Source organism: Malaya genurostris, chromosome 3 (genome assembly GCF_030247185.1).
Source record: "Malaya genurostris strain Urasoe2022 chromosome 3, Malgen_1.1, whole genome shotgun sequence".
NCBI classification, from domain to species: Eukaryota; Metazoa; Arthropoda; class Insecta; order Diptera; family Culicidae; genus Malaya; species Malaya genurostris.
Window position 1 is genome coordinate 63,978,860 of NC_080572.1, and position 134,507 is coordinate 64,113,366.

The 134,507-nt window shown below is 35.1% G+C and overlaps 5 protein-coding genes across 7 annotated transcripts; 2 read left to right on the forward strand and 3 right to left on the reverse strand.

Moving 5' to 3' along the window:
- Positions 1–31,414: 31,414 nt before the first annotated feature.
- Positions 31,415–57,942, reverse strand: LOC131439508 (titin homolog). The gene is made up of 3 exons (XM_058610609.1): positions 57,440–57,942; positions 54,350–57,353; positions 31,415–45,109 (listed from the first exon to the last, which is right to left on the reverse strand). Exons 1-3 carry the CDS (start codon positions 57,440–57,442, stop codon positions 36,168–36,170), a joined length of 11,949 nt encoding a protein of 3,982 aa, XP_058466592.1. The 5' UTR covers positions 57,443–57,942; the 3' UTR covers positions 31,415–36,167.
- A 5,442-nt stretch (positions 57,943–63,384) lies between these two features.
- On the forward strand, positions 63,385–64,000 carry LOC131434889 (putative ATP synthase subunit f, mitochondrial). Its single transcript, XM_058602131.1, has one exon. It carries the CDS (start codon positions 63,492–63,494, stop codon positions 63,813–63,815), a length of 324 nt encoding a protein of 107 aa, XP_058458114.1. The 5' UTR covers positions 63,385–63,491; the 3' UTR covers positions 63,816–64,000.
- Positions 64,001–64,304: 304 nt separating this feature from the next.
- Positions 64,305–91,606, reverse strand: LOC131434888 (WW domain-containing adapter protein with coiled-coil homolog). The gene is made up of 11 exons (XM_058602129.1): positions 91,029–91,606; positions 90,724–90,748; positions 81,559–81,664; positions 81,325–81,504; positions 80,781–81,252; positions 80,519–80,724; positions 79,744–80,446; positions 79,435–79,673; positions 78,088–78,263; positions 77,880–78,007; positions 64,305–65,540 (listed from the first exon to the last, which is right to left on the reverse strand). The coding sequence occupies exons 1-11, from the start codon at positions 91,070–91,072 to the stop codon at positions 65,459–65,461; spliced, it is 2,361 nt and encodes a 786-aa protein (XP_058458112.1). The 5' UTR covers positions 91,073–91,606; the 3' UTR covers positions 64,305–65,458.
- A 4,169-nt stretch (positions 91,607–95,775) lies between these two features.
- LOC131438788 (uncharacterized) lies at positions 95,776–105,698 on the reverse strand. Its single transcript, XM_058609052.1, has 4 exons — positions 105,590–105,698; positions 105,052–105,530; positions 100,531–100,718; positions 95,776–97,089 (listed from the first exon to the last, which is right to left on the reverse strand). The coding sequence occupies exons 2-4, from the start codon at positions 105,359–105,361 to the stop codon at positions 96,886–96,888; spliced, it is 702 nt and encodes a 233-aa protein (XP_058465035.1). The 5' UTR covers positions 105,362–105,530; positions 105,590–105,698; the 3' UTR covers positions 95,776–96,885.
- Positions 105,699–113,278: 7,580 nt separating this feature from the next.
- Positions 113,279–122,868, forward strand: LOC131435702 (bifunctional methylenetetrahydrofolate dehydrogenase/cyclohydrolase, mitochondrial). 3 transcript variants are annotated; one of them, XM_058603852.1, is made up of 5 exons: positions 113,279–113,435; positions 113,955–114,569; positions 121,615–121,789; positions 121,881–122,499; positions 122,558–122,868. In XM_058603852.1, the coding sequence occupies exons 2-5, from the start codon at positions 114,181–114,183 to the stop codon at positions 122,683–122,685; spliced, it is 1,311 nt and encodes a 436-aa protein (XP_058459835.1). In that variant the 5' UTR covers positions 113,279–113,435; positions 113,955–114,180; the 3' UTR covers positions 122,686–122,868. The 3 variants fall into 3 exon arrangements, with proteins under 3 accessions (XP_058459835.1, XP_058459836.1, XP_058459837.1); XM_058603853.1 differs by lacking the exon at positions 113,955–114,569 and having other exon boundaries at positions 113,282–113,435; XM_058603854.1 differs by lacking the exons at positions 113,279–113,435; positions 113,955–114,569 and adding an exon at positions 114,637–120,995.
- Positions 122,869–134,507: the final 11,639 nt, after the last annotated feature.

Here is a 134,507-nt window from a genome sequence, read left to right on the forward strand (position 1 = left end):
TCTCTGTTTTCTACACAAAAACCCGCATAGCGTTTTGGCTACCTGTTCAGCCATGGCCACCAGACGGCTACCAAAATTGATTCAGTGACGGTTGTCAAATCCAATTTGACAAAACAAAGTCGCCTGTATCCAAGTTAGCCGAGCATTTTCATCTTCTCAAAGATTCCAATGTGGAAACATCCTGGTGGATACTGTTGTATTGTTCGAGTTGTATATCTGGCAGCGGTGAGGCAGTCGGTCACTAAAACACAGACTAACAGACAGGACACTCAAATTTGATTCTTCAATCATTTTAACGGTCATTTCGAATATTCCATTATTTGGGACAGTACTCACATGTGTCATGATGGCGCCACGTTACCCTATCAAAAACATCATGTCTGTCATCTAGACTGTCTTTATTTTTTTCATTTACCAACAGAGTTGCCATTCATACAGAATTACCTGTAATGTATTGATTTGTATACGTCCATGCGAATTTCATGCAGGATACAGATTTAATACATATTGCCAAAGATAAACTGAAGATTACAATGTTCCATACGTTTCATTGAAAAATGTTGGGTCAGTAATCGTGAACCAGTTGGTTCAGTAATAATGTAATTTTATTGACCCTCCGTTAACAAGCGTCGACTAGTTCCGACAAAATGCCATGGAAACAATACAAGTTAGAAAGGAAGCACACATATGTTTACATTCAGCATATAATGATTTCTTGCCACAACTGATGCTTCATGGGATGAGGCTATAACAAACTAAATAAATTCTAGACAATGGTTCTAGGTAGTTTTCACTTTCTTATTCTAAGAATCACTGATATAAAGCGAAATTTCTCAATATCGTTCATACTGTAACTTGATATTTTTCCAAACATAAACAATCATTGTCATAGTTACGACGCATCTAGTAATCAGACACTTGTTGTTTTGCTTCAAAATACTCAAATTGACAGTGAACCGAGCTCATCGAGGGGTCCTATTCAAATGATACCTAAGAAATCGCAGACTACTCTATCTTGAGTTTATCTTTGATATTGCCTAAACTATATACATAATTGCGCCTACTTCTCATCCTCCAACTCAATAATTCGAAATTCGAACCCGTTTTGTTACAATATTTACTTGCTTCTGGTCTGCTGCCACTTAATTTCGGGTGAAAACTACCAACACAATAAAAAATAGTCTAGATGAACAAATTTGAGTCGAATAAATGGTTACCCTCCAACATCAAGAAAAAGTTAAATATATTATCAACGTAATCCAATAAATCATTGTGACGATTCATTTTCAAATATTTTGATGAAATCAGGCATCCCTGCAAGCAGCTGATCGGTGTTGACAAACGAGGGGAAACCAACTAGTAAAAAAACTTTTACATAACACAAGGGGTGTACAGATAGTAAATAGTTCGCGCAGTACAATATAGGTGGAACTAGTGCATCACGAAAAATAATTTTTATTAGAATTTACTCATACTGTCATGTCTGTTAGTCTGTGACTAAAATGTCTGCCAGCCATATTTTCCCAGCTGGCAGCGTTTAGTCAGCCATCTGACAGCCATGCGTATGCGGGAAAGATAGAAGAGTACAAATTAAAAATTCTACAGTAGATAGCGAAATAAAGTACAGTAAGTTTGTATTTTTCGGTGTCTACAAAAAGTCTGTTTGCTCCACAAGCATGAATCCAACGGAAGAGTCCAACCCTGAACCCCCAGATAAAGGTAAGCTATGGTCCACTATACTCCCTCAACCTCAGACGAAGGCCAAAGGGAAACCGAATTCAAGGATTTGAAAATGAAACGAATACCCAAACGCAAAATATGTACAGAAAATGACGTGAAGGAAGCCTCAAAAAAGATAAAGCAAAAAAGAAACCAAAACCAGGCGTAACACCGAAACTCCCAGACACCAAGGAACAAACAAATAACATTCAAAGACAACCAACAGAAATAAGCAATTCACAAACTCTCCCATCTTCATGTTCAACTAATCCACTACTCTCACCTTCATCTACAACTACTTCATCGTCTTCAGCTTGTTGAACACCATCAACTACAAACTCACCACTAACTTCCTTATTATCTTTATCTCTATCTCTTAATTCAACCTCCAATTTACCTGTACCTACACCTGGCCCCATACATCTATCTCTTTCCTCACTAAAAGGAGAAGGTGACCCTTCCCCAAACCTGAAAACTCAACAAAACAAATTTGTGTTAATCAAAAATTCTATCCATAATGTAACAATAAAATAAATAGAAAATGTAACCGATCTATAGATGAAAATTCAAAATGCAATCAACACAAATTCACAATATACTCTAATAGCAATAAAAAAAATCAAGCCATACTGAATAGAGAAAATCAAAAAACTTTACGAATAAAAAAAATCATATTGAGTTTGAAAAAAACCTTACACTAGAAAACAAATAAAAATACAAAAGAGCCGAAAGACAATTTATTAAAGTATTGAAAAAAGAAGTAACAAAATACAGATAAAAAAATTAACGAAATTAATGAAGAGTTTGTACTCGACAAATGTAGAACATAATACGATCCATCTCAGGCGATTTTAAAAATAAAAACAACTTAGAAATTACACATAATTAAGAGATTACAAAAGAATTACAGGATACAAACTTTAGAACAGACAACAATAATATAATCCAACTGGAAACCCCGAATGGAAAACAAAATTTACTGAAACCCAACAAAGACAAAATGAATGCATCGTCATACAGACCAATAGCATTAATCAACATAAACATCAAAATTATTAACTGCGAGGTCAAAGAAAGACTCACAGATTTTACCAAAGAAAACAATCTCATTCCTAAGCTATCTTTTGGTCTCAAAGTAAACTCATCAACCATAGACCTAAACCATCTAAACTCAACTAAACTTTTGACTCGGTGGATATCAATGTGGTAGAAACAGGTGGGGCAAACACAATTCTTTTGTGTTAGTGAAATTAACTTTGCTTCAGCAAGCCAAGTAAAACTAAAAACCACGTGCTTGCTTTCGTCACACCGTTTGGACTAGTTGGCATTGAATCAAAGCATGTTTATTTTTCACGTATGTCGTCATACCGAACTATTTACAAATTTTTGGTTACCAACGTAAGCAAGCCAAGTGGTCTGCCCCACCTGTTTATATCACATTGGGTGGATATAAACATATTAATGAGAGGCTGATTATATATTTGAACCATTATAGCCATTATCAGTTGGCAACTAAACAAACTGATGCCGGCTATCCTGGTTCCCGGTGTCCGGTTCCGGAAGTCCCGGAAATAGTGGTCAACTATTCCAAAAAGGATCTCACTTACTTTTCTCAGCGACGATTTGACCGATGTCCACAAACTTCACATCAAATGAAAGATCTGACGGTCCCATACGGAAACCTGAATTTCATCCGGATCCGACTTCCGGTTCCGGAGTTATAGGGTAAAGTGTGTTCAATGTTGTACACTGTCACTTAAACCGGCAAAACAAAAACCGTAAAAAATTCTAAACTGGACTCAAAACCGTTATTCCCAATGTTAGGGTCAAATGGCCTTATGGTTCGTCCAAAAATTACTGCATATTTTTGGAAACAACGAAAATTTCAATCGTCGTTTAGAGTACGATGGCAAAATCGTATAAAATCTTCAAAATTTGAATAAAACTAGTAGAGTTTGTACGTCATGTTAGTTGGTGGCCATGCGAACCGACCTCGATTATACCGGTTCTCAGGTTCCGGTGCTGGAAGTACATATAATAGTGAATCCACTTCGTTTTCTAATGAATGGCCTAACCGATCAGAGGACTGTTTCATTCTTCGTGTTATACAAGCTAATGCACAAACAATCCCTTGGTTTCTTTCAAAAATCGAAGAGAAACATTTCGCATAGAATACCACAGTATTGTATATGAGAAAGGCGTCATTACACCACTACCCGCATAGCGTTTTGGCTACCTGGGCAGCCATGGCCACCAGACGACTACCAAAATTGATTCAGTGACGGTTGTCAAATCCAATTTGACAAAACAAAGTCGCCTGTATCTAAGTTAGCCGAGCGTTTTCATCTTCTCACCTTCGCTGGAAATGTCAAATATTTCAATGTGGAAAAATCCTGGTGGATACGGTTGTATCGTTTGAGTTATATATCTGGCAGCGGTGAGGCAGTCGGTCACCAGAATGTCTGCCAGCCATATTTTTCTAGCTGGCAGCGTTTAGTCAGCCATCTGGCAGCCATGCGTATGCGGGTAGGTGGATTAAAGCAGATTTTATTAGCGGCCCTTAAGCGTCCCCCTTCATTGGATTGACGAAAATATTGTCAAGAAATCAAAACTGCTCATCAATCCGACAATACTTTCTCTACAGAGAGGAAACTGCCAAATATGTGCAATGAACTCATCTCTCAATATTTCAATGTTCATTTGCAATATTTGAAGCTCCAAACGCTTGATTTTCTCGAAAAATGCGGACTCCCAAGTCAATTGGATTGACTGTATCGACAATACTTTGGATTGACAATAATATTGTCACGTGTAAGGGCTGCTAATTGGCTTGATAACTTGAGTCCAAGTTTTTCGAAAAATTCAAGCGTAGCTGCCCTTACACGAGGCAATATTATTGTCAATACAAGGAGTATTGACAATACTTTTGATCGTGTAGTGGAAACTTCATTGGATTGACGAAAATATTGTCAAAAAAATCAAAACTGGTCATCAATCCAACAATACTTTCTCTCCAGAGAGAAACTGTTAAATATGTGCAATAATCTCTTCTTTCTATATTTTAATATTCATTTGCAATATTTGAAACTCCAAACGCTTGATTTTTTCGAAAAATGCGGACTCAAGTTACCAAGTCAATTGGATTGACGGTATTGACAATACTTTGGATTGACAATAATATTGTCACGTGTAAGGGCTGCTTTTGGCTTTTTAAATATTGCATATGAATATTAAAATATTGAGAGAAGAGGTTGTTGCACATATTTAACAGTTTCTCTCTGAGGAGAAAGTATTGTGGGATTGATGAGCAGTTTTGATCCAATGAAGTTTCCATTACACGATCAAAAGTATTGTCAATACTCCTTGTATTGACAATAATATTGTCTCGTGTAAGGGCCGCTTTACACGAGACAATACTATTGTCAATACAAGGAGTATTGACCAGGGCTGGCAAAATCACGATCAAAAAATCATCAAATCACGATCACTACTGATCATGAATCACTTGTGATCTTTCCTTTAAAGATCACTACTGATCTGATCTTTTTACGATCAGTTGATCAGTCATCTCCAAATCACATCTAGGACGATCGGCAATGATCTTCCGTTACACAAAATCACTGCTGATTTTGAAACACAGCTGATCTAGATTTTTGTAAGATCAATCATTGGATGATTTGATCTGTTTTGAGCATTGTGACAAAAATCAAACGTGATCGTGATCAGACATGAATGCAAATTGATTTACTTTTTAAATCGTTGATGTTGTGTTTCATCTGGTGAGGGGTGCGAAAATTGATGACAATAGAAAATTATGCATCCAACAAAAGATTAGCGGTACGTAATAGGGCGTGTCAATGGGGCTTCAAAATCAATCAATTTTGATGTTTCGAATGCGTGGAGGTGTTTAAATCGGAGAAAATTTTCTGTTTTGTCGCTTTTGGGAATCTAATGATGGGTGAAAGAGCGTGTCAATGGGGTTTGAAAAGTTTTGATGTTTCGAATGCGTGGAGGTGTTTAAATCGGAGAAAATTTTCTGTTTTGTCGCTTTTGGGAATCTAATGATGGGTGAAAGAGCGTGTCAATGGGGTTTGAAAAGTTTTGATGTTTCGAATGCGTGGAGGTGTTCAAATCGGAGAAAATTTTCTGGTTTGTCGCTTTTGGGAATCTAATGATGGGTGAAAGAGCGTGTCAATGGGGTTTGAAAATCAATAAGTTTTGATGTTTCGAATGCGTGGAGGTGTTCAAATCGGAGAAAATTTTCTGGTTTGTCGCTTTTGGGAATCTAATGATGGGTGAAAGAGCGTGTCAATGGGGTTTGAAAATCAATAAGTTTTGATGTTTCGAATGCGTGGAGGTGTTCAAATCGGAGAAAATTTTCTGGTTTGTCGCTTTTGGGAATCTAATGATGGGTGAAAGAGCGTGTCAATGGGGCTTCAAAATCAATAAGTTTTGATGTTTCGAATGCGTGGAGGTGTTCAAATCGGAGAAAATTTTCTGGTTTGTCGCTTTTGGGAATCTAATGATGGGTGAAAGAGCGTGTCAATGGGGTTTGAAAATCAATAAGTTTTGATGTTTCGAATGCGTGGAGGTGTTCAAATCGGAGAAAATTTTCTGGTTTGTCGCTTTGGGAATCTAATGATGGGTGAAAGAGCGTGTCAATGGGGCTTCAAAATCAATAAGTTTTGATGTTTCGAATGCGTGGAGGTGTTCAAATCGGAGAAAATTTTCTGGTTTGTCGCTTTTGGGAATCTAATGATGGGTGAAAGAGCGTGTCAATGGGGCTTCAAAATCAATAAGTTTTGATGTTTCGAATGCGTGGAGGTGTTCAAATCGGAGAAAATTTTCTGGTTTGTCGCTTTTGGGAATCTAATGATGGGTGAAAGAGCGTGTCAATGGGGTTTGAAAATCAATAAGTTTTGATGTTTCGAATGCGTGGAGGTGTTCAAATCGGAGAAAATTTTCTGGTTTGTCGCTTTTGGGAATCTAATGATGGGTGAAAGAGCGTGTCAATGGGGCTTCAAAATCAATAAGTTTTGATGTTTCGAATGCGTGGAGGTGTTCAAATCGGAGAAAATTTTCTGGTTTGTCGCTTTTGGGAATCTAATGATGGGTGAAAGAGCGTGTCAATGGGGCTTCAAAATCAATAAGTTTTGATGTTTCGAATGCGTGGAGGTGTTCAAATCGGAGAAAATTTTCTGTTTTGTCGCTTTTGGGAATCTAATGATGGGTGAAAGAGCGTGTCAATGGGGTTTGAAAATCAATAAGTTTTGATGTTTCGAATGCGTGGAGGTGTTCAAATCGGAGAAAATTTTCTGGTTTGTCGCTTTTGGGAATCTAATGATGGGTGAAAGAGCGTGTCAATGGGGCTTCAAAATCAATAAGTTTTGATGTTTCGAATGCGTGGAGGTGTTCAAATCGGAGAAAATTTTGTTTTGTCGCTTTTGGGAATCTAATGATGGGTGACAGAGCCTGTCAATAGGATTATCAATCAAAAATCAAATCGAATCAAACGAGGTTTCTAAGGTTTTTTTTTTTAAATTTCGTGATACTACTTTTAAACTTGTCAAGCGATATTCAATTTTTTCTCGCACTTTCGATTACCATATGTTTGTAATGTTCGAAAATAAGCCGTGTAGAATAAATTCATATTCATTATGATTCTAAATTCTACAATAACGACCATGTTTATGTTAATGTAATCGAATTTTGAATGCATTTATAGTGTAATGCTTGCAAGGTTATGCTCAGAATAAAAATTATTGTTTATCCATTGTTGGTGTTAGAACGTGTGTTGAAAATAAAGCATTTTTTTGGTTCCAACAATAGTAAATACATTTTCATACATATACATATACATTTGATGTAACGTTCAAGCCATTTAGCATATATATATATATTATTCGATGGCAAACGATTTTGTTATCAAGTCACATAAATTATGTTATGGCAATACTTAGTATGCTATATGTTTGATGTTACATATTTTCAACCAAAGCAACAAAAACTGTTTACGCTCCTAAGTTAACATAATCCTGACTTTGTAATGATGACTTTTTCATGGACATATTTAAGAAAACAATATAAGTTTCATTTAGAAGATTTTTGACAACTATTACCGAAAACCGGATTATAGTGACTTTGTTTTGCCATCAACTAAAAACACTTACAAATTGAAATATTTTTTGCGACAGTTTTGAAGTTTTCGCACCTTTTTTGCGCCGTCACTAATACGACCATTACAACACTCCCCAGGTTTCCAATCTGGACAGCATAATATCACTAATTGGCATTATAGTCGCTCTAGGGACTGCTTTAATACCGGCTTTAGCAAAATACATACAAAAGATACAAATTAGAGTTCTAAATTTAAATTTTATAACTGCATTACAATTCATGTTATTACATTTCATAAAGTAGAAATCTATATTCAGTTTCATAATTATTTTCTATCAAATATATAAATTTGTTTGATTTTGATTTGATTTTGATTTGATTTTGATTTGATTTTGATTTGATTTTGATTTGATTTTGATTTGATTTTGATTTGATTTTGATTTGATTTTGATTTGATTTTGATTTGATTTTGATTTGATTTTGATTTGATTTTGATTTGATTTTGATTTGATTTTGATTTGATTTTGATTTGATTTTGATTTGATTTTGATTTGATTTTGATTTGATTTTGATTTGATTTTGATTTGATTTTGATTTGATTTTGATTTGATTTTGATTTGATTTTGATTTGATTTTGATTTGATTTTGATTTGATTTTGATTTGATTTTGATTTGATTTTGATTTGATTTTGATTTGATTTTGATTTGATTTTGATTTGATTTTGATTTGATTTTGATTTGATTTTGATTTGATTTTGATTTGATTTTGATTTGATTTTGATTTGATTTTGATTTGATTTTGATTTGATTTTGATTTGATTTTGATTTGATTTTGATTTGATTTTGATTTGATTTTGATTTGATTTTGATTTGATTTTGATTTGATTTTGATTTGATTTTGATTTGATTTTGATTTGATTTTGATTTGATTTTGATTTGATTTTGATTTGATTTTGATTTGATTTTGATTTGATTTTGATTTGATTTTGATTTGATTTTGATTTGATTTTGATTTGATTTTGATTTGATTTTGATTTGATTTTGATTTGATTTTGATTTGATTTTGATTTGATTTTGATTTGATTTTGATTTGATTTTGATTTGATTTTGATTTGATTTTGATTTGATTTTGATTTGATTTTGATTTGATTTTGATTTGATTTTGATTTGATTTTGATTTGATTTTGATTTGATTTTGATTTGATTTTGATTTGATTTTGATTTGATTTTGATTTGATTTTGATTTGATTTTGATTTGATTTTGATTTGATTTTGATTTGATTTTGATTTGATTTTGATTTGATTTTGATTTGATTTTGATTTGATTTTGATTTGATTTTGATTTGATTTTGATTTGATTTTGATTTGATTTTGATTTGATTTTGATTTGATTTTGATTTGATTTTGATTTGATTTTGATTTGATTTTGATTTGATTTTGATTTGATTTTGATTTGATTTTGATTTGATTTTGATTTGATTTTGATTTGATTTTGATTTGATTTTGATTTGATTTTGATTTGATTTTGATTTGATTTTGATTTGATTTTGATTTGATTTTGATTTGATTTTGATTTGATTTTGATTTGATTTTGATTTGATTTTGATTTGATTTTGATTTGATTTTGATTTGATTTTGATTTGATTTTGATTTGATTTTGATTTGATTTTGATTTGATTTTGATTTGATTTTGATTTGATTTTGATTTGATTTTGATTTGATTTTGATTTGATTTTGATTTGATTTTGATTTGATTTTGATTTGATTTTGATTTGATTTTGATTTGATTTTGATTTGATTTTGATTTGATTTTGATTTGATTTTGATTTGATTTTGATTTGATTTTGATTTGATTTTGATTTGATTTTGATTTGATTTTGATTTGATTTTGATTTGATTTTGATTTGATTTTGATTTGATTTTGATTTGATTTTGATTTGATTTTGATTTGATTTTGATTTGATTTTGATTTGATTTTGATTTGATTTTGATTTGATTTTGATTTGATTTTGATTTGATTTTGATTTGATTTTGATTTGATTTTGATTTGATTTTGATTTGATTTTGATTTGATTTTGATTTGATTTTGATTTGATTTTGATTTGATTTTGATTTGATTTTGATTTGATTTTGATTTGATTTTGATTTGATTTTGATTTGATTTTGATTTGATTTTGATTTGATTTTGATTTGATTTTGATTTGATTTTGATTTGATTTTGATTTGATTTTGATTTGATTTTGATTTGATTTTGATTTGATTTTGATTTGATTTTGATTTGATTTTGATTTGATTTTGATTTGATTTTGATTTGATTTTGATTTGATTTTGATTTGATTTTGATTTGATTTTGATTTGATTTTGATTTGATTTTGATTTGATTTTGATTTGATTTTGATTTGATTTTGATTTGATTTTGATTTGATTTTGATTTGATTTTGATTTGATTTTGATTTGATTTTGATTTGATTTTGATTTGATTTTGATTTGATTTTGATTTGATTTTGATTTGATTTTGATTTGATTTTGATTTGATTTTGATTTGATTTTGATTTGATTTTGATTTGATTTTGATTTGATTTTGATTTGATTTTGATTTGATTTTGATTTGATTTTGATTTGATTTTGATTTGATTTTGATTTGATTTTGATTTGATTTTGATTTGATTTTGATTTGATTTTGATTTGATTTTGATTTGATTTTGATTTGATTTTGATTTGATTTTGATTTGATTTTGATTTGATTTTGATTTGATTTTGATTTGATTTTGATTTGATTTTGATTTGATTTTGATTTGATTTTGATTTGATTTTGATTTGATTTTGATTTGATTTTGATTTGATTTTGATTTGATTTTGATTTGATTTTGATTTGATTTTGATTTGATTTTGATTTGATTTTGATTTGATTTTGATTTGATTTTGATTTGATTTTGATTTGATTTTGATTTGATTTTGATTTGATTTTGATTTGATTTTGATTTGATTTTGATTTGATTTTGATTTGATTTTGATTTGATTTTGATTTGATTTTGATTTGATTTTGATTTGATTTTGATTTGATTTTGATTTGATTTTGATTTGATTTTGATTTGATTTTGATTTGATTTTGATTTGATTTTGATTTGATTTTGATTTGATTTTGATTTGATTTTGATTTGATTTTGATTTGATTTTGATTTGATTTTGATTTGATTTTGATTTGATTTTGATTTGATTTTGATTTGATTTTGATTTGATTTTGATTTGATTTTGATTTGATTTTGATTTGATTTTGATTTGATTTTGATTTGATTTTGATTTGATTTTGATTTGATTTTGATTTGATTTTGATTTGATTTTGATTTGATTTTGATTTGATTTTGATTTGATTTTGATTTGATTTTGATTTGATTTTGATTTGATTTTGATTTGATTTTGATTTGATTTTGATTTGATTTTGATTTGATTTTGATTTGATTTTGATTTGATTTTGATTTGATTTTGATTTGATTTTGATTTGATTTTGATTTGATTTTGATTTGATTTTGATTTGATTTTGATTTGATTTTGATTTGATTTTGATTTGATTTTGATTTGATTTTGATTTGATTTTGATTTGATTTTGATTTGATTTTGATTTGATTTTGATTTGATTTTGATTTGATTTTGATTTGATTTTGATTTGATTTTGATTTGATTTTGATTTGATTTTGATTTGATTTTGATTTGATTTTGATTTGATTTTGATTTGATTTTGATTTGATTTTGATTTGATTTTGATTTGATTTTGATTTGATTTTGATTTGATTTTGATTTGATTTTGATTTGATTTTGATTTGATTTTGATTTGATTTTGATTTGATTTTGATTTGATTTTGATTTGATTTTGATTTGATTTTGATTTGATTTTGATTTGATTTTGATTTGATTTTGATTTGATTTTGATTTGATTTTGATTTGATTTTGATTTGATTTTGATTTGATTTTGATTTGATTTTGATTTGATTTTGATTTGATTTTGATTTGATTTTGATTTGATTTTGATTTGATTTTGATTTGATTTTGATTTGATTTTGATTTGATTTTGATTTGATTTTGATTTGATTTTGATTTGATTTTGATTTGATTTTGATTTGATTTTGATTTGATTTTGATTTGATTTTGATTTGATTTTGATTTGATTTTGATTTGATTTTGATTTGATTTTGATTTGATTTTGATTTGATTTTGATTTGATTTTGATTTGATTTTGATTTGATTTTGATTTGATTTTGATTTGATTTTGATTTGATTTTGATTTGATTTTGATTTGATTTTGATTTGATTTTGATTTGATTTTGATTTGATTTTGATTTGATTTTGATTTGATTTTGATTTGATTTTGATTTGATTTTGATTTGATTTTGATTTGATTTTGATTTGATTTTGATTTGATTTTGATTTGATTTTGATTTGATTTTGATTTGATTTTGATTTGATTTTGATTTGATTTTGATTTGATTTTGATTTGATTTTGATTTGATTTTGATTTGATTTTGATTTGATTTTGATTTGATTTTGATTTGATTTTGATTTGATTTTGATTTGATTTTGATTTGATTTTGATTTGATTTTGATTTGATTTTGATTTGATTTTGATTTGATTTTGATTTGATTTTGATTTGATTTTGATTTGATTTTGATTTGATTTTGATTTGATTTTGATTTGATTTTGATTTGATTTTGATTTGATTTTGATTTGATTTTGATTTGATTTTGATTTGATTTTGATTTGATTTTGATTTGATTTTGATTTGATTTTGATTTGATTTTGATTTGATTTTGATTTGATTTTGATTTGATTTTGATTTGATTTTGATTTGATTTTGATTTGATTTTGATTTGATTTTGATTTGATTTTGATTTGATTTTGATTTGATTTTGATTTGATTTTGATTTGATTTTGATTTGATTTTGATTTGATTTTGATTTGATTTTGATTTGATTTTGATTTGATTTTGATTTGATTTTGATTTGATTTTGATTTGATTTTGATTTGATTTTGATTTGATTTTGATTTGATTTTGATTTGATTTTGATTTGATTTTGATTTGATTTTGATTTGATTTTGATTTGATTTTGATTTGATTTTGATTTGATTTTGATTTGATTTTGATTTGATTTTGATTTGATTTTGATTTGATTTTGATTTGATTTTGATTTGATTTTGATTTGATTTTGATTTGATTTTGATTTGATTTTGATTTGATTTTGATTTGATTTTGATTTGATTTTGATTTGATTTTGATTTGATTTTGATTTGATTTTGATTTGATTTTGATTTGATTTTGATTTGATTTTGATTTGATTTTGATTTGATTTTGATTTGATTTTGATTTGATTTTGATTTGATTTTGATTTGATTTTGATTTGATTTTGATTTGATTTTGATTTGATTTTGATTTGATTTTGATTTGATTTTGATTTGATTTTGATTTGATTTTGATTTGATTTTGATTTGATTTTGATTTGATTTTGATTTGATTTTGATTTGATTTTGATTTGATTTTGATTTGATTTTGATTTGATTTTGATTTGATTTTGATTTGATTTTGATTTGATTTTGATTTGATTTTGATTTGATTTTGATTTGATTTTGATTTGATTTTGATTTGATTTTGATTTGATTTTGATTTGATTTTGATTTGATTTTGATTTGATTTTGATTTGATTTTGATTTGATTTTGATTTGATTTTGATTTGATTTTGATTTGATTTTGATTTGATTTTGATTTGATTTTGATTTGATTTTGATTTGATTTTGATTTGATTTTGATTTGATTTTGATTTGATTTTGATTTGATTTTGATTTGATTTTGATTTGATTTTGATTTGATTTTGATTTGATTTTGATTTGATTTTGATTTGATTTTGATTTGATTTTGATTTGATTTTGATTTGATTTTGATTTGATTTTGATTTGATTTTGATTTGATTTTGATTTGATTTTGATTTGATTTTGATTTGATTTTGATTTGATTTTGATTTGATTTTGATTTGATTTTGATTTGATTTTGATTTGATTTTGATTTGATTTTGATTTGATTTTGATTTGATTTTGATTTGATTTTGATTTGATTTTGATTTGATTTTGATTTGATTTTGATTTGATTTTGATTTGATTTTGATTTGATTTTGATTTGATTTTGATTTGATTTTGATTTGATTTTGATTTGATTTTGATTTGATTTTGATTTGATTTTGATTTGATTTTGATTTGATTTTGATTTGATTTTGATTTGATTTTGATTTGATTTTGATTTGATTTTGATTTGATTTTGATTTGATTTTGATTTGATTTTGATTTGATTTTGATTTGATTTTGATTTGATTTTGATTTGATTTTGATTTGATTTTGATTTGATTTTGATTTGATTTTGATTTGATTTTGATTTGATTTTGATTTGATTTTGATTTGATTTTGATTTGATTTTGATTTGATTTTGATTTGATTTTGATTTGATTTTGATTTGATTTTGATTTGATTTTGATTTGATTTTGATTTGATTTTGATTTGATTTTGATTTGATTTTGATTTGATTTTGATTTGATTTTGATTTGATTTTGATTTGATTTTGATTTGATTTTGATTTGATTTTGATTTGATTTTGATTTGATTTTGATTTGATTTTGATTTGATTTTGATTTGATTTTGATTTGATTTTGATTTGATTTTGATTTGATTTTGATTTGATTTTGATTTGATTTTGATTTGATTTTGATTTGATTTTGATTTGATTTTGATTTGATTTTGATTTGATTTTGATTTGATTTTGATTTGATTTTGATTTGATTTTGATTTGATTTTGATTTGATTTTGATTTGATTTTGATTTGATTTTGATTTGATTTTGATTTGATTTTGATTTGATTTTGATTTGATTTTGATTTGATTTTGATTTGATTTTGATTTGATTTTGATTTGATTTTGATTTGATTTTGATTTGATTTTGATTTGATTTTGATTTGATTTTGATTTGATTTTGATTTGATTTTGATTTGATTTTGATTTGATTTTGATTTGATTTTGATTTGATTTTGATTTGATTTTGATTTGATTTTGATTTGATTTTGATTTGATTTTGATTTGATTTTGATTTGATTTTGATTTGATTTTGATTTGATTTTGATTTGATTTTGATTTGATTTTGATTTGATTTTGATTTGATTTTGATTTGATTTTGATTTGATTTTGATTTGATTTTGATTTGATTTTGATTTGATTTTGATTTGATTTTGATTTGATTTTGATTTGATTTTGATTTGATTTTGATTTGATTTTGATTTGATTTTGATTTGATTTTGATTTGATTTTGATTTGATTTTGATTTGATTTTGATTTGATTTTGATTTGATTTTGATTTGATTTTGATTTGATTTTGATTTGATTTTGATTTGATTTTGATTTGATTTTGATTTGATTTTGATTTGATTTTGATTTGATTTTGATTTGATTTTGATTTGATTTTGATTTGATTTTGATTTGATTTTGATTTGATTTTGATTTGATTTTGATTTGATTTTGATTTGATTTTGATTTGATTTTGATTTGATTTTGATTTGATTTTGATTTGATTTTGATTTGATTTTGATTTGATTTTGATTTGATTTTGATTTGATTTTGATTTGATTTTGATTTGATTTTGATTTGATTTTGATTTGATTTTGATTTGATTTTGATTTGATTTTGATTTGATTTTGATTTGATTTTGATTTGATTTTGATTTGATTTTGATTTGATTTTGATTTGATTTTGATTTGATTTTGATTTGATTTTGATTTGATTTTGATTTGATTTTGATTTGATTTTGATTTGATTTTGATTTGATTTTGATTTGATTTTGATTTGATTTTGATTTGATTTTGATTTGATTTTGATTTGATTTTGATTTGATTTTGATTTGATTTTGATTTGATTTTGATTTGATTTTGATTTGATTTTGATTTGATTTTGATTTGATTTTGATTTGATTTTGATTTGATTTTGATTTGATTTTGATTTGATTTTGATTTGATTTTGATTTGATTTTGATTTGATTTTGATTTGATTTTGATTTGATTTTGATTTGATTTTGATTTGATTTTGATTTGATTTTGATTTGATTTTGATTTGATTTTGATTTGATTTTGATTTGATTTTGATTTGATTTTGATTTGATTTTGATTTGATTTTGATTTGATTTTGATTTGATTTTGATTTGATTTTGATTTGATTTTGATTTGATTTTGATTTGATTTTGATTTGATTTTGATTTGATTTTGATTTGATTTTGATTTGATTTTGATTTGATTTTGATTTGATTTTGATTTGATTTTGATTTGATTTTGATTTGATTTTGATTTGATTTTGATTTGATTTTGATTTGATTTTGATTTGATTTTGATTTGATTTTGATTTGATTTTGATTTGATTTTGATTTGATTTTGATTTGATTTTGATTTGATTTTGATTTGATTTTGATTTGATTTTGATTTGATTTTGATTTGATTTTGATTTGATTTTGATTTGATTTTGATTTGATTTTGATTTGATTTTGATTTGATTTTGATTTGATTTTGATTTGATTTTGATTTGATTTTGATTTGATTTTGATTTGATTTTGATTTGATTTTGATTTGATTTTGATTTGATTTTGATTTGATTTTGATTTGATTTTGATTTGATTTTGATTTGATTTTGATTTGATTTTGATTTGATTTTGATTTGATTTTGATTTGATTTTGATTTGATTTTGATTTGATTTTGATTTGATTTTGATTTGATTTTGATTTGATTTTGATTTGATTTTGATTTGATTTTGATTTGATTTTGATTTGATTTTGATTTGATTTTGATTTGATTTTGATTTGATTTTGATTTGATTTTGATTTGATTTTGATTTGATTTTGATTTGATTTTGATTTGATTTTGATTTGATTTTGATTTGATTTTGATTTGATTTTGATTTGATTTTGATTTGATTTTGATTTGATTTTGATTTGATTTTGATTTGATTTTGATTTGATTTTGATTTGATTTTGATTTGATTTTGATTTGATTTTGATTTGATTTTGATTTGATTTTGATTTGATTTTGATTTGATTTTGATTTGATTTTGATTTGATTTTGATTTGATTTTGATTTGATTTTGATTTGATTTTGATTTGATTTTGATTTGATTTTGATTTGATTTTGATTTGATTTTGATTTGATTTTGATTTGATTTTGATTTGATTTTGATTTGATTTTGATTTGATTTTGATTTGATTTTGATTTGATTTTGATTTGATTTTGATTTGATTTTGATTTGATTTTGATTTGATTTTGATTTGATTTTGATTTGATTTTGATTTGATTTTGATTTGATTTTGATTTGATTTTGATTTGATTTTGATTTGATTTTGATTTGATTTTGATTTGATTTTGATTTGATTTTGATTTGATTTTGATTTGATTTTGATTTGATTTTGATTTGATTTTGATTTGATTTTGATTTGATTTTGATTTGATTTTGATTTGATTTTGATTTGATTTTGATTTGATTTTGATTTGATTTTGATTTGATTTTGATTTGATTTTGATTTGATTTTGATTTGATTTTGATTTGATTTTGATTTGATTTTGATTTGATTTTGATTTGATTTTGATTTGATTTTGATTTGATTTTGATTTGATTTTGATTTGATTTTGATTTGATTTTGATTTGATTTTGATTTGATTTTGATTTGATTTTGATTTGATTTTGATTTGATTTTGATTTGATTTTGATTTGATTTTGATTTGATTTTGATTTGATTTTGATTTGATTTTGATTTGATTTTGATTTGATTTTGATTTGATTTTGATTTGATTTTGATTTGATTTTGATTTGATTTTGATTTGATTTTGATTTGATTTTGATTTGATTTTGATTTGATTTTGATTTGATTTTGATTTGATTTTGATTTGATTTTGATTTGATTTTGATTTGATTTTGATTTGATTTTGATTTGATTTTGATTTGATTTTGATTTGATTTTGATTTGATTTTGATTTGATTTTGATTTGATTTTGATTTGATTTTGATTTGATTTTGATTTGATTTTGATTTGATTTTGATTTGATTTTGATTTGATTTTGATTTGATTTTGATTTGATTTTGATTTGATTTTGATTTGATTTTGATTTGATTTTGATTTGATTTTGATTTGATTTTGATTTGATTTTGATTTGATTTTGATTTGATTTTGATTTGATTTTGATTTGATTTTGATTTGATTTTGATTTGATTTTGATTTGATTTTGATTTGATTTTGATTTGATTTTGATTTGATTTTGATTTGATTTTGATTTGATTTTGATTTGATTTTGATTTGATTTTGATTTGATTTTGATTTGATTTTGATTTGATTTTGATTTGATTTTGATTTGATTTTGATTTGATTTTGATTTGATTTTGATTTGATTTTGATTTGATTTTGATTTGATTTTGATTTGATTTTGATTTGATTTTGATTTGATTTTGATTTGATTTTGATTTGATTTTGATTTGATTTTGATTTGATTTTGATTTGATTTTGATTTGATTTTGATTTGATTTTGATTTGATTTTGATTTGATTTTGATTTGATTTTGATTTGATTTTGATTTGATTTTGATTTGATTTTGATTTGATTTTGATTTGATTTTGATTTGATTTTGATTTGATTTTGATTTGATTTTGATTTGATTTTGATTTGATTTTGATTTGATTTTGATTTGATTTTGATTTGATTTTGATTTGATTTTGATTTGATTTTGATTTGATTTTGATTTGATTTTGATTTGATTTTGATTTGATTTTGATTTGATTTTGATTTGATTTTGATTTGATTTTGATTTGATTTTGATTTGATTTTGATTTGATTTTGATTTGATTTTGATTTGATTTTGATTTGATTTTGATTTGATTTTGATTTGATTTTGATTTGATTTTGATTTGATTTTGATTTGATTTTGATTTGATTTTGATTTGATTTTGATTTGATTTTGATTTGATTTTGATTTGATTTTGATTTGATTTTGATTTGATTTTGATTTGATTTTGATTTGATTTTGATTTGATTTTGATTTGATTTTGATTTGATTTTGATTTGATTTTGATTTGATTTTGATTTGATTTTGATTTGATTTTGATTTGATTTTGATTTGATTTTGATTTGATTTTGATTTGATTTTGATTTGATTTTGATTTGATTTTGATTTGATTTTGATTTGATTTTGATTTGATTTTGATTTGATTTTGATTTGATTTTGATTTGATTTTGATTTGATTTTGATTTGATTTTGATTTGATTTTGATTTGATTTTGATTTGATTTTGATTTGATTTTGATTTGATTTTGATTTGATTTTGATTTGATTTTGATTTGATTTTGATTTGATTTTGATTTGATTTTGATTTGATTTTGATTTGATTTTGATTTGATTTTGATTTGATTTTGATTTGATTTTGATTTGATTTTGATTTGATTTTGATTTGATTTTGATTTGATTTTGATTTGATTTTGATTTGATTTTGATTTGATTTTGATTTGATTTTGATTTGATTTTGATTTGATTTTGATTTGATTTTGATTTGATTTTGATTTGATTTTGATTTGATTTTGATTTGATTTTGATTTGATTTTGATTTGATTTTGATTTGATTTTGATTTGATTTTGATTTGATTTTGATTTGATTTTGATTTGATTTTGATTTGATTTTGATTTGATTTTGATTTGATTTTGATTTGATTTTGATTTGATTTTGATTTGATTTTGATTTGATTTTGATTTGATTTTGATTTGATTTTGATTTGATTTTGATTTGATTTTGATTTGATTTTGATTTGATTTTGATTTGATTTTGATTTGATTTTGATTTGATTTTGATTTGATTTTGATTTGATTTTGATTTGATTTTGATTTGATTTTGATTTGATTTTGATTTGATTTTGATTTGATTTTGATTTGATTTTGATTTGATTTTGATTTGATTTTGATTTGATTTTGATTTGATTTTGATTTGATTTTGATTTGATTTTGATTTGATTTTGATTTGATTTTGATTTGATTTTGATTTGATTTTGATTTGATTTTGATTTGATTTTGATTTGATTTTGATTTGATTTTGATTTGATTTTGATTTGATTTTGATTTGATTTTGATTTGATTTTGATTTGATTTTGATTTGATTTTGATTTGATTTTGATTTGATTTTGATTTGATTTTGATTTGATTTTGATTTGATTTTGATTTGATTTTGATTTGATTTTGATTTGATTTTGATTTGATTTTGATTTGATTTTGATTTGATTTTGATTTGATTTTGATTTGATTTTGATTTGATTTTGATTTGATTTTGATTTGATTTTGATTTGATTTTGATTTGATTTTGATTTGATTTTGATTTGATTTTGATTTGATTTTGATTTGATTTTGATTTGATTTTGATTTGATTTTGATTTGATTTTGATTTGATTTTGATTTGATTTTGATTTGATTTTGATTTGATTTTGATTTGATTTTGATTTGATTTTGATTTGATTTTGATTTGATTTTGATTTGATTTTGATTTGATTTTGATTTGATTTTGATTTGATTTTGATTTGATTTTGATTTGATTTTGATTTGATTTTGATTTGATTTTGATTTGATTTTGATTTGATTTTGATTTGATTTTGATTTGATTTTGATTTGATTTTGATTTGATTTTGATTTGATTTTGATTTGATTTTGATTTGATTTTGATTTGATTTTGATTTGATTTTGATTTGATTTTGATTTGATTTTGATTTGATTTTGATTTGATTTTGATTTGATTTTGATTTGATTTTGATTTGATTTTGATTTGATTTTGATTTGATTTTGATTTGATTTTGATTTGATTTTGATTTGATTTTGATTTGATTTTGATTTGATTTTGATTTGATTTTGATTTGATTTTGATTTGATTTTGATTTGATTTTGATTTGATTTTGATTTGATTTTGATTTGATTTTGATTTGATTTTGATTTGATTTTGATTTGATTTTGATTTGATTTTGATTTGATTTTGATTTGATTTTGATTTGATTTTGATTTGATTTTGATTTGATTTTGATTTGATTTTGATTTGATTTTGATTTGATTTTGATTTGATTTTGATTTGATTTTGATTTGATTTTGATTTGATTTTGATTTGATTTTGATTTGATTTTGATTTGATTTTGATTTGATTTTGATTTGATTTTGATTTGATTTTGATTTGATTTTGATTTGATTTTGATTTGATTTTGATTTGATTTTGATTTGATTTTGATTTGATTTTGATTTGATTTTGATTTGATTTTGATTTGATTTTGATTTGATTTTGATTTGATTTTGATTTGATTTTGATTTGATTTTGATTTGATTTTGATTTGATTTTGATTTGATTTTGATTTGATTTTGATTTGATTTTGATTTGATTTTGATTTGATTTTGATTTGATTTTGATTTGATTTTGATTTGATTTTGATTTGATTTTGATTTGATTTTGATTTGATTTTGATTTGATTTTGATTTGATTTTGATTTGATTTTGATTTGATTTTGATTTGATTTTGATTTGATTTTGATTTGATTTTGATTTGATTTTGATTTGATTTTGATTTGATTTTGATTTGATTTTGATTTGATTTTGATTTGATTTTGATTTGATTTTGATTTGATTTTGATTTGATTTTGATTTGATTTTGATTTGATTTTGATTTGATTTTGATTTGATTTTGATTTGATTTTGATTTGATTTTGATTTGATTTTGATTTGATTTTGATTTGATTTTGATTTGATTTTGATTTGATTTTGATTTGATTTTGATTTGATTTTGATTTGATTTTGATTTGATTTTGATTTGATTTTGATTTGATTTTGATTTGATTTTGATTTGATTTTGATTTGATTTTGATTTGATTTTGATTTGATTTTGATTTGATTTTGATTTGATTTTGATTTGATTTTGATTTGATTTTGATTTGATTTTGATTTGATTTTGATTTGATTTTGATTTGATTTTGATTTGATTTTGATTTGATTTTGATTTGATTTTGATTTGATTTTGATTTGATTTTGATTTGATTTTGATTTGATTTTGATTTGATTTTGATTTGATTTTGATTTGATTTTGATTTGATTTTGATTTGATTTTGATTTGATTTTGATTTGATTTTGATTTGATTTTGATTTGATTTTGATTTGATTTTGATTTGATTTTGATTTGATTTTGATTTGATTTTGATTTGATTTTGATTTGATTTTGATTTGATTTTGATTTGATTTTGATTTGATTTTGATTTGATTTTGATTTGATTTTGATTTGATTTTGATTTGATTTTGATTTGATTTTGATTTGATTTTGATTTGATTTTGATTTGATTTTGATTTGATTTTGATTTGATTTTGATTTGATTTTGATTTGATTTTGATTTGATTTTGATTTGATTTTGATTTGATTTTGATTTGATTTTGATTTGATTTTGATTTGATTTTGATTTGATTTTGATTTGATTTTGATTTGATTTTGATTTGATTTTGATTTGATTTTGATTTGATTTTGATTTGATTTTGATTTGATTTTGATTTGATTTTGATTTGATTTTGATTTGATTTTGATTTGATTTTGATTTGATTTTGATTTGATTTTGATTTGATTTTGATTTGATTTTGATTTGATTTTGATTTGATTTTGATTTGATTTTGATTTGATTTTGATTTGATTTTGATTTGATTTTGATTTGATTTTGATTTGATTTTGATTTGATTTTGATTTGATTTTGATTTGATTTTGATTTGATTTTGATTTGATTTTGATTTGATTTTGATTTGATTTTGATTTGATTTTGATTTGATTTTGATTTGATTTTGATTTGATTTTGATTTGATTTTGATTTGATTTTGATTTGATTTTGATTTGATTTTGATTTGATTTTGATTTGATTTTGATTTGATTTTGATTTGATTTTGATTTGATTTTGATTTGATTTTGATTTGATTTTGATTTGATTTTGATTTGATTTTGATTTGATTTTGATTTGATTTTGATTTGATTTTGATTTGATTTTGATTTGATTTTGATTTGATTTTGATTTGATTTTGATTTGATTTTGATTTGATTTTGATTTGATTTTGATTTGATTTTGATTTGATTTTGATTTGATTTTGATTTGATTTTGATTTGATTTTGATTTGATTTTGATTTGATTTTGATTTGATTTTGATTTGATTTTGATTTGATTTTGATTTGATTTTGATTTGATTTTGATTTGATTTTGATTTGATTTTGATTTGATTTTGATTTGATTTTGATTTGATTTTGATTTGATTTTGATTTGATTTTGATTTGATTTTGATTTGATTTTGATTTGATTTTGATTTGATTTTGATTTGATTTTGATTTGATTTTGATTTGATTTTGATTTGATTTTGATTTGATTTTGATTTGATTTTGATTTGATTTTGATTTGATTTTGATTTGATTTTGATTTGATTTTGATTTGATTTTGATTTGATTTTGATTTGATTTTGATTTGATTTTGATTTGATTTTGATTTGATTTTGATTTGATTTTGATTTGATTTTGATTTGATTTTGATTTGATTTTGATTTGATTTTGATTTGATTTTGATTTGATTTTGATTTGATTTTGATTTGATTTTGATTTGATTTTGATTTGATTTTGATTTGATTTTGATTTGATTTTGATTTGATTTTGATTTGATTTTGATTTGATTTTGATTTGATTTTGATTTGATTTTGATTTGATTTTGATTTGATTTTGATTTGATTTTGATTTGATTTTGATTTGATTTTGATTTGATTTTGATTTGATTTTGATTTGATTTTGATTTGATTTTGATTTGATTTTGATTTGATTTTGATTTGATTTTGATTTGATTTTGATTTGATTTTGATTTGATTTTGATTTGATTTTGATTTGATTTTGATTTGATTTTGATTTGATTTTGATTTGATTTTGATTTGATTTTGATTTGATTTTGATTTGATTTTGATTTGATTTTGATTTGATTTTGATTTGATTTTGATTTGATTTTGATTTGATTTTGATTTGATTTTGATTTGATTTTGATTTGATTTTGATTTGATTTTGATTTGATTTTGATTTGATTTTGATTTGATTTTGATTTGATTTTGATTTGATTTTGATTTGATTTTGATTTGATTTTGATTTGATTTTGATTTGATTTTGATTTGATTTTGATTTGATTTTGATTTGATTTTGATTTGATTTTGATTTGATTTTGATTTGATTTTGATTTGATTTTGATTTGATTTTGATTTGATTTTGATTTGATTTTGATTTGATTTTGATTTGATTTTGATTTGATTTTGATTTGATTTTGATTTGATTTTGATTTGATTTTGATTTGATTTTGATTTGATTTTGATTTGATTTTGATTTGATTTTGATTTGATTTTGATTTGATTTTGATTTGATTTTGATTTGATTTTGATTTGATTTTGATTTGATTTTGATTTGATTTTGATTTGATTTTGATTTGATTTTGATTTGATTTTGATTTGATTTTGATTTGATTTTGATTTGATTTTGATTTGATTTTGATTTGATTTTGATTTGATTTTGATTTGATTTTGATTTGATTTTGATTTGATTTTGATTTGATTTTGATTTGATTTTGATTTGATTTTGATTTGATTTTGATTTGATTTTGATTTGATTTTGATTTGATTTTGATTTGATTTTGATTTGATTTTGATTTGATTTTGATTTGATTTTGATTTGATTTTGATTTGATTTTGATTTGATTTTGATTTGATTTTGATTTGATTTTGATTTGATTTTGATTTGATTTTGATTTGATTTTGATTTGATTTTGATTTGATTTTGATTTGATTTTGATTTGATTTTGATTTGATTTTGATTTGATTTTGATTTGATTTTGATTTGATTTTGATTTGATTTTGATTTGATTTTGATTTGATTTTGATTTGATTTTGATTTGATTTTGATTTGATTTTGATTTGATTTTGATTTGATTTTGATTTGATTTTGATTTGATTTTGATTTGATTTTGATTTGATTTTGATTTGATTTTGATTTGATTTTGATTTGATTTTGATTTGATTTTGATTTGATTTTGATTTGATTTTGATTTGATTTTGATTTGATTTTGATTTGATTTTGATTTGATTTTGATTTGATTTTGATTTGATTTTGATTTGATTTTGATTTGATTTTGATTTGATTTTGATTTGATTTTGATTTGATTTTGATTTGATTTTGATTTGATTTTGATTTGATTTTGATTTGATTTTGATTTGATTTTGATTTGATTTTGATTTGATTTTGATTTGATTTTGATTTGATTTTGATTTGATTTTGATTTGATTTTGATTTGATTTTGATTTGATTTTGATTTGATTTTGATTTGATTTTGATTTGATTTTGATTTGATTTTGATTTGATTTTGATTTGATTTTGATTTGATTTTGATTTGATTTTGATTTGATTTTGATTTGATTTTGATTTGATTTTGATTTGATTTTGATTTGATTTTGATTTGATTTTGATTTGATTTTGATTTGATTTTGATTTGATTTTGATTTGATTTTGATTTGATTTTGATTTGATTTTGATTTGATTTTGATTTGATTTTGATTTGATTTTGATTTGATTTTGATTTGATTTTGATTTGATTTTGATTTGATTTTGATTTGATTTTGATTTGATTTTGATTTGATTTTGATTTGATTTTGATTTGATTTTGATTTGATTTTGATTTGATTTTGATTTGATTTTGATTTGATTTTGATTTGATTTTGATTTGATTTTGATTTGATTTTGATTTGATTTTGATTTGATTTTGATTTGATTTTGATTTGATTTTGATTTGATTTTGATTTGATTTTGATTTGATTTTGATTTGATTTTGATTTGATTTTGATTTGATTTTGATTTGATTTTGATTTGATTTTGATTTGATTTTGATTTGATTTTGATTTGATTTTGATTTGATTTTGATTTGATTTTGATTTGATTTTGATTTGATTTTGATTTGATTTTGATTTGATTTTGATTTGATTTTGATTTGATTTTGATTTGATTTTGATTTGATTTTGATTTGATTTTGATTTGATTTTGATTTGATTTTGATTTGATTTTGATTTGATTTTGATTTGATTTTGATTTGATTTTGATTTGATTTTGATTTGATTTTGATTTGATTTTGATTTGATTTTGATTTGATTTTGATTTGATTTTGATTTGATTTTGATTTGATTTTGATTTGATTTTGATTTGATTTTGATTTGATTTTGATTTGATTTTGATTTGATTTTGATTTGATTTTGATTTGATTTTGATTTGATTTTGATTTGATTTTGATTTGATTTTGATTTGATTTTGATTTGATTTTGATTTGATTTTGATTTGATTTTGATTTGATTTTGATTTGATTTTGATTTGATTTTGATTTGATTTTGATTTGATTTTGATTTGATTTTGATTTGATTTTGATTTGATTTTGATTTGATTTTGATTTGATTTTGATTTGATTTTGATTTGATTTTGATTTGATTTTGATTTGATTTTGATTTGATTTTGATTTGATTTTGATTTGATTTTGATTTGATTTTGATTTGATTTTGATTTGATTTTGATTTGATTTTGATTTGATTTTGATTTGATTTTGATTTGATTTTGATTTGATTTTGATTTGATTTTGATTTGATTTTGATTTGATTTTGATTTGATTTTGATTTGATTTTGATTTGATTTTGATTTGATTTTGATTTGATTTTGATTTGATTTTGATTTGATTTTGATTTGATTTTGATTTGATTTTGATTTGATTTTGATTTGATTTTGATTTGATTTTGATTTGATTTTGATTTGATTTTGATTTGATTTTGATTTGATTTTGATTTGATTTTGATTTGATTTTGATTTGATTTTGATTTGATTTTGATTTGATTTTGATTTGATTTTGATTTGATTTTGATTTGATTTTGATTTGATTTTGATTTGATTTTGATTTGATTTTGATTTGATTTTGATTTGATTTTGATTTGATTTTGATTTGATTTTGATTTGATTTTGATTTGATTTTGATTTGATTTTGATTTGATTTTGATTTGATTTTGATTTGATTTTGATTTGATTTTGATTTGATTTTGATTTGATTTTGATTTGATTTTGATTTGATTTTGATTTGATTTTGATTTGATTTTGATTTGATTTTGATTTGATTTTGATTTGATTTTGATTTGATTTTGATTTGATTTTGATTTGATTTTGATTTGATTTTGATTTGATTTTGATTTGATTTTGATTTGATTTTGATTTGATTTTGATTTGATTTTGATTTGATTTTGATTTGATTTTGATTTGATTTTGATTTGATTTTGATTTGATTTTGATTTGATTTTGATTTGATTTTGATTTGATTTTGATTTGATTTTGATTTGATTTTGATTTGATTTTGATTTGATTTTGATTTGATTTTGATTTGATTTTGATTTGATTTTGATTTGATTTGAACACCTCCACGCATTCGAAACATCAAAACTTATTGATTTTGAAGCCCCATTGACACGCTCTTTCACCCATCATTAGATTCCCAAAAGCGACAAAATAGAAAATTTTCTCCGATTTGAACACCTCCACGCATTCGAAACATCAAAACTTATTGATTTTGAAGCCCCATTGACACGCTCTTTCACCCATCATTAGATTCCCAAAAGCGACAAAACAGAAAATTTTCTCCGATTTGAACACCTCCACGCATTCGAAACATCAAAACTTATTGATTTTCAAACCCCATTGACACGCTCTTTCACCCATCATTAGATTCCCAAAAGCGACAAAACAGAAAATTTTCTCCGATTTGAACACCTCCACGCATTCGAAACATCAAAACTTATTGATTTTGAAGCCCCATTGACACGCTCTTTCACCCATCATTAGATTCCCAAAAGCGACAAAACAGAAAATTTTCTCCGATTTGAACACCTCCACGCATTCGAAACACCAAAACTTATTGATTTTGAAGCCCCATTGACACGCTCTTTCACCCATCATTAGATTCCCAAAAGCGACAAAACAGAAAATTTTCTCCGATTTGAACACCTCCACGCATTCGAAACATCAAAACTTATTGATTTTCAAACCCCATTGACACGCTCTTTCACCCATCATTAGATTCCCAAAAGCGACAAAATAGAAAATTTTCTCCGATTTGAACACCTCCACGCATTCGAAACATCAAAACTTATTGATTTTTATACCCCATTGACACGCTCTTTCACCCATCATTAGATTCCCAAAAGCGACAAAACAGAAAATTTTCTCCGATTTGAACACTCGCACGCATATCACCTGCATTATGCAAAATTTATACAATTGTATCATTTGCTCACCCCTTTGTACAATTTTTGCTGATCCTCATCAAAAACGATTTTCTACTCAAATCATTTCTGATCGCATCAGTAGTGATTTTTTGGAATTAAAATCTTCTCTGATTTCCTAATTCCATAATCATGATCTTACACGAAATCAAATCACATAAGGATCAGATGAGTGCGATTATGTAACGACGATTTTTCTTTAGGCTAGGATCAGTAGTGATCAAATCAGTAGTGATTTTTTAAAGTTCAAGATCAGTGATCTTAAGATCAGCAGTGATCGTCGATCACTGGTGATTTTTGGTGATTTTTCCAGCTCTGCTATTGACAATACTTTTGATCGTGTAGTGGAACCTTCATTGGATTGACGAAAATATTGTCAAAAAATCAAAACTGTTCATCAACCCTAGAATACTTTCTCTCCAGAGAGGAAACAGTTAAAAGCGGCCCTTACACGAGACAATATTATTGTCAATACAAGGAGTATTGACAATACTTTTGATCGTGTAATGGAAACTTCATTGGATTGACGAAAATATTGTCAAAAAATCAAAACTGCTCATCAATCCAACAATACTTTCTCTCCAGAGAGAAACTGTGAAATATGTGCAATAGTCTTTTCTCTCTATATTTTAATATTCATTTGCAATATTTGAAGCTCCAAACGCTTGATTTTCTCGAAAAATGCGGACTCAAGTTACCAAATCAATTGGATTGACGGTATTGACAATACTTTGGATTGACAATAATATTGTCACGTGTAAGGGCGGCTAAATATGTACAATGACCTTTTCTCTCAATGTTTCAATATTCAGTTGCAATAAGCAGCCCTTACACGTGACAATATTATTGTCAATCCAAAGTATTGTCAATACCGTCAATCCAATTGACTTGATAACTTGAGTCCGCATTTTTCGAGAAAATCAAGCGTTTGGAGCTTCAAATATTGCAAATGAATATTAAAATATTGAGAGAAGAGGCCATTGCACATATTTAACAGTTTCTCTCTGGAGAGAAAGTATTGTCGGATTGATGGGCAGTTTTGATTTTTTGACAATATTTTCGTCAATCCAATGAAGTTTCCATTACACGATCAAAAGTATTGTCAATACTCCTTGTATTGACAATAATATTGTCTCGTGTAAGGGCTGCTATATTTAAAGCTCCAAACCCTTGATTTTTTACGAAAAGCGGCCCTTAAGCAGCCATTACACGTGACAATATTATTGTCAATCCAAAGTATTGTCAATACCGTCAATCCAATTGACTTGGTAACTTGAGTCCGCATTTTTAGAACAAATCAAGCGTTTGAAGCTTCAAATATTGCAACGGAACATTGAAACATTGAGAGGAGAGTTCATTGCACATAGTTGATAGTTTCTTCTCTGGAGAGAAAGTATTGTCGGATTGATGAGCAGTTTTGATTTTTTGACAATATTTTCATCAATCCAACGAAGTTTCCATTACACGATCAAAAGTATTGTCAATACTCCTTGTATTGACAATAATATTGTCTCGTGTAAGGGCAGCTAATTGGATTGACGGTATTGACAATACTTTGGATTGACAATAATATTGTCACGTGTAAAGCGGCCCTTAAGCAGCCCTTACACGTGACAATATTATTGTCAATCCAAAGTATTGTCAATACCGTCAATCCAATTGTCTTGGTAACTTGAGTCCGCATTTTTCGAACAAATCAAGCGTTTGAAGCTTCAAATATTGCAACGGAACATTGAAGCATTGAGAGGAGAGTTCATTGCACATATTTGATAGTTTCTTCTCTGGAGAGAAAGTATTGTCGGATTGATGAGCAGTTTTGATTTTTTGACAATATTTTCGTCAATCCAATGAAGTTTCCATTACACGATCAAAAGTATTGTCAATACTCCTTGTATTGACAATAATATTGTCTCGTGTAAGGGCTGCTTTACATAGTATGGAGAAATGGCTGGAGACCAACCTATGAACTTTAAAAATCTGTGCATGTGTGATTTTGGTAGTAAATTTATCGAAGAGAAAAACCTTTGAAGACCGCAAAACAATCCGACATTTGTAGAAAAAAATATTAAAGGAAAACCGACGCAATGTCCGAACACTGGGTGGCGTTAATATAATTTTGCTTTCTTTTATTATGCTCTAATGGGGTTCAGCTGAGTTCTTTGGTGTTTTCACAAAATTCACTCAGTTCAGTATTAAGATTTTTTTAGTGACAAGCCATGTTCCAAATCACACTTTAATTTGAAAAGATAGGTTTTTGGAATCTCTTATCGTTTAGAAGATATAGACGATACTATTTTTTGCAAACAAAAACATAATTTACATGACTTTTTTGTGTCCTTACAGTAAGGTTTAGAGCATGGTTTGTCACTTAAACAGAATCCTCATTCTAAACTGAGTAACTATCGTAAAGACATAAAACAACTCAGATCAACCGTTATAGCATAGTAAAAGAAAGCAAAATCATATTTAGACCACAACGAGGACAAGGCAACGGTAACGCAGTCCGAGTCGTCCAATTACTAATTGAAAAACCTATAATCCAAGTGTTATCAGGCCGTTATGTATTTCAACCTTTTAAATTACTTCCAGAATAAAACGAATCAAAAGAAAATATGCACAATTGAAATTATACCAAATGAAAATTATGCCAAACAACAATTATGCCAAATGAAACAGTATCTTTTTTATTTGATGCCAAACGACATTATGCCTAACATATTTATGCCAAACAAAAGTTATGCCAAACAAAATTCGGTCAAATAACGTACACCCCAAAATCATACATGCACTAATTTTTAGAGTTTATACGTTGATTCCGCCATACCAAATCCCATACAAATTTTAAACCTCGGACGCGAAAATACAGATTCTCCGGTCGAGCTGAAATTTTGCATAGTTATTATAGGCTCCAAAAGGAAAACGAAAAGTTTGGTAGAACTTTTTCCCATACAACCTTGTTCCAACCCGGTGAACGACCGTAACTAGGTTAAAACCGGATATAAATAAACGATATAATAATAATAATAACCTTGTTCCACCATAATGGGCAGTATAAGGCTGCTGTCATAGAATATTCACATTTTATACAAAAACTGGTGCCACTTTTAGAATGGTGATATCTGTATTTTTCCTATATTTAAAACATGGTTTTAATTTTTATTGTTTTATACCTTTTATTTCACCTATTTCATATCATTTAAAAAAATAATAAATTCAATTCATATTATATACTTTTTATATACTCGGTATAATTCTATTGTGTTCTTTTGCTTTCTAATGCATTTTTTCAGTTTCTGTTCAACATAGTTTTTATTCCATGCTTGCCTGATGTGGTTAAATTTTAATTCAATACATGCTGCTTTTCACTTACCGACATGCATGGTTGAATATTTGTAGAAACACAAATCTGATTGTGTCCTCTATCCGCTGCACCAATAACAACTAACATATATATTACGTTCGCATGTGTGGTAGTGAGTGTATTTATGTTTGTTTTCTTGTGATACAATGATGCTCGTAGTGCTGGAAAATGATAGCAATAATGTAAAACCAATTAAAATTACGGCTAGTATTGTAATTCTAAGGGCATTCCATGCACCACGCCGTGCGTTACTATATACCACTTCGCTTTCGAGTTATATCATGTTGTTTTTAGATCTATATTTCCCAAAATATGACACTTCACATTCTTTTTGTTTTTTTTACTTTTTGATCCATTCGACATTCATCCGCAAACGACAAACAAATCATTATTTCAAATATGGCAGTAAAAGTCATAATAATTATCAGTTTAGTTTTACTTTTTCTTTTCTTGAACAGTGGTTCAGTTTGATATCGGCAATTCGTAGACTAAATTCTGTTGCCTGTTGTTTTCAGTTCATGAAAAAAATTGATGCACTCATTGTTTGTCTACTATAGTCAGACTTGCAAATTGCAAGCTTTACACCAAAATTACATGACGTGGAATTAGACGAGTTGTCGTTTTCTGACAATTCATGGAATTTGTATCGGATGTCACAATCTTTCCTACCTCCTCGGATAATTCGCTTTGTAATCCTCGTCCCGGCCACTTGTAATGTAAGCTGAATGTTTTGCTGTTTCTTGAGGATTCGATCGTACTTGCTAAATTTATTTCTGTTGCTCAATTTTGTTCTGTTTTCACTGTGGCTTTTCCAAATGAGATCCTATAATTCCGTTATTTATTACTGCACCAATTTATTTTAGGCTTTCAAATGTACATTCTTTTAAATACGGTATTTACACTAGTATGTTCTGCCTATATGTTTATTATCCGAAAACATGTGCGGTTTAATAGTTACTGAGGGTTAGCAAGGGTTGATTATTCTCTAAGAGAATAAACATTGACTGAGTGTTAATTTTTCAAAGTCGATAGCATTTCTAATACAGTAGTTTGAAAAGTAAATAGAAAAGTCAATGTCGAACGTACTGTGCTAAGCTAAATGCTGTTGAATATACATTGCAGTATTTTTTTCAATCTTACGGATATCAAAGCACCTCAACACGGATGTCAACAATAAAGAAATAAATGTAGCGAATGCATCGTTATTCAAAAGAAGATTGAATTACACATATGCAACATAAGATAACAATAGACGGTAACAAAATGTCCTCCTCCAGGAGGAACATTCGAAATAGCGAAATGAGGTTGGTGATCAAAGCATGAAATAAACGATTTTTTTTGGTAGTGGTGACAAGAGTTAATTTAAAAATGATTAGTTATTCACTGTTAGGTTGTCCTTTATTTTTAAACTTAAGATTTCTAAATCAAGGTTCTCGATGACCCATTGTTATTGCGAAATTTACGAAATCTTTGAGTGCTATTTCCGGTAGTGTTATTATTTCACAATATTTCTGCCATTGTCCTGTTTCTTGGTTGTAACTTTGTGAGATATCGAATCCCGAGAAAAAGTTACGCTAAAAAGGTTTTAGGTAAGCATGTATTCAGCAAGTGTTAGTTGCAGTTCAACCTATTGGAGCAACTGCTTTTAACAACGAATTCAACTGTGATTGGCTAATTCATTCATCTGCTATTTTACAAATTAACTAAATGTGCGTATATGCAGCCACGCTCAACTTGTTTCTTGATATGTTTGACATACTTTTGAATCGTCAATATGATTTTGATAGAAAACAATCTTAGTCATTTCATACAGTGTTGAAACACGCTCAGAACAAATAAAAGGACTCCGGAACAGTTAGATGAGTTGATGCTAATGAAAAACAACATGCAATTTGCATTGAACTTGATGTGATGAAATGAAGCGCGAATGGGGTTGGTCTTGCTGGTAGACGTCACGCTGAAAACGTAACTTAAATTAACGCAAAACGTAATAGGTGGTAATAGACAGGTGTGAAATGTTTGGGACGGGATAAATTCCTATAATCTATTTGTTTTTATTTTTCAGATCCCGGCAACCGTAAGCGATTCTCGTATCGTAAATATATCCCTATACACTAGTGTTGACTGTTTGCTTAAAACAAGAAAAATAGAGGAAAAATAAAAAAAGCTCTTTCTATTCTTTCTAACTTAATTTAACTAATTTTGCACAGTAGTTCGATTGTAAACGTAATTTGAACGTGATTTGGAAGGACTAAAATAAAATCGCTCTTACCTTCATAATGTTCAGAGGTTTTGTTCATAGCTTTAGCTATTTCGAATATAATACATGAACTAGAATATAATATTATTTAGTTTTATCGGTTTAGTCAGAAATCAAAGTATTTCTTTTGTTCATATCAATGTTCTATTTTGTCGGTTATGATAAAAGACTAAACATTAGTTTATTTTTTTCAGTTTTTTCTGCTGTTTTGTTTTGTTTTTGCTATATAAAACTATATCTATTTACTTTCAGTACGATTCAATGATTCATCTCCTGTGGAAACATTTTTACGACAGCGAACTCGTATCTAGAGCACATTTTTACAGTGTACCTTTTTTGTAATAGGAGCTAAAATGCTCTACGATACTGGGGTTAGTGATAGCTTATGACGATATACAATCAGCAGGGATTATAAAAAAACGATCCTTTAATACCATTGCTATTGGTTTGTTGGGCTATATGAAGCTGTTGTTTCTTCACACGCAAATGGATTGTCATCCATACCAGAATCGATTAACTAAAATTGTATAGTAAATTTTTGCTATCAGTTGATTTTTCTCTTAACATAGTGATTAATTTATATCGTAGGGTGAGATATTTTTTCTACATCATTTTGAATCTGTTTTCTCCACCTTATCACATATTTTTACACATGTTCCATAACATTCAACTTCTTCTGTTTCATCTGCTACATATCACTCACAGTCTTACGAGTGTTTTTCTATCGTTTAGCCATATCATTTGTCGTTTCGATAGCTTGGTTTGCCAACCTGTCCTACTCAATACGATACAGTGAAACCCTGAAGAAAAATTCAGTGAGAGCTGATAATAGTGACAACAGAACTACTTTCGAACAACATATAATCAGATTTTGAGCTAAATTTAATATAGATATACGTAGATTTCATATACCGTTTAAGCATACGCTTGCGACAGATAAGACAGCAGATTCAATGTGATTCCAACGCTTCAATATACATGTCGTTTGTATAATATCAAATCATTGATGAATGACCACAAAACCGAATACGTTAACAGTGTATTACTGAAATTTCCAGAAAATGATTTATTTTTCCGTCAGCGAAAGCGACCATAAATCCAGAATAGATGTTCAACTCATCAGTAATGTAATGTAAAATATATTTATAGATTAGGGTGTACGTTATTTGATCGAAGTTTGTTTGGCATAACTTTCGATTGCCATAAATTTGTTTGACATAATGTCATTTGGCATAAAAAAAAAACATTTTGTTTCATTTGCCATAATTGTAGTTTGGCACAATTTTCATTTGGCATAATTTCATTTGTGCATATTTTCTTTAGAGTCAATTTGTTCTGAGAGTACTTTAAAAGTTGGAAATACATAACAGCCGAAAACACTTGGATTACAGGTTTTCCGATTAATGATTGGACGACTCGGACAGCCTTGTCCTCGTTGTGGTATAAAAAAAAAAAGAAAATAAAATAAAAAGACCTTGCGGTCTTCTAATGCGAGGTCAAGGGATAGCTTCTAGCTTTAAATAGACCGGGCAAACGAGTGGATTACAGATTTGTGTGCGGAGGCCGCCGCTTCCGACGTTTTAGGCCGTTATGTATTTCAGCCTTTCAAAGTACTCCCAGAACAAATCGAATATCTTAAGAGAATATGCACAATTGAAATTATGCCAAATGAAAATTATGTCAAACAACAATTATGCTAAAGGAAATAGTATATCTTTTCATTTTATGCCAAATGACATTATGCCAAACAGATTTATCGGCCAAATAACGTACACCCAATTCACTAGTTTCCTACCACACTGGGATAACGGTTAGAGCAACCAACAGGTCCAAAAGACGGAAATCATTGTGACACTTAATACTTTGTAAATAATGTTTTTGAAGGAAAACTAATAAATTTTGGACTATCCTAACCCTAAATCTGTGGACATTTTTCGTGTAAGGCATCAATGGTTAAAGTAAAACTACCGTTCTGAGTTGAAAGAAAAAGCAAAGATTCCAAGAATAATTCAGTTTAGTTGTAAAAAATCGGACTGTCTATGTGTCTGTCATTTTCCAATACACAGCATACTGCCGTTCTACGCCTAATTATCCCATATATATATATGAGATATCCCAAAGCATATGGGACAATTATGTGTAGAGCGGCAGTATTCTAGTATTTGAATATACAAGAAAAGTTTGAAATTATAATTTAAGTTTCACTATAATCTACCCACCGAAAATTTCAACCAGCTTCACTGAATCTTACAATTCCATTTGAATTACTCACATCTATATACAATATTTGCTGGCAAAAATACATTACTTACAACTTTCGCCGATTACCGGCTGCTTTGACCGTACGGTTGTCCTGTTTTCCTTTAGCATGAGCGAGTAGAGTGACCAGTTTTTTATGCGAATCTCCCACTATCCAACCGTGCTGCTGCATGTGTTCGCTGCTACTGCTGGTGTCGTCACCGGTACCGACTTCAACCGTCGTACCGATAGACTGCTTTTGCTGGTGCGACTGCTGCTGCTGCTGTTGTTGCGTTGTTTGCTCTTGATGCGGTTGCGTTTGTTTTTGCTTTGATTTTGGTTGTTGCGTTCCTGCCGCTTGTTTTGACTTTGCTGTAGCTTTCTTTTTCTGTTTCTTTCCCCTAGCTACCATTTCTACGTAGTCTGCCTCCAGATCGTCGTCCTCGCTGGACGAAGACCAGAAGTAGAGTGTTTCGGCTGCATTTCGTTTCCTTCTCGGTGCCGGCATCAGGATACTGTCACTGAGTGCTGCGTTCAACTGTTCAATTTTAAGGTTAGCCTCGATGTCACTTTCAAGTAACTTTTTCTTCACTTTTTTGCATTTTATGTTGTCCTCGAAGTCACTATCTGGATCGTACGCAATGTTTTTCATTTTCTTCTGTGGTCCTTTTCGTTGTTTCAACTTGGCACTACTATTGGTAGCGGTAGCAACATTTTTTGTCGTCGATTCCATAGATTCTTTTCGCTGGTCTTTTGTTTTTGTGGTAACTTTCGACTTTTGGCTGTTAGTATTGTTATTGTTGACAGTGCTTTCGGCGATTTTTTTTTTCGGTTCTTCAACAGTGGCGGCTTTGACTGGTTTCTGCTTCGATTGCTGAAATTTTTGCTTACCGGTTTGTGCTGAATTTAGTTTTTGTTTAAATTTTGTGGTGATGGTTTTCGAGGAAATAACCACACTTGATTCCAGAATATGTTCCTCTAACGCATTGACAGCTTCGGAGCTACTATCGTTACTTACAGCTTGCTCCGGTTCATTTCCTTCCGCTGATCCCTTGATAATTGATTTACTTTTAACCCGACGTTTATTATCCCTAGTCCGGTGGTTTTTGCTCATAGACACTTCCATGATGACGCTTTCCATTACCTGACGAATTGTCTCATCCGTGACGATGGGGTTTTTCTCAGGAGCACTTTTTGATTTTACTGCTGTTTGATCCTTTGCAGGTTGATTGCTGCTAATTTTCAGAGGAGCCCCTTCCAATTTCTCTTCCTTCTCGACAGATTCTTTTTCAGACTCTAAAAATGTTAGTCTGGCTTCTTCAACTTTTTGTTTATCTTTCTTATCTATCAGACCAGCGATGTCATCCAAGTTGAAATCTTCATACTCATCTGAGTCCGGTGTTTCGGTTAGTTTCTTTTGTGTACTTCTCCGCCGTAGGTTTCTGTTATCCTTTTCATCTGCGTACTTCTCCGGCATCTTCGAACTAGGACTATCAGTACTAAGTTCAATGCCCGTTGGTGCGTTACTATCCGGTTCAGTCTTATTTTCTACTTCTAGTTTTTTAAGTTTGTCAAACAGTTTATCAAAATCTTTCGCCACAGGTTTGGCCAAATTGTCAGCTTCTGCGGGTGCTGCAGTTTTCGAACTTTGTTCATCCTTGGGCTTATCTTTGGATTTTTTGAATATTCGTCCCATGATGAGGCTTTTCTTTTGAACATCTGCCTTGACGGGTTTCTTCGGTGTTGTCTGCAGGCTACTGTAGCTACTACTCTTGTCATCTTCGTCTTCTTCGCTTAGCGTATTGGTGCCGTATACAAAATCATCCCGATCAGAGAAGCTTAAACTGGATAGCTGACTTTCTTCGCCTTGGTCGGTAGTAGCAGATTGATCCGCAATGCATGGTGTTTTGTTCCCAGTCAGCGATGAACCCGTAGCCAACTTTTTGTTCGATGTATATGACGGAGGAAGTACCATTTCTTCGGGTGGCGAATCCTGGAACGCATATATATCGTCCAGATCTGATTTCTTGCTGGGAGGTGTATTTGCTAAAGTAGAGGATTTTTTCTGCAAAGATCGCTTGGGAGTAGTTTTGCTAGGAGTACTCGCAGTGGATGATGCATTTTTCTTAGCTCGAAAACCCAACTTATTTGCAGATGATTCCTTTTTAGTTAAAGCTCGTCTTTCTCCGGTTTGTAGCCCATTCTTTGGAGAATCGTCCGCTTTAGGAGTTTCTATCCGCGGTGTGGTTTCTTTTTCTTCTTCACTATCTTTAAGTTCGAATACTTTTGGAATGTCTCCACACAGAGCGACGTCCGCCAAAGTATCTAGCTTCGATTCTTTCGCGATCTGAATACCACTCATCGGTATCGAAACTTTGAAATTATCGTAGCCTTTCAAAGCCCCCTTGGTCTTGAAAGTTTTTTGTGAAAACACTGATGCCTGCGAACTGGTAGATTTTGTTGAATTTTGGGGTGACAGATTGCCTTCGTTTTCGGAAGATCCCGATTGCTGTCCAGTTCCAGCTACTGTCAGTTTTGCGAAAGGATCATCCAAGCTTCTCTGATTGATCGTTTGAATGTAGGTTTCGCTTTCACTTACATCAGGGAAGGATGGAAAGCTATCACCCATGTTGAAGCAACTACTGTCGGCAGTTTTGTTCTGAGGTGGCAGTGGAGCGAACGGATTCGGATATGTGACACTCACTTCAGGGGGTTGATTTTGATCGCCAGTGATGCCAAGGTTTGTCATTTCATCAGATTTTAGCGATACAGTCAGGTTGAGATTTTCATTGTCAGCGTTGGATTCCTTCAACATCGAACAGCATTCGTAGAACAGTTTCTCTTCTTGACTTAGATTTTTCATTGTGTTGGGAGGAGATGTCGCAAGGGTCGATATTTCCGATGTTGTGATAGGGCTCGGTTGTTTTACCGCAGCTGCAGCATTTTGTTTCTTTTGTTGTGCTTCCAGGTATTCCTGTTCGGAAAGCTTTGCGATGTGTGACAGCGTCATTCTGTGTTTATTGTAAGCATCTTGTTTCTTGAAAACCTTTCGACACAGATCGCAGTTAAACATGACTACTGGTTTGCTGTCATCGACAGAATTTTTCTGACGTCGTAATTTAGTAACACAGATAGACTTTCGTCGTTTCCGCTTTTTTATACTGCCTCCGAAGCTAGTTATCTCCGTTGTCACGCTGATGTCGTCGTCTATTGCACTGTTACTCTCATCTTCACCAGTTTGTTCAAGCGATTCTGGAATAGTCAACTGTTGGCCAGTCGGTTTCAGGAAACTTTCGTCTCGACGGACGAAGCAGGCTAGCGACATGTTATCATCTTCTGAATCCGATTCCGATTCTGATTTATTGATTATGTCTTGGACGAGTTTGTTTAGCTTGGGAGATTCATCTTCATCATCATTTGAGAACGAAAGCGAATCGCGAGGTTTCGGAGCAATACTAGCCTTTGCTACTTCATTCTCGACCACTTTGACCAGTTCGTCAATCTTCGTTGTTTCAGCAGTTTTTTGATTCACGGGCGATTCTTGAACAGGGGTAGAGCAAGTAACAGAAGCTTCGAATATCACAGGAGTGTTACTCTTTCGTGGTTTTCGTCGACTTCGATCAATCAGCTGAATTTCTTCCTCGATGTTGTACAGTTTTGAAAGATTTTCTGCAAGTTGGCTGTTCTTCGTTCGACGCTTTGTCCCAGTTGTTGGCGTTGATAGAGGCTCTAACAGGGATTCGATCATTGGCTCCGGTGTGCCATTGAATACTGAATTCTGATTACGTCGTCGACTATTTGATTTCAAATCCTGTTCCCATTGATCGCTAGGTCCAGGTGTTTTGGACCGCGCATTTTCGGAGATTTCTTTTTCTTTCTGTTGTTGTTCCTCTTCGTCCAAAAAGGAAATCGATTGATATACCGATCCACGTCGCCTATACTGTCGTTTTGTAGCTTTACCAATCTCAGCAAGGTTTTCTTCGGGAGCTTTAGCAATTTCTTTCTCCGGGGGTTGAGTAACAAACACCGAAGCTCGACGAGCACTAATCCTGCGTAATGGAGGTGTCGTAATTGTCAAATTGTTCGCAGATTCCGTCTTCTTCGTCACTTCCTCTTGTTGACATCGTTCCATTTCTTCTCGGCGCTTTCGTTCTTCTTCTGCAGCCCGTCGATCTTCTTCAGCTCGTCTTGCGGCCGCGGCTGCTGCAGCGACTGCCGCAGCCGATTTTCGTCTAGGATCTCTTGGTTTCATCGCTGTTTCTGCAAAACTTGCAACTAAATTGAAATCCACTCCACCTTGACTGCGAGTACCCCGACGGGATGTTAAAATTAGATCATCCTTGAAGGTACTATTGGCCAGTAGTTCCTGTTCGGCATCCTTCTCTTCCATATATTGTGCTAAGTTCTTATCCACAAATACGGAAGATCTGCGTGCCATAATGCGCTTTGGTGGCGTTGGATTCTTTGGCATCAAAGATACTGCCGGCGAAGGACTTCTCGGTTTTGATTCGATTTGTGCAGGTGATTTCAATTGTTTGGGAGAATTAGACTTCAACGTTTGTTTGATTTGTTGAGTCTTATTGTCTTTTGATTTTTTATTAGGAGGTGGATGATCATTGGAAACACTTTCATCTGTTTCGTTTGGTTTAGAACTTTTCCGTTTTGTGTGGGTCTTTTCCGCCGAAGATGCCTTAAGTGAGATATTCTCGTCGGGCTTTTTCGATGGATCAACAGGCGAACCCACTTTTTTCCTCGGTGATTGTGTTGATGAAGCAAGCTTCTCAGCTGTTCCGACAGGTAGAGTAGCTTCCGGATTCTCAACTGACTTTTTAGGAGCCTTCTTCTTACTGTCAATCTTTTTCGTAGGTGTTTCTATATTCAACGAATCTTTCAATCGATCCAAATCGGATTTTTCTGTCTTTTTCTGTTTAGGAAAAGGAAAGGGAGTTTTCGAGCGAGACATCTCTGTGGGTATCTTCTTTGATTTTGTATCCTCAAATGATGGTTCCTTCTTTGTCGCTGTTTCATCTGCTTTTGGTGTTTCTTTCGATTTATTATGTTCGGCAGAAATTTTCTTGTTGGGCTTTTGAGAATCTTGCCTTTTGGTTGGTTTTGTCTTTTTGGAGGAAGTTAAACTGCTTAGTAAATCGAGATTTGTCATCTGTTTAAGGTATTGTTGTTTCTGTCGACCTTTTCTTTCCAAACCCGCCATTCGATCGATATCGATAGATAATTTCCGTGTTCGTCGTTTGGGCGGTAGCTTCGCTGGTGTTTGAGTATTTATTTTTTCACTAGATTCAGTTCGTTTCTCTTCTAAGTCCGACAACACTTCCGATTTCTTAGTGTTCGTTTTCGTTGTCACTTCTTCAGGAGCAGCCACGGAACTTCCAGTTATATGATCTATTTTATCTTTCGCTGATTCTTGAATTAAAGCAATGTTGTCGTTAGAATTTGTCACATCAACGACCACCTCAATGTCGGTCTTTGCACACTCCGTTTTCATTTCGCATGGTTCAATATTCGCTTCAACGACTTGGATTTCAGTCCTATCTTTATCCTTTACTTCGTCGGTAGCTGATTCACGCGGTGCGTCCTTGGCTCCAGTTTTCTTAGCAGGTGTTTTCTTCCCACTAATGACGGTAGGAGAATTTCTAGCTAACAATTCTGGATTTCGTGGATTAATCTTACGTTTAGCCAACTGAGGAATTTGTTCCAACGAGAATTTGATATCTGGCTTCTCGCAGGACATATCATGCATCATCTTGAGATCTTGTAAGGCGGATTGATCGACTTCTTTGAAGCTTTCCAATAGTTGATCAGATAGGATAGCAGCTAGTTCATTTTTTCGTCGTTTGCGAACAGTTTTAGCACTGGTGCTGTGGCTTTCAGTAGGAGTTTCCGAAGATTTTGGTGGTTCTAACTGGTCAGATTCGGTGACTTTCGAGTCAACATTTTCCACCGCATGCTCGGTCAGATTAGGATCTATCTGTTTTGCAGAAGAATCCGTTTTATCCTGTTCTAATTTTTCTGTAGGATTTTCAGTCTGTAGATCAACATTTTTAGGTACCTCATCGAGCTTAATTTTCGGTTCTTCGTTTATGACTTTTTTGCAATCAAAAACAGGAACGTCCATTTTCTCTACCGGGGAAACCACATCCGGTAGTTTAGTTCGGGATGTTTTCGCTCGAGAACGTGTTTTCTTTTCCTGTACAGGTGGTGGCGGCGGTGGTGGTTGACTAGCTTCCTCTGGTTTAGATACTGTTTGCATTTCGGCAGCTGGAACTACTTCTTCTGGTGTTTTTTTCCTCTCCGGTGAAAGACGCACAGTGCGGGATTGAGCAGCGGCGTTCTCTATTTGCTGTACGATCATATCCCTGTTGGGTAGAAGTATTTTCTCTAGTAAAGCAGCCGCTGCAGCTGTTGAAGGTGTTGATGGTGTAGGAATAGTCAACGGTGGGATGACGGGAGGTTTCAAATGAGGCGATAATCCGACTGCTGCCAGACGCTGTAAGTCTAACCCAAGCGGTGGTCCTGCTAGCAGTGAATGTGGTAGAAAGGACAACGGAGATAGTCCCGGCAAGAATGGGGCTGGTGGTGCGATTGAAGATACCGGAGCTGGCGTAGACGTTTCGCTGATTGATGACGGTACCACATACATACTCTTACGACGGTTACGTTTGCTACTGCCGCCAGAACCGTGAGATTGAACGGGGGGAATTGCTGGTGCGGAAACAGTAGGAATTATAAGAGTTGTAGGATTTACTACCGACGGTGTCCGATCAATAATTGGCGGGCGTTCGGGTATATTTAATGTGACCGGAGGCTGTTTGACGATTTGACTTTGATGGCGCGACTCCGTGCTCTTCGCCTCTGTGATGGTAACTGAAATGCGATTTTCGAGAGGCCTTTCCTGACGTAAGGTTGATGCTATGGATGGCTGTTGATAAGGCAGCTGTTGCGGTGTTTGTGGCTGCTTTGGAGATGGAAGTTGCTGCACGGGAGGAGTACTTTTCCTTGGATCACCGTAGTGCTGTTGTTGCTTCCGAACTGGCGATAGTAGTGTGGGAGATTCGGCCGGTGATGTTGGCACTGAGCGATTTTCCATTGAAGGAGGTGGTTGACGCCGTGCAACGATGGTAACAGATGGTGCTTCCTTAGAAATAACTGGTCGGGACTTATATTCGACTCTTTCTATGATTAGCCCTGGTGGAAGTTTAATCGACGGAAGATTCCTGGTCGGAGTTGGCGACCTCTGTGGCGATTGATGTAGCTGCTGCTGATGATATGTCTGTGGTGGTGGCTGAAGGTGGTGTTGCTGTTGCTGCGCTTGAGGTGATTTAAGATGTGATGACGGCGGATGTAAGTGGTGTGTAGAAGATAACGGTGTTGTGGGTGATCGAGGTGGAGGAGATAGATGTTGAACCGCTTTTTGATGATTGTATATATCTCTTGTGCGAGATGGAATGCTTCTACCGATTGGACTATTCTTCGACAAATTTAGTGGTTCATCGGAGATGTCTTCCATTGGCGTTATGATGGAAGCTACTGGCGACAACATTGCTGGTTTTGGGAGAGCTGGCGAATGCCGTGTATTCATCACTAGTGGAAGTGGTGCCAACTGAGGAGGAGGTATCTGTAAAGGTAATACTGCGAGTGCTGCTGGTGGTGGTACTGGATTGGGTGTGGAAAACAACGTTTGCTTAGAAGATCGTGTCTCAACGGCTGGTGGGGATTTTTTAGGACCAGGTGTTTTTGCCGTCATTTGATTGAAAAAGTCAACGCCAAGCTTTTCGGATAATTTTCCTGTGAGCATGGCGATGCAATCGTTCAGCTTTTTAGGTTTCCGTTTGCTCGTATGTTGCGTATTTGAACTAGATGGTGTCGTAGACACGGAAGGAGGTGCTGATGCTTGCGATGGAGATTTTACGGGTGTTAGCGGTTTATCTTTTTCCTGGGTAATCGGTTGATTCGGTGTTTCTTCCGGAACAGCTTTTAATTCCATCGTTGCAGACTCCTTCAGCTTCTCGATTTCTTTGACTGGTGTCTCAATAGTACTGTTTTTCACATTTTCTTGAGCTGGCAGTATTTCATTCTGTTTGCTATTCGGACACAAAGCAATTTCTTTAGGCACTTCATCAACACAAGGCTCAATAATTGGATTAACATTAATTTCTTCATTGATTGGTTTTTCCGTCTCTGACGATTTCTCCTCAGCAGTTATCTGGGTCTTAACTTCGGCTACCTGTAGATTTTCGACAACAAGAGTAGACGAAACCTCCTCGCTTTTGTCATGAACATCAACTAGACTTTCACTTTCCTTTTGTTTAGAACCATTATTTTGCACACTGACATTCACTTCGATGTCCACTAATCCCTTCTCCACTTCTTTTTTCACAGCTAAAACTTTCTTGGTTTTTTTATTTGTACCAGTAGATAATACTTTCACACCACTACGCAAAATACGTTTGTTTGCCGGTGCATTTTTACGGAACTGCAATGTTTTGTTTCCTTTCCACTGCACGTTACGACGAGTAACAAAATGTTTCGTTCGTACTGGAATATTCCGCCCTCGAGAAACCAGTTTTCTTTTACTACTTGCAGGTGAAGCATCTGTCTTATCTTCCTTATTCTCTTCCACCTTCTGCTCTTTGGTATCCTCGCGATCATTTTGCTTGATTGTTTCATCTTGCGCTTTCACTGTTTTGGGCGATTCTTCTGATTGTTTCGATGGTTTCGAAGTAGAAGGTTTAGTAGTTGTTGAACTCTTGGTGGTCGCTTTTTTGATGACCGTTGGAATAACGGCAATTTTACCACTGCGTAACTTGGAAACCATTGCTGCATTGGCACCTCGTGGCACCCCGGCTTTCGATGGGGCCAGAGTGGAAACAACCTGTTTCTTACCCTTCACGATGCTCATCTGGGGGCGTTTGCGAATTTGTTTTGTCATCTGGAAAATCTGGCGCGAAATGCGTTTCGCAGGCAAGTTAGCGGTCAATCGCTTCACTATGTCACCTAGAAATAAGCAAGAACACAAACCGGTAAGAGTTTTTCTTGTGACAACATCATTGGATTTAAGAAAGTTAAAAATATCTAGAGTTACGGAAGTTTCAGACTTATTTTAAAGATTGAAAAAAGAATTTTGTTTCATCGGTGTCATTTACTGAAATTAAAGCAATCGAATACAACGAATTAGGGTTTTAAACTTTTAAACTAGTTGTTTATTTATTTATTATTGTAAAATCAACAGAAATATTGTAGTCCTAATGATAATTTCTAATATTCAGAGAAAAGTTGGAATGTATTGTTTTGCGTGGAAGGTTGAAGTCAAATCCAGACGATACTCGATTGAACGAACTTTGCAAGCCTATGACGGCACCGTTAATTCCTTAGTAGGTTCGGCGTAGAGGTAGTCGAAGAAAGGGGTTGTTACGGAGAGCACGAGGACGAACATTGATATTAACCTCGCGGAGCAAAACCGGACAGTTAATCCTATCATTCATTCAAAATCATCAAAGCACGCGGCAGCTCTCGTCGTACTTGTAGCGTGTCAAGATCAATCAGCAATCCGCGACTTTCATAACTCGGCAGTTGATGTAGATTATTCCAAGCTAATCAACGAAGAACAAAAAAAACGAATCTACGTTCTATCGAATCTGTTCTATGAACTCCATTGAGATAAAGAGTGTTCCAGACTACTGAGCAATATTGCAGAGTAGAACGTAAAGTTCTTAGCCATTATAAATACAAATCCCAAGCAGCGAGAAGCTTCCACAACAATATAGTTAATGTGCTGTTCAAATGATAATTGCTCACCGAGTGAGACTCCAAGATCTTTTACACATGTCGATCTACTAATCATGAATCCATAAAAATATTTGAATTTGAACGGAAACTTTTTTTGGGAACGTAATGATTGAGCATTATTCGGGATTCACTATAATATGATTGGTTTTGGACCAATCCGCAAAGCTTGTCAATTGCCGTTGAGCTTATGGTCCATCCAGACATTTTAAAATTTACATCGCTGGAGTGCTGTAAGAAAATCAAAGGGCCACTTCTGATGAATTTTTATTTGCTGATCCCGCACTTTCAGCATTTCATGCTAGCATCACTACCTTGCTCGACGGTTATAATAATGGCCGAGTTCTCGACCTTTACCTTCCCAGTAGAACCGATATCGCATCCAATATTTGCGCTGCATCGTTTCCTCTAGTGAAACATGTTCGACATCATTCTCCGCTACACATCGTTCTCGATACTAAACGTTTTTACCTCATGACACGATGGAGGTTACGTTTTGCGCAAAAATTTTAATAAGATAAATAAGTTGTACAAGAAAACCGCGAAGCGCTGCCATACTAATTATTTAAAGAAGGTAAGCAATGTCTTGACATTACATTTCTTCTGTGGAATTTGACCTTTCTGTTTCAACAGACTTCACAGAATCATTGCATGGCTGGTAATACAATCCTACTGGCACTATGAATCCTTCCAGGTCGAGGCCCGAACATATGACAACTGGCTTGTAAGACCAGCGCTGTATGCATTGAACCGCCAATCCGGGTTCAAAGAAGGTACAGCATATGATGAAGTCTAACACAAAAGCTTTATGGAAGCACGCGAATGAGTAAAGGAAGGAATTTGGATTACCATCGTTAATGCGGTTCGGTGAGCGTACCGATTCGAGTACTCAAGAAATTTGCCAGCTCTTTTCGGAACAATTCGCTTGTGTTTTTTTGTTAATTTTCTCTTTTCTCTACTGAACCATTATCCCCAAAGCAAATCGAACGAGCGGCGATCAAGGTTCCAGTATCTAATTGCTTTTTGCACTCCATTGGCATAGACGTGAACTCAGTACAGATGGCTATCACTGGATTAAGATCTTTGAAATCTGCATCGGGTCTGGGATAATATCACCCTTTTACCGTTTATTCAGAACCTCAAAATCTAAATGGACTAGGAAGGGAAAAGCCTATATGATTAGACAATCTCAAATGGGTGCAAAAACCACCATATCTTGGAACAGGAATATGAATAACAATAATTACAATATGAGAATAAAAATAATCACAAATTAACATACAAATGATAAAAAACACCAAAACAAAGATCTTAAAATAGATAGTCAAAGTACAACAGATTTTTTAAAGTTCCTAACAAAGCTACTAGATGATTGTCCAAACTCGAAATACTTTTCCACAAAAGTAAACATTCGAATACAAGCAGCTTTGGCTCATTATATCCAAATAGAGTTATGTGAAATCTATTCTGAAGCAGGGTTTAATTTCGCAGCGTTCTGCTCGGAATCCGAAAAATTGATTTCGGAACGTAGCTCAGAAGCATCGACCTCCCCGTTTATCAATTTTGCGTATGTGGTGGCAGATTTGCGGGGTCTCGCAATTGTAGGTGTCGCAGCGCCAAACGTAGAGTTCGTACATATTGAGATGTTGGTTGAGATCGGATCATCGAAAGTACAGTCAATTTGTGGCTTTTAGAATAAGTGAAATACTAGAATCTATAAATATGAATCAGTGGCATTGGTTGCGATCAAAATCCAACGTTGCGGATGACTGCATGAAATGAGTACGACAACCAGATATACGTCATGATGGTCAGTGGTTCCGAGGACCGAGTACCTCAAAAGGACGAAAGACAAAAGGCCGAATATCACAACAAGTCGAAGCACAAAAGGCCGAAGGCAAACACGTGGATTACATGTTTTTCTGCTAGTGTACATCGTTTCCGATTAGTGATTGGACGACTCGGACAGCGTTACCTAAGCGGCTTGGCGCCGCCGAGGTTACCTTGTCCTCGCGTGATAGAAAAAATAGAAAAGAAGAAAAAAATGCGGCTCCGCCGCCTTGCGACTTTCTTATTGTTGGTGCGTGAATTACAATGTAACTGGCAACACGTAGTCGCAGAATGACAACCACACAGTATGGTAACATTTGATAGTTAAACTAACTTGTATTTCCTCTAAAATAATACACACACATGTATAACTTTCGATACAATAAATTTCATTACTCTTTATACTGTTAACATGAAAACACGTTTCCTTTTATTTAACTCCGTCAGGTTATAGGCCCAGGTACAGTTTATTAAACAGTTTTATTGTTTGCTGCTGTTCGTCGAAATGGATCGCCTTGGAATTGTGAAGCTGAATAATCAAAACTATGGTAGCTGGAAATTCACCGTCGAGTTGCTGCTGGCGAGGGAGGACCTGTGGAAATGTCTAAACCCAGGAGTTCCGCCGGTAGAGAGAGCTGTCTGCACTGCAGTTTCTGCATGGCAAGCTGGCGATCAGAAGGCAAGAGCGACGATCGGTTTGTTGCTAGAGGAGACGCAACATGCACTCATTCGGTACACCGCACCGGCGAAAGAAGCATGGGAAAATTTACAACGTCATCAGAAAGTGACAATCTCAGCAAAAGTGGGCATTTTCTAACGGCTTTGCGACATGCGTTACAGCGATGGAGAAGACATGGAACGGCATATGTATGAAATGGAACAGTTGTTTGAAAAGTTATCAAAAGCTGGAACAAATCTTGGCAGAGAGCTGGAAGTGATGATGGTCCTACGCAGTCTTCCGAAGTCCTTCAGGACTTTGACAACTGCTTTGGATTGTCGGAATGAAAATGATATTACGCAGGAGTTAGTAAAGCAAAAGGTAATGGACGAAGTGTTAAAGCGAAAAGGGGATGAAAAAACCGAGAAAGCGTTGAAGGTGCACGATAAACCCCTTAAGAAAAAGGTCGTAGTTAGTCACAATTGCCAACGACCCGGGCACAAGAAAAAGAATTGCCGAATCAAGACAAACCAAGACAAGCGAACAAAATCGTGATTATCTGAACCATTCTAAAAGTGCTCAGGCCAAAGTAGCAACATCAGCAAGAGAAGCGGAAGCTTTTGCATTCGCTACTAATGATCCGCTCAATGATTGGACGATTGATTCCGGTTCTTCATGGCATATTTTTGCAAATCGTGAATATTTCGAAAGCGTAAATAAAAAAAGTTTGGATACACCCAGTGTTGTTGTTGCAGCTGATGGTCGACAGTGTTCGGTTGTGGGTGAAGGAACCTGCCAGATCTCTTGTGTAGTAAAAGGACAAGGTCTGAAACAAGTGTCGCTGACACAAGTCCTTTACGTTCCGGACTTGAAGATCAATTTGATATCAGTTGGCTGCTGATAAAGAAAGGAGCTGAAATGAATTTCTCTGCATCTGGATGTAAAATTTCACGCAATGGAAAATTAGCTGGGGGTGTGGTGCTGGTAGGTGGCATATATTTGCTTAAGTTGATTAAAAGGCCAACAGTTTCAGTAGCAAAGTGTCATAATCCGCAATGTATCCATGAATGGCATCGGAAATTGGGACATCGTGACCCGGATGTTATATTGCAAATGGAAAAGAATCAACTCGCAGACGGTTTACGTATTCAACCGTGTGGTATTCGTGCGGAATGCGAATGCTGCCTCGAGGGGAAGATGACTAGGCTCCCATTTCCCAAGTAAGCAGAAAAAAGTTCAGTTGAAGTGCTGGTGGATGCTGTTATTTCGTAACGTTTATAGACGACTATAGTCGTTATTGCTGGATATTTTTCTCTCACAAGAAGTCTGATACTGAAGAATGTTTCAAACATTTCGTGTGCATGGCCAAAACACAATTTGGCAGGCCACCGAAACTATTTCGTTCGGATAAAGGTGGGGAGTAGAGATCGAAATCCTTGCAAAACTTCTGTACACAGGAAGGAATTTTACAGCAGTTCACTACGGCGTATACACCTCAACAAAATGGTGTTTCGGAACGAAAAAACAGGTCGCTCGTAGAGATGGGAAGATGCATGCTTCTGGATGCTAACATGGGTTATCGATACTGGGCAGAAGCAGTTAATACAGCTAACTACTTGCAAAACATACTGGTCACAAAAGTGAGGGATAAGACTCCGTTCGAGATTTCGGCAGAAAACCGGACTTAACGCATCTACACGTTTCCGGTTCGCAAGCGTTTGTTTTAATACCATCGGAAAAACGAAACGAAGTTGGAACCAAAAGCCGTTCGCATGACATTCATCGGGTACTCATCTCAACATAAAGGGTATCGCATGATTGATATGGACACGGGTAAAGCCGTCACAAGCAGAGACGTGCGTTTTGTAAAACAGAATAAGTTGGAAATTTTCCGTCCAACGAATCAAGTGCCGGAGGAAACAGATCGGATAATTGAGTTTCCACTTTTATTGACTCCTATCGTATCGTAACAACAAACGAGGACGACAATGGAAGTATTCTGAGCGAATATGAAGATGCAGATGAAGAAGATTTCGAAGGATTTGAAGCAAGTTCGTTCTTTCGCGGGGATGAATAACAGGAGGAGCAAGTAAACAGTGAAATGCAACCAGATAATTTGCTACGTCATCAGCACGTTACACGTCAGTTTAGACGTTACACTTCTTGTGTAATAAAAAAGTGTCTTGCAAATAGCATTAACTTTACGTCTGCTCAGCGGATTATGTTGATCCGGGGGTTTGCGTCAGCATAATCTGCTGACGCACTGATGAGTCGAAGACGAAACGTAAACTTAAGAAAATGGTTATGTGCACCTAGCATAAATTTGGGGGTAAAAGCAAGCTTTTTCCCCTTCAAATTACCACAATCTGTACGGCCAGTAAGCCGAAACTTATTTCGTTCGAGACGTCAGTTTAGACGTTACACTTCTTGTGTAATAAAAAAGTGTCTTGCAAATAGCATTAACTTTACGTCTGCTCAGCGGATTATGTTGATCCGGGGGTTTGCGTCAGCATAATCTGCTGACGCACTGATGAGTCGAAGACGAAACGTAAACTTAAGAAAATGGTTATGTGCACCTAGCATAAATTTGGGGGTAAAAGCAAGCTTTTTCCCCTTCAAATTACCACAATCTGTACGGCCAGTAAGCCGAAACTTGTTTCGTTCGAGACGTCAGTTTAGACGTTACACTTCTTGTGTAATAAAAAAGTGTCTTGCAAATAGCATTAACTTTACGTCTGCTCAGCGGATTATGTTGATCCGGGGGTTTGCGTCAGCATAATCTGCTGACGCACTGATGAGTCGAAGACGAAACGTAAACTTAAGAAAATGGTTATGTGCACCTAGCATAAATTTGGGGGTAAAAGCAAGCTTTTTCCCCTTCTAATTACTACGTCATCAAGTCAATGGCCCTGTGAAAGAATTATCTGGTGAACCTCGTTCCTACAAGGAAGCTATTAGCGGACCAGAAAAAGAACAATGGATTCAAGCAATGTCGGATGAATTAAAATCGCTGCAACAGAACCATAATTGGGAAGAAACCGAACTACCGCCTGGAAAGAAACCTGTAGGTTGTCGTTGAGTTTCCAAACGGAAGTACGACGAAGATGGGATAGCGATCCGTTACAAAGCCCGTTTTGTTGCCCAAGGGTTTACCCAAGTCTACGGTTTAGATTTCGACGAAGTTTTTGCACCTGTCGCGAAGCAAGTTACGTTTCGAACGCTGCTAACAATCGCAGCTAGGCGGAACATGTTTGTGAAACATATCGACGTTAAAACCGCGTACTTAAACAGCGAGCTGGACGAACAGATTTTCATGAAAGTTCCACCGGGTGTAACAGCTTCAAAGGGCAACACAGTTCGTTTATTGAAGAAAAGCATTTATGGCCTTCGACAATCAGCGAGAATGTGGAACAGAAAGAAAGGAACGATATGTTAGTCGCCAGTAAGAGCCAACAGGAATACGATAAGGTTTTCATATGTTTAGCAGCTGAATTCGAGCCTACTGAACTTGGAAATGCATTTCGTCGGAATACGAGTGGAGAAGCAGAAAAATAGGTATTGTTTGAGTCAGAAGGTGTATATTCAAAAATTGGCTGATCGTTTCGAAATACAGGATGCTAAGGCATCAAAGATTCCCATGAACACAGGCTACGTACAGCAAAAGGAGGAGAGTGACAAATTGACTACAAATGAGAAGTTCCAAAGTCTCATCGGTGATTTGCTTTACCTAGCTGTGCAAACTCGACCGGATATTGCTAACAGTACGTCCATTCTCTGAAGGAAGGTGAGTCAATCGACTGCTGCTGATTGGGTGGAAGTCAAGCGCGTGCTCCGCTATCTTGTTGAAACAAGCGATTTGAAATTGTTTGTTGGCGGAGCTGGTGATCTCGAAGGTTTCGCAGACGCGCAATTCGGGATTCTTGTTTCGACTCGGCGATGGCACCATATCGTGGTGGCACTTTCTTCCACGGAAGTGGAATACATCTAGCTATCGGAATGCTGTCAGGAGTTGCAGTGGATACTAAAGCTCATGAAGGACTTTGGCGAGGATGTAAAACAACCTGTAAGAATCTTCGAGGACAATCAAAGCTGCATAAAACTATTGAAGCAGGAAGGAGGAACTAAACGTTCGAAACACGTAGACACTAGGTATCATTTTGTTCGCGATATGGCTGAGCAGAATCAAGTTAGCGTCGTCTACTGTCCTTCTGAAAACATGTTAGCAGACTTACTGACAAAACCGTTGGCGTGGGTAAGAGCGAAGACGTTGCGTGAACGCATCGGACTGCGAACGACTTGTTGAGGAGGAGTGTTGGTGCGTGAATTACAATGTAACTAGCAACACGTATTCGCAGAATGACAACCACACAGTATGGTAACATTTAATAGTAAAACTAACTTGTATTTCCTCTAAAATAATACACACACATGTATAACCTTCGATAAAATAAATTTCATTACTCTTTATACTGTTAACCTGAAAACACGTTTCCTTTTATTTAACTCCGTCACTTATGCGAGGCCAAGAGATAGCCCCTAGCTTTGGGTAGACCGGGCAAACGGGTGGATTACAGATTTATGTGCGGGGCCGCCGCTTCCGACGGCTTAGTCCCAATGAGCCTCTTTGGCTTTGTGCTTATGTGGCTGCGTCACATCGCTAAATGGACATAAACGACTCGCCATTGGAAGCCCAAAGCAGTCCGAATCGTCTGATAACTAATCTAAAATAGATTGTCTCTAGCAAGGAAACTTGTTATCGTGTGTTTTCGGCCTTTTGTACTGCGGCCTTCTGAGACTTCGGCCTTTTGAGTAAGTTTGAACGATTTCAACCTTTTGTGCTTCGGCCTTTTTAGATTCGGCCGTAGGCGTATCCGCATTAGACCTTTCAAAATCGCAGTAAATTAGAACAAATTCTAGTAAGCAGCATGTTGATCTGTTATGCAAAATGATCATTATGCCTAATAACTATTATGACAAACAACCATTATACCAAACGGCAATAACAATATTCTAGCGACTAATGCCCTCGGGTATATGGTTTTCTGGACTTTGGTACATTCTGGGATTTTATTACTTTCTAGAGCAGGGATTCCCAAAGTGGTCGATATAGACCCGTTGGGGTCGATATCCTTTTTGCGGGGGTCGACGTAAACGAAAACTGACTATGGGGGTCGACGAGGTCTAGAACCCCCTATCGTTTGATATAAGTTGTTATTTGAAATATTTACGCTAAAAAAGTTGTGTTTATTTTATCATCCGCTTAGATCGGTAACTATTTTACATCAATGTAAAAAAGCAAACGATTGAATTTTCGAAGGAATTTTTTGATGGGGGACTGAGGCCTAAGTTTATTTTAGTAAAGGGGTCCATGACCCAAAATAGTTTGGGAACCCCTGTTCTAGAGTTTGTGTTTCTGGAGATTAGTACTTTCTGAGCAATGAGTTTCTGGGGAAAAAGATGCGGTTTTTAAAGTTCTGGAGAATAGTTTTCGGGGAAATGTTATAGAATCGGGAACCCTACATTAAAAAAAGTAGCAGATAAAACAACACACTGGAAAACCATTCATTTTTTTTAACTTCGAAAAAATATTCAATCTAAAAGTTTGTAACAGAATTTTTTTTATAGTTGTGTATCAGATGTACACAGAAAAATAAATCAGAAACAATCCCGTGGACTTCATATGTAATTCATTTGACACGAAAATTCTGGACATATAGAAGCTTTCCACTCCCCTATCTACTATATCATTCTTTACATTGAACAAAAACGCATTCCCGGATTCTATGCCGGTGATGAGGCTTATACTGCTTTCAAGCTATTGTTTTCATATTTTCCACAGTATACCGAACATGAGAACTTTTCCTGGGCAGAACACTTACAGGGATAATTGTTACTAAAGTATGTTTGAAAATGAAGTAATATCGTATCCTACAATAAGAATAACATTTGTACTAAATACTTACTGTCTTTCTCCCTTGGGCGGGGTGGCGACTTCGGTTTTTTCTTCGACTCCGAGCCACTAGTGCTGCTACTGTCGGCATCAACGCCAGAATGGTTACTGGCAGTTTCTGATTTTTCAACCGCAGCATGGACTGCGGACGACTGGGCGGCCTTCCGTGCAGCAAGAGCCGCCTTGTTGCATCCCTTCCTGCGTCGGTTGGCCCGCCGATATTTCATTCGTTTCTTCGCCTGCAGCCATATGTAGTCGTTGGTGCAGTTGAGGATGTGTGCGTACAGGACTAAGGTGTTGAGGCATTCCTTTTGACACTTAGAACACTGTACCGGGCCAGGTTCTGTTGGATAGCTGGTAAAAGATGTGACAAAATCGGGTCCAGCTGTCAGCAGCATATCTAATGTGGAACGGGATGAACAGGATGAAACGACACTAGTTGCAGTTTGACCTGACAACGAAAGTAACGAAGAGGATGAGGTTGCCGTGGAGAACGAGGTAGCTTCATTCGATGAGGAATCTTCACTTTTGATCTCCGTGATGGTTGCAGCTGATTCAGAGGACGGTTGCCGAGTCGGCGGTGTTCGACAGTCAAAACTATTCGAAGTATAACTCGATAGACGGGCGTAATGAATGCGGTGCATGGTTAGAGCGGACAAGGGAATAAAGAAATGTTTGAACAGTTGCTTTTCAATTAGTTCACGTCCCACGATTTCATAATAGGTAGAGTACACGTATGGATGGCGGAAAGTTTTGTGTTCTTCCACCTGTTTGAGTGAACTGAACTTGTCACCACAGCAGTAGCAGATATAACAACGAGGTCGAGCCCATTCACCGCTCAGTATAACCTGTTGACGGCAGCCTGCATTTGGCAACTTCAAAAGATGCAAACTCTCTATGAAGTCGTCGTCTAACGAATTCAGGAAGTGTTGAGCATCGATCGCTTGAGTTCTCATAAGCCCAGCACCATCCAATGATTCTGGTTCTATTTTGATAATACTTTGATCGTGCTGTTCGAGGGTAATTTGTGGCAGAACGCGTGTATCTAGAATATGGTTCAATTCATCAACTTGTTTGCGCTGCTCCTGTCGAAGACTATCTCCAACTTCTGTTATAGATCTTCCAGCTTGGTACATACTTCGACGGTTACGAATCAGCTCATGTTTGGTTCGCATGGTTAGCTGCGTCCACATGTCCAGCTTAGACAGATCACGTAGACCCAATGTTGGTTGCTTAACTTTCTTCACGATTTTACCGTTTTCACTAACGTACTTGTACTTTTTGACAAAATCCCATTTCCACTTCCAGGAATTTTTAGTGATTGGTTTCTTGATTTTGGACACCGGCAAAAAATCCGTTCCGTACTGCTCAACGGTGAGCAGAGTTGGAAAGACGGTCAACGCAGGCAAATTGGTGGCTTCGTGGATCTTACTTTCGGTCTGAAGAGGACTTTTCACTACAGTGGAACGTATTGTCGGAATGGACGCAACCGGACTTATTGGTGACGGTGCATTAGGATCCGAGGCTTCAATTTTACCATCCAGGTGACAGCTTAGATTTTGACGGACATTTGCGTTTACCTTTTCATAGAAATCTTCGTCAAATGTGCTCACGATGTCGTTCTTTCCACGTGACACGACAAAGTCACTCTCGGAGCTACCGCTTGGATTGTTCAGCGTGGAACGAATCGTTTTCAATTTTGTTATTTTGTTGTAGTGATTGTCCGGCTGTGAAGTGGTGGTGGAGGAAAGAGAAGACGAACAACCGGCATTTTCGGCAGTAACTGTTTTTCGGCGGGTTTTTGTGCTGATCGTTTTACGGCCCTGCTGTGAAGTTCTGTGCTGTGCGATCCCTAGCCTCGAAAGCATTGGCTCGGAGGAACGCATCATCACTTTATCGGACTTTTTACCTAATTTTGATTTAGATCCACCAGCTAAGGTCATCAATCGTGTTGCCGATGTTCGTCCCGAACTTCGAAGTCGAGTCGTGCTAGACGAGGTAGAACTCACCAGTCCCAATGCAGCAGACAAAGAATCTACGGCATCGATATTTTCAATAGTGAGATTCTTCATCGCTTCGGTATCAAAGTCAACTTGAATGGTGAGTGGAGTTGTCAGAATTTCGCAGTTTTTCTTCACATTGAAACTTTTTAGGGCAGCTTTTGACTTAGGTCTAGTGCGGTTTGGGTCCGAATTGTCACTCGATGGATGCAGTGTTTCTAAATGCGCATCACGAGCTTCATCACTAGGAAATCGTACCCCACACGGCTCGCACGCAAAATACCGATCGGAGTGCTGATCAACCAAATGCTTGAACAGTTGCGATAGATCGTCCGATGCTGTTGCAACTTTGCCTTTATTGCAGTAGCTACAATTGGGAAATGCTCCATCACTGACCGTGGGAATTACTCTGCTACTACTTCGTCGCTCTTTAGATATCCGGTGCACTCGGTCTGTGTGTTTGGCCATTAAATTCTGACTAGCGAAAGTGCGGTCGCAATACAGACATAGCAACTTGTAAGTAGGACTTGGACTAGAGCAGCTCGTTCCTTGCTCGAGATCCGAAGGAATCTTCAAAATATTCAGTGCACTCAGAATAGCTTGCAATCGGTCTAGTGGTAAACGGCAAACTATTCCAGATGATTCTGCCTGTTCTTCTCCAGATACTGATCCAACTCCGGGGGTAATTGATGGCACTTTGAAGACATCCTCGGTAGGGGTTGCTTTAGTTTCAGAGGTCGTCTCCCAGTCTCCAACCGAAGAAAGGGACGATGAAGATGAAGTGGAAGAAGATGATGACAGACTATCATTTCGGATTGAGGTCAAACGTGTTGAGGTCCTCCGACTAGGTGGAGGTGTTGGGTGCAGCTGCTGAGGTCGTTTTCCGGTTGGTGTTGTTGTTGTTTGTTTTGCTGGAGTTGAACTTGCCTGGGGTGATTGTTCTCGATCATCACTTGGTTCTGAAACCGGAAGTGGTTGATCACTGGCGCTCGACGACAGTTGTGAAACCAGTTTCGTCTGCAGTACGGAAAATACCGAAAATTAACATGGAATCACCAAACATACGGTAAATCGATCCAAAGAAAATCAAAATAAAAATTTACCATTTTCTTCGTGTGTGCGCTTTACTGGTGCTTTTAGTGTCTCCACTTCTCTCAGACTGCTTATGGCGAAATGGGGGGCGCCCATCCAATTTATCTCATTTCTTTTGTCGGACTACGTCGGGTTTCCGCCTCCAAAACTTTTTTCGAAATCCGGCAAAAACTTACAAAAAATATCACTACACACTATTTAGGAAGCCAAATATCTTGCCAAGGGGAAAGAAAAATTAAAACAAACACAAATCGATACCAGCAGGAAGACACTGCGCTGAGTTTCACTTTTCCTTTCGTGCTACTTCTTAAAGAACGGGCGACACAATTTTCCACAATTTCGGGAGCAATTTAGGTCCAATTCCCCGCCCCCGGGACGCAAACTTTTGCGACAAACACTAGCACTGCACTTTATCTACAAAGATATGCCGAAAAAGCACAGAAATTCGTCTTGACTTTTGCACAAAATTCAAATTTTTGTTACGACGGTCGACGACGAGGAAGAGTGAACAACGGTGGCCATCTTGCTTTTTACAAACGTGTGTGCGTGTTCGTTTTCAACACCCAACAAAAAAAATCACCCCGTTCTCTCGCTCAGCCGCAAAACAAATTTGCTTGCTCGTTCTCCCATAGTAAACGACATTAATGCAAAACATTCTCACATCTTGAGGTTGTCAAAATAAAGTTTGCACCAAGCTCACGGACTCATGCGATGTTTTCGAAAAGCTGAACGACATTTGCAGGGTTGTTTGCTCTCACTTATCAGCCCTCTGCTGCACTAATAAAAATTTGTACAATCGATTCATATGTAAATAGCATAGGTTTTACACTCATTTTATGAGTTAGGTGTATGTTTTCATGAATTTCATGTGTTCTACAAGTAGTGATAGTTCAAAAAAATACAAATAATAATACCCCTACGTCCCATATAAACGAATCGCCAATGTTTGATTCACAGCATGAACAAGTAAACCTAGCAAATATCTCCCTTTCGTTGCGATAGTGTGAAAATGTGAAAGGAGATCGTTTCTTGCAACGCTACATGCTAGTTACTACGGTGCAAAACAAACTTGTTTGCTTATCGTTGCTGTATTAAACTGCAACAATCAGTCTAAATATCGCCGGCTAGTGAACCGAGAAGCTTTCGAAATGGTGAGAAGTTGCTTAGTAGAGGCATGTGACACACGAACAGGGTCGTCCGAAATTTCGCTCTATAGTTTTCCTAAGGATCAAAATATGTAAGTAATATGTTCACATATTTTTCACTATAATAAACAGTAACTATAGTGAACTTGTTCTTACCCTTCAGTGTTGCTAGTTTTATAGGAAATTCGTTAAAGTACATTGTCACTCTGACAGTGTATCATGACAATGTACCGCACGATGCAAAATGTGTCCTTGAAAATTTGTCGGAGTACTCCGTATTATAATTTGTATTTGGTTCAAATGCTTTGCACACGATGCTAACGTGCAAATTATTTTCAGTGTGGGAATCAACGCTATTTCAGCTGTTTTTCAAAGAACGGCGAATCTAACATTGACTGCAAATGGAGAAAATCATCGATGAATGTTTCGACTTTGGTTTCAAATCGTGTTTAGAAATTATCGTATATTCTCAGATCAATTTATGATTAGTCGATGAATTGCTAGTAATTTTATTGTCTCCTTTACTATTTCCAGTAGTAAAAGTTTCGGAAACCATCTAAAATAAAGAAGAAAAAAAAATATTTTCGCCATTCCTTACTATCAATTGAAGTATTGCCCTGTTTGTTGGCATGTCACACGGAGGGCAAAATTTGCGTAAACAAATGGAATGACAGTTTCACCCTTTATAGTTATTTGTATTACTAAGATTGAAATTAAGCAAAATTTTAGGGTTTTGAAGCATTTATTGGTAGGAGAGAGAAACTCGATTTGTTTACTTTTGTAAGATTCTTCCTTCTTTGAACAACACTACATATATAATTAAAACTGGTGACGAGATAGGATGGTTTTGGTTGTGTGTAAGTTTTTCACGAAATTAGGTATTAGCCTTTCTGAAAGCTCATTTGAACCAGAAATGCAAGTCAGCTGTTTTTCAAAGAAGGGCGAATCTAACATTGACAGCAAGTGGAGAAAAACAACGATGAATGTTTTGACATTGGTTTCAATTTTTGATTAGAGGATGAACTGCTGGTTTATCTTTAATAGGTATGCAAATTTTACCACTTTTCATCTATATCCACTGAATAAAAGCGAAAAAGAGTTTCACTCTTCTACGATTTGTTTACTTTCATACTTTCTGTGTGAATTATGAAGTTACGCCCTTGCGCATTTTTCGTGAAAATGGTTCGTTTTCGCAACTAAGACAAATCTGCGGGTAATTTGATCGTCTCATTTAATATTTCCAGTAGTAAAAGGTTCGGAAACCATCTAAAATAAAACAAATAAATAGTTTCACCCTTCCTTACTAGCAATTGAAATATCACCCTGTTTGTTGGCATGGAAGACGGAGGGCGAAGTAAACAAATGGAATGACAGTTTCGCCCTTGATAGTTCTCTCTATTACTAAGATTGAGATTTTTGTAAAATCCGAATTTTTAGGCAAAATTGTAGGATTTTGAGGCATTTATTGGTAGATAAGAGGAACTCGATTTGTTTACTTTTGCAAGATTCACCCTTCTTAGAAAACAGATGAAATGAGATTGATTTATTTTCATCAGGAAACGTCAGCATTAAACACGATTCAGACGATTAATCAACTACAGTCGACATCAAGATTAATTTAACAAATTTTTCGAGCCGGATATTACTCACGTACCGGACGTCAGAATGTTCCGCTGTAGGTAGTGATCCTATTTCCACATAATGTCGAATAATTCGCTTAACGTACGTGTTGCTATAAAAACAATAATTTTCGAAAACGGTGGAAGTTGAATGGTCTTATAAAGAAGTTTGAGAGCCAAACGCAATGTGTATACCAAATCAGTTTCAAAAATAAGCTTTGTGTGATGAAATGAGGCTGTCTGGTCTTCGAATTCAGCGTTGTACTTATATAGTACATTTTGCACATTTTTCAACAAATAGGGTGGATCAAACATAACGATTAAATCTTCGTTGTCAATTTGTATTATTGGGTGTTTAGCAGCCACACCAGCTTCACGATAGCCAGAGCTATCGGTATGAGTCCCGTATCACGAATAGTAATAATACTTTTTATTGTGGGCTTTATTTGAATTCCACTTCCTAGGGTATTGTGAGCTAGAAAATATCCACCAAGCTGAAGATAAAATCAGTGGAATTAAAATTGAAACAAAACAATTTCTATGAATGATTTTTACACACCTGCTTGAGTCTACTGTATATTCCAGAGACCATTATTACTACTGCTTCAGTTGTCAGTTTTGTAGGATCATACCTTTCGACATTCCTTACAATTCTGTATTCCGAAAATTCATAGAACGTGTCGGACTTACCATAAGTCAGTTCCGATTTAACAGACGTTCTATCTAGGTAGATCTATACTATTTTGTTCTGTTTAGTTCGCAATCACTTAGCTTTAGATTTACTTCGATTCAAGATTGCTTTGTCCAATCTTGGTTTCAATCGAATGTTTCGATTGAAGTTGTACACGCTGTTTTTGCGTGGTAACATTATTTGCTTTGCGTTTCGCATATACCGGTAACTACGAGGTCCGTTGAGATACACTCCAGCTGCGAATATCATCGTATCTGGATGATAACAACTAGCCCCTGGTTGTCGTGCTGCATTAATCAATGAATTTTTTACAATGGGATTAGCCTCAGCCAATTCTCCGAGCGTTTCCTTATCAAAATTTTGTCTCTTGATTTTTGTTTATCTTATTCAATAGTTTAAGTGAAAAACGTTTGCTTCAGTTGATTACTTTTAATCAACCATTACTACTTTGCATAAATAGCTAACGCCGAACGGAATTGAGCTTGAACTTAAAAATTTTAATAGTTTTCTTTTCGTTTTGTATACATTTCCATATTTTAGTTTTATCCCACGATTCGCTGTCGTCGTTGAACATGTTCTTATGGTTTACATTCATAGATGTATTTTCAGCAAGTTATCATTCGAAACTTGTCATATATAGAGTAACAAGAAGACCGTCTGTTTCACTAGTTAATACTTTCGAAAGCTCGTTCTTGATGGTCGTTTCCTGTAATGAAGGTAACTCTGTGGCAATATATTCATCAAACTGAATCACTTATTCAGCAATAATGTCATGAAAATAATCAGATGACAAGACTGCGACTTTTTAAGATTGATGTCCTCATCATTATAGGATAATTATCGCTATGGTACACTATTGCAATAGAGAGTCGGCGAGAATCTGATCATTATTAAGTTTCTCACTTTAAAATTCCACAATTTTTTTTCCAGGGTTTCGTCCCAAGTTTTCGAAGATCTTTTTTGGTGTATTTTTACTTCTGTTCACAAACCCCTTACAGGTTAACGGTACCGCACCAAGCGTTGATCTATAATTTATATTGTTCTATTAGTATATATACAGGAATTAACATTGAAGTACTTACCCCTTATTTTTCCTATCAATATTTTCGAATTCAGTTGGTACAAAATAGTTAGAGAAAAAGTTTTTTTATTTTTTTATTTTTTTATCTTTTCAAAAGCAAACTCTGCAATAATGAGTTACTTACAGTTCATTGGTTTTAGGAAATGTATAAAACGAAATACCGTCACGGCTACAGCTGCTCTCGCGATTTCCACAAGTATAAAATTCACATTTTTTTCCCATGTCTTTCGATTCCTATGTCACCGAGTCTCTAATAATTTAATTCAGAACCAAAAAAATGACGACCATTTGACATGTGATACTAAGCTACACAAAAACAAATTGGCGTTATTGAAATCTGGCCCCTGAAACGCTTAATGGCGATCGCGGCGACATTTGCAAGCGTTCGCCACACTGAAGTGCAAATTTTACACACCGCTCATATGTGAGCGTTAATTTAAGTTCTACTGACGCATGTACAGAGTGAATTTTGAAAAGGTGCCCCATAGTAAAGTGAGACGCATTCATGTCAAAAACGATAGTAAGAGATCAATTTTAGACACAGAGTGCAGGCATCGTAAAAGAGTTTTTAATGTGCGTAAGAAATTTAACGTTTTTGTAGTGATCACCAAATAGTAAACTGCCTGTAGAGACGCTTTGAGCAGCTCTGCAATCGCTTATGGGCTCTTGTGTTCGAGCTTGAATACAACGGTACATCCTTGCGTACAAAATCGTACACGATGGTGATTTTTCACGAGTTTTCACTTGTTTGCTTTAAACAGATTTTATGAAAAAGTTTTGAGCTAGCGTGGATGTCTGCTCTCTGTGTTTTAGGTTACATTGACTCTGAAGAAAGATTCTTGATGACTCGGGCTCGCTGAAATTCAGTCATAGCAATATTCGAAATAGAAATTTTCGTCTGTTGTGAAAATTAATACTCGAATGTGTACCGTTCTACAGAAATTCTTCTTCAAAGTTTGGCCGTTATTAAGAAAAAAGCGTTCAATGGCGATGAAGAACAGGTTAGAGGTTTTTTTCCGGTGTAGTAGTGATTTTTCCGATCTCTTGAGTAGACCCCCCATCAGTTCGGGTGTGGAACGAAATATTTCAAGTGAGATTTAAATTGTATCGTTTTGCTCATTGTCATACTTTTGTCTGATTTTTCCATTTTCTGACAAACGATCATTTTGCTATTTCAATCAGAGTTGCCATGTTATTTTTAAAAAAATCTGTATCTGAGTCAAAAATTTATCTGAATTTGTGTGTCTAACTATGTGCAAGGAAAATTTGGCCGGGCTTCATTTCCAGTAAGTAAAAAAACACAGATCTCATCACCTATCGTCTAGAGGTGAAATCTGGAAAAAGATCTGGCTAGTCTGTCGAAGCGAGAAAAATCTGGCATTTGTAAGATAAATCTGGAATATTGGCAACACTTTCAATTGAACCTTTCTATGTGGGAGAAGAGCGCAGACAGTCCGGGAGCGAAGATTGCCTGTGAAGCATATTGAGTATCGTTAGTGGATAGAACAGAAAAAGTTGAAAATCGTGATGGCCTTCGGTGATTATCCGGCAGAGTACAATCCAAAAGTACATGGGCCGTACGATCCAGCTCGGTACTATGGTAAACCGGACACTCCATTCGGACAAGTAAAGCTAAATGAGATTGGCGCTTGGTTCGGTCGTCGCGACAAAAATCCTCGGGCCTTGTCTGGTGCCGTAAGCCGTGCTTTCTGGAGATGGCAGCATAAGTACTGGCAGCCGAAGCGAATGGGAATCGCTCCGTTTTTCCAGGTCATTGTTGGATCTATGGTGTTCTTCTACACCATTAATTACGGTAAACTGAAGCACCACAGGAACTACAAGTACCACTAAAGAATCGAACGGAACAGAGAACAGGAAGGCGTTATGTAAGAACAATACACGTCTGGGGAGGGTCATTTCCGAATAACAGGACCACATCAGTAGGAAATAGACCAGTTGGAATGTTCTCTATAATTTTATTCGGTAATAGATACGAATTATGTAATTGAAGAATAAATGTGTAGATGCACTGTAAATTTCGTTTTTGCGTCAATCAGTCAGTGAATTATCCCTCAACCTCCCAAATGAATACTACGGTATAAAATCTTTATTTGCTTCTTCGATAGCATTGTAAAAACATTGAACAGGTGTTATTTTTTAAGGATTCAAGATGGTTTTATATGATTTATTCAGTGAATTTCTCTCACCTCAGAGGACAGTAATCAATGTTAAAATTTTTTTATAGTAACAAAAAAACCGTGAAGCAATATCGTACCTCCAACAGAGTACAATACAATAGGGGTCGTGCGTTCGGATGTTTTAACAAAAACATGACATTAGTTTTCTGTATTTGATTTAAATATATTTTGTTGTATTATTTCATATTACTAAACTTCACTATTTTACCTATGACTTATTCTCCATTTTTCCGCTTGTTGACGAGATAATCCAGATTTACTTTACTTTGTCTTTCGCTAGCCTGCATCCAAGCTACGTTATTTTCGCAGAGCGGATGTCGCTTTCAACAAAAGAAACTATTGTTGATTTAATTGCAGTACTTACTTTGTTGAGTTGTTATGTTTTGCTATATTATTTTCCCGATATTTGTCTGTATGTATTTACTGTTTAGGTTATTCAAAAAATGTACTTCACTTTCAAAATGGTAGAGGGCTGAGTTTCTGTTGCAACGACGGGTCGAACGTGTGTCAGTTTCTTTTAGTGTGAAGTTTTATTCATTTTATTTAGTTCGAAAACTTTTTACTAATTTATTGAATTTACGCTTTACTCTGCCTTAATGATAACTTATAGTTTAATGAAATATACATGAATATTAGACTACTTTTTAGCATTTTGTTTCGTTTTCTCTAGAAAGTGAATCTATGTATCAGTTTTCAACTTATCTGTTGCAACTACTCTCATTTTTTTCCTTCTAAACAGTTCGCGAAAGAATGTTGTAAATCCGTTTTGGGGTCGAAAGGAAGGATTAATGCAGAACAGTTTGGGGAAATAGGCTAGGTGTGCTGGTGATTCTTTTTGCAGAGAACATGAAAACGAACAATATGATTAATTGCTTTTCACAAAACTAAAAAACTTTGCCCATTCGTTTTGCATAAATATATGTAATAATAGTAACAGTTTAAAAATCATATATTTGATGATTCATACCAGTTCTACTGCCTTGGACTGCCCTCCTTTGCCCGACGGTTTTGCGATCATACTATTATCAAAGAGTCGATTTTCTCTTCGTAGATATTTGTGTGTATTTTAGTGTAAATGATTCAGCTTCATTCTTGCATTTTCGAACAGTGGTTTTCAGAAAATTTATACATGGTTGTTCTTAACCTTGTTTGACGCATTTTCCATAATGCAGCAGTGTAAGGCATGCAATAGGTAGCGTTACATTAGTTCGTCTCGATCTTCCTTTAAAAAGAAAGGATGATTTTTTTTAGTTTTTTTTATGTTTTAGTATAAATTTAACTTTTTATTTAATAGCGCTATAGATCATCAGACGACATAAAAGAGTTTTGCGATTTCAGCTCCTCTAATCTACGAATTTGTTGTCGTAGATACATAATTCTGAAAATAAAAGGAATAAAAAAGGCATTAATACATAGTAAAAGTAGTGTCACTTCGATCCTCTTATAGAAAATAAATTTAAAAATGTTTCATAATTTCCATATTACCACTCCGAATAGCAAGGGGGTAAAAAGTTACGCGGACTACCATGGGTACTGTTCAGTGTATTGATTCAAAAAAGACAACCCACATAAGCAGAATAACCCATAGTCCTTTTTTTCTCTTCTTTTTTATCGACAAAATAAAATTCATTGTTTTTCTTGAAGCGTTACCGAACGCACGCGTTTTTTATTATTCCGGTAGATGAAATGTTAACAAAATACAGTCCACACGAACATTTTTGGTCCTTCATGACCGAATTGATTTTGAACCACGAATAAGTGATTTTTACGAAAAAAGTATCGCGAAAAAGTTATAAAATTGAACATTCGATCGTAGTGTCGGTCGGGTGTAGCGGGGCTATTGTTCGTAAGCAAAGCCAGCGCTCGTTACCGGAATAGAAGATAAAAGCGATGTCAGTACAACATTCACCGAAAAGTAAATCAGATACAGATCCCCTTTTTACGCCTATAAAAGATCAATTTCGTGAGAAGTGAAAGAAAATCGAAACAAAAGCGATGGAGGAACAATTTAAAGGAAAACTAACCCGCATTCGAGATGCGTTGTATGAACCAGACGATGTGCTGAATCCTAACCTCAAAAATCTCCATTTCCTTCAATTACATTTGAAAACGGTTGAATCATGCCATAAGCAATACGAGTTTCAGAACGCCATCTACAGTCTTGCTATGTCGGATGAAAGACGTGATGAACAGGAAGATCGATATGTTGTGTTCGAGATGCTTTACAACGATTTAAGCATTCGATTGAATTCATTGATTGCGTCAGCAATGAAAGTAGAAGATCGGGTGACAGTAAGCTCACATGTAGTACCAGCCACTGCAGTGGCTACGACTCATTTGCCGCCTTTAAATGTTCCATTACCGAGTTTTGATGGAAGCTACGAGAACTGGTTTTCATTCAAATGTATCTTTCAAACAATAATGGCACGGTATGAGAATGAGTCTCCAGCAATTAAACTTTATCACCTTCGGAATTCTTTGATTGGGAAGGCAGCTGGAATCATAGATCAAGATTTAATGAACAATAACGACTATGATGCAGCATGGGCTTTGCTTACTCGTCGATTTGAGGACAGGCGACTAATCATTGACAAACACATTGAAGCCCTTTTCAATCTTCCAATTATAATGAAGGAAAGTTCTGGAGATTTGAGGAAACTAGTAGACACCTGCTCCAAAAATATCGATGCACTGAAAAATTTGGAACTACCTTTGGAACGATTGAGCGAACAAATGCTGATTAACGAAATTTCTACAAAATTGGATAAAGATACCCGAAAAGCGTGGGAAATGTGGTAGATTACCGGCCAATTGCCGACATACGATGCGACGCTTGAGTTTTTAAAGGATCGGTGTAGATTATTGGAGAAAATAGATACGAATACAAAAGTAACAACCGAAAAAACTAAACAATTACGCTCCGCAGCCAAATGTAATACACTCGTTGCGACAGTGGTAGCAAAGTGTCTTGTGCGTCAAGACACTCATGAATTGTGGAAATGCGAACAGTTCAAAAAGAGCCGTGTCAGCGAAAAGTACAATTTGTTGCGAAAAATTGGATCCTGTTTTAACTGTCTACAAAGAGGGCACCGCACCAATCAGTGTCCATCATCAAGTTCGTGTAAAAAGTGCGGCAAACGGCATCACACACAGCTACATCTTGAAGATGTTAAATCAGATGTTCACCAGAACCAAATGAAATCAGAATCGGAAGCCGCTTCCAAAGCCTGTTTAGATGAACGGCAAGGACGGAATGATGTCGACACATCTAAAACTGAAACAATCTCTACACTCTGTGCTCAGATTAATTCAATCCAAAAGCAAACTCTTTTATCGACAGCGATTATAATGGTATTTGATTGCGGTGGTGTTCTTCATCCATGTAGAGCTTTGCCTGATTCTGCCTCAAAGTCACATTTTATAACGGAGCGATTTGTGAATCTTCTTAAACTACAAAAAGAATCTGTGAGTTTTTCTGTAAACGGTTTCAACGGAGTTAATACTCGTGTGCGATTTATCGTACAAGTAAGAAATGAATCGCGTGTTAATAATTTCAGCGTAAACATTGCTCCTAAAATCATGGCAGATTTGCCTGAGCGGACCCAGCATTTTACAAGAAACATCGCATCGACATGCTGATTGGTGCAGAAGTGTTTTGGAAATTGATTAAGGCAGATTGCATACACTTAGCTCCAGGGCTCCCAACTCTCAGAGACACCGAGTTCGGTTGGATCGTTGGTGGTGCTATACAAAACCGCTATGCGACTAATATTCATACACTTTGCACGGTGAAAGAAGACATAATCAGCGAAAAGAAGACATAATCATTCAATCAGCGGAAAAATGATCTTGGTGACTCATGGCATTGCGACGTTATCTAAACCTTGATCGACGGCTAAACAAGGAACCGCTTTAGAAAAAAAAATACACGGAGTTCATTCACGAATATGAACGCCTGGGACACAAGCATCAAGTGAATGTTGTGCAGGACGGGCGTTTTGGTCCATCATATTTTATTTCTCATCACTGCATATTAAAACCGAGTAGCACAACAACAAAGCTGAGAGTCGTTTTCGACGGCTCTGCTAAAACGAGTACAGGCACATCTTTGAACGACGTGTTAATGATAGGACCTACTGTTCAAAACGAGTTGGTAGCTATCCTTATGAATTTTAGATGTTTCAGATATGTCTTCACGGCGGATATACCGAAAATGTACCGTCAAGTCGGTATTCATACAGATGAAGCAAAATTCCAACGTATCATATGGAGGGATGATCCGTCACAGCCTTTGAAGGTATTCGAGTTACAGACCGTAACCTACGGGTTAGCTTCGTCGCCATTTCATGCTACAATGGCACTAAATCAGTTGGCTGAAGATTCCGAAAGCAAATATCCGTTGGCAACAAAGGTTGTAAGAAAGTGTTTTTATATCGACGATGTTTTGACAGGTGCACAATCTTTAGAAGCAACATTACAATTGCAAAGTGAATTGACAGAGTTGCTTAAAGACGGATGTTTTGACGCTCATAAATGGTGTTCGAATTCGACAGCGGTTTTAGAAGGTATCCCAGAGGAACTTCGGGGAACTGCTTTGAACATGGCAGATATTGATTCAAAAACTATCATCAAGACTCTTGGCGTAGCTTGGAATCCTACAAAAGATTGGTTTTCGTTCACGGTTACACCATCAGATCGAAACTCTTCCGAAGTACTTACTCGAAGGCAAATCCTGGGGTGGAATCATGTAAGGTGATAAGTGACTATCACCTCCTGGTGATAACGAGGTGATCACCAGAATGTTTGGAATCACCGAAGGTGATCACTTTTCCTATCACCATCACCGCTGATTGAGCCAACTTCACTCCATTTATCACCTGTCAAGAAACGTCAATTTTTCAGGAGTAAAATATGAATGTGGCGTATACCGTTGATATTAGGAGGAGTAACATATGAAAGTGGCGTATACCCATATAATATTTTAAAATCTAAAGTTTTATTCCTTCAGTTTTCAATTTTTTTCATCAATTCGAGTCATGTTTATCAAAGATGATTTGTATGGATCGAAGATTAACGTTGAAAAAAATTACCTGCGCACAAACAAATAAAAAAAATCACTTGTTGGTTTAATTTAGCGCCGATTTTTATTTTTCAATGGAAATCAATGTCACAGTCAATTCTTTGGGATAAATTTGCTAGCTTTGAAATGACACGAATTGTTAGATCTTCTTGATGTTTCACAACGGATGGCATTCCTCTCGAATGAGAAAGATCCGTTAAATAATTTCTTGTATAGTTTTTATTCACTTTACGATTATGGCATTTCACAGAGCTTTCAAATGCTACCTCCATTTTGGAAATTTTACCCACCGGTACTACGAATATCCACTATGATTAGCAGCAACTAATTGTCCAAAAATATTGCCTTATTTAGTTCAACTCACAAGAAGAAAATTATGAACGCAGTTTAATCTTATTTACTCGTTCAGCTGAACGAGACTGATATGTCGCTTACTAAGTCACGGCCATCTAATTCTACTGAAAATGTTAGCATAGATTTTTTTATGTTACGTTATGTGCAACAGGAGATGTCTACATTCATAAACTTATCACTTTTCCAGAAAGCAATTTATCTTTGACTTTACGAATACCCCAATGATATTCTTTCAAATAATAATTAGAACATAAATGAATTGATTTAATTGATAAATACTACCGTTCATTCTATGAATTCTTTAAACTATATAAACTAAGTTACTTTTCATTTTGGTATTTAATTTTGACACAATATGAGTACGAATTTCATTAAAAAAATTATCCTCTCCGACCAATATTGGTAAGTTATTTTTATATCAGTGGCTTAAAATTCACCTAACGGACAATAATTTATAAAGCCACTTCTCAAAAAATCAAATCACTACTGAAAGTGATAACTAAATTGCTATCACCTCTATTTTGACATGAAGGTGATTAAATCGTGGTGACTATCACCTTACGTAATGCCAACGTTTGATAGTGATGTTAGCCTCTCAGCAGTGGTGACAGAACTTGGTGATTATCACCTTACGTGATTCCAAATTTTCAAAAGTGATAATCACTTGGTGATAACGAATTTTTGATCCAATGGAATAATTGGTCCAGTTGTGACGGAAGCCAAGTTAATTCTCCGAGAGATATGTTCACAGAATGCAGAGTGGGATGATCCAGTATCAGAAATAATCGCTGGAAGATTTTTCGTGAAGAATTGCCAGTATTGAATGAACTTCAAATTTTGAGATGGATTCTTGCTGAAGATGTGAGCATCGTTGAATTGCACGGATTCTGTGATTCTTTTAATCAAGCTTATGGTTCCTGCCCATACACGAGGCTCGTTTATGCGAATGGATCTTCAACAATGAGACTAATTTGCAGTAAATCTAGAATCTTACCGAAGGCAGAGGCTAAAACTAAACCGATAACGACGACGAGATCGGAGCTTCTTGCGGCGGTACTTCTTTCTCGCTCGGTGAATTAGTTCCTTGCATCGGTGGATCTGATTTTTCATTCAATTAATTTGTGGAGTGATTCTCAAATCGCCTTGTGTTGGCTTCGTAAACCACCTGCCGAGCTGGAACGTTTTGTTTCGAACAAAGTTATTGAAATACAACGACTAACATCTGAATTTCAATGGCGCTATATAGCCACTGATATGAACCCTGCGGATATTATATCACGTGGCGAACATCCTTGTAAATTGATCGAAAGACGCTTGTGGTGGGACGGACCATTTTCACTGCTGGAATTGACCTTCCTGACGATGCACCTTCGCTTTCAGACGACGATCTTCCAGAGTTGAAACAGACCGTTGTGCTTGCACTGGTAGCCTGGTGATATCTACTGAAAAACTGGTACGAGCAGAAAAGATTATCGTGAGATTAGTAGAAGCAGAGATGTTTCAACCGGAATTAGTGACATTAAGGAAGAATAGTAACGGTAGACATCGCCTTCGAGGATTGGCTCCATTCATCGATACCGAAGACGGTATTCTCAGAGTCGGCGGGCGTATCAAACATGCCTTTATTCCTTTCGAAAGTCGCCATCAAATGTTATTACCACCTAAACACCCTGTGACTGAGAAATTGATTCGTCATTTACATCAAGAAAATCTTCATGTCGGACAGAAAGGACTACTCGCTATAGTCAGGCAGCGGTTTTTGGCCATTGCAGGCAAAATCAACTATCAGAAAGGTAATAAGAAATTGCATTACATGTTTTCGAGCTAATCCCAAAAAGGCAACTCAGCTGATGGGTGATTTGCCATCCTATCGAGTTCAATCCGCACCAGCATTTCTGACAACCGGTATCGATTTTCTGGCCCGTTTTGTATAAAGTCTTCAACTGTAGCAAGAAAACCTATGATATTGAAAAGATATGTTTCTCTTTTCGTTTGTATGTGCACTAGAGTCATGCACTTAGAGCTCGTTTCGGATTTGACTACGGATTCTCTTCTCGCAGCATTGAAACGGTTCGTAAGTCGACGAGGATTAGTGAGCACTATTTACTCTGATAATGCCACTAATTTTGTTGGCGCATCTAATGAGTTAGAACAGTTGCGACTGTTATTTGAAGACAAGGCGCATCAAGCAGATTTAAGTAATTTCTGTACAAGTCGAAGCATTGTTTGGAGATCGGCGTGACGCTGTTTCCTGAAAACGGCGGAGGCGGCGCGATTCGGCGTAATCAATTATAAACATATTAAAAATTTTAATATTGATTCACACAGGACAATTTCTCTATCTTATTGTTTTGTCGACCTACAATCAAAGATCCTAATGTTTATGTGATCCATTAAAGCCAACGTAGTGAATAGAGATGGTAAATGGTTTCGAATGCATCGAATTAGAAGAGAAATTGAGATGAGTATAAGTGCGATTATTTGGAGATGGTTGACTATTGTTTAAATAAATATTTCATTCATATACAAAGGGTTTTTTTATTATGAGCAAGAAATATGAAGTTTTATTCGGAACTATTTTTCAAATCGCTTTTTACATAGTTGATAATTATCATGTATAAAAATCGTTTTATCAACTCAAAAAATAAGTATATCTTTTTCGTACGTATGTAATTAACATAAAATCGAGTTGGCGCTCAAATTCATTCAGATATCAAAAATAAAATTCAAATTTTAATTACTTCACATTTGTAACGATTTCTTATAAAAACGGGTAAATTCATTTGAAAAGTCATAGTAGAAGTAGAAGAAAATGTTTTTACTTTGAGTTGGTAACGTTGATCTTAATTTATTGTGCGAAAACTAACGTTTATTTAGAATGGAGCATGAAACTTTGTTCAATACCATTTTTCAAATGCCCGGAAATAACAAATAAAGTATCCAAAATAAATGGTACTCGATCGCTAAACATTCTAGTACCCGAGAAATCAACACTACACTGGTTTCTAAAAAAATGTTAATCCGAAAAAACCTAACATTATTTTTTTTTCGGAAGAACCCTCCTTTTCTTGGTTCCATTTTTCATTTTCAGATGTCGCGACCGATAATGTTGCGATAATGTGCCAATAGCTCAAAACCTTTTAAATAAAGACAGAAAATAGACTTTGAATCAAATGACATTGGCTTCGGTTGACAACGGTAGTACTGAGTTTCAGTATAAGTAGGAGGAAAGTGACTGTACTGTAATTTTCAATGAATTTTCATGAAAACTGTAAACAATTTTCCACATTGACAAAATCATTTTTTCGGCTGATGTAATATTATCGGCGGCACGATTAAAATGGGATAACCGGCGCGCTGATCATCTTTTTCTTAAATTGGCGGCGTGTCGAAATTATCGGCGGCGGCGGCGTGGCGCGGCGGCGCACAGCTCTAATTTAAACGAGCTGTTACGGAGATTTGTCCTCTGCCTTTGGATGTGGACGAACGTTCTGGAGATTGAAATGAAGGATTTCAACGCGGGGAGCATGTTCAGTGTATTGATTCAAAAAAGACAACCCACATAAGCAGAATAACCCATAGTACTATTTTTCTCTTCTTTTTTATCGACAAAATAAAATTCGTTGTTTTTCTTGAAGCGTTACCGAACGCGTTTTTTATTATTCCGATAGATGAAATGTTAACAAAATACAGTCCACACGAACAGGTACCATGAAAAGTGGACTACCATAATTAGTGACTGACTATATCTATAGTGGGTACCATAATTAGTGACTTAACCATTTCTGGATCGATTTCAAAAACTTTTTTTACCATAAATTCATTTGAAATAAATCCATTTAAAACGATGAAAAACAGAATATTCTATTCAAAGTTATTATAAAAAGTGCCAACTGAAGTTTGTTGAAAAAAAGTGGGAACTCTTACTTTGGCTGGCCATATCTCAGTTGTTAAAAGTCCGATTTTGAAAATTTGTATATCATTAGACATATACGTTTATCACAACATAAATGGAACAGAAAATTATTCAATTACACTTTGTTAATGAAAGTTATGATCAAAAACGTAACCAAAAGTCCAAGCATAAATTATCGAAAACTTCGTATTTTCGACATATTTTTAAATTCAAAGCGACCAATACCAATAGATTGCAATTTATTTATTTATTAATTTATTTATTTATTGTAAAATCAACAGACACGATGTGGTCCTAATGATTAATTGTAGTACTATGTAAGAATTTGGGCCTTGTTTTATGCCGTGAAAGATTGAAGTCGAACTCAGATGACACTCGATTGAATGACCGTTGTATGCCGATAATTGCCTCGTTTAGAGAATTTTAGAAATCATTTTCAACTTTACTGAAAATGTCTCAAAAAATTCGATATTTTCACAGAAGTTTTAAAATATTAAAAGTAGCTAACCGCTAACCGACTAAATTTACTTTCAGCTATTTCGATCCGCAGCGGTTGCAACGGCTAATCATGTGGCAATTTCGAGCACCATGCCCGAAGTGTAGACATTTCATGCAGTGAGTTATATCTCTGCGTTTGTTGCGGTAGGGTTCCCATTTCACGATGACATGATCGATGTGGCCTTCAGTTTCTTAAGCTGCTTCAACGTGGTCGTACCTCTCTTGAAGTGAATTAGGTACAATGCGTCTCTGTACGTGCGTTTATCCTCTTCTCGACGTTTCATTCGATGAATTGTCAGAGCCGGGTTTTTAAGTTTTGATAAGGGGTCCATCAGTGACTCTTAGCTGACTAACGGAAGTCCTCTCAGCACAACTTTGTATGGTTTTTCACTCGGCTTGTCATGAGTGAAAAATTCAGCTTTCGTTTCCTGGAGATGATTCATTATCAGATCATACTCGTGCTGTGAGTTGCAAAGCAACTTGGTCCCAAAGCTGCATAACTTGAATGTTGGTGCGACATTCAATGAATGTAGAGCCTTCCGCAATGAGTGATAATCTGCATTGGCAACCATCAACGGTGGAAGCTTGATTTTCCTGGTCACTGTTTTCCAAGTGGCATTATCCATATTATCCGGATCGGCATCCGGATTGATATCAATATCCAGTGAAGCGTAGGTGTTCATTGTAGCCACTGACACATGGCTGACAGATGATTTTCTGGAACTTGTAGTTCCAGACCGTCCCGAACTATCTCTCTCACAATCGGTCGCTTTAAGCGACATCTTCTCCAATTCACTCGTATGTATCGAAGTTTTAACTGTGTACTCGTTGAAAACAAACCACAGAATGATTATATTGATCGATTTTCGACCACTGTTCCCTTTTTATACGCATTCAGATGATGATATGTTCCTGACTACCTCAAAATCGTCGTTCTTGCGCGAAAAGGCCAAGCAAAAGTAAAGAGTTTTCCGCGTTGTTTTCAAAGTTTTAGAAAATTTAATTTATGAGTTGTTTGTGGTTATCTCACTCTGTTCAAAATTATATCCTAAATTCCTGATCATATTTTTGATGAAATAGTGAAAGAATTATGTTGCTGCCGTTAATACAAGTCGAGATATTCACGACAGAGGTGGAAATAAGCCCATTTTGTGCATGAAAACGTGAATCAAGATTTCCGATTGTGAATCAAAAAACAGCACACCGTGAATTAAAAAATTTGGTATCAAAACTAAAATTGCGATTGTGTTTTGAATTGTGGAAAATGAAATTGAAGACCTTTTTAAATTCTAATTAAAAACCAAAATTTATCTTATCAAAAATCATTCGTTTCAAAATTCATTCTAACATCTACAATAAATATGTGATATGAAAAGATAATACTACCTATTTTTATTTACTGTGGATCAAAAAATTAGCTTATTTCCGGCCCTGATTCACGATTAAGTTCTACCCATTCTTCCATAAGGCTAATTTTGAAAAGGCACCCCATAGTAAAGCTGCTACGATCAAACTACGATGAGAGCTACGATCAAACTTATGAGTTTCTGGAACCTGAAGCTTTTCATAACGAATCAGACATGATAGTCCTCATCAAATTCCAAGCTTAGACGAGGAGAATATGTACAACTTCAGATAGAAACTAAGGAGTGTATCGAAAATAAGCTATCCACAAAAATTTGTGTTGTACGCATGTACTTGTGATAGTTTTTATGCTCAGATCACAGCATGCTGTGTGTTTGGCTGTCAGCTTTCATTTGTTTACTTGTTTGTGCGGTTGAAATTCTGCGTTTTCAAAATGCCGCGTATTGAAAAGGAAGTGAAAATTAAGATTCTGGACAGATGGACAAATGAGAAGGGTATTACTATGCGAAAATTGGCGAAGCGGTTTGGAATTCATCATGCCAGTGTTAAAACCATCATTAATAAGTTTGGGAAATACTATTCTTTGGATGAGCTACCAGGAAGAGGCAGAAAACCCGGTTCTTCCAATCCGAAACTGGACCAGAAAGTGGTATCTCTAATCATGAAGAACAAATCAATGTCAATACGTGATTTGGCCAAAAAAGCAGGAACGAGTGTCGGAATGATCCAGTGTATCATGATGCGAAATCACCTGAAGACCAACAAGAAGCCGAAAATCTCGAAACAAAGTGTAGACCAGAAGAAGCGAGCAGCAACAAGGGCCCGGAAATTGTATTCACGTCTTTTGTAGTGTACGGATGCATGCGTTTTGATGGACGATGAGACTCATGTAAAAGAGGACTCAAAAATTCTTCCAGGTCTACAATACTCTAATGTCGTCGTTAAGGAGAATGTAAGCGATGCGGGCAGGTCGATTCAAGAGGAAAAATTCGGTCGAAAGGTACTGGTATGGCAAGCAATATGTTCCTGTGGTTTGAAGTCAACCATTTTTTACACTACCGGAACTATAAATGCAGAAATCTATCGATCTGAGTGTCTCCAGGAGAGATTGCTGCCTTTATATAAGAAGCATAGTACACCTCCACTGTTTTGGCAGGATTTAGCGTCGGCTCACTATGCCAAAACCACTCTCAATTGACTTGCGGAAAAGGGTATAAATTTTCAGCTTCGACCCATCGAACGTTACTGGGCAATCGTGAAGAGGGTCTTCAAGAAGACTAAGGCAGCTGGGAACATGCAGGAGTTCAAACAAATTTGGGCTCAAGCGTCCAAAAAATGCGATGCAACATTTGTCCGGAACTTGATGATGAGCGTTCGATCAAAAGATCGAGAATTCGCGAAGGAATAACCTAAATTTCATCCGGTTTTCTTTATGCTCAAGTTTAACCTCGAACAATAAAGGATCAATCTTTAGTTTGAATAAAATATCGTTTTTTATCATAATTTGAAAGAAAAATTTGAGGATAGCTTATTTTCGATACACTCCTTATTCCCATACACGGCAAAATCGTTGCGATAAACACTACCAACGCTATTATTGGGAACAACGAATCGTATCTGGTAAAACATCCATGCAATAACATTGAGAAAAACAATATTTATGACATACAAAATCTTTTCAACAACTCCAACGACAAATGTCTCCATCCAATATTACGAGGAAATCCTGGTACTTGTATCTTCACAAAACCATCAACGCTCTCGAAGTTCAAATCAGTCGAAAACCTTGGAGTAGTGATAAAAAACTCCATTGAACCAACACTTATGCAGAACAGTTTTGGATCAAGAAATCTGACAGAAACATACCTATCATTCGAAAATTGTACCATAAAACGCAGTTCAACAGCAAGATTTTCAAAGGAGAACTAAACCCGCTATTCTTCCACTCCATCTAGTGAACGTAAATGAATCAGAATTAATATCTGAGCCCATCACCAATTTGGAACTGTTACACGTACATAACCGTCATAAGCTAGAGCATCTAGTAACCATTACAAAAAGGACTAGAGTATTTAACGTTGGAGCCATAGTTTTAATCACATGCCTCGCTCACCGTTTTTCGTTTTTCCTGTCTATAATTCAGCTCATGAGGAATCCATTTTCCCACCTTCTAAATATTTTCCATGACGTGTGGATCAGAAATTTCTTGGCGAGTAATGTTTAACGTCTCCACTATCTGTTTTTGAGTTTGGGTCTTCATTCAACAATTCTTGCGATTCGACATTTGAATTTTTTATTGTTTGTAACACTATAATCCCCATTTCTGAATCATTTAAACCAACGTTCACAAGCCGGAACCGATAGAGCTTCTCCGTAATTTTCAACAAGAATTCGATTGAATTCAGCAGCAACAAAACAAAGCAACGAGTCAACACATCGTAAAAAGTATTAAAAAATAAGAGGATCTTTACGACACACGAGCTACCATGAAAACGAGTACTTACTTTTGCTCTTGCAGTGTTGCAGTGATTTCCGTTATTCTAACTAAACTCCTAGCACATTTTAAATCTGCCGATACTTTGCTGCACTGTAGATCACCCAAAATGTGAGCTTCTTCCGACAGCTTTTGAATCTATTAGGGCGAAAAAACACACACACACACACACGATTATTCATGTCATGCTACTGTTGTTAGTTGAAAAAAAAGCATACCGTTTTCTCCAGTATCTCCGACGGCCATCCCGTCACGTGGGATATCAGATCAGCGCGGAAGTACTTTGCTAAACTGGGAGTTAGATTCGGTCCCTGAGATCGGCCACTTTGGGACGAGGTCATCACACCCTGCAGACTGCTGACGGTACTTGTCGTGGTCGTGCTCGTTCCTTCCACTAGTTAATAGGGAAAAAATATCACAATTAAAAAAACTCCCAACATGATGTAGACTATTCTATAATAACAATAGCATTAGAGAACGCCAGTTATCAGGACCAATTGAGGTTGCAAAATGAAGTAACATACTTGGGAACAAAACACGGGAGCCTAAAAAAAGGCTGAAATACGAAAGGCGGAATAACGAAAGACCGAAATAAATAAGGCCGACGATGTTCTTACCTACCACATAAAGCCGATAATTCGGAAAGCCAAAGCATAATAGGCCGAAATATGTATATATATGATACTAATTATTTTCGTTGATTTAATTTTTCACCGGTTTTTAGCGTTGTATAGTGCTGTGTTATAATTGTGGTACAAGTTTCGGCCTTCTGAGTTTCGGCTTTCAATGATGTACGACTTTTTGTGTTTTCCGCCTTTCGTATCTCGGCCTTTTGTAGTACACCCCAACACACAGTGGTCCGAAACGAGAATTTTACGGTGCATCTTTAAATGTAAAAGGTCATCCATGTGTGGACAGGGTGGCCCATGTTAGGACTAAAATCTGATTTCTAACCTTTTTGAAATCATTTTTATATGATCGTTTTTTTACCAAGAACTAGTCAACCTTTAAATAACAATATTCAATAAATACCAGATTGATAAAATATAAATCTTATGCTATTTCTAATACGTCATGAAATAAAAATCTGAGTAGAAATCAGTGAGGGTGTTATTTTTGAAAATCATTTGAATTTAGTTGTCATCTCTGAGAAAATTGAGTTCTCAAAAATTGTACATAACATACATTTGCTGATATCAACGAACTGATTCGAATGGTATATGATACTTTATCCTCCGGAACTTACTTCAAAAATCTACACGAGAAGGGGAAAAAACAATCATAACTAATGATAGCTTAAATGGAAAATCTCAGTTTAGTTTCAGTTTCTTTATGTTGATTACAAACAAAATTTGTGAACACGCCAATTACAAAAAAAAACTGATTAACTAAATATTTGTGTCTCGCTAATTTCCTGTTTCGGAGCACTGTGTCTAGTTAGCATTGGCCCTGGCCAGACAAAAGTTTGCATACGTTTGTCTCAAAGTTAAATGTTATACAAACTTTCATTCCAAGACAAAGTTCGCGAGGAAATTGTCCAATATTTTTCACACTCTACTACTTACACTTCCTATGATCCGGTAGTACAAGGTCCATCTCTTGAGTAGGGGTCGGGGGACCATCGCCACTAAGTAGTTGACTGCTGTTGCTACCACCGCTCAGATTCGCCATCGAGTTCGACGAGTTCAGATTGTTGGACTGATGGTTGCTGTGATTCAGCAACCCGCTGCAGCCGGTTGTCATAGGGGTTGAGGGATGCGACAAGTTAGAAACGTTGTACAGAGGTGAGTTCAGTGCATGTTCTCTATGACATTGAAAAAAAAAACGAACGATTCTAGTTTCAATAAAAAGTAATATGAACTAATAAGGCTTACCGTAAACTGTTTGATCCGATGCTACCATCAACCGAAGATCCAACGGCTGTTCCGTTTGGATTCTGTTGCCTCGACTGCATCAGCAAAGCATTGTTGATAGTTTGCAGCGCCTTCTGAGGGTTTAGCTCATTGTGCTCTATCGTTTTATTGCCGGTAATCTGCGACAGAATTTTTGGCAATCCAGCTAACGACGACACGCTGGAAGCAGAGCCAGGTACACTTGATGAATGTGGAGAATGACCTAACTGTTGCTGTTGTGGATGCTGTTGATTCTGCTGCAGATGATGATGTTGGGATCCCGGTGGACCAGGGGTATTCGAACTAAGCATCATATCGCCACTTGAACTCAGCATGTGCTGTTGCTGCTGCTGTTGTTGTTGTTGATGATGTTGTTGCTGCTGCAGTACGGATGGAGACGAAGTTGACGCCGGTGTCGGGTAGGCAGATGTTGTGGATTGTGATTGTGGCTGATGCTGGGAGTGCGCTGGCATAGCTATTCCACTCTGGGTGGCCATAGGATTCGATAGTAAACGGGGTAGCTGATTAGCCATCAGACCAGCTCCTCCAGCATTGCCATCATTATTGCCAGCAGCGCTATTGTTAGCGCCATGTCCTTGCTGGTTTGTCGGAGTACTAGAATGCGAATAGTTTGCTTCTGAAGTTGGTGTCGAATCGCCTGGACTGATGTCCATGTCTTGATTATCTGGAAAATGTAAATATGGTAAAAAAAATGTAAAAGAATACGACTAAGCGGCTAGATTTTGATGAAATTCACCATCATGTCTCCTTCTGTGGGATTCATGCGCCGGCCACCGTGTCCTTGAGGAGCTACTTTTACTGCTGGAATGCTTGCCATACACCGCCGATCGGCTGTTGGCTGAAGACGAGTACCGATCTTCGCGATCCCGGTCATTTCGCTCCCGATCTCTGTCACGATCTTTATCCCTATATTCACGATGCTGTTCTTTCGATATCATCCGACTAAACGATAAAAAGATATTGTTTGCAACATACCGGATTCGTGTTCTAAAACTTACCTTTCTTTTTCGACCCATTCCCTTGGTTTTTCCCATTGGGATACCTCGGTTTTGCAGTTGTAGTAATACTTTTTTCCAGACGAGCTTACATGTTCACTCCAGTCACCGACGCGATTAACTCGGTCGCCGCCTACACCACTGTTAGTTCCACCTGTGCCACTAACACCTACATTGCTGCCACTACCACTACCGCCACTACCTCCACCACCACCACCACCACTATTTCCTCCAACACCACCTCCTACACCACCACGGTCTCGCTCACGATCTCTTAGGCGATCCCGATCACGTTCCCTCTCACGCTCTCGTTCACTTCGTTCACGTTCTCGGTCCCGCTCACGATCATCCGAGTTTGAGCTGGAGCCACCACGTTTCTCTGACACGGATAGTTTCAAGCGTCGGTCATGATTTGACCGATGATCTGACTCACGATCTCCGCGACTGCGTTTGTCTTTTGGCGATCGAAGAGAATCTATGTGAAACAAATGGACTTAGTCCTCAAATTGGCCAACGAAATGATTGAACTTTTGTCGTTGATACGCACCTGAATATTTATCCTTTTTATAGTCCCGATCACGATCTTTGTCTCGTAATTTACTCATCCCGTACTGATACCGATCACCGCCGCCTCGATCCCGATCCCTGTCTCGTTCCCGGTCACGATCTCGATCCCGATCACGATCCCTAGGTGAGTCCAGGTCGGGTGAAATAGATTTATAGTTGCCTGGAAAGAGAAACATTGCAATAACTGATCGCACAGCCTATATGATTTACGTACCATTGTTCATCGAGCCTCCTGCCGGAGAATTATCCCGGTCGCGCCCATAGCCTGATCGACTAGCCTCTCGTTCGTAGTCCCTTTTGGAGGAGCTGTACTTGGAGTTCTGTTGAATAGAAAAAAAAACCTATATTATCATACTGCATATAACTGTTTGGCTAGAGTTAACTGTTTAGCTAAAAAAATCTCGCAAAAAGAAATACAATAGCCAAAGTATGACGTCCTGATACTACGAAATGGTACGTTGTCCTTACTAATATCATAGATGTCGATAACATTCAATTTGATTAAAAACATTTCTGACACATCAGATTTCAGTGTATATTCAGTGTATATATTATGTAAAAATCGTCATAATGAATATTTTTTATACATCGAAGCCTATAAAAATATATGTTTCCGGTAAACTGAAAATGATCTCCACAAAATTTTTTTTGTAAGTTGTCACAATGGCAGCAGTCCCTTGCTTCAGTTCTACATGGTCCATGACAAGATTTGCTTCTATGAGCTTCTATTTTAAATCAACACACAGACGTTCCTAGGCTATGGTGCCCACTTGGTCACTGTTTTTTGTGCTGATTTTATAAAATTGTTGATAAGTGTATTCATGTCTTATGAATTTAGTTGCAGTTTTCGTCATCATTGTGTATTGGTTTGTTTTATTTTTTAATATGTATATTGTACATACCTCCACATATACATACACACACATACATAGGTAGATACATACATACATACATACATACATTCATACATACAGGGCTTTTTGTGGAAGGACGCAAGGACACACAGTGCCCCTCACGAAAATTTCGAAAATATTATTTTGACTCATCTGGGCATTTTTAAGCTTATCATACTTATCAATTCGTAAATGACTTTGATCATCAACTAGCCAGAACCAACAAATCGGAATAATGTTGATATCAATCTTGATGATTTCCTCCCTGCCATCAACCATACGGAAGTTGGGATTTTTAACATCCAAATTTGGAAGCTGCTTTAAAATTTGATACGCATGTTGTAAACAAAAGTTACTATTTTATAACAATAAAAACTGATTAATAGCTCTGCTATTGGGAGCGGGTCATTGCGCCGAAAGCCATTTCGCCGAAAGTCGTTTCGCCGAATAGGTCATTTCGCCGAAAGTCGTTTCGCCGAAAGGGTCATTTCGCCGAAAGAGTAATTTCGAATACATCAAATTATTTTTTTGTGTTATTATGCCTTCTGTATAACTGATGTGGCGCAGCCACATAACCGAAGCCAAGATGGCTCGGCGGCATAAAGCCGCCGAGGCGACGCCGGCTGAGTTGGCCGCCGACCCGCCGTCGGAAGCGGCGGCTTCTTGCATACAAACCTGTAACCGCCTCGTTTGCCCGGTCTACTCAATATCTCATTCCACTGTATTTCATGGTACACAAACCACCAATAAACGTCAGAGATGAACTTGTTTTGCCGTTCATCTGCTGCCATTGTGTGAAACCCAATTGAGATACGTTCATTCCACTTAATTTCCACTTTAAACTATTAATAAGGGCCGGTAGTATGAAAACCGTTCCGGGACCGTGCATAGGACGCTGGTCTTACAAGACAGCTGTCGTATGTTCGAGCCCCGACCTGGAAGGACTCTTAGTGTCAGTAGGATCCATAGTACTAGCCATGCAATGATTCTGTACGCTAAGAATCGGCTGCGAAGTCTGTTGAAATAGAAAGGCCAAATTCCACGGAAGGAATGTAATGCCAAGACTTTGCTAGTATGAAAATAAACATAAAACAAAGCTCAGTTAAGTCCTACCGGCCTCTCCGACCCCGGATGTTGGAGCGTAATGCAACCAACATTTTATTCAAGTCGTTCCAAATCTTATTCTTTTAATTCAATAATGAAGGTAAAAACTGTAACACATATCTTTATCAAATTGTAACGCAAATTGATTGTGTCTGACGATGTTTGCAACACCGTCAAGCCCATCAACCACGAGAGGGAAAATGATCTCCACAAAAGCCACTAAAAATTCGATTCGATATTTGCTTTCCAAATACATCTGACGAGACATTGACAATGACAACTTTTCAATTTATATGCTTCGAAGTGCAAAAAAGTTTTTTATTAAGAAATCGGATGAACTAGAACCCGTTGCGAGTGTAATTGACATGTATGATAGTAGTAAGGAGGATATTTGAATAGAACATACCTCTCCTGCTGACGAGTAATTTGTTCAATCGAATATCATCTGCATTCGACTTCAATTTTCACGTAATACAACCAGGCCCGTACCCAGGATTTCATTTGGGTGGGGCCTAAAGATTAAAAAATTATGTACCTAATTCTCGGTTTTTAACATACACTTTAAACTTTTCCACTTTTTTTCCGTATATATTGTATTACATTTCATTTCGTTTACTTTCATGTTATTTCTGTAACACATGTCGGAGATATTCTAAACAATTACCCCCCCCCCCCCACCTAGAGGGGGGGCCCCTCTCTAGGTACGAGACTGGATACAACAAAAGTCAACTTTTTACTTAGTGTTAGAAGTTGTCCTTAGGAGTCTGTTGAGTTTACAATAAACAAAAACAAAGTAGGAAGGATTTGACATCTTCAAACGCATACGTAATACTCGAACACCATTCCGTGCACCATGGAAAAAAGTTGGATCCCGCACAATTCGACAATCGCTTAAAACGAGACTCGTGTCGATTGGTGCCAGGAAATGTTACGATGGCGGTGCATCACCCGGTGAAGTGGTCAACGATTTTCGACGTTGAAGCATTCAAAAATCATGTTTTTGAGTTACCATCTTCACATTGGCGGAAAAGGTTTTTCTGATTGGTTCGAACGCATGCAAAAGTGTATTGATAATTATGGAGAACACTTCGAAAAGCAATAAAGCCATTTTCACTTAAAAATGTTTGTTTTCATACGCTATTCCCGAAATACAATTAGTGGTCTTCGTATCATTAAAGCAAGCGAGAGCTCTCGTCTTACTAGCAGAATTTCAAAAACATAGAACAATCCGCGACTTTCATAGTTCAATAGTTCAGATGAGTGCTACTGTGGGCAAAAAGTAGTAAAACTTTTGAATTATTTTTTGTGTGTCGCGAGGAAGTGTTTTTGATTGGTACAAGTTGTTCAAAGAGGACCGAGAACGCGTTGACGACGAACCATGTCCAGGACGTCAACATCAACTGATGATGAGCACGTCAATAAAATCAAGGAATTGGTGCTTTGGTTGGAAAACGACTGGACAATGCGCAATTTAGGCCCCAATGTGGTTCTTAGCTTCTTGTCCAGTAACTCCTATCCCTACCTCTCCGCGGTGCCGGTTGGGGTACGAGTAACCATAGGAAAGATCGGGTAACCAACCCCGGTGGGACCTTGGTCGTATGCTGACAGGGAAGGGGGGGATTTGCGAGCCTACCCGAGTGTCCGTTTCCCATGTTGGGGCGGCTCGAAACAGCGTCTTTTCTCCATGTTAGGAGCGGCTGATTACCGTCCTTGTGTCAGTGTGGGACTCGAAACAGTGCTGACACGAAGGCCCTCCGGCGAGACATGGGGTTGCTGCAGGCCTAACAAGCCGCCCGGAGAATACATGTTACGTACAATCAGGATATCAATACGACTCGTAATAATCGGCAAAGACCTAGGCGACGAACAAAGGACTATGACTGGAAGCTTGGCACATGGAAAAGAACAGCTATGGCAGACTATGCACGAATACGGTTTTCCGGATACACTGACGCGATTGAGCAAAGCAACGATGGATAGAGTGATGGGCTACGTTCGAGTATCTGGGACGCTCTCGAGTCCTTTCGAATCTCGGAGAGGGTATGGCAAGGTGATGTATCTCTTGTATCTTGTTCAATATTGGTTTGAAAGGTGTGATTTGAAGAGCGAAGATCAACACGAGTGGCACGATCTTCCGAAAGCCCGTACAACTTTTTGGCTTCGCTGACGATATTGATATTGTGACACGTAACCTTGAGAAGATGATGGAAACATACATCGAACTATAAGCTGAAGCTAGGCGTATCGGACTGGCCATAAATGCGTCAAAAACAAAATACATGAGAGGAAGAGGCTCTAGAGAAGAAACACTACGCCTCATACCACGAATATTGATAGACGGTGACGATATCGAGGTGGTTGACGAGTTCGTGTATTTGGGCACATTAGTGACCGCCGATAATGACACCAGCAGAGAAATTCAGAGACGTATTTTGGCAGGAAGCGCGCGTACTTTGGACTCAGAAAACCCTTCGTTCGAGAAAAGTACGCCACCGGACGAAATTGACCATCTACAAAACGCTTATTGGACCGGTTGTTCTCTATGACCACGAGACCTGGACTATGTTGGTAGAGTACCAACGCGCCCTTAGTGTTTTCGAAAGAAAGGTATTGAGGACCATCTATGGCGTAGTGCAGATGGAAGACAAAACGTGGAGACGGCGTATGAATCACGAATTGCAACAGCTGCTAGGAGAATCACAGCTAAAATCGGACGTCTACGATGGGCTGGGCATGTCATAAGGATGTCGGACGACAGACCAGTGAAAATGGTTCTTGAATCCAACCCAACTGAAAGATGATTTGGGCCTAAGAAAAGTAAAAGCACGATTGGTTCTAAAATCACCCCATTTTTTTCGAAAAACAGCGTCGACTACCAGGATATGTTACCTGATTTAGCTCCGTGTGACTTCTGGCTATTCAGCAAACTCAAACGACCGCTCCGGGGAAACCGTTTTAAGTCAATTGAAGACATCAAACATGAATCGCTACGCGCATTGAAGGCTATTCTGGCAATTGACTTTAACAACTGTTTCGGGGTTGAAAAAAACGTTAATACAAGTGTATTGGGCCGGGGGGTATTACCTTGAGGGACGACATATATTTGGAAGAATAAATAGAGAATTTTGAAATTATGAATAAAGTTTGAATAAAGTCTTTCTAACTTTCGCCCGCGCATTTCTAGATAAACGGTGAAGAGCGTATCCAACGAATCTACGTCGTATTGATTCAATTGGGTCCATTGAGGTAGAGAGGGTTCCAAACAATTTGAGATCATCTGCGAAAGATAAGTAGAAAATCCTTCCGAAACATAACCGTCAGCTTCAACAACAAGACGACAATTCCTGAGATATTAGATATGATTGTATCCAAGAAACTCAAGAAACGTTCAAAGTCGTTTCAAATGTCCCGGGGACTGGAAAAACGTTGGAACAAGGGCCGGGATTTCATAAGCTGCCTGTAATGTACCTGTTCTATACCAGTCACTTGAGTATATTGTCCTAGATGAACATTCAGTGCGAGCGGCGATCAGGTCATTGAAAACTTCAACTTCTTTAGGATCTGACGGCATTCCGGCAATCATCCTAAGGAAATGCTACAATCTTGCACTCAAACTCCTCTGCAATATATGTTTTGAATGTCGCTTACCACGGGATAGTTTCCAACACTTTGAAATCATCTTTTATGAATCCGATTCATAAGAAACTAAACTTCTGAAGTTTTCAACTCCTTGTCAAGCGACACCCAGACTGATGTGATATATACCGATCTCTCTTCTGTATAGATAGAATTAAGAACGACAGCTAAATTGGACCGACTTCGGCATTGGTTCATATATTCTTCGTTGAATTAAACCTTATCTCTACGATCGTTAAGTTAGACGATTATGTTTCCGAAGATTTTCTTTCCTAATCTGGAATTCCAAAAGGTTCATGAAATACTCATCAGCGAAGATTGTTTGGCACGTCAGGAAAGACTTCGGTGCTTATTACAAGTGTATTGCAAATAGCAATAACTTTATGTCTGCTTAGCGGTTTAAATTGAACTGTTTAAGTTTGCATTAAGCAGTTCAATTTGAACAGCTCTGCACTGACGAGTCTAAGACGAAACATAAAGATAGCGAAGAGCTTCTCATAATGGTGTGGAACCAATCGAATGAGATTACGTTTTCGCGGAAAAATTGCCTCTCAAATTCAATTATCAAATCCGGGGTTCGGCAAGAACGTATGTGAAAGATCTAGGAGTGTTTTTTGATAAACAATTGGCGTTTAAACAGCATATAAACTACGAAGGCATTTTGCTGCTTGGGGTTTGTAATGAGAATAAGCAAGCACTTCACAGGCATCAACTGCCTGAGATCCTTATACTGCTAACTAGTCCGCTATAGCCTCAAGCATCGCTCTGTTGTATGGAAACCTCACTTTTCTTCGTTTATCTGTGCGGCACACCAATTATGGAACGAATGGTGCTATGTTTTTGGCCATATGGTTGTCGTTGCCGGGCCACAAGCAGAAGCTGTCAAATACAGCTTTGACCAGAAAGAAGAAGGTGCTATGCGTTGCCTTCAACTATCATTTGACTAAACTTCGTCTGGATTTTAATTTTCATTTACTGCGCAATCGAATTAAATCTAACTTTATACATATGATTAAAAGCTATTATTAGGACCATACAGCGTCTATTGATTTTAGGCAACAAACAAACAAATAAAAAAAAACAGACGTTCCTCTAGTCTCAGTGATAGAAATAAAGTACAGAACAGTGTAGTGAGCAAAACAGCAGAGAGGAAAATAAGACCGTTTAGAGATGAGCAAACATCTAACAAACATGTTCAGCTCAAAAGTTAACTTCAGAAAAAGCTGTATTCGATCTTCAGTAATCGGAATTGAAATCTTGTTAAAGGAAGCCTCGACGTAAACAAAATATAAGTGCTGCCGTTGAACAAACGAAATGATGCAATATACATTCAATTTCTGAAAGAACACGAAGCGGAGGTAGCTAATCTCACAACGGAAACTAACAAAGACCACTGCTTTGTCAAGTATAACATACCCGAAGTATTGTTAGGTTCTTTCCATCGATACAAAAGAGCTGTTTCCCTGGCCTACGGAATGGTGTTCGCTCATTACATATGCGTTTGGAAAGGTTTACTTGCTTTGTTACCAAAAGCGGGAGATTTCAATTCAAATCGTTGATATCATACGAGAATCACCCGGCCACTTGCAAGTGCTGTCTAAAACCCACCTAGTTCGGTAGGCTTTTGCAAAATCGGACAAATAAACATCTACTTCCAAGTGCAACAACTTTTCTATATCCAAGACAGCATACAAACTGGCAACAAAACATTACAAAAAAGTATGTCGGAGGACTAACAATGACACCAACATTTCGAAAAACAATTAAGTTGAAAATAATACAAAGAAAACTAATGATACTTTCAACGACGAATCTACGGATGAAAGTGCGATTAACGAACTCCATGACTCGTTGAAAAGTAGAGACTTCAGAAGAAATGAAAAGGGCATAGAAGAGACCAAACAACAAAAAATACTGTAATGATTCCGTTTATTCATAAACAATAAAAGTCATGTGTTTAACTCTTTAACATTCGACGAAATATCATAATAGTTAAATGGGAAACAAAAATAACTACTAACGAGCAAGCAGTGAGACACCTTCGCAATAATGTAACATAAATATATTGTAAACGTCAGTTGCTCTTGAATCTTTCCCACAAGTGATTCTACTTATTGTTTATTTTAGGAATAGAATTGAATTAGATATGTACTCTTTTTGCAAGGGATGATCAAGAACTTATCCGAACTCAGCATCATTCGGTAGATGTTGTGTAAATCGGTTATGATCTCTAATTGACGTTGGAGACATACAGCATATTCGCTGTGACCGAAGTTACGATAGACTTTGTAGCCAGGCGAAAATTGACATCATTGAAATCAAGTAGAAACATCAAAGGACAAAGATGAATACCTATTTAGAATTCCAAGAGACGAAAACAGCTTTAAAGAAACAATCGTTCAACCTGACAACTAGACGGTGATTGTAGAGATGAGATGAAATCAAAAGACGAACATCGGAACCCAATCATCGAAGGTAGTAAGCTGAGTATTTTTTATATATACCATCTTTTTATGTGCATGTAATCGAATAATTCAGGATGTTGAAGATAGTAGTGTTGTGTGTCAACAATGTATTATTTACAGTGAGTGAAAATATGACCCAGAATAATGAACTCAAACAGTTCCGGTGCAGCACTTGAGGAAGTTGCCTACATTCGTTTATATCTTTTCCCTTTTATACCGGGAGCATAGCAGCGGACTTCTAAAATAGGATGTAGTAAGAGACAATCGAAGGATATAACAAAGTCAGCATTTCTTCGGGATGACTACCGAAATACCATCCGATTCAGCAGTTGTTTGAAGGACGGAATAGATTTAGGGTTGTATATAGTGAACCACACTAAATAAGGAACAACCAAAACAAACCAAAAACATTGTTTCAGTATCACCTGTAGAGTACTATTTAAGGCCCCCGGAATCATTGGAGGAACAACCAAACTTTTTGTTAACGGATAACTTATTTAAATTCCTGTATTTTCTCAGCCACAGAAGTTACGTGACAGTAAACCAGTGAATCAATCCCAAAGGTTACCGAGTAACTGATAATAACAATCTGTAAATAATAAGTGATTCCAGTTATGAATGCAATATTTTTATTTTCATTAAGTGACAAAAATAAGCCTTCAATGTGAAAAATTGATTCAAAATAAAGAAGCTTTAAGTGCACTACGAATGACGTTACCTGTCTGTTCTAGTAAGAATTTGAGTGAAATAAACCTCCAAACAGTAACAAAACTTTCAACTAGTGCAAAACAACACCGTGTTGAAAATGCGATAACTGTAGTTTTCTGTCGTGATCCATTCTCATGAGCTGGAAAAACATGATCACGGCCAGGAAAGCAGCTGAGAAAAACAAAGACGCAACAGAAAATATTGTTCAGGTCCAACTCCAGAGTATATTTTGTTCAATTAACCATCAACAAATAGGTGCGGTGGGCGGTAGAAAACGTATTCAGATAGAGAATGAAGAGCAAGAGAAAGAACAAAAACTATTCAGTAGTGAGGAGGCAAAATGTCGACAAAATAAGCTAGTTGTCAATGTCCAATCCTGAAACTATCACTACTCTGTCGGATACCGGTTCTGAATGGTCGCAACTTTCCATTCAAGTCTATTCATTACATACCGATAGTTTTACGTCTTCACAACCAAAGCAAAACATGTTGCAGCCGAAAATCGATTGATTTGACCCCGGGTCCTTGTCAAAAGAAAAAAGAAGCTTTATTTAAGCAAATACTTATAATTACCTGGTATTGATGGGATTGGTGGTATCTGAAAAAAAATGCAAATAAAAAAGAGCAATTAACTATTTTCTCTCGGAAAAATACTGATTTCAAATACACGAAGACGAAGTTTCACCATGACAGAAGAAAATGAAGGCAAATAATTTTACATTCGCCCCGTTTTTTTTCTTGTGCTCCGTGTCAAAATCGCCTTCGTCTTTCGATTACTTTTTTTACTGGCAGAAGACACCCGGAACCATAGGTTTATTCAGTTGGAAATGATTCCGAAGACCTTCCTGATACGAGTAATGAAAAGAAAATAATTTTACCCATCATTCAGTAAACGCTGCGGTTTCCTGGCATGCATTACCATTTAATGCACACAATTGAAAGTTCCCGTTTCTTTTCTGCTAAGGCCCGGTTGATACTTTCCCGTGTGGTGGCCTTGCCACGGGAATCAAATATTTTTGTTCAGAATTTTCGTGTTGCAAAGCTAATTCTTCACAACACTTAACTACTCCACCTTATCAAAAATTGAGTAGAATTGAGGAAGCAGAAAATGGGTTCAACAAAAATTGCAGCAGCCCCTTTTCGTCTCCTTTTCACTCTACTGTATATGTAAAAGTAGTGAAGGAACGGAGGAAGGGCTGATCAGGAAAATTTTCTAGCTTTCCTAAATCAGATAGTGGAACTTGGAGCAATTCCGATATAACAACTTCAAATGCTCTAGAAGCAAGAAGACCCGATTCCCGATTGAAAAGCCTTGCTTCGTTTGGTTGCCACAAAATTTCGGATCTTTTCAGTGCACAATAAAGTCCACGAAACTTTTATAGTTAAAACACTCTTCACTTATTGCTACGCCGCCATCACTGCGATGTGTGAATATACGCGATGAACAACCAAACTCGCTCGGTTCGCTGTCCGCTCATCATTTTACTCTCCCGTTTGCAGTTTGTACTCGATAGAAATCTTTAATGAGTGAAAGAGAAAAGTGATTTTCGCCCAGTTCTTTCAATTTATTAAACGGAGCGAAATGGGTGACAGCTGTACCAAAATATGACATTTGGCTGACGTCTTAAAAAGACAATTCATATTGACGTCTTTTCCACGCAGTCAAATCTTCTGTGGCAATATACACTCGAAAAATAAAATTATTTTAATGCTACGCAGAATATCAAATAGAATTCAAAAAATTCGGTCATATGGAATAAATAGAATTCAAAAGATTTGAAGCAGAGATGCAATTTATACAGATTTCTCTGTATTACACAGCTTTTCAGATTTAATACAGAATGCAGATTTTGTTCAAATTTCCAAAACTTAATACAGATTTACAAAGATTTCACAAAAAGTAATGAAGAAAAATTAAACCTCCCCGTATTAGTTATCAATGTTTATGAAATGAGACATTACAACTTGAGTTTTTCTCCCTTCTAGATACGCCACTGCGTTTAATACCTTATAAAATAAAAATTGGACAAATTCTTTCCAATAGTTCTACTATTTTCCATAGTAGCCTGGGCAGGTTCGTATTTAGATTATTACTTCTAGCTCGACTTCTAGGCATCTTCAGTGTCTGAATCAGAATTACAAAGAAATGCGTCTGTTCAGAAAACGAGGAAAAATAGTAAAACTAAAGGAACGAATTGGTTTTGAATATTCGCTTAGTTTTCCATCATTGCTATGAAATATAATTCTTACTAGAATGTTTCATTCAAAAAGTTTACTCATAACTTAAACTAATTGATCGATGACTGCCTACTTCCGCTTGGATTTTATCGGGTTCGATAATAGATTTTAGTACTTTTTAGTCACCTATTAGGGAGGCAGAGATGCTAGATATTTTCAAAGAAAATTCTTATTACCTTGAATGAACAATTTGTATTTATCTTTATTCACTATACAATCGAAATTATTATACTTGCAATATGTTTAGGTAATACTATTCAAACGTTTTATGATTTTATAATGAGAAATTCAAAAGGCGTTCAATATTCATATCTCACTCTACAATGGCGAAATAAAATGTTTTCAATTTTTAAATTTAATTTTTTGCCATCAACCCCTCCAGAGTATTTTTTGGATTTTTTACCCTTTTTTGTTCACTAAGAAGACGCTAAATCAAATAAACTATTTAATTTTTTCCAGACCTGTTTCGATTTCGTCTTGAGTGTTCAACTACTTATCAACCAGTCAGATATGCATATATGACATAGTGTGACATATCGCCACAATCTGTCCAGTGGTTATCGATGTGGTTTCAAAACAAGAAGAGCATCGACAAAGTTTTTCTTAACTAACCTGCTCACTAACCAACGATGCGGCGGCAAATCATGTTTTGCTTCGGGCGCAGATTCTCCTAGATTTGCCACTGATTGTACGAATACGCTAAATCAAATAAACTGTTTTTTTTTTCGGAGTTGTTTGCATTTCGTCTTGAGTGTTCAACTACTTACTAATCAGTCAGATAACAAAAATTTTAAATTGCTCTTTTAGGTATCCAGACTGTATTCGAAAAAATGTAATACTTTCTTATGCATAAAATTTGGGAGGCAGTTGGCATCACTAGGAGTGCGATGTGGTGCCCAATGTTGCTCGAATATCAAAAATGAACGAACGCCAATGATCATCGTTCGCTTCTCTTCGCCTTTGTTCGATAATCGTTCAAGTATTCGGACTTGTCTGTATATTCGGGTGCGAACGAAGCCGACGCTTTGGTGTTGAATATAGCGTTTCATTAAAAGCTATACTATATGCAAATTTCCAATCTATTTTTAGAATCTGTCGGTAAGTCAGTAAATAGTTGAAAAAAATAGCAGAATGGATAATCGGAAGAAATGGCAAATGCTGTTGAAAAGTGGAAATTTTAGAAGAAAAGTTCAAAAATATCGCAATACTCGATGAATGTTAAATTCTAAATCAACTGTGGGCGTTAAGTTGATGATCGATAACTTAGCATTTGTTTTCATTAGTTCAGTTGAATCAGGGATGCCAGGACATTTTTCAAAAATTTGTGTTTATCACTAATATGAAATGGAATGGAAAAACATTTTTTGTACGTTTTCGCAAGCAATCTTAGAGAGTTTAAGGAATCTATGTCTGTTTGTATTCTGTTATTTTGAAAATCTGTACAACGCATTGGAAATTTATGATATACAAAATGGTCGGAGGACCTGGCATCTCTGAATTCAATCACACTGTTAATATGCTACAGTTTTCCAAGATTATTTTATTGATTTTTTTTTTCAGAACAGTAATACATAAGTAATATGTAAAAACAATGTAATGATCTGAAGCCAAAATAGCTCGATTCTTATTTCTGAACAAACAGTGCAAATTATCAAGTTCATTTACAGTTCCATGTGAAAGGTGCCAGTTAAGAAGCCAGAAAGTCACGGTCGTTATTGGTTCGAGCCCAGTTAATGGAAAAAATTTATTCAGACTGGAGTTATTACAACGTACAATGAAAATATAAAACTACACATATAGCTCCTAATATTCATGTGTTTATGTTGAACATTAAATAGATTTTTGCCTTTCTCATATAGAAAGGTTATGCAATCACTGTGAAAACCGACTTTTGAACCGAGGCCCGGAGGGCCGAGTGTCATATACCATTCGACTCAGTTCGTCGAGTACGTAAAATGTCTGTGTGTGTGTATGTGTGTGTGTGTGTATGTGCGTATGTGTGTATGTAACGTTTTTTTTGCACTAACTTTTCTCGGAGATGGCTGAACCGATTTTCACAAACTTAGATTCAAATGAAAGGTCTTGTGGTCCCATACAAAATTCCTGAATATTATTTGGATCCGACTTCCGGTTCCGGAATTATGGGGTAAAATGTGCAAAAAATTGTGAAAATAAGTGCACTAACTTTTCTCAGAGATGGCTGAATCGATTTTCACAAACTTAGATTCAAATGAAAGGTCTTGAGGTCCCATACAAAATTCCTGAATATTATTTGGATCCGACTTCCGGTTCGAGAGTTATGGGGTAAAATGTGCAAAAAAGAGAAAATATGTGTTTTAACTTTTCTCATAGATGGCGCGACCGATTTTCACAAACTTAGGTTCAAATGAAAGGTCCTGTGGTCCGATGCATTATTCCTGAATTTCATGCGGATCCGATTTCCGGATCCGGAAATATAGGGTAAAGTGTGTTAAAAAATAGTACACCATCACTGAAAATGGGGAAAAACCTTAAAAAGTTTTCTAAATCGACCTCAAATCTTTTCCAATTGATAGTTTTTATCAGTAGACGGTCAAACAAATCTATTTCGATTATTCTTTTAAGAAACGAAGAAGAATAATTTTGAAGAATACCACAGTATTATATAGGTATGATAGCACAGACTAACAGACAGGACACTCAAATTAGATTCTTCAATCATTTTAACGGTCATTTCGAATATTCCTTTATTTGGGACAGTACTCACATGTGTCACGATGGCGCCACGTTACCCTATCAAAAACATCCTGTCTATCATCTAGACTGTGTTTATTTTTTTCATTTACCAACAGAGTTGCCATTCATACAGAATTACCTGTAATGTATTGATTTGTATACGTCCATGCGAATTTCATGCAGGATACAGATTTAATACATATTGCCAAAACTATATACATAATTGTGCCTACTTCTCATCATCCAACGCAATACAAAATCGAACCCGTTTTGTTACAATATTTACTTGCTTCTGGTCTTCCGCCACTTAATTTCGGGTGAAAACTACCAACACAATAAAAAATAGTCTAGATGAACAACGTTGAGTCAAATAAATGGTTACCTTCCAACATCGCGAAAAAAGTTAAATATATTATCAACGTAATCAAATAATTTATTGTGACGATTCATTTTCAAATATTCTGATGAAATCAGGCATCCCTGCAAGCAGCTGATCGGTGTTGACAAACGAGGGGAAACCAACTAGTAAAAAAACTTTTACATAACACAAGGGGTGTACAGATAGTAAATAGTTCGCGCAGTACAATATAGGTGGAACTAGTGCATCACGAAAAATTATTTTTATAAGAATTTACTCATACTGTCATGTCTGTCTGTGATGATAGTATGATTGATATGAGAAAGGCATCATTACACCACTAGGTGGATTAAAACAGGTTTTTAACATTTGAATTGGTTTACAAAGCATTATTTAGGCACTCTTATTGCATCATGGCATATTAAATCTACAGTTGAAATTGTTTCCATCGATAAAGTAGATATTTACGTTATATCTGAATTAATAATGTATAATCTGTCAGATCCTAGAAGAGTCTAATTATCGCCCTTTTCAGCTTTATAACACCATTATAATTATGTTTACAATTCAGTAGCATTTAATCAATTTATTTTCACAATTTTTTGAAGCCGAAATAATGCTGAATTATAATGCATATGGTTACTTGGGTTTGTATATTCGGCTTCTCTACGATCATTGCTTATTAATTTTCAACCTTCTTTCTTTCTTGCAGTGAATAGTTCAACGTTGTTTGCCTATCCCAACCACAAGTTTACCTTATCCCAACCACAAGTCAAGTATTTTTACAATTTTCACAAAAACAGAAATCCCGGAATTACGGAAGTAAATAATATTCTAATGATAGGCATAGAGAACAGACATTCAAGTAGAGATTTCAATGTGTGTAAGACATTTTACGGTTGTTCAAAGAAGCAATAATCAAGAGGGTCTTCGAGCAGCCCAGTAATCCAGTATGGGTTCTTGCGTTCGAGATTTGTACAATGGTAACTCATTCGTCCAAATTCGTTCGCATATTGAAAAGTTTGTACTAGCTTGGATGTTCTGTTCTCAGTGAGATATGTATTATCATTAATAAAGGGCTGAAAAGGCTTTACTTGTGACTGAAGCTTTAATATCAACAATGTCAGAATCAAATAAATAACATTACAAATGATATTTTTTCAAATAATTTATATTTTGACATATTGATAAAATTATTTTCATTTGCTCGTTTGTGATGTACACTTTCAAAGGGGATCACATAATTTAAAATATTATGCTTAATTTAAACTCTCACTACATAAATACATACAATTAATTCTTAAACTGAATCGAGGTACCAATGGTTCTTTTTCGCCATTGTGAAATGTTGCGTTTATCCATCCATCTAGTCATTTTCTGTCCTATAATAATTCGAGCCTCAAACTGAAGTTAGTATTGTTTGTTCAATTTTTGGATGCATCCGGTGCTCGTGGCTGCATCAGCCATGCTTGATAAGCAATATTGTGCGCATTGTTAGTGACGTCTCGACGCTTTCGTTTTCCTACGGCTGCTCCTAAATGTAGTAATACTGGATTGGCTACGAGTGCCGTTGCGATTCCAAGTAAAGCGGCTCCAGCCAACGGAAGAATAAAAGATTTAGTGAGTTCCTATGATTGGCAAAAGAAATTAAAAATTTTGGATTATGACTTGAACAATTTGTGGAAGGGTAGTCAAAATGTGTTGTTTGCTTTCAGTTTAATACCGAAGTGATACAAATATTCCTACGTTGGAAAAAAGCGTTCAATTTCGGCCCAACACATGTCTCGTGTTGAATGATTTATTGGATACTGAGCCACAACAATCGAAAGACTTAGCGTTGAACCACAAAGATTTAGCGTCGTTGGACCACAGGTAACGGATATCCAAGCTAGTATAAACTTTTTCAAAAAAGTTGAAAAAATTAATAAGTGAAAATTCGTTTAAAACCACCGTTGGATACAATGACCAATTGAATTTTCTGTTGTTGAACTTCAGTCAAACGTAGCGAGTTTTGTAATTCACTTTTATTTATTTATCAAAAAAACTGAGGTTTCCTCCGAACACGTTTCGGTAAAATGGGTACATCACATCATACATACATCCAAGCTATAACAACGAGGATTGAACTTTTCTTGTATTTAACTAAGACAAGACCTGACATCTGGGGGGCTGCTTTTGTTCCAAAATGGACCAGTTTCTGATTGGCTGATTTTGATGTTGCTACCTGCATATTGTGAACAGAAAAAACTTTTGCAGGGTTCGCGCGCAATGATGCCAAGTATAGAGAAAAACAGAAAACAAGTATATTGAAATGTATAATTTTAGCTCATTAATGAAAATGAAAATTTTCTGAGAATGTTTCACTTTTTTTCAATCTCATTTGTAATAAATGTTTATAGTGGCAGCACTATGTAATTGAAATCTTCATCAAGCCGTTTTTCTTCTTAGTGAATTAAAGTGTAACCGAAAAAGATTTGTTAAATTAGTGTAAACTCGAAAGTGTGATTAGTTTTTCGAAAAGAATGAACTGTTGTGTTCCACACTGTGGTCGCACTAAGCATTTCTATCCAAACCTGACTTTTTCCGGTTTCCAAAAGATCCGGTAATACGACAACAATGGATTCAATTTTACGTTCAACATGAAATATTTCGTGTTTTGTCATCAAAGCTCAATTATTTGTTTTTAAGCATTATAATAAAGAAATTATAATAAAGAAATGCATTCACCAAAACATTTTTCATGTTTATTTCAAATCAAAAACCTAAAGTCTGAAAATTTAAATGTAATATTTTTTCCCAGCATAGCTATTATAAAATCTGTAAATATGGCTACACTGTAGTCGATACGTTGGTATTTATTCCACAGGGCGAAAATGAAGAGGATGATTCGGAAGGAATAATAAGAAGCCAGTTGTCAGGTCTTGTCTCAGGTGAAAACGCGATTCTAAGCGCACAGAACCACGGATTGCGCTTCGACTATACACATACTCTTTCCCGATCAGGATACAAATATACGACAAATAGGGATGTCGAGCAATCGATTAATAACCCAGATAATCGAGAAATATTTAATCGATTAGCTATATTTTAATATTCGATTATCGATCATTAAAAAAAATCCCATAGTAATAATCGAAAAAATAATCGAGTAATCGATCAATAACCCAGATAATCGAATAAATTTCAATTGATCACGTTCAAAATTATACTCGAATATTGAATAATCGAGTAGTTCGAAAATTCCTAGTGATGCTATAACTATAAATTATAGTGATGCTATAACCAGAAATCCACGGATCAGCGATGCCAGGTTACCAGATTTTTCTCGCACTCTAATTACACTGAAAATCATTTCTACCTATTTTTTGAGGAGAAATCACTCATTGTCGAGCTCTTCTATAAGCTACCCAAAATTAGGTGATTATCTACTCAAACTTGAAATTGAGTTGATGGGTAAAAATGGGTAGCATGCTTTGTTATGGTATAACACTTGTACTAAACCTTCAGTTACCTAAATTTTGAGGTCATCACTCGTTACCCAAAATTGGGTAGATGCACTTTAGTTGATTTTGGGTAGGTTTTGATCAAAAATTAGGCAGCGGTTGGTAAGAGTGTAACCAGATTTTTTTGCCAGATTTTACAAATTTTCCCAGATTTGGTCAGATCTCACCAGATCTTTACGGTTTTGGCCTCTATAGAATAGGTGGTGGGACCTTTTTTTTGCTCTCTGAAAATGAAGGCCGGTCAAAATATCCTTTGTACAAAGTTAGACATAGACAAAGCAAGATACTTTTTCGAGTCAGAGACAGAAAAAATAACATGGCAACTCTGCAACGGATGGAGATATCGTAGATCTGGCATCGCTTACATTTGTATTTAGGTGGGAGTGAATTGAATGTTCGGGTTTGTTTGCTTCTGAGGTATTACGCTTGTAGCACAAAACTATTTGAAGTCAATATTCCCCACTTATGGTGTACAACGAGCAATAAGGCAATTGTAAAAAAGTAGATTGGAACCCTTTTCGTCAGTTCAATTGTAATCATAACTATGTCTCCGCTGATCTCTGGTAGTAGGATAATTAGTTAAATACCTAAGACAAGACCTGACAACTGGCTTCTTATTATTTCTTCCGAATCATCCTTCTCTTCATTTTCGCCCTGTAGAATAAATACCAACGTATCGACTACAGTGTAGCCATATTTACAGATTTTTTAATAGCTATGCTGGGAAAAAATATTACATTTAAATTTTTAGACTTTAGGTTTTTGATTTGAAATAAACATGAAAAATGTTTTGGTGAATGCATTTCTTTATTATATATTAATGCTTAAAAACAAATAATTGAGCTTTGATGACAAAACACAAAATATTTCATGTTGAACGTAGAATTGAATCCATTGTTGTCGTATTACCGGATCTTTTGAAAACCGGAAAAAGTCAGGTTTGGATAGAAATGCTTAGTGCGACCACAGTGTGGAACACAACAGTTCATTCTTTTCGAAAAACTAATCACACTTTCGAGTTTACACTAATTTAACAAATCTTTTTCGGTTACACTTTAATTCACTAAGAAGAAAAACGGCTTGATGAAGATTTCAATTACATAGTGCTGCCACTATAAACATTTATTACAAATGAGATTGAAAAAAAGTGAAACATTATCAGAAAATTTCATTTTCATTGGTGAGCTAAAATTATACATTTTAATATACTTGTTTTCTGATTTTCTTTATACTTGGCATCATTGCGCGCGATCCCTGCAAAAGTTTTTTCTGTTCACAATGTGCAGGTAGCAACATCAAAATCAGCCAATCAGAAAATGGTTCGTTTTGGAACAAAAGCAGCCCCCCCCCCCCCCCCCCCCCAGATGTCAGGTCTTGTCTTAGGTTTTCACTTGTATGTTTCACACAGTTTTTTAAAGAAAGTTTTATTCAGCCTTAGTCTGTTCTCTGTGAATCAACTACGACGTTTTTCATCAAAAACATATTTTCCAACTTTCATTGAATCATGTCGAGACATTGATTGATTACAAAAGTATGACAGTTTTTCTCTCATATTATGAATTTTACCTTTCCATTGCCGTATGGGTGACCAAAACTGTGCCCATAACCATGGGGATTGTAGTCGTAGTTGTTTTCGTAATCATGACCATATGGAGATAAATCTACAGGTTGAGGCGGGCCATAAGGTACCTGCTTTCGGTCAAACACACCTCCCGGAGTGTAGTACGATCCTCCGCTGCCAGTATTGAAGGAATCTGGAAATAAAATTTTCAGAAAGAAATACTTATTGTAGTACAAATAATTAGAAGTATAGCATTATATTAAATCTTTATGTAATACCTATATGTTTTAAGTAACAATGAGCAAATATTTTTTATTACAATTTAATGAATAAGTTTCGTTAATAAGTTAATAAGATGGAATCAAAATTGAATTTTGTTTCGAATATGTAAAATAAATCTCTATACTTTAATTATACTCTATTTTATAGGTATTGTCAAGTAATTTGTATTGAATCTGTTATAACGTTATATAAGCTACTCTATTCCGACTTGAAAAGACCATTTTTGTTTTGAATTCGTATCGGTAACAATCACCTCGAGGGCTCCGCACAGAACAAGGCTGTGGGATATCCAGCGGCAATAAATACATAGCCAAGAAAAAACATTGCTTTCTTATCGTGAATACCGACTATTGTAGGAATTTTATAAACCGAGAATGTTTAAAACGCGAAAGAATGAGAGGTCGGCCCTTATTCGCGATTTTTCGAAATACGGAAATTAATCGTTTCATGTACCATATTTTCAGACGAAAGTACATTACAATAATTAACACGATAAAACTTTGAAACTTATTCGGTAGTTCGCCACCCAGAACAATAAGCACATGGTAAGACATTCACTAACTAACTATCCCTTCCGGTGATGTATGTGGGAATCTCAAGTAACATTTTTAATATTAATAAATACTTGTAGCTATCTTCAATGCTACATAACAAATCTTGTATTAAAAATTTAAACTCCACGAAAGCCTACTGAAAACCTCTATAAGAGCATGTTCCTGCCAAGTGGACCATTCTTCATAAGGTTTATAAAGCAAACAGAAGAATCAGCATAAAGCTGCGTTAAAACTTCAAATTCAAGAAAATTTTGAAACCAGCTTTACGATCAACATTAAATTTATTTGGATGGAATGAATTCCGCTATGAATAAACTGTCGTTTTGATCATATTTTTCTTGACTATATGTGAGTCATGTCTGCTTTGAATGCAATAAGAATTTATTGGATTTTATTTACAAGTTTGAGGCTTTTACCGAACGTAAAACTTCATGCGCTTTTATTTTTATCGTAAATGTATGGATAAAAATAAGAATTATAACTAATCGCCTTGACATAAATACTGTTTTTGGGAAAGTCTCCATGATTTATGCATATTTTTTTATGTGATTCATCGTCTTTTTTGTATAAAACTATTTCGTGGCGATAAAACTTGTGCATACGTTCTGAAAATGAATCATAAAAGTCCATCATACTTCCTCGTTTTTGCATTTCGAAGTTTATTTGATGTCAATAAAGGCTACGGCAAATAACATCATAATGGCGGCCATGAAATTTTCTTTAATGCAAATTACACTTAATCTAAGAAGCAATAAATCAAATAGCCCACAAAAAGAGTGTCATAAATGTACTTAAGAACTCTCAAATTTGCTCTGAGTGAAACTGTCATCCAATGAACACGCACACACAAACTAGATTTATGAAAGAATTCAACTGACAATAATGTTTTAAAGAAAAAATTTTAAAGCAATATTAAGAGCGTTTTCATGGTTTTATTCTAGTACAAATTGATTTATTTTTAGTCCAGTTGTTAGTCTAGGTAAAGGTTTTATAGAAGCTTCAAAAACTATGATACTACTTGTCAAAAGCGACACTTATTTTGGTTGTTATAAAACAAGTAGTGATTGAACAATCAATTACAAAACTCCTATAAATTATAATCAAAACCATAAGGCATTTGAATTGTTACTTGGGAATGTAGATGTTTACTCGTTTCTAGTAGCATCATGCATCAAACTTACAATTCTTCCTTTCTCAAGTAGGTATGCACAATAAAAAAAACAACGTATTATTTTCATGCATGCTGGCTAGAAATAGAACACTTCTGAGCATGTCTAAGCATGCCCTGATAATTAGAATTTTTCAATCTGCGCTGGCTGCGTAAATGCAGATAACGACCATAAGCTGCCTTGCACTTTGGAGAGGATCTGTGAAGAATTTGCTACTCACTGAGAGTCATAACAATGAACTGCATTTGCAATGCAGTACCTTTTCAACGTGAATATTAACAGGTGGCTTATTGGCCGTCATTAATAGAAATATTCAATATTCAGCAACACACGATTCATCTGTATGCTTTTCGATGTAAAATTACACGTAATGCTTTTCCGTGTTAATATTTTAATGCGACTTTTTAGCGGCCCTTACACGAGTCATTAAAATGTCATTAGTAAAAAAAATATCATTTTAATGAACGTGTAGTGGTGCACTAATGACGAAATTTCTAACAAATTTGAATTACATCATTAGTTAGTCATCATTTATACCATGTTCACATTAGCGCTTATAGGGTAACAGACGTATTTTGGCCACTTCATATATTTTGGCCCACCTAACAAATTTTATCGATTTTATCGGATTTAATTGATGCGAAGTAACTCATGTTACATAAATTTGAAGGTAAACACATTAAATTACCTATTGCGGAAGGATTTTTCAAAGATATTACAACATTTGGTGAATATTTATTCAAAGTGGGCCAAAATAAAATCAATCCTAAAGTGGGCCAAAATACCTCTGTTACCCTATCACTTGATATACCGAGATGATACGCATATCACGTGGAAGTGTTCACATATGATCGAAATGATATCGTTTGACAATCAAGTTGTCATATTGAATGTTCCCATTAGGAGTAAGATCAAAAATATTGCTTTTCTCTCCTACGATTCCATCAATAATTTAAGTCTTGCATTTAATGGTCTCCGAACGCAAGTATTCGTTGAAAAATTCGAAATTATAATGATTGTTTATTGTCACTCTCAAAGTGACGTTCATAAATAAGTGCGTTCAATGCCATTATCCGTGTTGCTAGTTGCGATTTTTGACAACTCGAGATGATATCGTACATGATATCTTGTATATCATGCCAAAATGGTGATACGCGTTGACATCAAATTGTATGGGATATCAAGTGATATCGCACATGATATCATCGGATATCAATTATATCTGTATATCACTTGATATCACCGCTAATGTGAACATACTATTAAAATGACATTTTTAATGCCGTGTAAGGGCCGCTTTTGGCAGAATGTTACGTATCGACGTATATACTACGTATATAATGAACAAATAAATTGTGATTTGGCATTGCCAATTAAAATATGAAGATAATCTTAGTACGTCGTGGCTTATTACGACAGCAATAATTACAATTGTATTTATTGCATGTGCATAATTTTCTTGTTATTACTTGATGAACATTAGAAAAGGTCCCAAGTGCTCTTTCAGTTATTACGGCATATCCCTGTATTTTCCAACAATTACACGCAGAAAAATAGAACACATTAGATTCTAATATATTGAGTCTTTAAGTCAACTTCAAACAATGGTTTGAATCAAATAAAACGCTTTTTGAATCAAATTTAGTATAATGTATATTAGATTCAAGTATAAATCCATAAAATTTCAAAATTTTATTGAAACAAATCAAAAATTTATTTGAATCAAATGCTTGTTACAGTACAAGTTGAATTAAACTGAATCAAATATACTGAGTCTAAGGTTCTAATTCATGGATGTTGATTAAAATTTTTCGTCCTTGAATCAAATGCCAGAGATTATTGATTCTAAAACATTTTCATTGAATCAGACATTGGTACTAGTTGATTTTGTGATATTTACCACAACTTTAGCTAAGATTTCATTTTGTTACATCATTCAAACGGAAGTAATAACTTTCAAAGCAGTTGACGAATTTAAACTATCTGCATTATTGAAATCGTTCGAATTATACGATACTAAACTTTTTTTCTGCGTGTACAGATCGAAAGTCGATGAGTTTAGTTGTTATTCTATGTTAAGAGTTAGGGAGAAGGATATGATCGTAATAATCGAAAGAGAAATTAAACAAACAGAAACTCTCACTTGAACTTAGGACCTTTTCTCGTGTTTGTCTTCATTATACATTGAACCTAAGTATTCACTCAATTTTTACCCTGTTCTTGCATGAGTTATTTGTAATGAGTTAACAGGCTAATTTTTCGCCGCGACAAATTTAACAATTTTTGGAGGTTTTCGTGAATATTTTTGAAATACCTAAGATTTTTTTAAGCATTTGACCAAATTTACAGTCGCATGAAATTGTCTTAAAAATGAAAAATTCACTTGCACAGAATTCTAGAAACCAGTCTGCGAACATTTAAAAATTTAGCACGCAATGTTTTCGAATGTTTCGATCGTCCGTTTGGTTAAATGTTCTACATAGAATGTCACGTAATCCATCACAACAATAATTGTCCTTACTGTATCCTAGTCGATCCTTGTTCCCGTAAGTTGGCGTTCCACTGCCATATTTGTTATCATAATTCCCATACGATGTAACGAAATCCGTACGATCCGGACGGTTGTATCTATCTCTTTCGTGGTAATACTCCGGGTGTGGACTCCAAAAGCTGCTGGTTCCATCCGTTTTCAAATCTTTCAGTTGCTGAGATCTTTCAGTGCTCGTACTGATCGTCGAACCGATGTTGCTGTTTGCAATGCACCTCACGTGTCTACTAAGAACACTAGTTAATACAATCGCCAATGTGATTGGATTATTAAACTGTTTCATATTCACTGTTTCCGTATTATTTTTCCAGTTTTCCAACACTCCGAGTATACGAAATAATTATTAATGTTTCGAAATTATCATTACTGCTTTCGTACCAGTCGATTCATACACCGAAACCGAGCCGATCCTAGACTGACAATGTTGTTGAGTGGGATGTTGTTTTATACCCCTTGAAGAAAACAGTTAATGTTTTATGATTTGCAATATACATGTGACAACGAAACGAACCTTTCTACTGTTGGTGATGATATTAGTTCGTTCAGCTAAGTTGTATGTGGGTGATATTTTCCTGTCTTAGCAATGTGGAAAATTGCACTCGGAAATGATTAGGTCATTAGCGTATTATCTGTTTAAAGGTAAACGAATGAAAAGTGTGAAAAAAAAAATCCTCGACCCTCAACGGTGACCTCGACCAGACTCTTGCACGTATGGCAGAACACCGATCAAAACGTTGCTTCTCGTTTTGTAAATTGTGCTTCATTCATGAGTTGAAATAATTGCACACTTTACATACAAGTCTTTAGAGAAAACCTGACGTTACTCGAGTATTATTTTGACTCAACAAGTGTGAAACGATTGTAAATAATTGCTTTACGGTTTATGCTTTTCGGTAATGAGTTAGGTTCACTTTATTTTAGACATTTGAAGTGCTATGAAGGCATCATTTCTAGGTATGAAATTCTTAGGTTGTGATTATTTTTCATGAATCAAGAAAAAAATATTCGTTTTGATTTAGTCCTTATGTCAGGATTAAGAAAATTTGAGATAAATTGCGAAGGATTAGAGAATCTAGAAAATTTTGGAAGAGATTGTGCGCTTTTAGATGGGATTATTTTGAATTTTGAACAGTTTATTTATCTGATTTAGTTAAGATTATTGGGTGATTTTCCTTCAAAATGAATGAGTATGTAAGAAAAATGTACAGTTCATATCGACGGAGATTTTTAGATCGATTTCCACAAACGTAAACTCATTTTGGCAATACCGGTCTACGTCTTCCATGCTCTAGAAAATATTTCACCATAATATACAAAAAGTTTGGCCACTAATGTGACGAAATATGTAGTAACCGACACAGATACTAGTAAGGTTTGTTCGCGCAAAATCTGGACAGATTGAATTTGAAATAAAACAAATTTGCTATTAGTTCAATCCAAGATTTTTTGTCATTCAATTTTGCATTATTATTCACCTTAAAACTAATTATAGTTACTTAATTTAGCTGCATGAAGAAACTTTGAACTGTTGAGTTTACTCCAGCCATTAGGGTCTGTGCAAAATTCTCTACTACCGATTCAGCTGCTTTTATCCAAGGTTTTCGATTTTTTTTTCTATAATTGGAGTTTGTTGTTTATATTGAGAGAGTTCTCTCTACACGAGAGCCCAATAGCGATCGATAAACCGTAACTCCGGAACTTGCAGTGATTGTTCTATGAAAATCAATCACTGTGAAAATCAACTTTTGAACTGAAACCCGATCTGACTTATGGTCCTGGAATCATAAAATAATGTACATGTGCAAAAAATGAATGAAATTAGCATTCAGTTTTCACTGAAATGGAAGAATTTATGTGATGTGACGAGAAGTGAAGCCACCATCAGTTCAAGAACTTAAACTTATAGTAGCCCCGATATGACTCATCCATTCACCTTCTTACTATAGCTGTTACCGAACAAAAATGGTGGGACGGATATGTAAGCAGAGTCAATTACTCAATCTTCCAACCATAACATCCAGTACATGGATGAAGCATATAGCTATAGGGGAAAGTATTATGAAGCGTCCCTATTTTCGTAAGATCGTTCTGCTATGCAAGTTGGGCAGTTTTCGTTTGCTGGAAAATATGAAAAACCTGCAAATATCATTTGGCAGCTTTTCGATGTAAGGTTTTGCTTCAACTAAACAAGCATTATAACAGTATAACACGTCTAATGGTCGGTTGCTACTTATCAATGAACTTTTAGTAGTGCTAAACTCTCTATTTACAGTATAAACATCCAGAGACACAAAGCCATTTCTTTGATATACGAAAATCTCATAACAGTCACTCTACGGACATTATGCCCCACCTTCGATTCAAATATTATTTTAAAGATTTATAACGATTAATAAAACAAAATGTAGCGTTGAGAGGATCAAAAATGTTTGTTTTCAATTGTAATTAATTGATTATGCAATTCTGATGTAACAAATATTTTGTTTATCTGTTTTTCTTCTATATCGACATTTCAAGGGGCATATTGAAGCATTGTTGTGGTGCGTAATGTCTCTTGGTGTGGGGCATACCACTGATTTGTTGTAAGGCATATTATACGGTTGCTGGTGCATTATGCCGGTCGTTTTGGAACATGTGTTTGTATCGATCAATTCTCATCACTTCTACCGGAATCATTGAAAATTATGTTCCTCAGGCGTATTGCAAAGAAATACTTACATTCTCGGCGAAAATATATCAGTACATATAGAAATATCCAAGGGGAGGACGCTTAGAACAATTTGCCAATCACACATTAACACAATGCGTTGGTGCATTTATCAATATTGGCACTTTCGTTTTCATACAGTTTCACAGTTGCGGCACACAAAGCGCCCAGTTATGACAAGTAGCTGTTTCTAGGGGCACAGAGTGGCAGACTTAGGCTCACAGTATATCACGTGTTTTTTTTAGAGGCACAATATAGTTTGTGTTAAGCGACTCTCCCCTTGGAAATATCTCAATGTATACTTAAGGAGGGCATATTATAGCACTTTACCCTATATGCTTGAACTCGCCAGATGGTTTGTTTGAGAAAGGCGCGTCAGACTTATTTTAAATCTTCAGAAGCAAACAAGTTTCCTTCAAGTGACTTGGGATGGTTATTCACAATTCCTTTTTTTTTTATAAGAAAATGTGTTATCTAATGCTATGCAAATTTTAAAAATATTCTTAACTGTCAATACATACATTTGAATTGTTGAACACCCTCTAGGAAATTAAAGAAGCAGATAAAATTTGACTTATGAAACGCGTACAAACTTTATCCGCGGGAACAAAAATTCATTACACAAATAAGCTCATAGATAAATTGAACCATTTTTTCCTTGATATAAATATATATCAGGATTGAATCAACAAGAATAAATAGTTTATTTCAACAATAAACTCAGCCGGAACAAATATATTAGACCAAAATTGGTTAGACCAAAATTTTGATTCAAATCAAACAGAGATCATTGTTTATGTTGAAGGGAGAAATTGTTTGTGACAACCATAATCTAGCTTGAAATGAACATTGAATTCATTGAACATAGACTGCAGATCTCACTCTAACTAATGGATTTCGTATATGAGTGGACTACTGGAGCCGATATGACTACCTAAGTAACCACGACGCATTATAACTTTACATTATTTCAGCTTTCAAAATTCGCGTAAAGAAATTGATTAAATGCAGCGGATTTACACAAGTTTTTACAATACTATTATAAAGCTGAAAAGGGCAATTATTAGACTCTTATAGGATCTGACAAGTGAAGCAGGAATTGCACATTATTAAAGTAGCTATAATGCAAATATCTTCTTTATCGATGGTAACAATTTCAACTGTAGATTATAAATGTCACAAAGCAATAAGAGTACTTAAATAATGAGTTACAAATGAAATTCAAATGTTGAAAACGATATTTTATTTTTATTTGGATTTGAACCCATTAACCGTGGCTCTCTGGTTTCCTAGCAAGCACCTTTTACCGGGAACCTTGAATTTTTTTGTTCGCAGATACGAATCTTACTTCATCACTAATAGCAATATAGTCTTTTCACAATTTTACACAACATGTATATATGTTCATCTTTTGAAATATTATTTTTAAGATCATACCATGTATTTCTCAACATTGTTCTTTTGGGCTATTTTTGATTGTGTTGGTAATTTTCATCCGAAATTTAGAGGTGGCAGGCTAGAGGCAAGCAAATATCGTAACAAAACAGTATTTGTATTATTTTTGTATTGCGTTGAAGCATGAGAAGTAGGTACAATTCTGTATTTAGTTTTGGCAATATGTATTAAATCCGAATCCTGCATGAAATCTGCATGAACGTATACAAACTTTACATTACAGATAATTCTGTATGAATGGCAACTCTGTTGGCAAATAAAAAAAATAAACACAGTCTAGATGATAGACTGGATGTTTTGATAGACTAACGTGGCTCCATCATGACATATGCGAGTACAGTCCCAACTGAAGGAATATTCGAAATGGTCGTTAAAATGATCAAAGAATCCAATTTGAGTGTCCTGTCTGTTAGTGCTGTGGTAATATTCCCCTATGACTTATGGAATACATGCTTAACCCTCAGGGTACGGACTGGGTTACCGTAACCCGAGCGAAATTTGAAAGAAGCACCATACGAAGAGAAGTCGGCGAGGGGGGTCCGGACCAGGGGGGGAAAAAACTTATAGGTACACACTATTAGAGGCCCAAGCGGCAGAGTCAGTCTCCGCTTTGTGTCCGAGCTAGACACATATAAACATTGTGCTCGGGTGTGGTACACCCAGTCCGTATCGAACGTTACAAAATCCAAAATTTTCAAAAAAAATAAGTTTTAATTTTCGTCTGTTTGCCGCTGAGGAATAAAAAGGTAAGTAAGAATACGTACTCTTTACTTAATTTTGTAGATTCTAACCTCAAAATAACGCGTTGTACATGGTGTAAGCGAAGTATTGTGCTGCGAGTGCGGCAATGTTATGTAACATGACTTGTGTAACTTTTTAATTGTTAATTCGCCTTTAACAATTATGTTTGGTATTTATTTATATTATGATACTACTCAACAATATCTGAGAAACAATTTTTTTACGCTCAAAGTAATTAATTTTAACCTTTATCATCATAAATCAACGGAACAACGTTTTTTCGCTAACTCGAAAAAACGCGTATTTTCATTTTAAAAAAAAAAATATAGTTTTTGGAATAAATCAAAAAACCGTTATGGACATTTGTAAGAACTACTTTTTACCTTTCAAATGCGAGTTATACAATGTTAATATTTTTTTTTTCAAAAAGTTACAGCATTTTGAAAAAAAACGTTTTTTACAAAAAAAATTCAAGACCCGTTCACATTTTTCATTATAATTTTTTTTCAATCAGTTAAATGATTAATCTGACAACTCTATTATATTTTTGAGACAATTTCACACAAAATAAAGAAAAATTATTCAAATTGACAAAGTACAGCTCGATATACACCCAATCAAAGTCGCCGGGTTAGGCTAACCCTGTCCGTACTGAACGTAACTTTTTTATAGTCCGTACCCTGAGGGTTAATATCGTCAGAATGATATAAAGTGTTCAAGAACACGGTCGTTACAAACATATCCTCCGGTTTAACGCCGCTTTCTTGGATCTTTGTACGAATAGGCACCGGCACCGATGGCTGATTTGATCGCATGATTCCTTTCCCTTTTTTTCAAAACCATGTTTCAAGCTCAAGCGCCGGAATATTATATCTGTTGTTAAGGGCTGAGGCCAGTAGGTCGCGTAAAACCACGTGGCTCGCTGTGTGTATTACATTTCTCTCCATGCTCTCTCGCAAATGTGTAAAATGACTCTCGATGTGGCCGGGTGGCCAAGAACGTTTTGATATTTTCGGTTACAAGTTTGACTACATCACATAAAATCAAAGAAAGCTGTCGCTTGTTTGGCAGTCTTTTTGAGCCGATTTTATTTCTCTCTCATGTTTCGTTACGTTACCAGGGAACTAAAATGGCGCCGACATAGAAATCGACTTACATTTACAAAAATAACATGCATTTCATTTTTATCGCGACAACATATATGTTTTTATGCACTATACGCATCTCAGTTAAATTATCTAGACATTGTCAGGATAGATTTTTGATCCATGTTTTTGAAGGCGAGATATTCAATGAACAAGTTGAAATTTTCCGTTTTCAGCTATGCAATTCTTCCTTCAGAAAAGTCCTTCTCGACCGCTAAAGTCAATGAATCATTCTGAAATTTTCACAGAATAATCTAAACTAATTTTCCAAGAGATTGTCAGTTGGATTTTTTTTATATTGGTCACCGTTTCTGAGAAAATCAGATTTGAAGCGTGAAAATAGCCCTCTAAATCACCCTAAAACACACTCGCTTCAGCCCTTAAACTTTACCGTAGGCACTTTAGATGCCAGGGTGATTGATTATGTAGTAGAAAATATGAGAGTTGACATAAATTCTAGCTGAATTATTAAAGGATTCGTGTCGCAAACCAATGAACATTTTCAAACCCCACAGTCAGACTAGCAGGTTTGCGAAAATAAGGCGCGCTAATACATCTAAGTGAAAACATGCGTTTTTTAAATAATACTTGCGTTGATTAGAACTAATATTTGAGGTTGATTAAATTGATAATGACTAGCGTCTAACTACTTAAATTTTTGTTGGGACAGTTATGAATATGACTGAAAATCTTTTTTTTTTTGATAGAATCAAACAATTTTAACCCTGAAACATTGTGATTGAACGATTTGAAACCAATTGAAGAAAACTTTAGTCATTGGTTAGGAAATAACAATTTTAGACGTAAAGTTATTGACATTTGCAAAACATTTTTGTCGTGAATACGACTTACTTTACTATAGGGCGCCTTTTCAAAATTTTCTCTGTTCAAGAATTGGCAGAACTTTATCGCAAATATCTCTTGATGTACTTAACCCAACAACATAATTATTTCTTCAAGCTATCGGAAATATGATCAGCGTGATTAAATTTTCAACAGCGTAAAATAACCATAAATAACTGAAAAACAAAGTTTTATAAAACTTTTGGAAATAATGAGAATTCATCACGCTTGCTTGCCTTTTTCGCACCCGGAAGACGGTTTTGAGGTAGTTAAGCACATATCAGTTCCGATTTGCTATATAAAATGCATAGCACCGACTCAGAATAGATTCGAACTCAACTCGTCACTCTCCATTACAAACGCCTTTATAAAAGATTCTTTTTAGAACCACCATTATTTTATCATAAAGAACTATACTGGTTATCTCGTAATATTTAATTGTATTGTATCAAATTCTAGTAGTGAAAAAGGGGAAAGCTTGCACAATTCACACAATCGATCAACTAATTGATATTCGGAAGTATAAGTTTTTCTCGTAGTCACGATATCCAGTTGTACCTCTGACATTACACATCCGTATTTATTTTGCTAATATACTGGAGTGTAATGTCTAAACTGACGTTTTTCCCCTTCAAATTACTTCAACCATATACATGATTAGTTGTTTCAAACTAGACCCAATCCTCTCGGTGTTTTATTGGATTATACGAGCAAAATAATTGAGCACCTTTTCTATAACGTGTTGAAAGCTGTGAAGCAACGTTGCCAGGTATACCGATTTCTCGGTATGTATACACTTTTTTAACCCCTGGACCGCAATACCGATAATTCACGGATCATACACCTTGTTTTTGCTAACCAAAATGAGTTTTGGTTACATTTTCTTGGTGTTGACGAGATTCCGATAGGGTACAGTTTGAGTTTTGCGGCCGCCTGTCACGACGCCATCTTGATGAGATCAAAATCGAAACTGCAAAATCAGCTGATTACAACGTAAACAAACAAACAGTAATACATTTGTTTTACGCGATTATCTTGTTTAGTGCACGAAAATTAGTGAATTTTGGGTCGACTCTGTCACAATAACTTGTCGGTTTACCTAAAATACAGCAGACAGTGTTTTGAGACATCAAGTGGAGATAATTTTCACAATTTGAGAGTCGCGATGAGTATCAAAACATCGCAGTGTTTGGAGCTCGAAACGCGAGGGGCTCAACATAATCGGTATACTTTCAAATGGCTGGTGCTCACATACCGGTGTCAGATGGGTGGAGTTTTGCGCCGAATACAGATATTGGGAAAAATGACCTGGTGGCAACGCTGTTCTGAAGATTAATGGACACGCGCTGTCAAAATAAATATGATGACGTGAGTTGCAATTAATTTCGTTTTAAGTGTGAGAATTAGGCTATTTATTGAACAAAATATAATTTTTACTACAGGGTATAAATTTCAACAAGCCTTAGGTAAGTTTACAAACAAATGTTGATATAATAAAAATTCAATTAAAGAATGTCGAATGGAGTTTTGCTTCGACATTATGTGATGAAATATCGTGTTTCCGACACCATTAAGGAGATAAAAGAAGAATGTGGTGTTGAAAAACACAACAGTAATTATATTACACGTTTCTTTTTATATTAAAGTGATCTTTACACGAAACAGCACTATTGGCCATATGCACATTTTATTTGATCGCGATTTCACTGCTGGATATTTAGTCATTCTTTACGTGCATCGTGTATGGAACCAGTGAACAAACTGATGCTGATCTATGTAATGAATAACGAAATCAAAAACAATATTTTTCACTCATACTAAGTTGGTATAACGAATGTATGTCAGATCGTGCAATAATGTTTCAGTTGAATGGATTTATTCCACATACATTTGTCACATTTCGTCATAAGAAGACGATTACGCCTGTGAATGCTGAACGTCACTAAATAATAACAAAAATATTTGTGTTTTGAAACCTTTTCCAGTTGGTGATAGGAATCCTTTCCTGTAATTCAAAAGTAAAGCGAGCTCGATCCACGTAGACAACAACAAAAGGCCATCGGCTATTCGACGAAAGAGAATACTGTAACGATCGAACTGAGCTAAATTAAAAACAAGTTTATTTTCTATCTAAGATAAAGAACCCATCAAAGACGAAGATGATACGCATCCAGAAAGTTTTGACCCTGTAAATGTAAAATTCTGACGCCAATGGGCACCACTACTACAATCCTTGCCAGTATTAGGTCGTATGCTTTGAGGAATCCTCCGGAGACTAAATTGAGGCTTTCCTGCTGTAGAGAGCTTAGTTGTACGCCGCAGACTCTAGCGAAAGAACGGTTATTAGATAGAAAATATTCTCTAAATAAATATATAACAAGTGCACGAGGTCTAGGAATATTTGGAGTAATTGGTGACATCACTTGGAACGAATTATTCAGTTACGAGAAACCGCGTTACTATCATAGTATAAGTAAAGTTATCGGTTTTAAAAATCGAGTAACAATGGTGCATTCAAACAAAAGTCAATGTCTGATGGGCCAGACAGGAGCTAACATTTTAGAAAGTGATAGATATGTCCGTACTGATATCAAAGACAGGTGAGATTCTTGTGTGGATCTTATAATTGAACATGTTTGTTTGTGAAATATTCTGCATCTGGACAAATGCACTTCATTCAAGCTGTGATTATGTAAAATCTCCATACTCATGAACAATTTTCTGCTTCATGTTCTTAATTCGACAGACTTAGACTTAGACTTCCATTTATCGTACTGACATTTGTTTTTAAAGGAATCTTGAATTTTTAGTGAAAAAAAAAAGATATGGACAATTCACTCCTGAGCTGTTCAATTGAATCGAATCATAAAAGTGTGCTGATAGGTCACAGCTCTTTTTAAAAGAACCGCAGCTCATCAGCTCACTCCCTTGCTACCTAGATCAGAGCATTGCGAAGAAGGGAACATGGTACGAGCTGAACGAATCTTCGGCTCTTGAAGAGCAATGAAAAAGATGAGTGTGTAGGGATGTCGTAATATCGTTCGATTAATCGAGTAATCAAATAATAACTCTGATAATCGAGTAAAATTTACTCGATTAGTTTGAAAATTATAATCGATTAATGAATAATCGACGATTCGAAAAATCCGACTTCCCTAAATGTGTGCTTTTGTTTGTTTTTTTCATACGTGCATCTATCCTTCTGTAGCAGATTAAAGCGCTATTCACACTAGGCCGTGACGTATTCGGAATGGGACCGCAACGTACCGGGATTTATTTGTAAAATATTCTCATCATACAGTGGCAGGATATCTTTCTCATCTGCAAAATCTTTCCGGTCATCCAGTATAATTTTATGTACTATTGTTATTGATTGGTTTTGACCAACATTTTATGTAGTTTTGACACTGTCAGTGGTAGTGGAGTTTCAAAAATCACTAAACTCTTAAAACCACTTTCTCACGGTGCAGGACCATTAGCCATACGATTTATTAATTTTATTTTTGTTTCCGTTTCTGATTTCGGGAGGGGACTTTGCTAACGATTTTACTAACGAAGATTGGTAACGATTTTTGTGGAATTTCCCTCTGTGTCTTGGAGCCTTGGAAGCATGTGACAATTCAAGTACCTGCCAATAGTGTCTTTGAGTCAACGCATGCTTTGACCGTGCTTCGGTCGTGTGTCGATACAGACACGGGTACGACACGGTCTAGTGATAATATTCACATGGAGCTGCATGAAACAAATTTGAAGTGTAACCTGGACGGGATCCGGTCCAGTCCCGTTCCGGTTACGTCACGGTCTAGTGTGAATAGCGCTTAAATGAGACATTGTAGGAAGGAAATCTTACTTCTCACTCAGTAGGCTAAGATACAGCCAGGGATGTCACTTCTACAGATAGTAAACAAATGTGGCATAATAATTATGTTTCGCATATGTTTGTTAATATGACAATAAAGATAAAATCCATAATTTAGTTTTGACTATGCATACATATGCAAGATAAACGGCGTATAGTACAAAAAATACCTTCAGCTCAATCTAAACGAGCTGATCAGTTGATTCTTCGAATCGATTCACTTTGATGAGCTGATCGGATCGGAGATGCTCACCAATATGAACTGTTTGACACACCTCTAGTTTCAAAACGAATCATGGAGTAAAGCTTAAACTCAATTCTACTGAGTAATGTCCGCCTTCTTCCGTCACCGTCATCGGAACGTCAGATTCCGTCAAAATTTGTTTAATACAATTGCAGAGTTATAAGTAAAACCACCTGGTTGGTTTGAAATATAACAGTGGAACGATTGTTTATTGAAAATAACAAAGTTCTTAGCGATGCGTTATTACCGACTACTACGACACTCCTCCCTAATCCGCGACGCCTATAAGTTCACAGAACTTCTTTTGCTTTTGTGTTGGCATTGTCTTTGTTAGTCCATCAGCTGGCTGCTCTGTTGTTGGTACATAACTTAATTTGATTAATCCTTGGCTCAACAGATCATGGACAAAGTGATACTTTATGCTAATATGCTTCGTTCTTGGATTGTACGATCCGTTATTTGCGATGCTGATTGCAGATTGGTTGTCGCAGTTTATCACCACTGGATGCTCTTCGAACAACTGCGATCATAGACTATTCCACCACATAGTTTCTTGAATTGTCCGAGACAAAGCCATGTACTCCGCCTCACACGATGACAAAGCTACGGTGGGTTGCTTCTTTACGTTCCACGAAATGGCTCCACCTTGCAGCGTAAAAACGTACCCAGTTGTAGACTTGCGGTTGTCTGGATCTCCTCCCCAATCGGCATCGCTAAATCCAATTAGTTCTGTTGATCCTTGGTTCCAGTATTCCAGCTTGTTCGTAGTAGTTCGTTTCAGGTAACGAATTATCCTCTTGGCCGCTTCCCAGTGCTGTCGTTCGGGATTAGCACTGAATTGACTTACAGCATTTACCGCATAAGCAATATCCGGACGAGTAACTTGAGCTGCGAAAGAGAGACACCCAACAGCTTCTTTGAACGGTATCTTCTTCATTTCATCGATTTGCTCTTGATTTCTTGGTCCCATGGATTTGTCCAGTCTCATACTTGGGTCAGCGGGAGTCGCAACTGGATTGGAATCCGCCATTCCAAATCGTCGTATGATACTCTCAATATAGGCTTGTTGATCGAGCCAGAGTTTTCCTTCCGCCCGTTTTCTTGTTACTCGAATGCCCAAATAGTATTTCGCCTCTCCAAGATCCTTCATCTTGAAATGTTTGCTCAAATGCGCCTTCAATTTCTGTTTCAGAACTTTATCGTTGGTAAAGATCAGAAAATCGTCAACATAAATTGTAACGAACATCATCTTCTTTTTATTTATCAGCCAATAGAAACAGGGATCTACTGTTGAACGAACTAGACCAAACTTTTGCAGAACGGCATCCAACTTTGTATTCCATACTCGGCTGGATTGCTTCAAGCCATAAAGCGCTTTCTTTAATCTGCACACTTTTCCGCTTCGTTGTTCCATTCCTATCGGCTGCAACATGTAGATCTCCTCATCGTTCAACTCTCCTTGCAAGAACGCCGTAACAGCATCCATCTGATCGATATCCAAATCGTACTTCACCGCAAGCGCCATGAGATAACGAATCGTCGCATATCGCACCACGGGAGAATACACCTCGTCGTAATCCACACCTGGTCTTTGTGAGCAACCTTTAACAACGAGACGGATGCCTTCGGATCGAATTTCTTCCGTTTCAATTTCGGAACGTGCACCATCACACTGGATCCAAACACCTTCAAATGTTTCAAGTTTGGCTTCTTTCCAGTCCACACCTCTTCGTCTTGCTCTTTAGTGATCTTGTTGGACATCGGTTCACTAGGTAAGCAGCAGTCGAAATAGCCTCCGCCCAAAATTTCTTCTCGAGCTTCGCATCATTCAGCATGCATCGTCCTTTTTCAACCAATGTCCGATTCATCCGTTCTGCAACACCATTCTGCTGCGGCGTATAAGGGCATGTGGTTTGGTGCCGTATGCCATCACGCTCCAAAACTCGACGAAAGTCATCATTGATGTACTCCTTTCCATTGTCCGTCCGCAAGATCTTCAGCTTCTTACCGGTTTGTCGTTCAGCACTGGCCTTGAATCTTAAGAATGCTTCCAATGTTTGGCTTTTCTTCTCGAGAAAGAATACCGCTACCTTTTTGCTAGCATCATCCACAAAGGTGAGGAAATATCGGCTTCCCCCAAACGATGGAACTTCGACAGGACCACACAAATCCGAATGCACCAGCTCTAGCAATTCCGTTGCTCTGGAGTCGCTGGTCGGAAACGGAAAACGTGTTTGTTTGCCTACAAGACATGTTCTACAATTCACGAGTCTTTCGTTCTTAAAATCAATTCCATCTGCCATTTGCTTGAGTTTCTTCAAGCTACCTTCGTTCAGATGACCGAGTCGCCTGTGCCACAGATCAATGCCATTCGCCAGAAACAACTTCTCCGGCCGCGTGACACAGTATAAGCCTCCTTCTTGAACACCAGTTACAATCAACTCGCCGCTATTGTCCCAGACTTCGCACTTATCCGCCGTGAACACCACTTTATTACCTCGATTGCAAATTGTGCTTACCGAAAGCAAATTTGAGGCCAGGTCCGGAATTTTCAATACGTTGGATACCTCCACTCGTCCGTGTTGTGTCTCCAACGTTATCGTACCTTTAGCAATCGCCTTCATGTTGCTGTTATTTGCTGTTCCGACATCATGGTTCATGACAATCGCATCAGAGAAGGGTTGATCAGAGCGTGCCATGTGACTAGTGGCACCGGAATCAAAATACCATCCATCGGTTTTCACATCTCCGATCGCGAATATGCTGCACAATCCTTTCGGCTTGGATACCTTCGATGTCTTCTTAGCTTGAGGACACTTGGCTGCAAAATATCCCGGTTTTTCGCAAATGTAGCAAAGCTTCTCAGTTTTGCTAACTATTTTTGATTCATGAGATTTGTAACGGTTAGTTTTGCTGTACAGCGCACCTTCTGTGTTGCTGTTGACCGGACCACGATCCAGTTTCACATCTTGCAAAATCTTTGCTTTCACCGCATCAGCTGTCAATGCAGCCCCGGAAGCTTCTAGTCCCATGATCATGGGCTCGTACTGCTCCGGTAAACCCATTAATAAAATCGCTGCGAGCCACGAATCGTCTACCTTGAAGCCAACGGATGCAAGCTTGTGACTCGTGCTCATCAGCTCGTCAACATACTCTTCAACACTGGAACAATTGATCAGCCGCACCAAAGTAAACTTCTTCAGCAAGCCAATTTTACGGGTCAATCCGCTATCCCGAAATGCGGATTTCAGCTTGTTCCATGCTTCTTTTGCCGTTATCGCATCTTGAACTAAGCTGTAGTTATAGCTCTCCATACTTAGGCAGATCGTGGCTAAAGCTTGGAGCTTCACGTCCTCAGGAACACCGGTGCCGTCGCCATCAACCGCAGACCAGCTTCCTTCGCGGATCAGAATCATCCGCATCGCAAATGCCCATGTCGCATAATTTTCCCGTCCTTTCAGCTTTTCAATGGCTGGCAGCGCGACGGAACTTCTGGTGACTCGAGAATTTCCTGCTTCACCCCTAACGCCGGTTGAATTTCCATCTCCTTGCGGAACAGGACTTCTTGCAAAGGACATTTTTATCTTTTCTTCAGGTTAGGCCTTCTGGGCCCATAACCAATTGCAGAGTTATAAGTAAAACCGCCTGGTTGGTTTGAAATATAACAGTGAAATGATTGTTTATTGAAAATAACAAAGTTCTTAGCGACGCGTTATTACCGACTACTACGACAAATACTTTCTTTACCGGAACGTTCACATGCTCCGTCCTTCAAGACGTTCCGTGACGGTGACGTTACGTGTGAATGTCTCCATAAGGATGCATGTAATTAATGTTGACGGTGACGGTGACGGAGGTTGACTGTGACGGAAGGAGACGGATCGTCTGAATCGTACATAAAGCTTAAACTCAATAATACTGATTCATACTATTATCAAGAATGAAAGTTTTTTTTTAAACTGAACACCGCGACAAGTAATTTAGTCGAATGCTTTTATTTTGCCTAATGCAGAGCTCTTTACCCATGCAAATATACAGGGCGCTCCATTTTTATGTCGGTGTGTAAACGCTGAATAACTTTCACAGTTACCAACCGATCGATTGCAACAGATATGTTTTGGAAACGTCAGTTCAGTACAATTTTTGCCAAGGATCTCTTCACACCGAAACAACGCACTGAAATAGTGACACTTTACATCGAAAACAGTCGTTACATTGTGTTAACTCAACGTGCATATCGGCAATATCGCGGCAAAAAGGCACCATCTGACAATCACCTGATTTAACCACAGACTAACAGACATGACAGTATGAGTAAATTCTTATAAAAAATAATTTTTCGTGATGCACTAGTTCCACCTATATTATACTGCGCGAACTATTTACTATCGGTACACCCCTTGTGTTATGTAAAAGTTAATTTACTAGTTGGTTCCCCCTCGTTTGTCAACACCGATCAGCTGCTTGCAGGGATGCCTGATTGCATCATAATATTTGGAAATGAATCGTCACAGTAAATTATTATATTACGTTAATAATATATTAAACTTTTTAGCGATGTTGGAAGGTAACCATTTATTTTTCTCAACATTGTTCATCTAGACTATTTTTTTATTGTGTTGGTAATTTTCACCCGAAATTAAGTGGCGGCAGATCAGAAGCAAGTAAATATTGCCACTAAACGGGTTCGATTTTGTATTGCGTTGAAGGATGAGAGGTAGGCACAATTTTGTATATAGTTTTGGCAATATGTATTAAATCTGTATCCTGCATGAAATTCGCATACAAATGCAAATACATATCAATACATTACAGGTAATTCTGTATAAATGGCAACTCTGTTGGTAAATGAAAAAAATAAACACAGACTAGATGACAGACAGGATGTTTTTGATAGGGTAACGTGGCGCCATCATGACACATGTGAGTACTGTCCCAAATAAAGGAATATTCGAAATGACAGTTAAAATGATTGAAGAATCTAATTTGAGTGTCCTGTCTGTTAGTCTGTGATTTAACCTCCCCGAACTTCTTTTTGTGGGGTTATTTGAAAAGTACAAACATTCGTGCTAAAATCGGCGCTATAACACCCGAGAAGCTCGAAACGGTAATGGCAAAAAATCATTTTGTAATTGCTATTAAAGGTGACCACTTGATTGATACTGTTTAGTCCAAAAATTGGAAGGAACCAAATTGAATAAAAATACATCACTTATAGAAATCAGTTGTTTTCTCTCAAAGTTATTCAATGTTTACATACCGACATAAAAAATGGAGCACCCTGTATAGTTTCATATAAAGGATCGCTTAGTTAGTGAAATACTACCTTGCAATTTGAGCGTGTATATGACTATTATATCAAACTACCTGATAACACGCTTACAAGCAATTCACTTCGTCCCAGTATTTCGTCGTTCGTAGTTGTTTTGTTTCGCTAGTAGTTTTTTTAGTACTAGAGTGAAATTTGCTATTAGCTATAGTTAGATCCAATCAACTGTGTATACTTGTGAGTAAACTTCCACTTTCGCGTGTTTCATTGCAGCCTGAACGAAATGGCCAAATTGATCGATGGCAAACAGATCGCTAGTGATATACGTGGTGAGCTACGAGAGCAGATAGTAACGTGGATGGAACAAGGGCACCGGGCCCCACACTTGACTGCTATCCTGATCGGGGATGATCCGGCCAGCAGTACCTATGTGGCCAATAAAATGAAGGTAGATAATTGAAAGATTTTTCTCTGGAATGGAAAATAAATTACTTGAACTTGATTTTACAATAATAATAATAACTTTTACCCGCTCGCAGGCCGCGGCAGATGTTGGGATTGTTAGCAACACCGAACGCTACGGCTCCGATATAACGGAAGAACAATTGTTACGGCGTATCGAAGAACTGAACCAAGATGATATGGTTGACGGCATTCTAGTTCAACTGCCGGTACCGGATCACATAAACGAACGCAAGGTTTGTAATTCGGTGTCCTGTGATAAAGATGTTGATGGTTTCAACGAAAGAAACGTTGGGCGACTATGTTTAGACATGAATACGTTGATCCCTTGCACCCCACTGGGTGTACAAGAGTTGATCAAACGGTGTCAAATTGAAACTTTTGGCAAAAATGTGGTAGTTGTTGGTCGATCAAAAAATGTTGGTATGCCCATTGCCATGTTATTGCATGCTGATGGTCGCAATGATACCTGCGCTATGGATGCTACTGTTACTATTTGCCATCGGTTTACTCCACCAGCTGAGCTTGCTCGTTTTTGTAAGATAGCCGATATAATCATAAGTGCCACTGGAGTACCAGGATTAATCAATGCAGATATGATAAAGGAAGGGGCTGCCGTAATTGACGTTGGAATCACGCGGGTTCCTGATCCGGTAACTGGAAAGAATAAGCTTGTTGGAGATGTAGATTTCGAAGGTATGTTTCTGTAGTCGAAAAACCGATCGGCGTATATTTATTGTGTAAACAATTTCAGAGGTTCGGAAAGTGGCAGGCCACATTACACCCGTACCTGGCGGTGTCGGTCCAATGACAGTTGCTATGCTCATGAAGAACACCTTTATTGCCGCAAAAAACCTTGCGATGAAAAAGGGTGGACACTAGTAATTGCAAACACAATGAATCTTATAGAGAATATTTTATAAGACAGTATTTTGGAGAAGATTTCTCATTCAGGAGATAACTAGGTGCGTCTATAAAATAGTGTATAGACGCAGTGGCAACTAATTGCTTCCAGTATGATTGTTGATCAAGAGAATAAATTATTAGATACAAATATTTTATAAATATAGTTGTTTTACTTATTTGTTTTTGCAGAAGAGACTGAAGTCATCACAAAAAATATTTGTGCAGCATCTAGCTGATATGAGTTAGCGTTCAAATAACAAACATTCTCTATTTGTTTACGACAGTTTGTTATTATTTTTTCTCGTCGTTGATACGCATTTTCTTCACTCATGAAGGATTATTTAATGAAAATATTACTTTCCGTTCGGCGCGTCCGTTAACGTGAAACGACATCTATCTCTAATCTAATACGTACAAACTTTGAATAATTTGTATTACAGAGATTGAACACCTCTCTTCAAATTTCCTGCAGTATTGTTCGAATTTTTGTTCTAGTATATCCAGGGAGGCAATCTCATGTACTTCACTAGTCCTTGTCCAAGGGGGTAGATTTAGAATCATCTTTAAGATCTTACTTTGAATGCGCTGAAGCCTAAGTTTGTGCGTTCGTGTACAGCCCCTCCAAACAGGGACTGCGTATTCAATTGCGGGGTAGATGATTTGTTTATAGACAGCCATCTGATTCTTTAGGCACAGTACAAATCAGTGAATACAGAGACCTAATGAGTGCTGCATTTTTGAACGATTTTGTCAACATGTGACCTGATCAGATGTCTGTCAAAGGTGAGTCCTAGATAGATAACTTCGTCGGACCATTGGATGCCCTCATCACTGAATCGATTTCAGGCATTCGTCTGATGGAATAAGTTTTGGAGATCTTGAATGTGGAAACAAGATGACCTGAGGTTTTGCTGCATTGATCACAATTTTCCAGCTTGTAAAATATTCAGTTAGAGCGTCCAGACCTATCTGTAGTTTATTCTTCAGAGCATTAATGACACGACCTTTGTAAAGAATGACAGTATCATCAGCAAATTGGGACAGAACACCACCACCCGGAAGAGGTGGGATGTCTGATGTAAAAATGTTGTATAGGATGGGATCTTGGGGTACACCAGCAGGAATAGTAAATCTTTCTGAAAGTGCATTATTCAGAGAAACCTGGAATGCTCTATCTGCAAGATAATTTTTGATAATTATAATAAGATACATGGGAAAATTATACCGATGCAATTTAAACATCAGGCCATCGTGTCACACATTATCGAATGCCTTTTCAATATCCAATATTGCCATGGCAGTCGTTTTGGACACTGATTTGTTTTGCTGGATGACATTGCAATGCATTGTTAACTAACCCTTGTGAGTTGGTGGATGGTGGATCTTCCTTTCCGGAACCCAAACAGTTCTTCCAGTAATATATCCTGTCGAAAGCAAGAATTCGCCTTTGTATTGACTTTTCAAACAGCTTGGATAGGGCAGAGAGTAAGCTGATGGGCCGATAGCTCTTGGAAAAGGAAGGATCTTTCCTCGGTTTCAGAACTGGGATAACTTTAGCTAACTTCCACATTGAAGGGAAGTATCCAAGCTCCCAGTAAAAATTTTAGCTAAGAAAACAGATGAGCGAATGCTCAAATGTTTCAGCTCAATGTTGAATGTGTTGTCAAAACCGGGGTCTTCATATTTTTGGATTTTTTCACAATAGCCATCTTCGGTGGGAGCCGTGGGAAACTAGTTTCATCCTTCTGTGGAACATTCTTGCGCGTTGATTGTTTACGGGACGCCTGTAGTCGAATACTGAAACGTTAGCTATAATTTCGCTTCTATTTATAGATTCACGCTTCCAACAGCTTCGTCTTTGCATCGATTGACCAATCAGAGCGATGCTTTCTCTTTGATATATCACTTACTCCTTCAAAACCGTCGTCTATGGCAGGGAAATCCGATATACCGGAGATTTTTAGCAGACAAAATAGGACACTGCTAGCTACTAATCAAAATTTCAATCATATATAATTGAAAATACGTGGCAACGATTCAAATCGAAAATATTTCAAATTACATGATGAAATAATATTATTAATTGATACAAAATAGACTGAACTGTAAGTGTTTAAAACCTATGTGTATTTTTTCCTTGAGTTTCTGATTTGCATCCCTTTATAGAAAATAAAGATGTGTTCCACATCAAAAATTTCCCAAACAGGCTATCGAATAGATTATACAAGCTAGTATAATAATGCCTTATCTATTCCCTTTTTTTTGGACATCAACTAGCACAACCTACAAATCGAATCGGTATAAAATTTGTAACACAAATCCTTCTTTAATTTCGAATAGGAAAGTCGGATCCGGATAAAATTCTATAGCAACCTATGAAACCTCAAGACTTTTCATTCCTGTTGAAAATCGGTTGCGACATCTCGGGGAAAATTAAGTGAACTTTATTTTACGGAATTGACCACTTTTGAATCCGGAGTCGGTATAGCCGAAGTCGATTCGTATGATTAAGAACTCACATGATTAACAAATTGAAATAGTTTGAAGCCCAATTTATAACAATTGAAATTTTTCACTTTCACTAATACTATCTTTTCGTTTAAAATTTTTTACACTTACTACCCGGTAATTCCGAAACTGGGAGTCGGATCGAGATCAAATTCAAGAATTTTTCAAAACCTTTCATTTGAATTGATATGAAATAATTTTTCTCGAGCAGTTATCAGGTAAACGGAAGTACTTTTGACTAAGATTTTCGCTTAGAATTGCAATTCTAAGCAGAATGAACTGATTTGTTTATATTTCAATCATATGGAAGATTTTTTGATCAAAATCAGGAAAACATCGCAGGAATTTGTTTTTTTAATTTACAGGCCCCTGAATAAGAATTCATTAAACGATTCAGTCATAACTTCCAAGACCCTCAATTCAAAGTGTAATTCGTTCATTCAAACGATTTAACAGCGCTATGTATTATTCACTTTTGAGATTGTTTTGCCTTTCCCGAGATAGTCGATGAAGTTTATGCCACGTGCATCCCACAATACTGAAGAATCCCAAAATAACCATCTCAGCTGACAGTTGTGCCGTTGGACGCTTCTGACGTAGCTCACCTGCTGTAGTCCGCTCAGATGATTATGATTTTGATTCCGGAGTCTAGTGATGGATCCATGTTTCATCCATTGTCACATATCGACACGAAAAACTGATTTATTACGTGTAAACAAGGCCAAACACTGCTCTGAATCATCAACACGTTGTTGTTTTTAATCCACTTTGATAGTATCTTTCTCGTGGTCAAATATTTATGCATATTTGTAAACACATTGATATCTTTACGGCTTCAGCTATCTTATGCAATTTCAATTTACGTTGGATATATGTTTTTTTGTGGACTTTTTTGATGTTTTCATTATCATCGGCTTCTGTGCGACCCCATTTAAATTCAGAAAACCAATAAAAAATGATGGAACCGAGTCCGGATAACATTGTTGAAGCCATTGTTGAGCTTGTACCGCATTTTCTCATCAAGAAGCAGTTATTGTATTGTATTGTATTGAAAATTACAATCGTAGGTTCACTCTAATGGCGCTAACTATTTTCTGACTAATCGAAATGTTATGAAATTTCACACACAGTTTTTTGAAAGTTGGTACTTCATAAACGTCATATGGGTTTGACAATAATGACGCCATCTATTTGTCAGTCATACTACTTATTGAGCTATCTTGAAATATTGCAACCTAGTATATAGGGAATCCATTATTGTACGCGAAAAACTCGTTGAATCTATCCAGAAATATTTGTGCGTATGCCCTTCATAAATTAAACTAGAGCGCATTTCCCCTTTTTATTAAACACGTTGCCCGCCCATCAGTATTGAAATACGTACAAAACAACGCGAATTTGAAATGCTTTATTTTATCACTCTTTTGATTTCGCACTTAGCAACGGGTGTTTTAGCAAACCTGATATAAAAATCAGGTTCGAAACTGACTCGATTTTCAGTTCAACAACGTTAAAACTAGGTTCGAAACTAGCTTCAAACAAACGGTTTAACAGCAGTTAGGGTGGTACCTGGGTTAGGTTGGGTATCAAGCGAAAACGACTTAAGCGAAATCTCATAGTTTGCACTAACACATAAAACCAGCTCTGTACTTGTCGTTGATGCACCCCTGCTGCGTTGTACGAGCATGAGACATGGATGTTGAAGGAAGCAGGTCGAGTATTTGGCGTATTTGAGAAAAAAGTAAGATTTGTTCGCGAAAAAATCTGGACACCCCTAGATACGTATATCTCTGGAAATACTTTATCAAGGTGTGGAATAAAGTACGATTTAGACCGTCCGGCTTCTTCCGTCACCGGAACGTCAACGTCCGTCACCGTCATTCTAATTCACACGATCCGGTTTCCTATCCGTGTCCGTCATGTCATTTTCTTACACGCAGAATTTTAAGAACTTAGTTTCGCACAATCTTATTCCACTAATACAAAATCTGGGAGCTTTTGAAGCCAATCAATCTGTTGTTTTCCTACCATTTAATCGAATAAATAACTTTCAATATTAGCTAGAAAGAGGAAAAAACAAAACAATGAGTTCCACTCACCAACGTAACGTACTTTGCAAATCTACTGATAAATTTAATAACCTATATGTGGTATATTTTGTTCAAGAGTGGGATCTTGACACCGAATACATACATAACAAACGTCAGCTCAATACCGTAATCATATGAATCGTGCATGTGTGCGATAATCACAGTCCGTCAAATATTCTATCGGAAAAATGTTGACGGTGCTTGCCGTTGACGTTCCGGATCTCTGCTGGATCATGTGAATGCGCAAAGGGAAAACTCGTTTGACTAATTTTGACGGAGGCTGACGTTCCGGTGACGGTGACCAGGGATGTCAGGTTCACAGATTAATCTGTGTTTCACAGATTTTGAATTTTCTGCACAGATTTTAAAACCAACACAGATTTTCACATATTTCAGAAAATGATCACAGATTTTCACAGATTGCTGAATAAATCACAGATTTTCACAGATGTTGGAAATCGAGTACAGTTTAGCACCAAAAAGTACAGAGCGTTTGAGGAAAAATGTACAGAGCGTGTTGATAGTGAGACCACAGACTAACAGACAGGACACTCAAATTAGATTCTTCAATCATTTTAACGGTCATTTCGAATATTCCTTTATTTGGGACAGTACTCACATGTGCCATGATGGCGTGTTTATTTTTTTTCATTTACCAACAGAGTTGCCATTCATACAGAATTACCTGTAACGTATTGATTTGTATATGTTACTTCCATGCGAATTTCATTTAATACATATTGCCAAAATTATCTACATAATTGTGCCTACTTCTCATCCTCCAACGCAATAAAAAATCGAACCCGTTTTGTTACAATATTTACTTGCTTCTGGTCTGCCGCCACGTAATTTCAGGTGAAAACTACCAACACAATAAAAAATAGTCTAGATGAACAACGTTGTGTCAAATAAATGGTTACCTTCCCAACATCGCGAAAAAGTTAAATATATTATCAACGTAATCCAATAATTTATTGTGACGATTCATTTTCAAATATTTTGATGAAATCAGGCATCCCTGCAAGCAGCTGATCGGTGTTGACAAACGAGGGGAAACCAACTAGTAAAAAAACTTTATATAACACAAGGGGTATACAGATAGTAAATAGTTCGCGCAGTACAATATAGGTGGAACTAGTGCATCACGAAAAATTATTTTTATAAGAATTTACTCATACTGTCATGTCTGTTAGTCTGTGGTGAGACCATTGATTTTGAACTGCTATTGGGGTACGGAAAACGGTCACACATTTTCACAGACAGGTTTTGGGTTTGATCACAGATTTTTGAAAAAATGACCTGGCATCTCTGACGGTGACGGAATAAGCCGGATCGTCAGAATCGTACATAATTCGCAGCTGATGAAAGTATTCATTGTGTATGATTAACCAACAAACTTTTAGATCGAAGATGGCGACGAAAGAAGAACAAGTGCGAAAAGCAATTGTGTGTCGTTGCAATGCAAATCTGGATCTGTCAGTCAGAAAACTTGCTAAAAAAGTTTGGTTTTCCTACAAACACTGTTCAAACGCAGAGAAATGAAACATGTTTAAAATAACAAAACTGTAAGTAGATTTTTAAATTTGATTTATGATGATTTCTAGCTAGAATATGATTGTTTTGAGCTAATTTATCCCTTCAAAATAAACAGTGCTCTCTGTTTGATTTGTGCCCACATTTTTTCTAGTGAAATGAAAAAAAATTTCCAGATGATTTTATTGTTGAAATAGAACAAACAAATTCAACTTCAATTATTTCAACTTAAATGTTTGTAAATTTAAAGTGCTACTATTATTAACTTGATCTAATTTGAGTTATTTTAAAACAAATTTTTCAAGTTCAATTTACTGTGAAATGGTGATGAAACAAACTAATCCACTGAGAAACAATAATGATCTTGTATTGTAGTTTCAAGCAGTAATATTTGCTATATCAAACAAGGTTTTCTTTCATCACTATTCCAATAAAAAAATTGGTTGCATGAATTTAGTAATTTTTACATTTTTTCTCTGCGTGCATCACGTTTTTAAATTTTTCGATACACGTTTGACAACAGGCAGGAGGGCTGGGAGCAGAGCAAAAACGGATCTCAGGAACCACCAGGAGGACGCGAAGGTTAAGCAATATTGCATAAGATATGCCAGATCTTTCTTTACGTACTGACTAGAAAAATGTCTTTCGTGTAAACCTTTCAAACACCGTTAAGATATGCACCCTCATTCTTGTTTACGTCCGTATCCGCAATACGACGAACGGGTACTTTCGAACGAATACGAATAAGCCATTCTTGTTTTCACTCGAATGAATTCGAACGCGACTCGTTTGCCACAAAATATTCAAATATCAGTAAACTTCTTAAAATAAATGCTAAGCCTTGATGTAATCAGTCCAATTCATGTGATTAACCATATGCGAAACGCTAGAATGTATACCATTTTAGTTTCAAACGAAACGTGTATTCGAACATCATTCGTACGAACGAAATGTCCCATTCCCGTTTACGGACGAATAGACGAAATACCGTGGTTTCGATTCGTCAGTTTAATGTTGCGAATCAACCATTCGAACACATTGAAAAAAGTTTAACCGATCTCTAACAAAATTATTTTCGAATCTAAAGGTGATTTGTAATCAAATCATAAATTTGTGTTTTGCATAAATCATTTAGAAAGCATAGCAGTATAGTAAAATGCTGTTTTTTTGTGGGGAGCCTTTGAATATATGCGAGGTTCAAAGTTTTTACGCATCAATTTTGCATCTATTAAGTACTTTATGGAAAATACGCCATGGGTAAACATGCTTTATTTTATATTAAATGCATGATTTTACCAATGAAATAAATATGTAGGCTATCGAAAACATGACAAAATTGCAAGAAAAATGCAACATATTTTTTGCAGATACTACTGATCGGACTGCTATTTCAAATGCTTTTTTTTACTTTGCACGAAGTTTAATTTGAAAATTTCATTTACCGACTGGAATAAAATTGGTCCTGAGTACGATATTTATTTATTATGTAGCATTCGTCACTTCCTTGATTCCAAGTCTTCCTTAAAAAACTACCTGCGCCACCGATCCATCTTTTGCACAGGAATCGCGTACGTACACGTTCGAGTGAAAACAAGAATGGCTTGTTCGCATTCGTTCGAAAGCATGTGTTCGTCGTATGGTCGATACGGACGTAAGCAAACATGATGATACAAAATCAGTGAAAAAAAACAAGTCAAATAACAAATGATATCAAAGATTTTTATTTACAACTCAAATCTGTACCAGAACTGATAATTTAAAGTTGGATGGGCGTTGTTTTTATGCATGTACGATATTTAAAAGTGTGATTGATTCGAACGTAAACGGGAATACGAATTTGCTATACTTTCGAACGTATCGCATACGGCCGTAAACAAGAATGAGAGTGATGAAGTCGTTCAAGGTGAAAACTGTACCGAACCGTAATGATCAACAGGGTGTTAAAAAAAATAACGCGGATTCGCAAGTTGTATCGCGAATATTTGATGAAGCTTTCCTGCGTAATAATGGACGATGAATCTAATGTGCTGGAAGACTATAAGCAGCTTCCCGGAATGTATTTTTATACTATCATGCAACGGAACGGCGTAGAGGAGCATTTCAAGACGTAGAAAAGGTGCAAGTTTCTGAAAAAATATTTGGTTAGGCAGGCAATAAACAGCTGTGATCGAGCAAGCCCAAGCTTAATCACTGCCGGAACAGTAATCAAGTAAATATATCGTGAAAAAGATTGTTACCATTTCTGCGTAGCCATAGGACTCCCTCGCTATTCTGGTATCTTATCAATAGGCCGAAGATATTTTGGAATGGTATTAAGCGAATTGAGTCAATGCTGTACCGAAAGAGGCGAATCCACCTAACTACCCGAAGTAGCGGCTTATCGTGCGGTCTTGGGCTCTCGTGTAGAGATAGCTCTCTTAATATGAACAAGCTCCAACTATAGGAACATTTCGAAAAACTTGGACAAAAGCAGTCTAATCCATTAACTGTAGTTAATTTCAAGATGACTTATAATGCACGATTAAATGAAAAATAAAAATGCATCTTGGATTGGACTAATAGCAAATTTGTTCTATTACAAATTTAAATCACACCAAGCGACCCACTCTCCATTTGAGATCTCAATACATGTTTCTTAACAATCGATATAAACGTGTAAACAAAATTTTATATTATACTGGCCCTTATTACCGGTATCACTACACGGTGAAAACCATATGAAGTGACTGTGACCTTATTATGGGTATCACTTCACGGTGGAAATCAGGTGAAGTTATGTAGGTCCTTATTACGGAAGTCGCTTCAAAGGCAAAAGTAATTACTTGAATGAACTTGATGTCATTATGAACATCACGCCACCAACATTTTGTTGAAAAAACTAGTTTTTTCCACCACAGTGATCACTTCACTATGCGTGATACTGGTAATAGGTAAAATAAAGTGAAGTGACATGTAAGTGAAGTGAATGTGAAAGTGGATGTGAGAACGGTAATAAGGGCCACTCACTTGAACACGTGTTCAACAGAATTTAAGAAACAACCCAAAAAGTTTTTGGCATCACGTAAACGAACAGCGCAAGGAAATAGGTATGCCTACCCATATGTCGCTTGGTGAAGTTTAGTCATCCACCATACATGAAACCTGCTCTCTATTTCCAAGGCACTTCAGTAGCGTTTTCTCCAATGAAGTTCTTAGCAGCGACGAAGTATCAGAGGCAATCGTGAACGTCCCTCTCCGTTCTCCTGTTGGAGCTCATCCTCCTATTACCTCGACCATGATAATTACGGCGTGCTCGAAACTACAAAGCTCTATTAACGCTGGACCCGATGCAATTCCTTCGATAGTCCTAAAAATTGTTTGAGTTCACTCTTAACACCACTGACTATATTGTTCAACGATTCCCTTAATGCGGGGACTTTCCCAGACCCCTGGAAGAAATCATATGTTTTTTACGGTTTTTAAGAAAGGTAACAAATCTGATATTACTAACTACCGTGGAATAGCTTCACTATGTGCTGTGTCCAAATTATTTGAAACAATTTTTCTCGATATCATAACTCACAAATGCAAGGACTACATATCTGAAACTCAACACGGTTTCATACCTAAAAGGTCAACATCTACAAACATTGTAGCTTACAAATCTTTTATCATCCGATCTCTACAATCGCATCCACAGATTTTTTAGCGGCATTCGATAAAATAAATCATAAAATAACAATTGCTAAACTCGACAGACCGGGCTTTAATGGCACTTTACTGGATTGGGTGCGTTCATATCTTACTGGTCGCGAGATGTCGGTGAAAATAGGAAACTTCACAACAGTTCCTTTTACTGTTAGTTCTGGAGTACCTCAAGGAAGCCACTTAGGACCGTTTATATTTTTACTCTACCTCAATGATCTCAATTTCTCCGTGAAATGTTTCAAACTATCATTTGCTGATGACTTCAAACTATATAACCCTATAAAGGAATTAGAGCAAAGTCCTGGCATTACATTCCTTTTCTGGAATTTGGCCTTTCAGTTTCAACAGACTTCGCAGCCGATTCTTAGTGTACAGAATCATTGCATGGCTATGGATCCTACTGACACTAAGAATCCTTCCAGGTCGGGGCTCGAACATACGACAACTGGCTTGTAAGACCGGCGCCCTATGCATTGAACCACAAACCCGGGACAAAGGAATTAGAAGATGCACGTTTTCTGCAAGCTCAGTTTGATACATTCGCCAAATGGTGCCACAATAACAGGATGGTACTAAACGCTTCCAAATGCTCCTTTATATCTTTTTCCCGAAAACGAAAATAACGAATAACGAAATTACATACCTTATGATCGAAAAAGAACCGGAATTTCCATTTTAAAATTCCCGCGCTTGTTCAATCGGAAACTTTTATTCTCTCAACGTTGGCAACGCTTTTATACACATTTTGTCAAATTTTGACGCATATTGTACGATTAGTTTTTGTTTGGCGTCTATACAAAGAAGTTGAAAATTTTTCGTGTGGCGATTTTTATAATGGATGAAAATTTAGAACAACGTGCGTGCATCAAATTTTGTGTTGCAAATGGATTTAAGTGTTCCGAAACGTTGAAAATGTTAGAAAAGGCCTTTGGTGAATCGTGTCTAGGAAAAACACAGGCATACGAGTGGTATAATTGGAGAGATTGCTGTGTTGTTGGGCATCTCTTGTGGGTCAGCCGAACACATTTTAACTGATGTTTTGGGTTTGAAACGCGTCGCTTCTCGGCTGGTGCCAAAAAAGCTGAATTTCACGATAATCCGCCGGCTCACACAGCGTTGGTTGTGTCGCAGTTTTTGGCCAAAAACTCAACCAATATCATCAACCAAGCACCCTACTCTCCAGATATGGCCCCGTGTGACTTTTTCCTCTTCCCCAGACTTAAATTGCCATTGCGGGGAACGCGTTTTGAGACCATAGAGACCATAAAAGAGAATTCGCTGCGTGAACTAAAGGCCATACCTTCGGAGGCCTATAAAACTTGTATGGAAAATTGGATCAAGCGTTGGTATGCATGTATTGCCGCAGGAGGAGAGTACTTTAAAGGCGATAATAAGGAAATTTATTAAAAATTGAAATGTTGCGATTTTTAATAAAATTTCGGTTCTTTTTTGATCATAAGGTACGACTATCATCTCTTGCAAAATGTCCTCAAACGTGAATTCTCGGTTAAGGAATTAGGTGTTATTCTCGATCACAAATTGGATTTCAAGAATCATGTCGATTATGTAATTTCGAAAGCTTCTAAACTCTTAGGCTTCATAATTCGGATCACTAAGAACTTTAGCAATATACACTACCTGAAGACTCTTTATTGTGCACTAGTTCGATCAACATTAGAATACGCAGCTATCGTTTGGTCACCTCATTACCAAATCGACATTGATCGTGTCGAAAGTGTTCAACGCAAATTCGTTAGATTTGCACTCTGCAATCTACCATGGAGGGGCCCATTCAACCCTCTAGTTACAAAGATCGCTGTCGGCTCGTTGAGCTAGATCTGCTGTCTGTACGTAGGAACGTTTGTCTTTATTGCTGATCTAATTCAATCACGTGTTGATAGTCCTGATCTCCTACAATCAAGGATGGCTTTTATCGTATCAAAGAACGTTTACTGGCAACTCTTTACACGATTGAATCAA

Coding starts and splice junctions, on each gene's coding strand:
- LOC131439508 (XM_058610609.1), bottom strand. Junction 45,110..54,349: donor CCGCCCAAGGGAGAAAGACA/GTAAGTATTTAG, acceptor GCTTATTTCTAG/GTGACATAGTGAAGCGATTG.
- LOC131434889 (XM_058602131.1), top strand. CDS start 63,492: ATGGCCTTCGGTGATTATCCGGCAGAGTACAATCCAAAAGTACATGGG.
- LOC131434888 (XM_058602129.1), bottom strand. CDS start 91,072: ATGGTAATGCATGCCAGGAAACCGCAGCGTTTACTGAATGATGG. Junction 90,749..91,028: donor CAGCGTTTACTGAATGATGG/GTAAAATTATTT, acceptor ATTTTTTTTCAG/ATACCACCAATCCCATCAAT. Junction 79,674..79,743: donor ATCGGATCAAACAGTTTACG/GTAAGCCTTATT, acceptor TCAATGTCATAG/AGAACATGCACTGAACTCAC.
- LOC131438788 (XM_058609052.1), bottom strand. CDS start 105,361: ATGAAACAGTTTAATAATCCAATCACATTGGCGATTGTATTAACTAGT. Junction 100,719..105,051: donor CAAGGATCGACTAGGATACA/GTAAGGACAATT, acceptor TTTTATTTCCAG/ATTCCTTCAATACTGGCAGC. Junction 97,090..100,530: donor ACCCATACGGCAATGGAAAG/GTAAAATTCATA, acceptor TGCCAATCATAG/GAACTCACTAAATCTTTTAT.
- LOC131435702 (XM_058603852.1), top strand. CDS start 114,181: ATGGGCACCACTACTACAATCCTTGCCAGTATTAGGTCGTATGCTTTG. Junction 121,790..121,880: donor ATGTGGCCAATAAAATGAAG/GTAGATAATTGA, acceptor ACCCGCTCGCAG/GCCGCGGCAGATGTTGGGAT. Junction 122,500..122,557: donor TGGAGATGTAGATTTCGAAG/GTATGTTTCTGT, acceptor AAACAATTTCAG/AGGTTCGGAAAGTGGCAGGC.